Source organism: Falco cherrug, chromosome 3, assembly GCF_023634085.1.
Source record: "Falco cherrug isolate bFalChe1 chromosome 3, bFalChe1.pri, whole genome shotgun sequence".
Classification (NCBI taxonomy): domain Eukaryota; kingdom Metazoa; phylum Chordata; class Aves; order Falconiformes; family Falconidae; genus Falco; species Falco cherrug.
In genome coordinates, this window is record NC_073699.1 from 51,347,789 (window position 1) to 51,471,843 (window position 124,055).

At 41.6% G+C, this 124,055-nt stretch overlaps 1 protein-coding gene and 1 non-coding gene across 2 annotated transcripts; one reads left to right on the top strand and one right to left on the bottom strand.

Moving 5' to 3' along the window:
• The first annotated feature begins 29,354 nt into the window (after positions 1–29,354).
• LOC114014965 (U6 spliceosomal RNA) lies at positions 29,355–29,460 on the top strand. The gene has a single exon (XR_003558687.1). It is a non-coding gene; the product is annotated as a U6 spliceosomal RNA (small nuclear RNA).
• A 5,524-nt stretch (positions 29,461–34,984) lies between these two features.
• On the bottom strand, positions 34,985–116,088 carry LOC106630928 (chloride channel protein C-like). The gene is given in 19 exon segments (XM_014277246.3): positions 34,985–35,015; positions 35,095–35,303; positions 37,405–37,500; positions 38,465–38,579; positions 54,019–54,198; positions 72,154–72,320; positions 89,068–89,239; positions 90,830–91,001; positions 91,495–91,595; positions 95,039–95,136; positions 99,911–100,025; positions 100,027–100,103; positions 103,199–103,442; positions 106,194–106,286; positions 108,424–108,599; positions 109,571–109,651; positions 114,721–114,766; positions 114,768–114,848; positions 115,742–116,088. Coding segments are annotated over 19 exon segments (2,547 nt in total). The 5' UTR covers positions 116,035–116,088.
• Positions 116,089–124,055: the final 7,967 nt, after the last annotated feature.

Genomic DNA, 124,055 nt, shown 5'->3' on the forward strand with positions numbered 1-124,055 from the left:
CCATGGTTCTACGTGCCACATCTACACATCTTTTAAATAACTCCAGGGATGGTGACTCAGCCACCTCCCTGGGCAGCCTGTTCCAATGCCTGACAACCCTTTCAGTGAATAAATTCTTCCTAAAATCCAATCTAAACCTCCCCTGGTGCAACTTGAGGCTGTTTCCTCTTGCCCTATTGCTTGTTACCTGGGAGAAGAGACCGACCCCCACCTGCCTACAGCCTCCTTCCTGGTAGCTGTAGAGAGCAATAATGTCCCCCAAGCCTCCTTTTCTCCTGGCTAAACAACCCCAGTTCCCTTTCATGAAGTGACACTGGCACACCTGTACCAGTCCAGAACCGGAGACACAGAGCTGTTAGAACCTTTAGCTGAGACAGAGAGAGGCAAAAGCCAAAGTGAGATACTCAAAAGCAGCTCCTGCCCCAGCACAGACAGGCATACACCCCAGGGCACACTTGCTTAAGTTCTTCTTTATTTCCCCCAGGTCCTGCCAGGCTGTGCAATGCATTTCCCACCAAAGGCTTGAAAACCATTTGTATCTGACCCACAACTTCAAATGAACATGCAGGAAAACACAGCAGAATGGATCTGGTGAAGAAAGCTTTCCCATTGTTCTCAAATGGGTCAACAAACACAGGCTACAACTTCCCAAGAATTTATAATTCCCAGTTCGGCCCGTATCAGTACATACAATGAAAAGTGAACTTGATTTAACTTTAATTTCTTGTATCATCAGCAGAAGTCCAAGGAAAAAATGATCACTGGGAACGGTCACTAAGACCCTGTTTTCTAGAGGATTGGGTAACATGGCTATTCCTACGGGATTTCAGAAACGCTGACTGCAAACCACTGTTTATTTCATTTCCATCTTCAGAACAGGCAATTCTCAAACTACTGACAAGCAAACCCAAGAACTCCCCGTTTCATAACATAGGTGTCCACCTACACTAACCTAATGTGGTTTGCTGCCTTTGGTTTCCAGGCTACATCTGATCCTAGAGTCACATAATAGGCAGTACTTAATGTTGCCCAAGTGGCCTTAAATAATCCTTTCATTTTCAGTTGCCATTAATCCATGAAAGGAAAGAAGAGGCTGCCTGAACTAGCACTTTCTCGGTTTGTTCTATCATGAACTGGTTTTACTCAATGGAATTGTGCACAAGCAGTAAAGATAGCTATGCCAGGAGAGGAAGGGGGGAAAGGAAAGAGGCTTTTTACTCCTGAGGGCTTTTCCTCTTTCCTTGTCATTTTCTGGATGATATAGCTCCTCTTTTCATTGCCCAGCAGGGAATCCCAGAGGCCAGAGGCAAATTTTCCCTTTGGTCTTGGAGCATTCATGACGGATTCTTGTTTTAAGAAGAGGTTATTAGTTGTTTGCTCTTGAGAATTATATCATCACCATTACAGCAAAGTTGGTCTCATTCTAAATTTCGTTTATTCTTTGGCACACATGAGGTATCTTGGGTTACACAGCTAACATCCCTTTATGCAACAAAGTCAATAAAACCCTTTCCACTGGCTCCAATGGTGGCAGATGAAAAGTTGCAAAGGTGCTGAAAAAATTATTTCTTTAGGGCTTAATTCTGTTTCCACTGGTAAAATTCCCTCTGACTTTGACAGGGGTTGCTTTAAGCCCACCAATTTAAACAGCTTTTTAGAAACCATGAAACTATTCAGTTACCATATAAGCTTCTGCTTGATAGGGGATGCTCATAGACTTTGAACTTTGTTTAGGTTGCACCTTGTTAATAGAAGTTATCACTTTAAAATGTCTTGGCTACTGTTTATATTTTCATTACTTATAATTCATATAAGTTACTGCAGAAATAGCAAAAGATACAACATTTAGAAGAGATATCCAGTTAGGCACAGTATCTGCTTAAATTTTTAAAACATCCTAGTGTTTCCAGGTTCTTGATAAATAACAGAAAATTGCTGATCCTGATCAGAAATTTCACCTTCTATTATATAATATATAATATTACCTTATACAGCCATTTTCAGCCCCTTTCATTTAAGTTTCACGGTTTGGGAAAATACAACCTAGCCTCATCTCAGTGCTTAACTTCCCAAGGCTCATAAGCAAGCAAAAGATTCCTTTGGTGCTTTTCCAGTTTTGTAATGACACCGATGTGCAGAAAAAGATCCATTAGTCAAAAAGACTCTGCACATTCATGGATTAAACACTATTTTTATCATTTTTCTTCTCTCAATATGTCTTTGCTTAACAAATTAAGACAGTTAAACATGCACACAGAAAATCAACCTTCCATATACTTAAGGTACACTTGGGTAGGAGGTGCTTTCTCTTGTTTTTCTGTTGTTGTGCCTGAAGGATTATTTTTCGGCATCCCAAAATAGTTTGTGTTATCATGTATTAACTTCAAGAAGTTCAAGAACCTACAACCAGAAAACTCTCCATGTTCAAAGAAGAAAAAAGGCACCTTTTATCTTATCTGTTCCACACATACTTTTAATTCTGAGTCTGACATCATTGCTGGCAAAACCTTCATAGTTACCAGAGAACTAGCAAGTTCACTACGGTAATGAGCTTCAAAAAGTAAACTTACTGAATCTCTGTTTACAGATGTCAGCATCAAAGAGTTTGAAAATTCAGAGTGTTACCTGATATTTCTCAGAATACTGACTTTAATTTTTCCACTCCCCATTGCTTCGTCATCTCTGTTAGCTCTGGAGATGGAGTGTGAGAACTCCGATACAAATTATCATGTTTACTTTGCGAACAGTTTCAGCTCTGAACACAGTTAAAACCAACCTAGTGATTTCAAATTCTTTCAAACTTGCACTGTACACTTGATAAAATTGACTAACCCTCCCTTCACTTCTGCTCCCACCACCACCCCCTGAGACTGGAGATTCCCATATTCCAATACTTTAATTCATAGTGCAAAACAGAAGAGAAATGAAATGTAGGTTCCTGGGAAAAAAATAATTTACGCAAATATTTCAAGAGCTATTTTAAGATGTTTTCTGCATCTCTAGGTTTGCCACTTGCACCAGAGCAAGATCTAGCTATGCCAGTTAATTACTTGGATAGACTATCCACATTTATTAACCACCTAATTTTTTGCAGTGAATGTCAAGCATTGATGCCTGATATTTGGGAATAATTGCTTCCACAGAAGAAGGGTTTGCAGTACCTTTGAATTTTCTTTTCAAGGCTATCAGGATGAGGTCATTAAGGGAAGTCTGTGTCCTGTTATGCATAACAGAGCACTCCCATCTGCTTTCTCTGCTTTTGCACAGTACTCCTGTGCTTACACAGGTAATGCATACTGCAGGAACAAACAGCCAAGTATGGCTTGTGTGTTTACACTGCAGAAGATGTTTGGCCAAAAAATTTTCAAAAGTGAGCACCTGCCTTTAGATTTTAAAAAAGCAGGTTTTGAACACCTACTTAAGTGCTGGGATCATCAGAGGTGCCAGCAAGCAATCAGAGGGTTACATCTTATTCTCTTCCTTGGGCTGCGAGACAACCCTATGTTCTCTTCTAGCTAGGGCTAAGGCAAAGCAGAAACACTCATACAAAAGCCTGCAAAGGCAGAATTAATAGCAGCCTCCAGGGCAATCGGAATGGTGCTGCAGCAGAGCAGCAGGTGTTCAGCTCTTCCTCTCCTACCCCACCGCAAAAGCTCAGTTTCTGTCTTTTTTTTTTTTTCTTCTGAGCTAGCCATGCTTCATCTTGACTTTTTGTTTGTTTGTTTTAAGGAAGAGCAAGGCAACAGCCTCATCACGGCTTCAAATGCTGCCATTATATGCCACAAGTGGGAAGGAACTGGTTAGTAGGTTAGACAGGGAGTCACCCAGGGAGGAGGAGAGGCAAGAGGGGCTGCGGACAGGAGGGAGAAGCAGGATGGTTGCCACTGGGCCCCTCAAGGCCATTACACAAGCTCTTCTGCCCTCTCTAAGCACCATGACCTTCTCTGGGTATTAAATAGGGCTGTTTTGTTTTCTTCGAGCTAGGATGATTCCTGCCACGTATTTGATATTAGAATCTCTCTCTAGTGGTTTGCAAGTATTTGATCCCCTAGGGCTTGTGATGCTGGATCCACTAATGATTCACACAATGGCATTAATGTCATTCATGGATGAAACCACATTTCCTTACCCTACAGGGTGAGAGCGAGATGGGAAGACTGTGGCTAACATTAGGAAGGGACTGGGTGGGAAATAAAAATTGAAGTATTCAGGTCAAAAGACAGTGGGTGGCTAAATAAAAATCCGTGATTTCTGATCGTTTTGGAGGTGGGGTGAACAATAGAGATTTCACCCTCAAATGCCTGAGGATCCAGCACTGAAAAAAATAGACAATAAATGACCCCCCAAGTGAGCAATTTAAAACGATTCTCTTTGAAAACAGTTCTTGAAAATGAGTTGGCAGAACAGTTAGATCTCCCCACAGCAATGCATCATGAGATCACGTACAAGGAAACAGCAGAAGTATCAAAGCATGCTTTACTAGAGTATGCCCTTAGTTGCTCTGCTGTCTTAAGCCAGGCAGCCCAGACTAGTGCCTAACGGCAGAGGCTGAGTGAGGAACTGGGTAGATGCTGCCAGCCAAACAGTGCCTTAAATCCTTGCCTTCGCGTGGGAAATGGACTCTCAATTTTTATTTATTTAAAGTAATCACAGCAGACTGAAAGTAGGAACTTACATTTAATTGCTAATGTGCATGCAAATTTTGAAGGAACATTTCACATACTAATTTCCAGGGGAGCTTCCACTGATGAATGGTATGAGGAAGGTGAGCAATAACACAGGAATGTAGGAACCAACAACTTCCAGGAGTACAGAGGGACTGAGCCAGCTGACTGAGGCTGGCATGCAGGAACATCTTAACCCAAAACACAAAAAGAAGGTTGAAACAAAAGCAAAAGACAAAAAAAAAAGTCCCTGAAGAAATGCATCAGAATTATCTGCTTGTGTGGGGATGCTGATAGCACCAGAGTGATCAGCTTAGAAAAACATGCCAGAGAAATTTCCAGCAGAAAGGTCTGTTCCAAAGCTGGGCCAGACCTAGGTGACTCAGAGGGCCTTCCCAGCTCTGGGGTGGAAGAAAGAGGAAAGATTTCCAGTTCCTCACGAGAAGGGAAACAACACTTGGACCAGATATCAGCCTTATAATCAAGGTGCACTTTTCGTAATCTTGAAATGTCCAGACTGAGAAAATACACATTGTTCACTGGTTAACAAAACACAATAACTGTCAGAAAAGGGGCTTGCATCTTGATTTGTGGATATAATTTATATGCAGGAGAGTCTCAGCTCCAGCTTCAGTTTTGTGGGTGCCAATCCTACCATTTAAGGATGTGATCTTGGAGACAGCTACTCCTCTGAGCCACGTCACTGACGTAATTTCCCAGTGAAGTCCCCTTACACCCACAAATCAGGTGCTGAAATCCCTTTGTGGGATAGTAAAAATGCTGGCACAACTAACTGCCAATGTAAAATTATTCCTGAAAATGAGAGGGACAGGTCAAAGCCCCTTTAAAAAAACAAGCCTTGGTGGCTACGCAGAAAAGGATTATATTATGCTTAGCTAGTGCGTGGGTGTAGAGAACAAGGGACAGAGACAGTCTTCCTCAGTACACGCTCCCCACAGCCCCTTGCAAGGCAGAATACATATGCAACTTTTCAACCTCAATCCCACAATCAGATCGGGATACACTGGAGGGGAGAGAGACAGCTTGCTTGTTTTTTAATAAAAGGTAGGATTAGGAAAAGACGTAGGTGGGGAAGGTGCAAAACAAGCAGGCAGGCAGTCCTTACTCAGCTTCCCTCTTATATTCATTGCTCTGAGAAGTGGACAAGCCTTAGGAAGAAATAAGACACATGGCTGTGGGTAAAGGGAGGGAGGAATTAGAAACTGTAATTCAATCTAATATTTGAGGCTTGGCAAATGCACCTATGGGATTTCATGAAAACCCCTGAATCTTTTTCATTTCGGAGCAATTAACCAGATCCCAGCATCGCTGGCTCCAGTGAGCCGCTTAGCTCTCTGTTTTATTACCCATTTCCTTTCCCCCTCGCCAGCACTAGCTCCCATCCTCGCACTTGGGGAAAAAAAAAGGGGAAAAAAAAACCCCACACTGTTACAATGCCACAAAGGGGCCACCACAAACAAGTGCCAGCCAGTGCATTTCAGAGCAAACACAGAACACACATAAATGAGGCTCACATTTGGATTAAAACGCTGTTGTGTTCAGGCATTTATGTGTGGCATAATTAAAAACATCCAGCCGTAATTTAATAGTTCCCACCAAGCACAGACATAAAGTCTAGCAATTTTTTCCCTCTGCATATTTAACCCTTAGAGACAGAAGGAAGAGGAGGCGGGGGCAGGGGGAGGGAGCAGGAAGCCAGGGAGAGACAGAGGTCTTTTGAACACATTTTTTTCCCCTTCCTTTGTGTTACTCTAGTTTGCTTTTTACCTTCTCTGATCTTTTGCTTCTACAGAGAGAAAGCAAGTATCTTCTGGATGTCATCGAAATAGGAATCACATTCAGATAGCATTTCTGTAGTTCAACAGCAGCAGGGCTGGGTACAGGATCCTCGATTTGCAGAGGATAACATCTGTAGCTGGATGCACTGATTCACAATTTGTGAAGATGCCAGATTTTTCAGGCTTAAAAATCAGCTACTAAAAAGACAGGCTAATTTCACCACCATTACTCACCCTGAGCACAGTCTTTCTATTCAGAGCTGCCCTTCTACATCAAAGGCAGCAGTGACAAGACTAAGTACAGTGTTAGGACGGGAAGGATAACCCAGCATTTGCAGCAGTAGCTGAGCACCTGGGACACCAGGGTGGGTTCAAGTCCCTGTTCTGCCACGTCGCTGACTTTCAGAAAGACATCTCTAGGGACTTTTTTTTTTTTTAAATGCCTAGCTACCAGCTATGAGACTGAGGCATCTGAGTAAGGTCACATCTGTACCACTGGAAACCTGAGTGTTTTGAAGTTTTTTACCTCTCCCCATGTCAATTCCCTATAGGCAGATTCGGGAAGATAACTTTTTTTTCCATCACAAAGTATGTTACAAAGAGAAACATACTAAAGATTGGGAAGTGCTCAAATCCCACAGCAAGGAAGAAAGTTAATAAAGAGTGGAAAATCTGCTTGGCCCTACATTTCTAGATGCTGCAGTCTTCATGCAGGCAACAGTCCATCACCTTGACTCAGCTGCACAGCAGAACTTTGCTTAAGCAAGGAACACAGAATCCCACCCTTATTCTGAGTGAAACTGAAGGAATTGCTCTGCATAAATTAATAATCTCAGTCAACTTTGTCCCAATTTTCCATCAGTTGTGTATATAATAATTAGCCTAGGACCTTAGATCTACTAGTCTTCAGAGACAGAAGACTACCTATGCCTGTAAAAGACATATAAGACTTCTATGACTAGCTGTTCAGCTCTACCCTTTAAAGATGTTCCTGCCCAAAAGAAGATATGTGTAAAAATACAAAGAGGGCAAAGGAAAAGGACTTCCAGGTCAGTAATGTAAAACAGAGCAAACTGAGAAACAAGCCACTTCTGTGTGTATAATTTTTTAAGATCATTCACTCCTCCCTTCAGCCTTTCTTTGTCACATCTAGGTCAGTATCTACTGGCATGAAAATCTGCAGAAAGTGTATGTCAATCTTGCCATTGTGAGGAATAAGAGGAAGCATCCAACCTATTCACTCATGATTATGAAAGCCAGCAATGCTGTGAACTTGTCCCAGGTAGGTCAGAAACAACAACTTGAAAGTCCTGGTACCTAACTGCAAAGTAGCCGTCAAGAAGCCTGGTGATGCTCACAGAATGGTTCATAACCAACATATAGAGAAAAGATCTGTGAAAAACAGCTTTCTAGAATATGTAAAGCAATGAATGTGAGAAAATGATGACCAGTTCATACGTATCCTGCCTGCTGATAAAAGATAATACATCAACTTCATTCTGAACTATTTGCTCAGCTGTACTACCAGGTGAGAAGCACTGCTACCTGTGTCAGCTGCTGTCCTACTGTCAGTGTAGCCAACTAACCACAGCTATGGGGTGAAGGAAAGGACTGCCTAGTGGCTGCAGCAATAGCTCTGGATTTGTGAAATGTAGGATCACAGGATCATACAGTAATTCAGGTTGGAAGGGACCTCAGGAGGTACTTTCAGCTGCTGTGAGGTAAGTCACTCAGGCATATCTGCTTTACACTTCAGAGCCCCCAAACACTGACAGCTCTGACCCCCCAGGCACCATTTGGCTGCAGTGCAGCACAGTATGGTGCAGAGACGTGGAGAAGTTCTCACCCAGATCTGTTGGCGGGGCAGGCCCCCAGGCCCAGCACATCCCTGAGAAATACAGGTTTCTCCTCAGGAGGGTCAGTTAACCTGGTATGATGTGGCACTGATGTAAATGTATTGGCTCCCGGCTTCAGAGTCATTACTGCCATCTCTGTACTCCGTACCTGTAGTGTCCATATATCCTTACCTCTCTGCACTTCCCCTTCCCAACAATAAAGCCTTCCAGGCTGCTGTGAGAAAGAACTAAATTTAAGAGTCTGACGGCCCCAAGTACTCCGAAGAGGAGACTCATGTAGGTGCCTAAGACAGATAGCTGTGTGGGAGGGGGTTAGGTAAATAAGTTCCAAACGAAATCCCACAAACTGCAGCTCAGGACTACTGAAGCGTTGTTTTTGATTGCCACTTTATTACCGCTTTTATTGCCTCTCAAATAGATTGCAGAGAGCATGGCATGCCAAGAGAGAAGAATGAGCCCCCCTGTCCTAGTAAAATCATGGGTTTCTTCCAACTAGAAATCCTAACCCTGATCTCTTTTTATATAAATAAAAGTCAGAGCAGGTCTTGCACTGTAGCAATTTCTTACAATGTCATTTTAAAAGTGTTCTGCTGCAAACCTCTCTGCAAATGAAAACAATCCGTCTTCTCAAGGCATCCTGCAGACTGTGTAACTTTTCAGGCAAGGCAGGAGTGGGTGATGCTGAAATGAAGATGGAACAGGGTGACACAGTATACCAGCACTTCATGAGATCTGTTTTCTGCATCCTGACGCTTACTAATGAGAAAAAAGCTCTGCTGTGCCTTAAATATCATGAAATTGCAGACAAGAACAACTAGCTGATAATGTCTGCCAACAGTGCTTCTTTTCTCCCTCTGTACCTCCACACCAACCAGTGAGTGCTGGGCTTCAGTAACACACGTAACATGGACTAATGACATGAAGGCACCCAACCAGCTGAGCAGCAGATCTGCCAACCTGCTGCTTTTGGTGTTCTGCTATAATGATAAAGTCCTGAGCACACAGGTAGGACAACAATGTTTGACATGGGTATTTCTGTCATAAAGTTTCCCAGGTAAAAAATACTTGAAAGGCACTAAAAGTGGAGAGAGTCATAGAATGAACAGGTTTTCTGTTTGACTGAGCCAGAGCTGATGCTGAGGTTCTAGCCAGTCCTAACAGGGAAAAAAAAGCATTTTTTCTTAGTTTCAATAACATGGGTGAACTGGAAAGCTGCCACCTTTCCCCCATAGCTATTTTGCTTTAACTTCCACCCACCTTCACCATCCACCATCATTTTAATGCAATAGATTGCACATATATAGTACTATATAGGTGTCAACCATGTTACAAATAAAGAAAAAAAGCAATCGAATCTGTTCCATACATCTTATGTCACTGTGGCACCCCAACATCACCACAATGAGAAGCACTTCCACCACACAAGCTGAACCGGTGAGCCCAGCTAACCCAACAACGTCAGCAATGAAGCTTCAATATATAACTCACTCACTGCTTCAGAAATCTGCATCACCACCAAAACTCAACCACTGCTGGACTGGAAGTCATCCACTGACTCATGGCTTGCTGCACAACAGTTACTGTGGGACATAATTATAGTCAAGAACTCTGCAACAAACCACTACTCTTAGGAAAAAGCATAGCGGCATCTTTAATGTCTGCACAGAGCAGATGGGGACTGGGAGTCCAGCCCTGCAAGCTTGACTAAGCACATTGGTGAGGCTGTGAGCCATGCCATGAAGCTTCCTGGCATGATAGGGGCAGAAAGTATGACAGTGAGTTCTGAGGAGCTGAATTCACACTTAAGAGAACAGCACCGCGAGGCCATAGATACAACTGTAATTCACACTCACTTGGAAGCCCCTTTCCCTTTGCCAGGCTGGTAGGAGTGTAAATAGGGCTCAGGAGCCAGGGCTTGAAAGAATGAAGCATTGTTTTTCTTAAGGCCATGTTTTAAAAAAATATAATAATTATAATAAATAATAATAATCCCCCTATGTTTTTCTCCTGCGTTTTGCATGCTAGTCAGAATGCACTTTCCTGGGAAATGCATTATAATAACCAGCAATGTTTAGTATCACATCTGAAGTGAGCACATCCCCGTGATTAAAATCCAGGCAACAGAAATAAACACATCAGCAGGACATGCTGCACAGTACTGAATTGGGATTTCTTTGTTTTATGACTTTCTTGAACGTTAAATACTGTGTGAGAAAAACATTGTTCAAACTTAACCATCTGTATTTGGTTTCTTTTGAGTGCATTACAATCATCAGTAATCATTTTAAGCCTAAAATCAGAAAACCTGGTTGTACTTGTGGGAGACTAATTGCAGCAGTAAAAGGTGGCTTATGCAGCAATAGAACCGTTTGATTTATTTTTTTACGTGAATTTATTAGAAACTTGTTTTTACATGGGGTTACTCCATGTTAAAGTGGCACAGCCCATTATGTTAAGCTGAGAGAGAAACGGTTTCCCTGTAAACAGTTTTCTAGATATCAATATTTTTTCCACACTTCCAAGTGGGAGGAAAAGTTATTAAAATTATTGAAAATTGTTAAAATTTTCAAGGCCAAAGACCTAGAGCAAAGAAAAAAACCCTGGAGCTCAAGGCCAACATTTTGCTTTGACAATTTCAAAACATATATTTTCAGTAAAACTTTTTAAATATGCTATTAAGTTTAATATTCAAAACAAAAAGTAAATTTGAATGAGAAAGCCATTCAGTTAGAAACTGCGAAAACATTCTGACAGTTCCAAAACTTTATTTCCACAATAGTTTTCGAGTCAAGATACTTGTGAAAGCCAACCCTTTCCCACAAACAGTCTCAATTTCTGTGAATCAGCATGTTCCATCTTCAAACACTTTATTACCAGCATGACACAAAGGCTCCCACCTCACAAGACCTCTTCTCCAAGAGCCTGTTACTCTCACACCCTCCTGGGAGCTGCCACCGCAGGGAGTGTTCTGAGCTGATCTCCCACCCCTCACTGACAGACGATGTCCTGCTGCCAGCTGAGGTTCTCAGCAGAAGTCTTCTGTCTTTGCAGAAGTGTTATATCTCTCTAGCCAAACACCAGAAGCTAACAGAGAGGAAGAACACAGGGTAAAAGAAATGCTTCACCTGCAAGCATCACCTCACACCTACCTCTTGGGTAAAGCTTCAGATCCTTAGAAAGGTCACTTGGAGAAGATCAGCATGAAGAGGAAGAAGCTGGCCGTCCCACCCACAGTTCCTTGAAATCTCACAGTACAGAAGTACAGTAGTAGCCATCAGGATGTCTGGTGGTATCACAATTTTATTTTAATCATCTACACTGAAAAGCATTGAAATGGTCTCTCTCATTTGTCCTACCTCATTGCACAATATAACTCTGGCTTCCAGGTCACCCTCCAGGCCTCTCTGGCCACGTCCATGGTCACAGGATGTCTGTTACCCTGGATATGTCACCTCAAGGCTTCCCAGCCACAGCATCAGCACACACCCCTCAGCAGTCCAGCTTACAGCATCCCAGGGATCCTCTCATTCTACCAGTTCCTTGTTCCCCATACCAGAGTTAGCAGCTGTTCTCATCGCTTTTGAGCTCTACTCATGGAAATCCCAGCCTAGGCACAGAGGCTGGAAAAACTGCCTTAATCCAGGGTAAAACTTTCTGCTCCACACATTAGACCTACTTGCGTGTTGAACAAGTGACTAGCTGGTTGGATGTGCCTGCATCATTCTGCAGTCTTAGTAGATTAACCAGTTGAGGCCATACCCAGCAAAAGGCATGCAGGAGATGCAGGCAGTTCTGTGCCCAAATAGGATAAAATCAAAACTTGGTTTCTAAATTGCTTGCAGAAAGGCTGCCCACATAATCCCACTCTTCCTTTCTCTAGCAGCGTCAGCATTAGGGGTTTTCTGTGTGTCTTGGGCCATTAAAGCCATCCAACCTTTGGCCTCATGCCTTATAACTCCACCCAAGGCATGTTGTAATTCCCTAGAAATGCACTGTTTGCTGTGTTTTATTGTTTAGCTACAGTTTGGCTTTATTTTATTGATACATGTATGTTTCTTGACTAGCTGCATGGGATTTTTTATGCTGCTGAAGGCAAGAGTGGGAGCAGAGATGCTCTGCAACCATTGCCACTACCAGAACTGCGGTACTCAGCACCTGTCCCTCTTCTGTTTGCTGGCCTTGCTCGTGTCCCCCCTAGAAGCATGGCCCTACCAATGAGCACAGTGCCAGCAGCAAACTCTACACTGTTCATATCTCAGAGTGGACAATGTCATCGTGTCACATTGTGCATCCCCAGACTCCCAATGATGAGTTAGTTATCCTTTACACCTTGGTAATTTCTTAAATCAACAGAAGTGAGCAAAGGAAGCAAATGAGCTTTTATTTGAAATATTATCATTTTGATGCAAGTAGTAAGGTATTTGTCTTCACAGATTTTTATTCCAAGAACTTACATCAGCAGGCACCAAAAAGAATGAATGAACAACACATCTAAGATGTTAATCAGGGAAAAAAAAAGAGGGAAAAAAGCAAGAAAAAAATCAAGTGATTTGGTCAGTCATTCCCAGGTCCAGGATGTTTACATGTCCTAGAAGTATAGAGTCTTAGGATGGAGGAAAAGCAAAGCAGCCTGATGCAGCTTCATTTCTCAAGGCTTGGCCCAGCTGAGCACACACAGAATCTGTGGTAGTACTAGACAGACTGACAAGGTAGAGCATCCAGTAGGAGGATAATTATTTCCACATCAAGAATCCTGAGGTCATTATTCATATAAATTCCCATGGAAGTTGAGCAAAAGTTTGAAGAATTCCCCCACAAATATGAAAGTATCGTAAGGGTATTTACAGTAAATTTCAAAATATAATCAAAGTTGGATGGTATGCTCTAGAATCACTCTCATTCTTACTAGCTATACTGATCTTGCCCCTCTCCTCTTTTTCCTCTAGTTTGACCAGTTGCAAGAAATATAAGTCTTACCTAGCTGAGAAATCCTTTCAAATAGGAAACTGCCTATTTGGAAGTGCATAAGAAAGGAGGAATAACAAGCACCCTCTGTAAACATCCCTTACCTCCTTTCATTTTGCCCTTTCAGAGAAGGGAATTTGCCATTTGGAGCCAGTAAAGTCTTTTTGTTGCCTGCTCCTGGGTCCCAGTTGATCAATATTTCCCAAAACACAACACTGCTGTTTGAGTTGCATGTTAGGCATCTAGAGTTCAACAATAACAGAATTCTTTCTGTTTTGGCAGAGCTTGTCTCAGTTTGGAAACTTTCAGACTTGAGTTTGATGTCACTTACAGCAGTCAATATGCCCATCCAAAAAAATAATGCTAAGTAAATAGAATTACTGCAACTTCTGCTAAGGCAACGGACATCGTTATACGTTTCCAAAACTTTTGCCAGTCCAGGGATAACAAACAAGCAATACAGATTTCATTATATATATATGCCTATATAGATGTATTATATATTTAGTTTAACTGATGGATACTGTTAGGGATTAAATTTGTGTAACTGTCAGATCACAAGCCCAGGGAAGGCCAATTGCCCTCATAATTTATGCCACAGCCTATAGAATCTATGATGAGATTAAGGAAGTAATAGTAATAAACTAGTTCTTTTGGCTAACAGAAATCCTCCTGAGTGTGAAATTGCCAAACTTGAACCAGAACACTTTTGTGAGTCTGCAAAAAGAGAGGCTGAAGCAATAACTGACAAGGTGTCTCTCCTACGTTAATAGTTAACTCAAAGGACTGCCCTGGGACATTGAAAATGCCCATGTTGCCAACTACTTATTGCACAGGAAGGAGGAGGAGACATGACCCTTCCTCTTCAAACCCCAGAAAGCATGGGAATGAGAAAAGAAAGCTAAGGTAACTGTTAATAAAATTCTGGATTATATGCATGACATTTGCATGACTATGCATCTCTGATCCCCTCACAAAGAAACATTACGTCTGTTTTTCACCTTGCATCTTCTTTGATCCCTAATAAAAATTAACACTGAAATACTCTGTCTTTAAACTAATGATTTGCACATGAAATGTCATTTGCTACAAATTGATTTTTAGACTTAGCTTGTAACCTCTAAAATTAAACATTACTAAACATCACCTCATATCTTTACATGTCAAAAAAACTAAGGATGTTTGCCCATTCAATGATCACAGACAACTTTACATGCTGAAATGGCTCCATAAGTACTGTGGGGTCCTCACTAGACTGTTTTCCTAACAGCCTGATGTTTCTTGGTAGTTATGGTATGACACATCAATCACAACACTTTTTAAGTATAGCCAACTTAGAGAGTCTGTGAAACCCACAGCTGCAAGGGCTTGGAAAAGCAACTTGCAAAGTTACTTTGAAAAACTTAATTTTTGAGGGGAAAAGTTTCATTTAGACATTTTGATGCTTTTATCACCCCTTGAGCCTGCTTTATTTTTTAAAAATTGGATTGGCTTCCTATGAAATCAGTCAACAGTTAAGTAAATGAACATCTATTTACTTGGCCTGCTACAAATAACAAGAAATTCCTCCTGTATTTAACAAAGTCAGGGATGGTTTCTGTGTAGTTGTCTGTCCCCTTCCTATTTGTCCCTGAAACGTATTTATCTTTTTCACTAGCTATGAGCTAAAGTTTGGATAGACCTGCCTGCAACTATTTAAAGGTCTTTTCCATAAACAGTAACAGCTAACATGGAGTCTAGCATTGAATAACATAGTCGCAGCTGATTCTCCTCCCTAAATGAATTATTTTGCATTTATTAACATACAATTTCTAGTCATTAAGTGTTATGACCTTTTTCTATTGCCCTGCAAAGGACTTTCCTGCTCAAATAAGCCAACGTTGCCCTTCATCCTCTCATAAATACACCAACAGGCCCAGGTACACAGACTAATCTACTAAGACCCTAGTGGAAAAGTCTCTTTACTCTGCAAACAAATTTTTACCTCTCACATCCTTCTCAGAAGGGAACCTTCCCACTTAACTGAACACCATAATTTTATAAGAGGAATGGTGGTGGTGGTGGATGATGTTTCTTGGAAAGGCAGCACACAGCACCCACCAGTCCTACTTTAACTCCTTCAGAAATATCAGTAGAATATTGAAGCAGGGCTACAAAACCACAATGTCAGTTGTTCATGATACATATTCCTGTGCCTCTTCACCTCATCTTCATTACTTAGCTTCTAACAGCCTGCCTGACACAAAGCCAGACACTCTAGACTGGCAACACAAACAGCCACTTTCCATCACTCTGCTAGTAAGAGCTAGGACGTGTATCCCAGTTAGACATTTGGCAATTTCATATTTGCGTCATTTAAACTCCTGGGTAAGCAGCATCTGTCCTCAGAATTTCATAAGAACTATGTTATACTCAGCCTAATACTCAATTTGAATATATTTCCTTGCCTCACCTCCTACACAAAAAATGTAGCAGCTGTAAGCTCCTGCATATGGAATGTCAGTACCATGCCATCACTCTCCTTCCATATACTGATTCCACAGATACACCAGTAGACTATATAGAGTTCAACTTCTAATGTGTTTTGAAATAGATCTGATTTACTTTTATGTCTTTTGTAATTTTCTTCAAAATATTTTTGGCATACCTTACTATGGTTTGACATGCATTTTGTGAAATTTTGTTCTGTTTTGTATGTTCCTTATTTGGAATGGCTTCCACATATTCAATTACGTCCCTTTATTTATTCTTTTTTAGTCTGTTTAGAAACTGATTTTCGGAAAGCAAATGCACACTACCTACCAAAAAGACCCTAAAGCCACCCCTTATAGTTCATGGCACTTCAGGAAATTTAACATTTTGGCTGTTTAAATTTCCTTTCAGAGGGGTTTCCTCACTTTTATCTAACACCTCTGTGGCTCTTTCATTCCCACAAGAATATTGTGCTTCAGTACACAGTGATCACTGTTGCACTGACTCTTTGACAGTTACATTTAGGGCCACGTCTGGCACAGTAACTCTGGCCTAAATCACAAGCTGTTTCTTCTCTTGTTTGTTCTTTGACCATTTACTCTAAAATTTCATTCATGGTGTCAAAAAAAAAAAAAAAAGAGTCTTTGTCTCGTACGCCCATATGATGCTTACACTGTTTATACAGAAACAAAGTTTTTCATTATTATTGTGATTTTTTTTACTCTCTCTTAGCATATCATGTTCATTGTTAGTTGCCCAACCAAGAGATCAACATTGTAATGACATTCTAATATTCTTTGTAATTGAAATCCACAAGCACACTGTGATACCATTAATTTATTTAGCTTGTTTGAACCTGAATTTTAATGTATCATGCCACTTCTTCATCAGCAAAGGTACTCTGTTATTACGGTATGTTTTCTACTCTAATATTATAGCTGCTTTCATTCGTTCTACCTATTGGCATACTTATCTTAATATCATTTCTGAGCTTCTAAATATGCCCAACATAAACAGGATGCTTCCAGAGGGCTGAATAAATTTAGGGCACCTCTTAGTGTCTGATGAGGGCCCGTGTGCCAGCTCTGTCTACATTCCACAGAGTGGAAGAAGCCAGGTCTAGTCCTGCAGCCATCACAGTGGCACCATCTAGAATGATGCCGAGTCCTTCCCATCTGGAAGTGAAGACAATTTCACAAGCAAAATACCATACTAGCATCACTGCCATTATTCAGGAGATCCATTATCCCTGCTTCCTGAACTGACAGTGCAAGAAGAGAAAGGATGAAGTCTTTGGTTTCTACACAGCAAGGCACGCCTGCAAATCTTAGGTCAGGACCTGGACAGTTTAAAGAAAAGAGAGGGAGAGAGCTCTCCTCTCCTACCCTACAATCTAAGCAAAGTTGCTCAACACAACAAATTAGCATATTTCATTTTTTAACAATTAGAATTTATTAACGTGGCTGTTTTTTTCTGAAGAGAGCCTACCTTTCCAGTTAAGAATTAAACAGGGTAAAACCCCAGAGTTTAAAAATTTATCATTCTTGTCAAGATACAACCCATTTTTAATAAGGCTTATATGACAAAAAATCCAAGAGGTATTGGTAACTTACAAAGGAGCAGCAAGTCCCTTTTTCCTTACTGCTTTTCTGTGGTACAATCCAGAAATTCAACAGAAACCACCATCTCCATTTGGACCAGTCCCCTGATCACACAGGCTATAACTTCTGGTTGATTTACAGTGTATATCTTTAAGAAAGATACCTTGTTTTAAAGACTTCCTTATGGACAGTCTACTATATACCTTAGCAATTTTCTAATAAATATTTGCCCTTGCTTAACTTATTTTTCAATTTATTCCCAGGTTAAATCTGATTAGCTTTAAATGTCCAGTCTTTAGATTTTGTAAACCCTCTTTGTCAAAGAACCCTGAACTATCACCAACTTTTGCTCAGATACATATTTAAAAACATAGAGATCAGCCATCTTTAGTCTTTTTATTTTTTCTGCACAGACTGAGTTATGATGCTTTTCTGCTGTTGCATTGAGGAAAAGAAGTGAGAAGCTAAAAGGAACCAGAGCAGAATCAAAGTGAGAGTGAAGATGAATGGTGATGATGCCAGTGTTTATTTTCTTTTGCCTCCCCGAGGCAACTACTGTCCCAGCGTCCCAATGCTGTGAGATGTGGAACACAACCAAACCCTCCAGCCACTTCAGTAAGTCCTCCAGGTATCAAAGTCAAAAACATCATGGGTGTATAAACTTCATTAGTGATGATTCAAACTACCACACAATAGAAGTGTTTTGCATAGCTCAGCAAGATTATTCAAAGATGCAAATCCAAATCAAAGATATGGACATCTTTGTTTTACTGTTAACTGTTTGGTTATTAATAATTGCTTATATGATTCCACAAGTAAATGTAACCTTTAAACAAAACCAAAAACCAAAAATCAGGATAAGACCTGTTCTTTACAATGAAATATAATTTTAGCAAGACACCTGCAAAACAGACATGCTTCTGCATTCAAGGAAACTAGTAAGGAACCTGGCAACTTAACAGAGCAGATTCTGGTTATAAAAACAAACACAGGATCTCATTTCCCCTGATTCTACAGCACGTGCATTATGCGTACATGTGAACAGGACATGTCCACTCCATAGTCCATCACTTGAATAAAGAAGGCATATTTCATCTACTGAAATGTGACTCGTGCCAATCAATAGTAGACACAAATACACTCCTATGGCTCCTTCCTTGGGCTCAGAAAGGAGGGTACTGACTTTGCAGTCTTCCTTTACTGTTTTGACTGACCATCATGCAAGTAGCTTGTTGAAACTTCAGTAATAAAGCAAATACAAAGAGCAGTTCTGGAGGGTCTGACTGGTGCTAAAGATTCTGGCTTACAATTTCAGATTGTAATCAGACAAACAAGCATGGTGATTTCAGCTGCACCTCTCTAACAGACATCATACACTCAACATGGCATAACCCAGAGCTGACTCCAGGAGACCACCTCTTGAAGTCACTAAGGCTTTTCTCCCAAGTAAGGACTAACGAGGAAATGGAACATTGACCCAAGGTGCAAAAGAAGAAGATGAACTTAAACTAAGGAGGAACTAATGCCTAGAAAATCTGTGGATTTGGGGAAAAAAAAAGAGCAAGTGGTAGAATGTGTTTGGAAGTATAAGCAAAATGACAGAAATGTATCACAATAAATGAAATAAGTTTAAGCATGTTCCTAGCAGCAAAACAGAAAGTATGCATCCTTTTCTATCAGTCATGCTACAGCAACCAACAAATGAAAGCAGATAAAATGTCATATAAGATCTGTATTGATTTATTTCTTTGATTTGTTATTTTTTTAGAAAACAGCCATTCACAAATAAACCCAAATCAAGTCTGCTATTGCTCTTCATCAGCAGGAGGGAGGACTGTAAGATTGGGAGCTTTTCAGATGTTATTTCCCTACAATGCTGGTGGTCTTAGGCTCCTGGCCTTTTTAAACTCTTTGCGCAAGCCAGACCAGCATAACAGAGACTGGGAAGAATTAACACCACTACAATAGTAAGAGTCCAGAGCATTAGCAACACCTAAAGAAATGGATCATATTTCCAAGTTACATTGAAATATAAAAATATTTCATGGCAACATGTAGAATCAGTTCAAACAAAAATCATCAGTCACCATAAAGCATATTGTTGTTTTCAAAAACTATAGACTGGATAAAAAAATAACATGTAAGAACGTGAAATTTAGCTAAGCAAAAAAACATAACCAGGATTCTGACAACCCTATAATTTACAGAGCACAGAGATACTACATTTGCCTGTTAATTATCTGCTCATGAAAGCTTAATTCTGCTTGACTTCAGCATATGCAAATCCCACCACCAACAATGGAGAGCTGTGAGCAAATATTGAGAGAACAGACAGTACTGTAAATAAAATGTTGATATAAATGTTCAGCTTTCTAATAATATTCCCCCTCAAAATACAAAGTTTTATGAAATTCTTTAATTGCCTGTATTCAGTCTTGGATATAGGGCAGATTTTAAGGACTATAAAAATATAAAATAAGGAAATTAAATTCTTGAGCATAAGCCACGTGTGCCAAGGTTGTAAGAACGATATGAAAGATAACCATTGTAGCAGTACTTTACAATATCACCATAACTTCAGGGCTGTCATTTGCTTTCTAAGTATACACTTCTTACAGTACATGTAAGCTGTGCTGAAGCAGCATTGCTTATCTTGTTATGTGCACTGTGTGACTCTAAAACTGTCATTTTATCCTGGTTAAAATGCAACATAAGAAAAATTTATTTTCACACTCAGCACCCCTAGACCTAAAATGATGTGCACTGAAGTACAGACGTGCCTTATTACTTCTACATGCACTGACATCTTAGAACAAAGATGAAAGAATATTGAAATTATATCTCAAATTCCTGGCATCTTAAACTGTAACTTCCTTCTCTGCATTGTACGGGTTTATGTTTTAGGCAGACAGGATTCTGGCTTTTCTATTTCAATTCATGCAAACTGCATATTTTCACAAGATTTATGTTAAGGTCTTAGACAAAGATTTGATAAAAAATCAGTGATCTCATTTTATTAATTACTCACAAGTACTTAATGAAATTTCACTTAGGTGATTACTGATAGAAACCAATAATCTGACGTTTCTCTCATTTTAGCAGTAGTTCAAAATCAAACACCAGCTCATCAATAATAACCAAAATTTACCTCATGGCCATGTTTTCAAAGCTTATTCAGAGGACATTTCATATGGCTCAAACAGATATGTTTGGCTTTCCCGCCTTGTTCAGACTGCATCAGTAATTGATCCAGATTTGGGATTAGACCACTCAGAAATGTACCAGCAAGCCTTCTCAGAATTTTTCTGCTATCCTTATCCTATGTAAACATCCTACTCATGATATATTATCACTAAAAGTTAGACAACACTGAATTATTTTCTGCCCAACATGCAAAAATATATGACAGACTAATGGTTAGTACACTCTTAAGTCCTCTCTAAATTTATGCCCATTTTAAACACAGATTTCCATATTCAAACTGCTGATCACTTCTGGTGTCTGTGGAAAGTTTCAGTCCATCCAGTGTATGGAGAGTCCAGACAACCAACATACAATAGAAAATAGTGAACTCCACTGTGGAAGGTGGGAAAATAAAAATGGTGTAATGCCATATCGTGTTGCTATCAGCCAAAAACCATTGCCAAATCTCAACCTGTGTAAGCTACTGGCTCCAAATAAGGTCATTTCTTCCACAGAGAGGTTAAGCAGCAAATGCAGAAAGTTGATACAGAAATCCTCCAGTCTTACATCATCAGTGCCAGAGAAATGGCTTTGCAACTGTCATGTCAGGAACACAAATGAATGATATATGTGCAGTCACTAGATGTGAGACTAACCACAAAAGCGTCAGCGTAGTATGACAGATTCAGTGGAAAGCTTTATTTTCATCCTTTTCCTCAAAAGATTTGGGGTCTTTGGAAGTTTCTTGGGTTTGGTTTTATTTTTCCTTTTAAACACAAAGAAAAACATTCATCTCCTAGAACTGCCTTTTCCTCCGTCAAGAAGAAACCACTGAATTCAGACAACTTCAAATATGCTATTCTAGTGATCACCTGCATCTAAGGAGGTATTACAATCTGCTAATTTACATAGATATACATAACATTACTCTTACCGTGTTTTCCCATCACTTTGCCTTCCCCACTGACCAGTCCAATCATTTCTTGGTCAGATGGCTAATACTAGACTCCAGTCCCACAGGGGACTGGACTGCCTTTGAGCTTTTCATTCAGTCAGTGTTTACAGCACAGAAAATGCACTAGAAATAATAATAAAGAGTTCATTGAAATCATCTTCTATACTCCTAAACCGCCTCAAGGGGGGAAATAGTACAAATACTGAAATCCAGCATCAGACAAATGACATGCTTTCTTGTTCACATGCAAAGGTCCGCTAGCTCTCTAAAGAAAATGGATCTGACAGAGCAGAACCACCACACACATGCCAGTCTGCCAAAGTCCTTGCAGAAGACAGGAAAGCAAGAAGCTCCCTGTTCTGCTTTCCATAGTCTGACTTTCTCCTCCCTAGTCTTCTTGATATCTGGGGCTCTTTCTGGATTACAGTTGGTGAGGCACAGCAGATCCCCCTGAGCTTCCCTGCCTTCTGCAGCTGGGTAGCAGCCTGGTGACTTTGGTGTGCTCTTCGAGACCTCACCCGGGGACCGAGGTCTCCTGGGCAGCTCACTCCTGCCAGTTCTCCAGACAGGCTGCTAAGGCCAGGGCAGACCACACAGGCTGCTGCAAGCACTGCCACAGCAAACATCGCCACTCTTGCAACACACTAGATTCCCATGCCTGGGGAGTTGCTGGTGTAAATAGTCGCTTTTCATCCTTAGTCCCTATACCTCAGCAAAACATTTATACATAGAGAAGTACACACGTACACACTTACACATATTGCTATGCTGCAAAGCAATGTTACAGACTTGTTCAATCAGAGATTTACTTAGAAGTAGGTTGAAGTTTTAAGCATTTTATTTTTTTCTGGAAATATTAAAATGCAGAAACAGAAAACACAGAGAAAACAGGGGGGTAAAGAATCCACAAAAATACACACAAAGACCTTTTCATCCAACGAGAATCTTGCAATAATTATTTCAGTCCTGATACTTCACTGAATATTGGGAACTTGTGTGAGTACACAGTTGGTCTGGTAAGCTTGTTCACCGAAATTTAGTTTTAATTTGGCCTTTAGGATGAATACCCTAAAAAGCCCTAGTCATTTTGCAGCCTCAAAATAAATTAGCTCTTCCTCTGTCCCAAGTATTCCTTTAGCGCCTTGGTGAGCTGAAGGCAAGCCTCTTATTTGCTTTTCACTCCTGGCATTTGTAAGGGGAGACAAAACCCAAAATACTGATGTTACTTAACAATTTATGGTTTCAGTTATCATAGACTTGAAAGTATCTTACATTTGCTATATAAGCTCTTTCATTCTTATATATTTGTCTTATCATACACCACACATCATTTCATGGATACAACAGCACATGGATTCCACAAATATCATAAACCATTGCTCTTTGTCTGCAAACTGATGTGTGCCAACTACAGTGTATAAGATAATGAAACACTTCACATATTATTGGTAAAGTATATGAGCTGTTAAATATGGGACCTCACAGTCTTACAGCCAAACACCTGGCAAAGTTCAAATGAATTCCACAGGTTTGGTAAAAGCTCATTTTTCGTCACTTATTCCGTGTCTACTCAGAGACATTTTGGTTGTATAAAACTATTTATAGCTCAGTGTCTGGGGAGGAGAATCTTTCCCATCAGCCTCCCCAAATGAAAAGCAACCTAAAAAGCATCACTTAACATTCTGCCAAAATAAGCCTTCTTTGGAGGCTGAAAAGGTTTGGCAAGAATGGCATCCCACAACCAGCATTTTCTCTCCTGTTTTTGCCTCATCACTGAACTCAACTGGGATCAGCAGAACATCAAGAAAACAGTCTATCTAAACAGCTTCTGTTCAAGGCAAAACAGGAAGCCCTGTCATAAGTGAACCTGCTCATCGCTTCCTGTCTCCAGCCTGAGAAGTTCAGACAGCCTGGATGAGTCACAGAGAACCTAAAGATGACTTCTGGGGTATTCAGCCAAATAAATCCCAAATTTCAAAAGTCTGGAAGCCTAGCCATCTGTATGAGCATCTCCTCAATGAGGCTGTTTCTCTAACTTCAGAAAGAGCATTACAAGGCTTCTTCACATGCATGGACACCCTGCTCTGCATTTGACTTCAAAAAGTCTGGTGAGTGCTCAACACAGCTTTTGTTTGCTAAATGCATACTAACATATGTGAAGAGCATTCTTTTTTCCAAACCAAACATTTCCAAGTCTATGGTATATTCTGCTGCACAGGTATGCTCACTTATGACTACTATCACCTTGAATGCCACATGCATGCCCACGCTGACAAAAAAAAATTCTCTGCGATCTCAGCTCTCAGCTCATCTGCCACTACAATTGCTTCCAATACTGTCTTGGGAATCCTCTTTTCATAGTTTTATGATTTTAAGACATAACCTTGTAAAGCATAATGCATCCTGTCAAAACAAACACCACAAAGTCTCTTAGAATGGGACGCTAATGGATAGAAGATGCCTAGAAGAACTGCACGGATCCACAGCGATCCAACGAACTCAATGCTCCCATCTAATCTACTTGAGCTCTGTAGGAGGATGACATCCAGCACACTCCTGGGGGTTATTTAAAAGCCCAGTGAGAGACTGAAAACACATAGCTGAGAAGGATCCAGTCCAAAACCAGGAAAGTCAAACAAGGATAAAGGCATTCAGAACCTCTTCTATCCAGGACATTGGTTAAAAAATGTGATAACCAAAGTTGTTCCCATTTGACAGCTGTTTGGTAGCCTACACAAAAAGAAAGAGTGGTTTCACTGCAGTTGGTAAACAGATGTTTACATTATAGATGGAACTACATGGCAAGTTCAGCAGGGAAGCCAAGCAGTTTTACTAGGCTAACCCACCAGCAGTAACAGAAGGCGGCATCCAAGTCTGACGCTGCTCGCCGCCACTTGCTGTTCATGGGGTCAGTCCAGGTTGCAGCCAAGAAGCCACGCAGGAAGTGCTTATAATTCCGCTATCTGCTCCGTTTGCAAATACAGAAGTCCAGACAATACAGCATTTCACACAGATGCTAAATTAGCATTTGTAAGCATTTTTAAGTAACACAAACCTCTCTTCAAAAAAACCCGAACAACTACATGTGAAAATGGCTTATATTCCTTTAGCCCCTAAACAACTTCATACTGTGAACTGACTTTGAAATATGAATAATCCCAAAATCTCAGTGGCCTTGGCCTCCTTGAGAGTCAGTCTTGAAGTGTGGAGAAACCGCTCTTGATGTTTTCCCTGATGAATGCACGCAGCCAGCGTGCAGTTACAGCATGGGGCTGTGTTCTTCACATGGTTCTGTTCCCCAAACCCATGCATGCAGTCAATGCATCCGTTCTTTTAGGGAGAATATTCAATGAGGGAAAACTGGAACACGCAAGGTTCAAAAGGGCAATTGCTACCGAAATTCAGCATCCAAACTACTTGCTCTGATCCATTTGAGGGCTGCTTGCTGTTTGTCTTAAAGATCACTTGAGAGCCCCTCTGACGAACAGTGCACTCGGTTTCAGTCTCTGGCACCTACCCCTGTCACCATGAGGTGACCCCTGTGCTGGCAGCTCCGTGCTCCCTGCAGAGGCCTGACGGGTCGCGGTCAGTGCCAGGGTCCCCAGGGCCTGAACTTAGTGACCGTGCCAGGCCCCACCGGGGCCGCTCCCAACCCCGCCCGGGGCCCCGGGCCCATTTCCCCACAGCGCGGGGCCGTTAGCCCCTGCCACGGCCCCCGCCCCGCCGCGGCACGGCCCCACCGCCAGCCTTGCGGCCAGTGGCCCAGCCGGTCCCCGGCCTGGCCACCGCGGGGCTGTGCCTGGCCCCGGCCCCCCGGCCCGGCCGCTGGCCCAGACCCGCTCCGGAGGAGCGAGACCTGACAAGCCGCCTCCTCCGGAAAACGCCACGAGGCAGCGCAGCCCCCCGCGCTGTTCTCGGGGGCGGAAAGGCGGCACCGCCAGCGCCAGGCTCGGCACAGGCGGCGGGGATCGCGCTCCCCGGGCGGCCGCGCAGGGACCGGAGGTGCCGCCGCGGCCCCGCCGAGCCGCCGCCGCGCCGCCGCCCGGCCGCCGCGCCCGCCGCCGCCGCCTCCAAGCCGTTGGGCAGGGCGGCATCTAGCGGCCGCTGCCGGCGCCGCCGCTCCCGCAGGCGGGGGGCCCGCCCGGCGCCGCCGCGGGCGGCCAGGCGGCAGGTCCGAGCCGCGGCGGGGGACGGGGCCGAGGCGCCGGGCGGCGGGCGGCGCGGCGGGCGGGCTGCCGGGGCGGGGGAGCTGGTGGCGCCTTGCCGCCCCGCCGGCGGCCTTGCTCGGTGGTCTCCCGCCTGGCGCGGGCCGTGCCGCCGCCCCGGGCGCGCTGTGCCGCCGCTCGGGTCGCGATGCAGCGCGGAGCGTAACCGTGGCCTGTTAATGGCGGGCGGCAGTGTGGGGAGGCGGCGCTGCCCAAGGTGCCTTTCCGAGCCCGCTGCCAGCCTGCCCCCTCGCTCCCCGTAGCCTCCTCATAAGCCCCCCTGCAGCCGCCAAATAACGCTGTAACCCCCTGACAGGTACCGCCACCGGTAAACCGAGCAAATGTTACAGAGAACAACGTGCACGTAGGAGGGAGTTACAGCTACACAGCAGCCACGCGCAAGAGACTCCTGGGTCAAGAAAGCCACGTGGCTTGGCCAAGAGCAGGACTGGTGGCGCCGGGATGGAAAGCCAGGCCAGAAAGGAGACACGCACCTCCGCACATCCTGCGGAGACGGGTGGTTGCAAAACACACGCAACCAGGCTGGAGACCAGGCCAGATGCAAGATCTGAAATCCATGCTCTCGAGAAGAAACAGCACGTAACGCTTAACAACATCAAATGGTCACGGCCCAAGTTTGAAATCTCCTCTGAAGGAACAGCATCTCTACTAATCCAGTTCCCACTATGAGCACACCAGGGCAGCGGTTCAAGGATGACTGGGAGGGAATGCTGCCATTTCCTGACTCACCAGCCCCGCTTCCTGTAGCCCGGCCTTTCAAGTCTCCGGCCCGGCCCGTTACCAGCTCCTGAAGTGAACCCTCTTATCGTGTGAAGTGCAATGAAGTCACAGGCCCCCCCAGACTATGTCTATACATACTCTCCCTCCTCCATGTTTTTGTCTGGAAATTTGTTGCTCATACTGTTCATGTGAACATTTTTCTCACCCAGATCCAAGTAAAATTATTCATAAAATGAATCAGGTTTGCCAGTAACTACATGGATTGTGAGAGCTGGTTAAGTTATTTTGTACCTGTGGATGCTCTGATGCTGTTGAAAGGCTTCCTATTAGGTTTTATTCATAAAAAGCTGAAAACTCACTTGACAGTGCTCCTCCTGTCAAAAATACAAGTAGAATGAACGCAGAAGTATTTAGTAAAAAAAACCCCTCCCGTTAACAACAGTAGGTATGAGACAGAGATGCTACTCCCAAATGATAAAAAAAAAATTCCTCTCTGTATCAGCGATATAGTGCATGCTTTATCTGCCGCCTCCAAAAAAAATGGAAGAGCAGGCCTAAACAACAGCATATACTGAGACATTTCACAGCGAGAGGTCACAATTTTTTGGGTACAATTTTAACCAGCTAACTATGTCTGGTTTAGTCTGTTCAGGCAAACCTAATTAACATCAAACAGCGTTTTGCAAAGTGCTAGCTTTGCTAGCTCTAATCTTAAAATATATAAATCACTAGGGAAAACTGCATGTAGCCCCTGATCTGCTGTGTTTATTTCTGCAGAGATCTTTCACACAGCTTTACCCAAGTTCACTCAAGTGTACAAAACTCTAATGAAATAGGTGAAATTCACTTTGGTGGCATCTCACCCGTGGGGCTGTCAGCTTGCCTTGGGTAGCCTTAAGAGGTTATATTCTGAGCCCACTTGAGCTGGACCTGCAAAGTAATTAGAAAGCGAATGGGCAGGGAAGGCAGCCATTCTGAGCACACCCGCAGTACCAGGCAATGGAAATTCAGAGCCCTCTGTTTTAAAAGGAAAAACAGGAGTGCTGGAAGCCTGGCACAAGTCTGGAAAATTACTTTGACACAAGGAAAAGCAAGGAGATCAAAACTGATTCATTCTCTATGCCAATATCCAGGCTCTGAAGCAAAGCAAGTGAATTTTCCTGAATTACTGCAAACAAAAGATTTCTCATGAAAAGCAATGAGGAAGAGGCAATCAGTAGCAAGGATGAAGATATAATGCCCAATAAGCTATAAAAGAAAGTAAAGAAAGCAGAAATCTGGGGACAAAATAACAGTGAAATTCAGCGTGGAAAAATGCTGGTAGTACAACTGCATTGCAACTTAGATAACTAACAGGAAATAAAAAGATGCTGCATGACAGAGAAACAGCAAATGGTCAAAATTTCAAAAAGAAAGTGACCACAAATGAACATGAACTGATGGGGCACTAAGGTGTCTGGCCTGCAATATCCAAATGTAGTTTTAGGTCCCTGGCCCGTGCACGTGTCTTAACGATATCCTAACTCCATGGCCATAGGAAACCTTAATTGGGCACCAAGCCTACACAATAATTTGGTCTTGCAGGAAGGACATACAGGCACAGAGGCCAAAAGGGCCCCACAGAGCCTTTTGACCTGGCCTCCATCTAGCTTGCTTTCCAGGGAAAGTGCCTTACTGTGTGCAGATGCAGCCATAGGTCTGCTTCCTCTTGAGGTACTCGCTAAACTCTTCTTGTGGCTCTCATTGCTGAGGTCACCCCACTGCAGATCTCCCTCATGGCGCTTGCAGCCTGATTTTCCATCCCACACACTGGAAGGACCCCATTTTCAATATTTACTGTGGATCTCTTCTTTATTTTCTTTGGTCTTCCATCTCCGTTGCCACCAACATGCAAACAATTTAAGGAGAATTCTTTCTGGCTGAAGGAAGCAACGTAACAAAGTAGGAGTAATAGATACAAAATGAGCATCTGTGGGTGAGAAGGGCTTCATGTTGGGTAGATGCAAAAACAACAGCAGCAAACAAATACAGAATCAATTAACTCATACCAGAGAAATTCCCGAGGACTATATGGGAAACAAGATGCAGAGGTACAAAGCTCAGCCTGTCCCGAGAAAGCCAGAGAAGCTGTTGACAAGTAAGTTTATCATTGTGTCCCGCCAACCTCCTATTACAGCATCCAGCAACCATCAGCCCACCCAAGTCCTACTGTCAAAAGAGCTGTATGTTCTCGCTGACAAATGTAGAGAGTTGTGGAAAAATGTGTCCAAACCCCAAAGCCTCACACACAGCACCTTACGATTTTTGACTGTTATAAAACCACCCTGAGTAATTTCCAAAATCAGGGCCAGACCCTAATGAATAATTTTTCAAAACAATATTGTGGATGTTTCTGTTAACAAGTTGAGTGTATAATTTTAATTTCTTCATTTGGAGTGACCCTGTCCTAATATGCATTATGTTCCGTTCAAAAGGCAGCAGAGAACAATGCGGCTGCACTCAGTCAGGGGGCATCGTCTGGAAGGAGAAGGAAGTTGTGCTTTTCCAAGAGCAATTGAGCAACTTTTCAGGGAAAAAGTTTCTGGAGCACAGAGCAAGTCAGAGAGAATGGAGAAATGCACAGAGAGGAGGAGCCTGGAGCACAGAGACAGCAGAGCTCTGAGACAGGCGGAGGAGACATACACAACCAAGGGCCCAAGCTGATGTAAATACTTCTCCCAGGATGCTGAGAGAGGATTGTGAAGACTTCCTTACAGTGCATGAAGCCACTGAAATTTGTGGCTGAGAAAAAGACCAGAACATAAGGGTAATGAGAGAGAAGGCAGAAATGGGTTAAAAGCCTTTAATTTCCATTGTCTCAAAGTTTCTTCTTTTTAGAAAATTCATAGTTCTAGCTTATCTTCTAATGAAATCATGTTCTCTTTGGCAGCCTATATACTAAAATTCGAATGATACAGAGAAGATTAGCATGGCACCAGTACAAGCTGGTTTGGGGTGATGGGAAAGCTCCACAGTACAGGAAAAATATTGACACACCGGAGCCAGTCCAGCAGCAGGCCACCAGACTGGCCAGGGGGCTGGAGCACGGGCATATGAGGAGAGGCTTAGAGAGATGAGCCCATCAGCTTGGAGAAGAGGAGGCTTAAAGGAGACATGACTGCTGAAACTACCTGGCCTCAGGGTACAAAGAAGACAGAGCCAGACTCTGCTTGTAGGTGCACAATGATAGGCAATGGACAAAAGTTGGAGCACGGAAAATCCTAATTGAATATAAGAAAAATCTTTTACCATGAAGCTGGAACAGAAGATGTGGGCTTTCTATCTTTGGAGGTGTCAAGGGCTTGACTGGGCATGGCCCTGAGCTACCTGATCTAGTCAGACCTCGTCTGAGCAGGGGGTTGGACTAGATGACCTCCAGAGGACCCTTCCAACCTAAATTCTTCTGTGACTCTGTAAAACTCACCTTATAAGTTCAAAGAGCTGATGTTTTTAGATGTTCTTCACCTTAAAGACAAGGTGCAAGACAGATCTCTGACAGAGATCCAATCAAACCAGGCCGATTAAAGAAATGCCGTGGCGTTTTTGTGATTAACGTTTATGTTTTGTACTGTTGCTGGCATTTCAGATAAATATCACTCCTTTTTATTTGTATGTCCTGCAAGACTCTGCTATCTTGGGCACTTGATTCACCAAGCTACTTTAAATCCCTTCTGTCTGTTTGACCTCTGTGCCCTGCTCTCAACCCATAACTCGCATCAACACTAATCCCTGTCCTATTGTTTACCCCCTGAGGACTGGAAAAGTTTCTACAGGTAGTGGTCTGTATGATTGTAGGGTAGTAAAGCTCAAGATATACATAGCTTATTTCCCCTTTTTTTTCCTAAAAGGAAATGTACATCCTCATCCAGTGCTTAACCTGTCTTCTAAACTACAAATGATAGTTACAAAACAACGAGGTTCCTTACCTGCATATGTGTGCACACACCCACATAGATGTTCGCATCTGTTTGTATACACACATACCAGACATATCAAGTCTTGTGCATTTATTGTTTTCCATCTCATGCTTTCACAGAAACCCATACTTTCTGCATTTGCAATGCAGTGACTCAGCAGCGGTCCTATCCTTTGCTGTGCTGACCAGCTGTACCCAGTGTATCTCAGGAAGGCTTTCAGGCTGCATTCACATCGAGAGCACTCATACAGGACTACAGTGCCTCCTGCACAGGTGCAGTCCTCACAGCCCTCCCTGCTGCACAGGTGGCTTTGCTCTGTATACCGGGGACAGCCCTGTCACACTAGAAACACTTCCTTCTTGTACATCAAAGCCGACAAAAATGTGAGTCACACAACTTGCCATGCCTTCCCTTAATGCTAGCTTTTGGGTCTACTTTACAAGTAAGAGATTAGTATTGAGAAGAAAAGAAGTCAGGAGTCTGAAGTTCTCCTTTGGCTTTGCCACAGACTCACTTTCTGATCCTCAGGAGGTACTTCACATGCATATTTCAGCTCCTCCGTATATAAGAGGGGTGATTATAGCAACATCACAGCAGAAGCCCTGGGACTTAAGTCTACAGAGCTCTTTGCAAATATAAACTGCACAAAAATACAAATTCTTGTCTGTAACCCCTTCAAAATAAAATATGCAGAAACTGGTACTTCCTCACAGTTTCTCTGCTGGCACGGAGTAAGAAGTGGCCACAGTGGCAGAATGCTGACTCTTTGTACACAGTCTATGATCTCAGACAAGCAAGATTTGCCAGTTTAATGAGATACCGCAAGTTAGTCAACCATTTCATTGCTTTGGCCCCTAAGAAGTGTGCTAGGCATTGATTACAATCACATAGTGTAAGTTATTCTGGTTTGTTCAGTACCTCAAGCAAGCAGCAGTAACTCCTCATGTGTTTGAACTCTGATGCTGGCATTCCCACGCCGTACCGTGTTAGACATTCAGACAACTGTGCTGATCACATATTTCCTCTTACTTTAATAGGCCTTTCAGGATTGAACAAGCGTTCCCTTGTATACTACTATGGTTCCCATCACTTGATGGTCACACTTAATTAACCACTAGTTTAGCAGAGAGCTGGTTACACTTCATTTCATTAAGTGATTTCACGATCACCAGAGGTACACTGACAGCTCTGTTAGCTGAAGCTATGTGGAAAGGGGCAGCAGAGACAACACCGACATTTTGCAGCACTTCCTCATCAGTGATTTTCCAGGCGCTACTCTTGCAGAGTACAGCTGGTTACATTTTCATTCCCCTTTAGCTTTTTGGCTCAAGGCTATCTCAGGCTTGAGGTAAGATAGACTATATCCTATTACTAGTACCTTCAGCAGTGTTGGTCCCTGCATCTTTAAAGTCATCATTTTTATATAGACAGTAAGAATTTCTTCATCTGTCCTCCCTCCTTTAGGCTTTTCTGTTCATGGTCAGCAAATAAATGTGTACAATTACAGGACAATGTCCCATTTAAAAATGCAAGGAATAATTAACTGGAAAACAAGAAAATGTTAAAAGGTTCTACAGCGTGATAAACCAGGCAGTTTAAAAACACTAGGCAATTAACTCTAAAGTATGTCAGTATCACATGACAGGAAAAACACCTCCAATGTTACATACATTAAGATAAGCATGTAGACATTACAGGATACCTGTAAAACCATGCATTAAAGCTGCATACCACAAAAGCCTTCTCACAATAGTTTATGCTCATATGTAATGCACAGATGGTTTTACGTTTCTAATGTGAAAGCATTTTTTCTAATTGAATGGGGGGAATTTTGCATGGCTGTACTTCAAACCTAGATCTAAAGTTCAGTCTGTCTGTGTTTTAAGCCATATTTCAGTTTAAGAGAGAAAGAAGTGTTAGAACAACAGAATCATAAAGGAGGGTGAGATGAAAGAGGTACAGATGCATAGTATAAACCAAAAATAATGCCAATTACTTGAATTTTGTTGTGAAGTCCTTTATCTCTGTCACAGAGATTTGTGTTTAGAAATTGTGAAAATTCATAAACAAACTGTATTTCATATAAAAATAGCACCTTTTCTGTAACTATCTATTTTTTAGTTCAAATCATATGAGGAAATAGCAGAACATATACCATTCACTATAAGCAGACAAGAAGAAAACCCAAAGTACCTTGTGCCAAACAGTCAAATGATATGACTACTTGTTACTGCCGTTCCTTAGAGTCTTGTTCTATATAAGAATCATGAGAACTGCGTATTTTCCTACCAATTCCTACAAATTTCATGTTTTCACTTTCATATATGTATTACACTATGAGGGTTTGTGATGAGATGGAATTGTCCCTGGAGTCCAGAATATAAGGGAGCCACTTGTTTCAGGAAGTCCTGGGAGGAATTCTGGTTTGTGTGTATTCAAAACACAAAAAAAACTTATCTAGCAATGGAACTAGTTAATAATGTATGGAAAAATGCAACATGCTGTCCCCCACCCAGCTCACAACACAGTTAAGAGAAGTTCCATGTAAATTTTGTGAACTTTTCTTCAGAAATTACACTTGTTACTGATGGCGGGGGAATTCCATCCCACACTGCTTTTTGCAACTGGCCTGCACAAAATATTATTATAGAGTAGTTTATATTCCTATAATATCTTTCACACATGTTCTTTTCACAGTAACTATGGTGGATCTGTATCACTGTTCCAACTGTAAAGGAAGAGCAAACGGTATGCCAAGCATTTAAGTGACCAGTTCAAAGTTGGGTAATGAGTTACAGATATCCTGGCTGTCCGCAGCCCTCATACTCTGCAAAGTACACCCCAGCTACAGTTTGTACTGAGTCATTTAGCCACAGATACTATAAGCAAAAACAAATTAGATTACTCAGGTCTTAGAAGGGTGATACTTTGTGTACTCAGTAAATAAAGGAAAAGGAAATCAGCAATGGGCTTTGAACCAAAAATGCAAATTCATGGCAAGGTTATTCAGATTTGATTATCAAGAGGAGAAGAAGAGATTCTCACATCCTTAAGGGGAAATCACTAGGGGGTTTTAGATTAGATCTCTTGTTCTGCTAGCACACAAACCCTAATTCCTTCAACTTTGCATTTTTCAGGTAGGTGAGGCATAGATCAATAGTGACAATGACCTTACTAGTGTACCAGTGAACAAAAGATTACTAATTTAACAGGAGCTAAATAAACATCCACCTTCATTTCTCTTGGATGGGTGATTTGCAAAGCATTTCTCACCCCACATATGACATTTTAACTGACCATTTAAAGCGCCCTTCTCACATACCTTTACAAGTTTCTGGGCTGCCACCTCTTTGAGTTGACTGGACACTTAAGTTTTAAAGTGCTGTGCGTTCTCTGTGGTGCTACAAAAGCAAGATTATTGATAATAAGGACAGGATCCAGCAGGGAAAACAGGAGAAAATCCAGCAAATCTTTGATCCGTAGGAGACTCAAAGCTGCATGATTCAAATACCAGAAATTCACTTTCAGGAATTTTGTCAAGTTTTTTATAACCAGTAAGTTGTTACTAGTTTTCCTAGTAAATAGTATAATAGTAAATAGTATTTATTCTAACAACATTAATAGTGGTGGATTCCTTCATACATGTTTGATTTTAATATCCCAATCTGTGGGAATCCCTCTGGTATTTAACAGAACAAAATTAAACATCAATTACGAAGTCACAGAAGGAAATCTAAAAGTGTCTTTATCCAAAAAATTGTTCACATCAATTTATTAACAAACAACACTTTCCAAGTTTTCAAACATTGTATGACTCAAAAACCATGAAGAATTAATTAATTTGCACTCAGTTTGTAAATATGCTGCTATATACACAAAAACTACTCCCACAATTTATCATGTTGCTTCCCCATTATTAAAATTTGCCCCATACCTCACTGCACATGAACATAACTAAAAATGTTATCATGCCAGATGGAAGGAGAGAAAGAGAGCCTATTCCAGGAGCTGCAGAAATTGAAAGAAATGTAGGCAACAGAAAACCATGTTAAGTTTCTCTTGCTGAGAAGTGTGATGGGAATTTGGAAGGTGCCCCACAGTCAATACCTTTCTGTCATGCACAATTCCCCCTTTCAACTTCTAATGCATGTAGGCCAATCAGAAAGGCCAAGCCCTTGTTCCTTTTGGTTGCCCACCTCTCTCAAGGCAGTATTTCCTCTCAGTTAATCATACATATTCCAACATAAAAACACTGATATGGAAACATTCTCCTTTTTAACAGGCAGATACTCAGAGGCTGAAGATTTAGTCTTCACTGAAACACTTTGCCAACGTAACCACTGCCAATGGTCATGATATTTTTTCATTGGGAGGCATAGACGGTGTGACAAAAGCATTCTTGACATCCATCCCTTCACATCCAATTTTATGTACATCTTCCCTAAACACACGAACTCTTATTTTGTCTCACAAGCATTTAAATTAATGGATTTCACAATCATCAAACAGCTGAAGAGACATAGCTCTGGGCTCCATTCCTACATGTCTAGATACAACAGCTTTTAAGCATCTCTTCTCCAGAAGGGATCAAGTGGAAAAGCTCTGATTTTTTTTTCCCAAGGAAGAACATGGCCTCAAAAAGAAGTGGCAAAGCCTAAGAACGTATCCATGGCCATGAATTCAGGGGCTGTTCACCTGCATCAGGGCTCTGTGGTGCCAGCTGGAGCCTGAGCTTCTCCTTTAGTGGGAAAGGCAGCAGGTCCTTCCTAGTGATCACCCCAACCACTCAGTTCTGTGGGTCAACAACAGTAAGGTGGCACAGCCTCAGGGTGTGGAAGATGATGTAGGTGTGTTGCAGTGAGAAATGAGCTTGGACTGACATTGCAGATTTGTTTATGTACGGGTCCTGTGAGGCAAAGAGAGAAGACATAGGGAGAACACAAAAGCATGAGCGCACCCCTGCCACAGGGGTGGGAAGGAGAGGCAGAAGAAGGAGGCTGGGGAGAGGGGTAGCAGAGCTGAGGGACAGGAGCCAATAAGAACATTAATTCTTCTCTCCCTGTTCCCCATCCCCAATTATACCTAAAACACCAGGAAATACCATAGTAAAAAGACACTTTCTTTTTTTGGTAAACCATCAGGTTCACTCTAAATAAACTATTATGACTGGAATGTACCCAAATCTCACAGGCTAGAAAAGCTAAGTTGAGCTCCATTGATATGGTCTGAGTTTTTACTTGGAAATAGTCAGTGACCTTAATATTTATTAAGTCTTAAGTTTTTTTATAGCTGCTATCTCATTACACAACCATTTATGACATCCTGTAATATTTTGCAGTCAATGCTTATAAAAGTCAATTCACATAGACTGCAGGAAAGAGGACAAAGAAAACAATCATATGGCTCTAAGAAGAAGGTCTGCAAGTACTAAACTGGTCACTGAAAACTATGAGGGCTATAACTGTTTCTTGATAGAAACAGAGCTAAAGACCGCTTTATTGTTAACCAAGCTGGTCTTTATAGCTTATATAGGTATTCACTAGGTTTTTACTTTTCATTTAATTCTACAGCATCCTTCTTATGACTTGGCCTGTTCTGCCAGAGAAGGTGTATTATGCTTCCCAGGTGTATGCTTCCCCAGACAGCGGGAAAATGAAACAAAGACATGATAAAATAATATAAATCAATGCACAGATAGAGGGACACGTCTCTTCTCCCTCTTTCATTTACAGGACTGACAAGACATTCAAAGAGGAAAAAAATTAAAGGCAAAATGGTTTCTTCTTTCTATACCACACATCATTTTGCTGTGGAACTCACTGCCACAGGAAATCATTATGCCCAAAGACTTCACAGTGGTTATTTCTGTGGATATCAGAAACAGAGCTTTCACGAGTGATCATAACAAGTTGTAGGAAGGGATACTAAAGTTTGTGCTTCAGGAATCACATCAGGCACTAAAAGGTTAGGTATCAATGTGAAACCTAATTGAGTGCAATAGGTTTCCCATAACAAGTAACTTGTGTGGCCCAATGGTGCAGGCACTGGACTGAGTCTCGGCTGAGCTGGCTTCTACTGCCATGTATAACCTCATCTTGAGCTTTGAAAAGCCATGCACCCTCTCTCCACCTCAGTTTCCCCATCTGTTAAAAGGAAACTCTTAAACCAAACTAGATAATGGATATTAGGATTGTTGTGGGTTTTATAACTTTTCTCTGCTTCTAGCTATTCTCAAAGCAAGGGATTCAGACTAGATGAATCTAAAACTCAGTCTCATCTTCGTTACACCTAAGTAAACAGAAGCAGATTTTATATCTTCTTAAATAAAACCCATCTGAATTAGGCTCTCTGGCCTGGATTTCCTAGGGTCCTCCCCGCCTCAGTTTCAATGCTGCAGACTGGAAGTCACCAAGGCAGAAACTACATTTGTTTATAACAGGTTTATTTTAGGCTTTATTCAGTATACCAAACGCATTATTGCTTTTGGACCCAGTATTTTAGTATAGTATTTAGGAAATAAATGTGGCAATGTCATAGCAGGGATTAAAAAAAAAATAAAAGGGGAAAGAAATATAGCTTTATTTATAAGTTGATATATAGGCACTGTACCGTAATGGAGCCTAAAACCTCAAAAGTATTGCGTTGTATTTGCTTTATAGGACTACAAGAGCCAAATAATGACATTTAAATGATCTATTCCATTAACATTGTATCATTTTGTCAATCTGGAATGTATTTTAATCAAAAGCCCCCTTGAAATGGTCTCTTTTGTTGTATTTTCTTTTTGGCTCATTTTATCAACATCTGTTATGTTTATACAATATGAATTAAAACTTCGGAATGCTGTTTGTACTCAGCTACTTTTGTTGAGAATGTAACGTCCCAGGATTGGCAGTGTTTATGTAAATCAGTGCGGCTGACACAGCCATCATAAACAAATGAGAAAATATAACAAACACATTGTTCATGGAGGAAATGTTTGTTTTTAGAGCTGGCTTCAGTCTTACCAGATTGATGAAGAGTTGCTGATACCGGGGATCTGTAGCTTAGCGATTCAGCAGCATGGTTAGGTGCGACAGATTGGGCAGCTTCTTCACTGTTATCTGGAATAGGCAAGAATCCATTTCTCTTTCTTTCTGTGCTGCACATTAGAACCCAAGGTTCAAAAGCTTCCCAGTCTGACTCTTAAGAAAAAGTTTTCTAGCAGAGCTACACTGGCAAAGCTTGTCCAAACTTTACAAATTCTTTTGCCAATAAGGCTTAAATAAGCAATTTAAAATAAAACACTTTACTTAGTGTAACTGTATCTCTATTAAGACAACGTAAATTCTGTTGACTTAGGGGTGAGGTTTTTCACGCTGTGAAAATTCACACACTAAGTGGTAATTACATGATAGCATAGTGCAGAAAAATGCAACAAAACTGGTATCAGCCATCAGCTGAGCTTCAGCCCTCTTCCAAAGGAGAAGCTATTTGTATCCTGGCACCTCATCCTATACATAATTGCCCCGCTCCTTCTCAACATTGTTTTGCCAGCCAGATTCCCATTTGCAAACCAAGCTTCAATAATATATGATGACTTTCCAGCTGTGCCTGTATAAATTGCTCAAAACTATGTTACCAGTCTTGTCTTGGTAATAAACTATTTTCTTCTACCACGCTTAATGTTTACTATTCCTAAAAATCCTTTAGTCATTTATCAAAGGGAAGAATGCTACATGCTTTTCAAGTTTGAAAGCTTTTATAAACACTCATCATTCAGAGAGGTGCTATCCCATACAGAATTAAATATTATAATAATTCTGCTACCCATAGAGAAGTTGAGAGAGAGAAGATTGGACCAGCTTATCTGAGCAAGGAAATTCTTTGCCAGCAGTCTTCCACAACATCCAGACTCCAAGTGGCATTATAGTTTATGACAGCTGTCCCTGGAAGGTCTCTGGCCATCCTTTAATTTAAATTGCACCTGAATACTTCTTTATCTCAACCACATACATTACATCATTTCATCCTTCATGGAGAACTCATCCTAAATCACCCGTATACATGCTGATTAAAGGAAAGAACTGGAAGAAAAGAGGTTAGCTTCTCATAGCAGAGAGGATGAGAGGAGGAGAAAGACTCATCATTTGTCTCTGGTTCAGAGATGCGCTCATTCTCCAAAAGCATGCACAGTTCTAACCTAAGGTTAGAGAAGAGGACTACATTCATTATAAGGGGCAAATTTTAAAAAGCAAGCACACATTGCTTTAGCAGCAGCTATATGATGGTACCTTAAGTACTGTGTGCAGTTTTGGGCACCTCAATATAAGGACATCAGATTATTAAAGTGTATCCACAGAAAGGCAACCAAGATGGTGAAAGGCCTTGAGGGCAAGACTTACAAGAAGCCGCTGTTTGTTCAGCTTGAAGAGAAGACTGAGGGGTGACCTCATCGCAGCCTACACCTTCCTCAGGGGGAGCAGGTGCTGATCTCTCTCTGGTGATCAGCGATAGAAATGAAGATACATCAGGGGAAGTTTGGATTGGATATTAGGAAAAGGTTCTTCACTGAGAGGGTGGTCACTCACTGGAACAGGCTCCCCAGGGAAGCTCAAGGCACCAAGCCTGTCAGAGTTCAAGGAGCATCTGGATGATGCTCTTAGTCATATGGTTTAGTTTTAGTCAATCATGTGAGGAACAAGGAGTTGGACTCATGATATATATATAGGTCCCCTCCAACTTGAGATAGTCTATGATTCTAGAGTATGATGGCCTGACCATATATTTCACTTTCCCAAATTTCCATCAGCAATAGCAGCATCACACAAGGTATTTTCTGGTTTACGTTTGTCTAATTAGATTAAAGGACATCGTCTATCCTACATGTTCTTCTTGACCTCGATCAATCTGCTTGGCAGGACCAGCTCATACACTGTCTAGTTTGCACCCAGCAAGACAATACCAATAATAAACAAATACGATTATCTGAATATAAGTAGACAGACTGTTGTCCTTCCCACATCCTTCTTAAGTAACACCTACATTAAAACACAATATCTGCAAAAAAATCATGTCATATTTTAAATCATCAGTGAAACCTTCTCTCACAGTACTGCACTCCAGAGTTCATTAAGACATTTAATATTCTTGCTGATTTAGTCATGTGAAAATGGATATCTTTATCAATAATTATATCATTTCAAACCTTTCTTTAGCATTCTTCCCTTCTGCACTACACATATAAGGCCTTGCCAAAAAATATATTTAAAATTATCACTTATATCTTAGCATCTTTATATCATTTATATTCCTTGCTACACACACACACACTCTACCCACACCGTCCACTTCCAGCCTTTTAACTTATGTTTAGATAACAAACACCTTGGGGACCACCACAAAGCTTTTTGTTTTGCAACGTATGTAACATCACGTTAGCCCTGGTCTGTGATTACAACGAGGAGTTACTACAGTAGTACTAAGATGTGCAACACACTGCTAAATTATGTGCTTGAGGGACCCAGAGGAAAGGAGACACACAGTCTTCATTAGGGCCCCCGAGAAATACAAATGAGGTACAAAGTGGCTTTTGTGACCGGAACACCAAGCATAAGCTGGGAATTTTTCAAATAAATATTTCTGTATCCAAAAATACTGCTTTGTTCAAACCAAAATTTGTTATAGGAATTCATTAGTTTTAACACAATGTCTCCTGGGAAAGAACGGTCTGCTGCAAGGTGGGATTAGCACTCCACAGCAGAGGACTTGCACTAAGACAACGTGCCTGCCAGATCCAAAAGCTGGTGGTTAGTACCCTCCCTAGGGGCAGGATATGGAAGAACTAGGTTCAGGTCCTTTCTCCATGGTCTCCTTCATAACAAGCACATTAGTGGCTATGTATAGCAGTCTTAATTTCTCCTGTTGGAGGGGTTCCATGCTGAATAAACAGGGATCTGTACAACCAGCCCCCCCCCCTGTTCCCACTGGCTGCTCTGACCAGCAGGCTGTTTGCTGTTCTATTATTTTCTTTCCAAACAGTCTTCCCTTCACTATTCAATACTTCTTTGTCCTGCATTTGATGAAGCTGGATCAAAACTGTAAAGAACACAAAGAAAACAGCAAACTTACTATGAGATACTATTGAGCTCTCACACATGAAGAGGTGACATTAAACTAGTTTCCACTGTATTAAAATTAACTGCCGTTTCGCTTGTTTTGGGTCTTTTATGTAGTCTACCTTTTGTCCAACATAAAAACAAAATACTCTGGGAGCATCTACCTCCGCATTTTAGTTCAGATCTGGAACACACACTTGAATGAAACTATCCTATTACCTCCATCTCCCATAGGCTGGTTAGAATTGTGAAGCAGTCACCTTTCTCCTGAGACAGCCAGCTGTTTCACTCTGTAGAGCCAGTCTTGAAATCTGCATTTTGTTAACGTAGACATTGGTCTCTCATCTAAGGTTCTCAATGGGATTTATAAATAAGCATGCCTATGGCTGGGATATAGGTACCATCCTTTTACAGGTGAAGACCTGAATGTGAATACAACTTGTGGAAAGACATCAGTTCTGAAGCAAATCAGTGGCACAGCCAGGAATACTAGGAGTCTGTCACCTGCTCCCACCTTTAAAGCACATCCCATTCACAGGACAAACAAGGAATTCACTATCCTTCATAACTACAGAAACTTTATTTGTCTGAATTTAATAACTGGCCAGCTTTGGCTTTCATAAAATCTGTTTCAGATGACAAAGGAAAGTGCAACACTGCAGCAGAGCTAACTGCTGAGAAAACTGCACTGAGGAAATACTTTGCCCTGGGCTCACATCTCTCCTCCTGGGAAAGTCACTGGCATGCCCTAAGCCTCTTGCCATGCGCATGCCAGCATATGGACATGTTGCATAGACAATTAATGGACTTGGGTTTGAGGACAATGATGAGAACACACTAAAAAGAAGAGTATAGGCATGCTCCAACAGGCAAGATCTACTCCCTTCAGGCTACGTTTGGAGGAGCAAATGGAGAAAAACACAATATACTCATAACGTATTCACTACAGTAGGGGACATAGAGAAGAAATCAATGCAGTCATGCCCTATGAATTACCTTTGGTGCATGACACACTTTGTTCTGCAGGGCTCTGTAAAGATTCACATTTTATGGTCTTTCACAAACAGGTCTGTAATCGTTCTTAGTGAGATATAAATACACAGATCTAAATTCTCCTCCAAGACCATCACATACACCTCCAAGAAGTCACTTACAAGGATGATCACTGGGCCAGGAATACTCTCAAGACTTTAATCCTAACATGTATATATAGATGTCAAGTGCGAAAGTTATGATCCACCCTGATCCTTTCCCAGACTCTGTAAGCTGAGGTCCAAAACACTGTTCAGGTCTGTCCGTAGTCCAGACCGCCATTTTCCACTTGAACATCATGGGCTGAAATTAAAAAAACAGCAACATTCACCATGAGCTGAAAGAGCAGAAACATTTGCTTATCACCAGTGGTTTGTTGGCTGGTTTTGGCAGCTTGCAATTTGCTCGGCACCGCTCTTAACTAAACCCAGCAAGGAGTCACTTAACAGGGCCTTGGGAAGTGTGAGAGAAATTTGGCTAGTCAAAAAAAAAAAGCACACACAAACACAATGAAGGAAACTGCTGGAACATTTCTGATAAGAATCCAAGCCTATTAAAAAGTGCCATATTCAGGAGAAAAATGAACATACATTATTTCACTCAGACTTCCAAAAGTCATGCTTCAGAGGTATAACAACATCACTCTTTGATGTTACATACAACATCCTTCCTATCACATCATCAAGCCTTAAAAAGCAGACCAAACATGTTTCTTGCACTATTTTGTGAGGTTTAACAGGAAGTGCTAGGATTTAGACTTGGAGTCTGCAATTGTTCATTTACTCTTTATTTATTTAAGAAGGAAGAAAACCCTGGAGTAGGGAATCTCATTTCAAAGATACTCTGGCAAAGCATCGCAGTAGTTTCATATGCTCTATCTGTTATAAAGCATGCATCATGAAGATACACCTAATTAAGATAACACATTATTATCCCAATATCCACATGTCAGATTTGGCATAGAAGTCAGGAATGAAAAGTATCTGACAGCTGATTGTGTCACTCTTCTTGTCAAGATGGCCAATTATCTGAGGAAACTACAAATTCTAAATATTGGGGGAGTGACATAAAAGGAACTGCAGCTCCAAAGTAGCTGCAAATGAACAGAAGGAAGATTAAAAGGTGATGTCACTGGCAAAAGCATTCAGGGCAGAACTCTCCCAAAGTGAATGGATAAAATACACAGTGGGGCGGGGAGAGGAGGGAGGATTAGAGAACCTGAAGCATCATTTTTAGCTTGCTTCAGAAAGTTTTAGGGTTATTTCTCCTGCATTAATCCACCAAAGGTACCTGCATGGTTTTTATTCTTGAGCTGATTATTCACTGGTTTATTTTTGAGCAAAGGGGCAGGAGGCCTGCATGGATGAGCAAGGAGCTTCTGGCAAAAACAGAAGCAGCAAGTTTGTGTGGATGTGGGAAAAAGGACAGGCCACTTGGGAGGAATACAGGGATGTCAGAACATGCAGGGAAGCAATTAGGAAGGGTAAGGCCTGTTTGGAACTAAATCTGGTGGAGGAGGTCAGGGACAACAAGAAGGGCTTCATCAAGTACATCAGCAGGAAAAGGATGGCTAGGGAAAGTGTGGGCTGACTGCTAAATGAGGTGGGTGCCCTTGTGACAAAGGATACAGAGAAGGCGGAGTTACCGAATGCCTTCTTTGCCTCAGTCTTTACTGCCAAGGCCAGCCCTCCAGTTTCCCAGACCCTGGAGACAAGAGAGGAAGTCTGGAGAAAGAAAGACTATCACTTGATCAAGGAGGATCACATTAGAGATCACTTAAGCAAACCTGACGCACACCAATCCGTGAGCCTTAATGGAATGCACCTCCAAGTGCTGAGTACCAGCTGAGGGAGCTGGCAGATGTTACTGCCAAGCCACTCTCCATCAACTTTGAAAGGTCATGGAGAACAGGAGAGGTGCCTGAGAAATGGAGGAAAGCCAATATCACTCAAGTCTTCAAAAAGGGCAAGAAGGATGACCCAGGACACTACAGGCTGGTCAGCCTCACCTCCATCCCTGGAAAGGTCATGGAACAGCTCATCCCGGTGGTCACCTCTAAGCATGACTAGGAAAAGAAGGTTGTCAGGAGTAGTCAACATGGATTCACCAAGGGGGAAATCATGCCTGACCAACCTAACAGCCTTCTGTGATGGAATGGCTGGCTGGGTAGATGAGGGAAGGGAGATGGATGTTGTCTACCTTCACCTCAGCAAGGCTTTTGACACCATCTCCCATAACATCCTCATAGGTGAACTCAGGCAGTGTGGTTTAGATGGGTGGACAGTGAGGTGGGTTGAGAACTGGCTGAATGGCAGAGCTCAGAGGGCTGTGATCAGTGGCACAGTCTTGCTGAAGGCCTGTAGCTCGTGGTGTTCCCCAGGGGTCAGCACTGGGTCCAGTCCTGTTCAGCTTATTCATCAGTGACCTGGATGAAGGGACACAGTGTGTCCTCAGCAAGTTTGCTGATACAAAACTGGGAGGAGTGGCTGACACACTAGAAAGCTGTGCTACCATTCAGCGAGGCCTGGACACGCCGGAGAGTTGGGTGGAGAGGAGCCCAATGAAGCTCAGCAAAGGCAAGTGTGAGGTCCTGCACCCGGGGAGGAACAACCCCACGCACCAGTACAGGCTGGGGGTGACCTGCTGGGAGGCAGCTCTGTGGAGAAGGACCTGGGAGTCCTGGTGGACAGCACGCTGGCCATGAGCCAGCAGCATGCCCTGATAGCCAAGGAGGTCAATGGGATCCTGGGGTGCATCAGGAGGAGTGTGGCCAGCAGGTCAAGGGAGGTTGTCCTCCCCCTCTGCTCTGCCCTGGTGAGGCCCCGTCTGGAGTGCTGTGTCCAGTTCTGGGCTCCCCAGTTCAGGAGAGACAGGGAACTGCTGGAGAGGGCCCAGCAGGGGGCTGCAAAGATGATGAGGGGGCTGGAGCATCTCCCTTGTGAGGAAAGGCTGAGGGAGCTGGGGCTGTTCAGCCTGGAGAAGAGAAGACTGAGAGGGGGCCTTATCGATGTCTGCAAATATCTTAAGGGCGAGTGTCAAAAGGATGGGGCCAGGCTCTTTTCAGTGGTGCCCAGTGACAGGACAAGGGGCAACAGGCACAAACAGCAGCATAGGAACTTCCATCTGAATATGAGGAAAAACTTCTTACTTTGAGGGTGACAGAGCCCTGGCACAGGCTGCCCAGAGAGGCTGTGGGAACCCGCCTGGATGAGGCTCTGTGCAACCTGCTGTAGGTGAACCTGCTCTAGCAGGGAGTTGGACTAGATGATCTCCAGAGGTGCCTTCCAACCCTGACCATTCTGTGATTCTGATTATAGCGTATTTTTTGGCCAATATTCAACTCAGTGGGGGCCAGTGATTAACATATTCTGACCAGAATAAAACAAATATCCTTCCATGTATTAAAAATCTACTGTCTCAGAGTTTCTCTCAGACATGTTTAAAATCCAGCAGCATCAGTTACTAAATTTGGATTTCTGTCAGTCATTTTGAGAAAACAATGACAAAAGAACAGTAACAAGTAACAATAAATCACTAACTAAATACAATAAATCACTAACTAAAAACAATAAATCACTAAAATAACTGAATATGGCACCCTGGGACTCTTCACGGTCCTTCCTCATCCTGATACCTGGCTGGTATAAATTATTTCACAATATCAACAAGTCTCTGAAAACTTGATGCAGCTAAGACTTAGTGTCTTGCACCTTCAACTTCCGTAGCAGTAGAAACGAAAGGAGTGCTTAGAGGATTTTGTAGGATCTGATCACTGCTCTGCCCTCAGCAGAAGTTCTAGCGGAAGCATGCAACTCTTCCAAAAGGGCCTGATGAGAGAAGCTTTTTACATGGACTGTAAAATGTGAATTCTATTTAAGAACAGTTGTTACTTTATGTTCTTGGTAAGATAGCCGCTAGTATACAAAATGCATTTTTCTTGACTTCAAATAGCATTGTGCCTTTTTTTAACTGGTGAAAAAGAGTATCCTGTATACGGTGAGCTAGACAGTAGGTAAGAACTAGATCATCACATACCAGGAACTGTTTTAAAATCCACTGAATCCATGTCTTACACAGAAAAATCTCAGGGTTACAGGGTTGTTTCAGGTTAGGCAGCCTAAATAATTACTGTTTACTTAATGTTTTGTTCTTCAAACCAAGAAGGAGCTTTGCATGAATTTTTGGCATTTACCTACAAGATGATAAAAAGGTCATTATCAAGTAGTGGACTGAGGTTTTCCTCAAATCCTGTCCATGCCACAGCCTTTCAAAGGATGCTGAATAAATATTTAATCTTTGTGCCTCAGTTTTCAGATCTACAAAACAGGGATTTCTTCCACCTCAGTGCTGTGTTTTGAGGTTAATATTCATTACTTAAGTTGCCAGCTGTCTGCTTTTATGGGCACCATCAGCGGGGTGAGTGAGCAGACAGTAAGTTCACAGCTTCAACATGAAAATGCAAAGGCAGCTGTTAATAAACTGTAAATTCAACCCTACAGAAAGGCTAGATTTTAGGAAAGGATGAAGGCTTAGGATCACATTTGTATTTCTCTACAAGCTGACTTGTTACCAGGCAGATTTTCAATATCAGAGGAACCTACCACACATTTAAATGACAGGGCAAGTATGCAATCAGTCTTTCCATTCACACACCAGGTTTCCCCATGCCTATATTTGATTTCAACATTTAACAACACTCTGCACTTGCCTAAAAGCCACCCACATGCTGCAGTGAGGCTGCATACGTTTTTAATTTGGCTTTTTGACTTAGCGCACAGCCTCTGCAGCACTCCAGTTTTCCCTCCAAAGGGCTCCATCACAAGTCCTACAGCACCTGAACAATTATTTGTATGGCCAAACAGGCCTACTAATTTTAAAAGTATCATATGATGTTGTTCTTTGGAAGAAAATTTTCACACTTCAGATATGAAATGAAACCACTGCCACATACTCTATAAACCTTCCTCCATCTGTGTTATTCACGAGCTGCAGTGCTCCAGGACCCTGACAATACATGGGAAGATCATAATGGCAAGGGCTTTAGTTGAAAGTGCTGGATTCCATTTATTTTAATAGGCAAGATTACTGTATAGTGTATCATTGAAATTAATTGGATCAGCTTTTCAAAAGCAGGAGTCCAGACAGTGAAAACAAACAATGTGCTGACAGACTTTACTCTCTAACATGAAAACCAAGTAATCACAAAAGCACTTTGGTATTGCCGTCAGCTCCCTAGTCTGCACACCTAAAAATAGTTTTCAAGTCCCTAACGTGCTCTCCCTCCCATTTTTTTCTTCTTTGCTGGCTGAGTTCAGACGCAGCCTCCAAACCACTGCTAATGGTGTTTCTAGCTTATATCAGACTTGGTAGAAACACCATTTCTCAGAACTTACAGCAAAGTCACAGGGACAAGGAAGGGGGGAAGCTGTTCATGATCTTCTAGTAAGAAACAAAACCTCATTTTTATCTCCATTTACTGCATGAACTTTGCAGACTTCTGCATTTGATTGAGTAACTTTGCATTCCTGTGATCTAAACTTAGCAACCTTTCCACAACAGTGCCAGAAGAAGCTCTCCAAGAAGCTTTCAAATCCATATCAGTTATTTCAAGTGTGCCAGCAGCAAGGCTGTCGCAATATTAAGGTAGACATCATTAAGCTCAGTAATTAATTTATGAATTAAATGTTTCAGGTCTCAATTCATCTTTAACTTTCCATTTGTCCCTGAGCTGTTGCACTGCATTGCTTACTGAAGGCAAGTACTTCTCTTGCTAAGAAAAATAAAGGTCTTGCCTTATTAAACAAGTGTGTGGACTCTCTGTACACGTGCACATGCACACGCCTTGAGAGCAGTGTTTCATTAGTCCCAACTGGGAGGGCAGATTAAAGAAAAATACCAGAAACCATACCTACAGCCTGACATATCTATGATATGTTGCAATGCTAGATCGCCTTTCCCACAGCACATATCAATATGCTCTGCTTGGCAGAAAGCATTCCTGACTCACAATGGTTTCTGTTCACTGGACTGACGAGAGGCGAGTCATAGCTAATAAACTGCCATAAAATACACATACGGATACCGCTTTGGATCAATGGTTTCTCTGCTAAAGGATGTTACTGTGTAATACAGCTTTAAGTTTTCAACTTTGTCATATTTTCTAAACTCTGATCTCTTCAATTTACTTTCAGTTATGTGACATTCCCCCTTAGCGGAATGAAAGCATGCATTAGCTAAACAATGTGGTTTGGATTTAGTGTTCCCATGCATCATCGTGAAAATGTTTGTATCAGCAGTAGTGTCATTATTGTTACTGGGAACAGCTGCTCTACCATGTCTTCTGATCGTGGAAAGCAGAGTGTCTCCCTTCCCATCCCAGTTTACAAGCAGGAAATTTAAAGCAGGACCGTCGAGCAGGAGGTTTATGAGTACGCACTGTTCGGTACCTGGCTTCCTCCTGCCACAGAGGAAGCAGAAAGTGCAGCGCAGCCACAGCCGCAGCAAAATAAGTGTTGCAAATATAAATGTAGTTGGCTCCCTCCACAGACAGTTCTTCTGGCTCTGGACCGGGGGCTAACCTGGGGCAGAAGTCCTCCCCTCAGGTGCAGCGCTCTGGCAGCTCGGTTCCATTCGACTCGACACCCTTTGAGCGAGAATTAGAGCCGCGAGTTTGCTGATGATTAAGCAGATGTTTAATATCTCCCCCGAGTTTCTGAAGTGGAAAGATGTAACCCTCAGCCGCCTTGCCAGCGCTCCTTGCCTCACTGATGTAAGTTTCCACATCCAGCTCTGTGTGAGTGACGCCCCGCCAGGAGCATCACGGCGGCGATGCCGAGCTCTGCAGGGCCCTGCCACTTGGCTCAGGCCAGCTGGACATTTTTAAGGAAAGCTCACAAAACTTAGAGCTATTTGCGTGATCACACAGAAGAGCAGGCTCTAACTCCCCTTTCAGAACAAAACCTTCAGGAGCAATTAGGCTTTATTTCAAGATGGATAAAATCCGTTTTCCAGGACATTAGACCTTTTGAAATGTCTTTGGATGGGAAGCCATACTTTCAGTCACTAAGCTTTGGTAACTTTTCAACTACATTAAGACCTCAGCTTTTGAATGTATTTCTTTTTGTGGTTTAGAGCACAAAGTTCTATTTTTTGAAAGAATCTTAGATTCCCAGCTTTGTTACAAAAACAGAAATTAGGTACTCTGAACGCTTCATTTGTATCAAACAAACTTCGTTTGAATTTGGCAGTTACGTAGTCAACACACTCCCATATAGCATATCAAAATGTGTACTAGAACAGTTCAAACATGGTAAGCTACAAGGATTTTTGACAACTTTACCTTCAATATTTTTATGGAAATGTCTTTTTGGCACAAAAATAACAATTCCCATCAACCACAAATGCTGAAGTTTCAGTAAACTTAATGGGTGGGAAGAGATGGGTTTTCCTAGGTGAAAAAATACACGCAAAAATGCAGGCACAATGCCAGAAATGTCACATCCTGTACAGAAGGAGCAGAAGACCAAGTTTTACCCATTTCTGCTTAGACGGATATATTCCATACAGTCTGCTTACAGTCAAAGATACTGTGGTTTCTGCATAACTACTTTCTCCCAATCAAATTAAATTTCCTTCAGCTAAAGGACAAACAAAATGCCAAGTAACAGCTAACAGCTGTGTAGGTAAGAGTGCAAAGGCAAAACCAAGGAATCCAGCCTTCAGCCTTACCACAGGAGAGCTATGTATGGTACAGATCTGAGCAGTTCAGACACGAACAAAATGGCTTATCTGTTAGGGTAAAATTCCCGAACAGGTTACTCAGTGGTATTTGTCAGCCCAGTAGTTTCTCCAGGAAAATTGTCTCATAGCTGTGTTCAGGGCAGAAATTAAGATTGCCGGGCACTACTCCAGCTTCTGCCTCTCTGCACCACTTCTCCTCAAAGGAAACGGTGGGACAGACCAGCATCCACTTGCTTTTCCTCAGTGAATACCAGCAGGATTTCACTGCAGTATGGAAACCCTGCTCCTTCATTTGACTTGACAAAAGTGAGGTAAAGGCAAGAAAAGCCACCCCATCAGAGCAGTCCCTGAGATTAACATGGTATGAGTCACAAATATGCAGTAAATCTACACATAATAAGGGATAAACAGCATCTCCGGAAAAAGGCACCTAGGCAGAAAGCACATTGTCACCCATTTTGGTGGAAGAAATCAGAGAGTACACGAGTGTCACACGTGTGGAGGGAAGTGATCACACATGGGAGGATGCAGAGCATGGCAGCAAAGACACTGCTGATGACGTAACATCATCCTCCATGTTATATCCCAGCCCTGTCCACAGCGTGGGGGAAAGAAATTTGTTACCTACAGCTTCACTCCTCAAATCCTCCATGTCTTCTGTTTTTAATGTGGTTTACATTATAAAGTAACCTCTGGCAAAGATGATGGAGCAGCAAAACACAAGTGATGATGTGTCTAATCTCTTCATCATGTCAAAGAACCACTTCATTGCCCCACAATGGCCCTACACTAGTACATTATAACATATGTGGAAGTGAAAAAATGGCGCTTTTTTCAGTTTTGGTCTCACAGAAATTAGGCAGAAGCACAACTCTGTCTTTCCCACTGGAGGAAGATCTGGAGCCACAGACTAGAGCAGCCAAGGCAAGAGAGAGCCAGGGGACCTCCCAACAACTCCTCAATATGCATTTACAGCTTCACTCAGTGTCTCTGGCAGAAACTTCCTGGGAAGGAAGGCAGTGGTCCTATCCTCAGGTCTCTCTGAAGAATGAATTCCACCTAGCCAGGAGGGCATGCCATCTAGGGCATGACATTTATAGCTCTCAGCAGACTCTGGGCTAACACATTCATAACAGCCCAGCTCCCTTCCTGCAGTCACTGAGGGAAGATGGGGGAGGCATTTCAGCTGCAGCGCAGAAGAATAGCTTGCTTTATTCTGATGTGCAAGTATCATCGTTACCGCGCGAGAAATGAAGGGGGGAAGCCAGTCCCCCAACCCTCTGTGTTGCACACAATAAGTCTATCATCCCCATCAATGCCATGCATCAAGTTCACCAGCCACACGTTCCTCAAACTGAATTCTGCAAGGGTTTCCCAGGCATGCATAGAGCTCTGCCTATGGCAAAGTGTCAAAAGTATTACTCTAAGGAGATCTTTGTTTTGGAAACTTGCTTCTCAGCTACAGTTTGCTTCCTCTTTAACAATTTTAAAGCCAAGGAGTTTTCTTTAGTAGTTGCTTTTGTTTTTTATCTCTGCTGCTCACTCAACTGGGGAAGATAACCGCTTCAGATTTGGGTCACCCATATAAAAATGTGTTTGGTGATCTCATCTTCATCCCCCATGGGTAACCTTTGAGATCACAAAGAACAGGAGAAAAATCTATCCCCACTAAGCAGATTTGGAAGATCTGGGGGGCTTTGTTTGTTTGGAGGGGGTTTTTTTATAAAATTGGAATATCTGGGTGTTTGCTGCAGGCCAGCACTGAGGTGCATTTGTAGGCCCATGCAAGTTCCAGCCAACATTGCTTGGCCACAGTCCTTGCTTTTGTAAGAACTGACACTGACCTTTTCAAAGGGTCAGAATCATTCATATGTATTACAAAACATAACAACACTTTGTCCTTGTACAACAGCTCTCATCACTACAGTTTCAAGTGTGGGCTGGTACTGAATAACTTTTACATTTGGTCCAAATTTACAGGGTTTCATCCATGCTTATTTTATGAGAAGAAATGGTACAGGAAAACACATAAATGAGAAACAGTATTGAAAAACTATGAGCTGCTGCTACCTTCATGCAAGCTTAGCAAATCGTTTGCTTCTTTCCCTTCATTAGCTTGTTGCCTCCTTCTTTTTAACCTAATAACAATATTTTTTTACTAGAAAAAAAATCCAAGCATATTTGAGAATCAATAATAATGCCCAAGGCAATCCTCAAGAAAAACATCATGGCAGTTATTTTTTCCATCATACTTATGCCACCTTTTTTAAAATATGCCAGACAAGCCACATTTCCTCCATTTCAACACTACTGATGTACAAGACGGAAAAATAACTTATCATTTTTCTGACTGTGGTCACATCACCTCCACATGGGATTGCACTGGATCTCCTAGGGTAAGAGGTTGAACAGCACCCTTCCCCTTTAAGGAGTTCACAGCATTTGTCATCTTGCTCTTAACAGTTACGTGCTGCAAGAGCTGTAATTTTATGAGTAAGATGGAAAACCTGAATCCTAACTGCTTATGGTTATGAATATAGTAATTCCATGACACATCACATTTTTGGAGGCTTGTTTCAGAGGACGGCTGCAGAGCATTCCCTTCATGGTGTTGGTGAGAACAGCAGAACAGTAAAGTCTTCTGTGGTCCTCGCTGGGGACAAGACACCCAGAACTCATCACGCAAGTGCTCAGGCTGCAGGGCATGCACTGAGGCAAAAAGGGGTGTCAGAGCACCTCAGGATGCAGTGCTTGCTCCCAGACATAATCTCTGCATGAGTTTCACTGGAGTGAGCCACCAACTAACTAAAAAAGCCATTTCCTGCTTCTTTGTCAACCATTTCAAATGTTGTCTTGGTTTTACTCGAAACAGTCTAACAACAGTTAATTTATGCTGAAAGTGACAGGGAAACTTTTTCATTCATCCCTGTTAAAAGGCTGTAAGAGAAGGCAGCATAAAAGAGCCCTGTGGGGATTAAGCAAATGACAAGCCTACCAGGACTGTCAGGTATCATCAGCTTTGCTCTGAAGGCACCTCTTTTTGGGATGTGCTAGTGACCAGCCTTCCACCCCCCCCTTTTTGCTTGCTTCCACACTAGTGTGCTCTCCATCACAAAGCACAGTGGTATTTGCATAAACTCAGCAGAGTCCTCAGCAGCCTGGGATGCTCACTTCAAGGTGATTTGGTGAATTAATAAGGAAATTATGAGACTATAAATTGAATTTAAAAGGAACTTTGGCTGTATCAGTTGTTAGAGTGCTTTCTAGATTTATTGCTGTGGACAGCTGAGAACTAAAAAAAGCACACTATTTTTTGCTACATAATATCTTCAGATTGGTGCACACTGCAGACTATCACTCAGAAATTTAGGTTTTAGTGCCTTAGCACATTTCTTATTAATAATGTTTATGATAGCATCACCATGAGAGAACAAGTATACATATCATATACAAGTATATGATACTGCATTTATTGATGTCATTACTTCTGCAGGCCACTGCGACCCAAATGATTCCCCTGTACAATTCTCATTGCAAGCAGAAATTTCTCTTCCTAAAAGGTTCATACAAACTGTTTCACTTGTCAATGAAGCAAGTTCACAATTTTTATTAAATATTCCCATCTTCATGCTCCAAAAGGGCAACTGACCACATTGCTATGAGGTAAGTTCATGTGATCCAGCTGCCAGCGGTTCATCCTTCAAAATTTGTTATAAAGCAGGCAAGCAGACAAGTCCTAACCAAATTTCCACTGATGATGCACGGATAGCATTTTTCCCCATCCAGATCAACAAAAGAAAATGTTTTTATCCTTGTTCGCTCACTGATAGCTCCCAACTGCCACGCAGTCAAGGCATTAAACCAGAAGTGGATAAAAAAGTAAATCTACAAGAAAAGGTGTAGAATACTACAGTCTTTCAGGACAAAAGACACCATGCAAATTGTGAAAAAGCATGGTATTACAGTACAAAACTGGCCACGTGTTTGTATTACCGCTGTTGGAAGCATAATTCATAGAGCTTTGCTGTGTGAACTCCTATGCAGTAGGAGTTGCATATTCATCTTCTTTCCTCTAGGATACTTAAGGTAGAAATAAAGTCATTGCATCTCCCACTCATGACCCACCCCCCACTCAAAGGACAGTCTTAAGATACTCCTGAAAGAATGAAATCACTCTTGTAGTCACATGAAATACAGTACCATAAATACTTAATTTATCAGGAGATTTTATTACGCCTTTTGAGAGTCCTCCATATGGCAAGGATTCCTTCAGTCTAATTCTTGTTTACCCTAGCAGGTTACTTCCACTGATTTTGTTGCTTACCTCATCTGTGATATGATTTATGTTCACTCATTTCCTGTAAAAGCATACACTAATAAAATGAAAAAATTATGAAGAAATAGCAGGCCAGCTTTGAATTGGCATGGGACATTTCATGAGTAACTAGATTCAAATCCTTTTAAATTACTGTTTCAGTGAACCTTTAAGATTCTGAAGGGCAATTGTCCCCTTTTCTACAGTTCCCATAAGGTCGTTTCATTGATGCTGTTTCAATAAATCCCTGATGAAATAGATAACCTTGTATAAAAATGTTAGGTCTTTCTTTAAAGGACACCTGCTGTTCATGCTAAAGAAAGTAGGAACAAGTTTCATATCCATCCCAAATAATCTTCACAAACAGATGCTTAAAGGAAAAAAGTCTGATGAATGGCCAGAAACATCACATGACATCAATTTGATAGCATTTTTACCTTCTAATAGTTCCCTGGAACACCTCTGCATCTTCTGGCTTGAGCCTGCAAACCACTGGGAATCCGCTATGGCTTGTACTTGCAAGAAGCTGAGCCAAGGAGGCAATGTTTTCCTTCAGGTGAAGGACCCTGATGCCAGGCTTCATGACATCCTTGGCAGAGAACAATTCCAGGTTCAACCTGAAAGACAGAAAGCAGACAGCCAAAGCATTATTTAGTAAACAGGAAACGAGGCATACTGTACCACGTTAGCATTTGACAAGTTTATAATGTGTTAGTAAATTACTTCAAGATGGAAATCAATCTGCTTTATTTGCAAATGTAAAAAAAAAAAAAGTAATTACCCAATAAAACTGCTTATCAAGCATTGCTTTTCTTTGTGTGAGATACATGATAAATTCAACCATATGCATGACATGGTCATCCTAGACAGGATATTGTAAGACCCATTTATCAATTTGCATGACTTTTCACTTATCAATTTGCATGACTTTTCACATTTAAAAAAAGATTTTTAATCTGAGCTGAAATCCTCTGGAATTCTGGCTGATATCAAATAGTTTAAAGCTAAGCACTTTGGAAAAATTCAGGCTTATGCTTATCATTGCATAAGGGTTTTTTGCAGCGGTAGCAGCTAGAAAGATAGCTCCTTCAAAGATAGCTTACAAATCATATACAGATTTTCCAGTATTTTCTAAAACTTTTCAGGTTTTAGGCAAAGTTTCAGGAACTATGAACATACAAAACTGAAAAACATGTGTACCCATTCTCTGACAGTAGGGTGAAATGAAAAATAACATACTTACTGCAAAATTCAGGAGTAATTTCTATGGAATTACAGTAGGCCAGATTCTTACAACAGAAGTCAATGAACTGCTCTAGTTTTAGCTTGGTTTATATTTTCTATTTTCAAAAAATTACATTAATTATTCTGACTATCATCTGGACACACCATAAGCCAGAATCTCCTGTTCAGACACAGGCTGACACAAACCACAGCCAGAGTCAACTGGAGCATAAATTTGCCCACATCCTGTTTTACCAACGTACCTTTCATCCCTGTGGTAAAAGCAGCTCTTTCCATATGCTGTTAATTATTGTCCTCCCTCCTGAGAGACACAAGCTTATTTTTTCAAGCCAGTTACTCTGATGGTTTGTATGTGATCACCTGCCTAAGAGTAACAGAACTGAGGAGACAATGCACTTCATACATGGCACCTACACAGCTGTGAAACAAGTTTCTTCTTCTAAACTGGGTTGGATTTAAATGAATCCTGAAAAAAAAAAAAAGTCTTATATGCATCAAATCACATCATACCCATCCCCAGTTATATGAAACAGACTGCAGGCAATGAAGATTTGGAACACCATTACAGACCCACCTTTCAAGGGACCAGAACACCAACTTATGGAAAAATTAACCTTTCTGAACCGCATTTTGCTTGTGAGTTAGAATGAGCAGATTTTTACCTTGGAAATCAAAATGGCTGAGTGCAGAATTTAGTATCAGCTAGTGAAAACAAAACCTAAAAATCCCAGAGAGATGGATTTTTTTTCATTCTTAATCTCACTGAGTGCTACCAGTTGATGCAGTACAAGTGATGGAACTGAGTGGAAACCACGGATGCTGCTCAGGATGAGTTGCTGTCAGAACTGTGCTGCTGTGGCTCCATAAAAGGAATTTTATTTCTTCTAAATGACTAGATTCCTGTTCATCCTCTGCCTCTTTTCCATGTCCATAGGCCAGATAGAAATCTCTATTTGCCTGCCTTAAGCTTTGTCTAAAAGTACTACACATTGCATTACTATTAAAAGTACTGTACCTAGCAGAGGACACAATGTGAATACATGATTAATGATAATAACTAATTCCTGAATTACATGTGCAAACCCCAAATGATATTTAAATAAGAGGAGTGTGAATACTGTTACATTCCAGCAGTTTCTAGAGTATTTCTTAGCAGCATGTAGGTTTTCTGACTCCACAACTTCACAGTTTTGCTCCGTTGCATTGGAAAGCAAATGTTCCACATTATTGCAAAAGCCCATGAAACGTCCTTAGGTTTTGTCAAATCAGACATTTGTATAAAAGCAAGGGATAGCTTGTTACACAGTTCTGTGATATTGGTTTTGTCTGGGATCATAAGGTGTCTGCATTCTCTACGTCAACTATACACCTCGTATTGTCATCAGTCAGCTTTTCCAGGTCTAAGAACACACTAAGGACTGGCACTGATTCACTGCTCATTGTCAGTGACTTTTCTTTCAATGAGTCTTCTGTCTGTTGCTGTAAAGAATAACCTGACTTTGGGAGTGGAGGAGACAAGCAAGCAAAAGAGTTGTTTTATGAAAGACTCTTCAAGGCCAAGGCATCTTTAAATAGAATTGGCTAAAGAAAGCCTTCACCAATATATTGCTTCTCAGCAAAACATCAAGCCAAACTGTAGTTGTATTGATAAGATCATAAGAATGAAGGATCATTCAAGTCAGAAGGAACCTCAGCAGTTCTTTAGTCCAGCCTCCTGCTGAAAGTAGACTCAGCCATGAGCTCAAACCATGTGCTTGGGCCTTTCTCCAGTCAGGTCTTAAAAACCTCCAAGGATGCAGACTGCACAACCACTTTGGGCAGCCTGTACCACTACCCCACTGTCATCATGGTGGAAAGGTATTTCTTCATATCCAGTATGAATATCTCTTGTTTCAGCTTGTGCCTGTTGTTTCTTGTCCACCACACACCATTGTGAAGACCATGGCTCCATCTGCTCAGCGATCTCCAATAGTTATGGAGAAGCGTGGTGGGAGGTAGGGGGGAACAACGGACAGATGACAACACGGGACTATTAGATGCCTCCAAAGCCTCCTCATCTCCACGATGAACAAGCCCCAGTCCTGCAGCCTCACAGTGCAAGTGGTCCAGACCTGAGCATCCCAGTTGGGCAACACCCATAATTCTCTTGAAAGTACAGTCCATTTCTCCTCCATGTCATTTATGAAAATGCTAAACAGGCCAGGTCCAGGGATAGACCCTGCAGTGCTCCATTTGTTAGGCCTCCAGGCAGTTTATGATCCACTAACCCCCACCCTGTAAGGACAATCATCCAACCAGTTATTCCACACCATCCTAGTTTTTCAGCCTCTAAACTGTAACATCTTATCTTGGATACAAGAACATGATGCAAGACAGTGTCAAAAGCCTTGCTAAAATCAAGGTCACTGACATCCACTGCTCTCCTCTTATCCACAAACCACTCATTTCTGCATAGAGAGCAATCAAGTCAGTCAGGCGTGGTTTGCCTTCTCCTTCATATGCCCAGAAATCTGTTCCGAGATGACTCCCTTCATGATTTTCTCAGTGACTGAAGTGAGGCAGACTGACCTGTAGTTTTCTAGGCTGACCTTTTTTTGTCTTTTTTAAACACAGGCTCAATACTTACCATTCTGCCATCATTGAGGATCTCCCCCAGTCTCCACAACCTTTCAAAGATGAACGACAGCAGCCTTGCAAAGACATCAGCTAGCTCTCTCAGCATCCTTAGATGCAGCCTATCTGGTCTCATAGACATGGCTCAAGTTTTCACAAGTAATCACTCACTTGGTCCTTAATTACTGCTGGTAGTTCTTGAATCCTTACACTAAATTCAGAGACCTAGGAGTCCTTGTCGGTAAGACAGTGAAGCAAACAAGGCATTGAGTGTCTTCCCTATGGCTGCTGTCACTAAATCATGTGTCCTCCTCCATCTGCTTCCAGAGCACTAAACCTATTCTGCAGTCAGACCTGAAAGTGGAGAAGGTACCATTTTCTTACTGCCAGGAGTCACAGGTCTCCAGCTTTCCCCACCATGGCAGTCTCCATTTGGCACCCACAACATACCATGATCTCCTGGTGCCCCTCCTTCCATGTAGCTGGGGGTTCAGGCTGTCATTAAATGGGTGCTTAACACACCTTTACGAGGATCAGCCTTCCCAGCAGCCGCCAAGATCCAAACATGGCAAAAGAAAGCCACAGAAGAGCCAGGAGAGTACAGTGGACAGGACCTAAAAACCATCCCAGGCACCTACACTAGCCTGCCAACAGCCATGCCAGCTGCCCAGGCTGCGCTCACAGCCCTCAAGATAGTAGTGCTGCCCACAGGCCAGTTAGACGGCAATTGCACACTGTGCCCAGGCATCAGCGCCTGCACAGAGTGCCCCCCGGTCCGTGGGTCCCTTCTCCTGCACAGCCACGAGCCTGCCCAAATGCCATCCAAGGGTGCTTTGATTAGCTGGTGAGTGTCACTGCTGCTGCACACTTGTGTTTATGCAACAATGTCATTTCAAGCAAGGGCATTTCATTTACCATGTTAAAAATGCCTTTTTGTATGGAATAACAAGAGGTACTTACACGTGGATTTTATCAAGTAGGTCTTTCTTACATAATTAGACTTACCTCAAGGAGAGATACAGAGTTGTAGCCACACTGCTAAAACAGGTCTAGTGTAAATTTTTCTTTTATAGGACATGTGAGAACATTTTCTCCCAAAATGTAATTCACTATAGTAACGTAATGTGTTAAAGTATTAAGGCTATTTCACCAAAGTTCTGATATCCAAGTTTCAGGTTCCTTTCAAGTGCACATCCAGGAGACTGGATATAACATTGAACAAAGACAATCTGCCTTATGACCTAAAGAAGAATGCCATTTGGTAAGAAGCCAATATCCCTGAATGGTAAACTGTCTTGAAATGATTCGTGGAAATGTAGTTCAGGCCCTGTTGCTATTAAATCCAATGGAAGTTTTCCCACTGAAATAAATTGTTAAGGATCTAACCGTAACAGATCTAATCATAACAGGGAGGTTTCCTTAGACGACACGCAGTACAAGAGAACTTTTCTTCAGATAGGATTTACTTTGTATTTTATGCAAGTTTGAAATTATTAAAAGGACTTTAAGAGGGGTGGGAGAGAAGCATAATCCTAACTCAAACACACTCCAAGGACCACAGCACATGAGAGCACAGGCAGTGCTGCTTGCTTGGATTTATTCACAGATTTGCCCTCATCTTTTTCAGCTGGCGCTCCTGTGCTCTTTCTGCACAGACAGTGTTTACCCATTGACTCACCACTGGCCATCCTGCTCAGGACAGCCCTAGGTTTTATTTGGGCTTCTTGTAAACCATTGTTTTATTGCCCTGAGTGACCACCGCATCTTGTATAAATAATTCTCAGGAGGTTGTTTCGGGGGTTGCTTAATGCTTGTGGTGATTTTTAGTCTGAGCATAGTCAGGACTCTGAACAATTGAGAGGGTGGGCTGGTTAGTTTAGAGGAACATCATTAGGTTGGAGGTTGTTAAAATTACTTACCCATGTTTTAAACTTCAGCAAGTATTAGAGTTATTCAGTTCTAGTTTCTACTATTCATGCATTTTCTGAGACTAAGGCATGCTTTTTTTTTTAAAAAATACACTTCATTTGGCCAGAAAAACTGAACAGGTTTATTTCATAATTATCATTCTAGTACAGAACCATCTACACTGCTATGAATACCTGTAGCTGCTACTAAATATAAATACAGTTTGTTTATATTAGCTTTCTTTTGTTTTATCATCTTTAAAGAAACCCCATTGTGAATAAACCCACAACACCGCAGGAAATTGCTTACATCTAAATGCAATTATTTTTTTTCTTAAAATGTTATAAAAAAAGATTTCTACATACTTGTCACAGGCCCACCAATTTTCTTCTCAACAAGACATTTGGTAAAAACAGACTATGAAAAAGCTTATCCAAAAGTTACATGCCAATATTGATCTCACTATATAACAGAATAGTATATATGTACCACAGAAATGTTAATCATGTGCAGATGACTGAATTCAGTAGTTTTGCAAGTGAATTCTGTGAAAAAATCGTTCTTCAAATATGTTCACAGAATACCCTGAGATGAATAAAGGGAAACAAAAAGCTCTATAAAACCCCCTTATGCTGGAAAAGGACACCACTTAAATGAAATTAATTTTAAAATTGATTTGCTGTGCTCAGTGTTAACCCCTGAAATAGACACATTTAAACTGATTCAAAGTTAAATTACACCAATAAAATCACCATGTGCATTGATGTAAGTGTATGCATGCTAGTGATGGGCTTTTGTTTAATTAGATCTATATAAAAACAGTTTTCAGTGGAACTTTGCATGGCAGACAAGGCCTACAACTGCTTGCTGTCTCTGTTTTAGCTGAACACTAAACTGAGTGGGAAATTCTTCTCATTATATCAGGAGCCAAAAGTTTGGCAGAGTTCAGTCTCCATTCAGTATATCTACAAATATTTACACTGACTGTAAGATGACAGGCTTCCCAGCACCCCCTCATCCTGGGTCCCTCCATGTCCTTAAATGAGTGGACATTTAGCTATACAGTCTAAAGGCCTTCCGATAGTACAGCACTTATTGTGAAATGTGTTGTTTGGGTTAGCTGAATGTCTCTGTCACTTATTTCCCAGAGAGGATTTGAAAGTTACGTATGTTTAGCTACTACTGTATACTAAAGACAAATGGATTTCCACAAGGTCTCATAATCAGCTGGGAAACTGTCTCTCTCTCATGCTTGAAAAATTGCAGAACAAAAAAGAAACAAAGGAAACAGATAAGAAAGCCTTTGTGTTTTGGAAAAGAGATGGATTGGGGAGTGGGGGGAGAACGTTGAATGTTTGGGGGTTTTCTGCCAAGAGTTTGCTTTTCTGTTCCTTTATCCCTTACTAAGTTTTTCCCATGAGCACTGTCAGTATAAAATACTACTGAGTTAGAAGAATAGCGGCTCCTTCCCACTTTGCATAGATGTAGCTGTTTATACAAGGACATTCAGCTTTAAAAAAAAATTAATTAGGTTGTGCATGAGACCTTGGGATAAGCAGTAAAGGATCACGTGAGTGGATCCACATGCTCGAATTGCTCAAACAGCAGCTTAAACACCATGGCCTCAGCGCACCCCATGCAAAACTGTAGGTAAAAACATGTCATAGCTCTTGACTTTGTTTTCACAGTGCGAGTTCAAAAACAAATGTACAAATTGTAACTACCAGCCTACTTTAGCCATGTCAGCATTAAGGGGAGTACAGGCATCTGAACATTCAAAGCTATTGACAGTGCCTGCTCACTGCTTCCACCCAAACCTGAAGGCATCTAAACTCACTTGGTGTTTCTATTCAGTGCATTTCCCCACATGATTAGTAGTGAGTGTGGAAATGTCTTAGAACAAGCAGCTCTCTGGCATGCACCTGCTCCCAGCCCTTACACATACAGCAGCAGCACTGCAAGCCCAACACAAAGCTCTGCACCATGGTCATTGAAGTGTGGCATCCAACAGATAAGACCTGTAGAAGACTACATTTGGTGGAAATGTGAGAGATCAAAAATGGGTTCTCACCTCAGCCATGGGGCATCCAAACCCTCACCTGGGAGCTCCAAGGCATGGGGGATACTGCAGCACTCAGGCTCTCAGGGAACCTGCAGCAAACACCCTCCCACGGAGGCTGCTCAGCTAAATGCTCAGGAAAGGAGGACATCTGCAAGCAACACCCAGTCATCTCTAGAGAGAACAAATATGAATGTACACAAATGTACACAGAAAGAAAGACCCAAAACCAATTAGCTATCTTGATGTCTCATGGGTTAACCCTGGCGGACATAGTACTTATTATTACTGTATTCAGAATGAGAATGATTTAGCTATCCCTGTATTTTCCAAATTATTATCTAAGCCAGTAGGAATCTTTTAAAAAAAAAAAAAAAAAAGTGTTAAGCTTGTGTTAAATCCATCTGCCCTGGCATTATAACCAACCAGAGGCAAAGTAATTTATTTCTCAAAATGACACCAGCACAAGCTATATATATTCAAAGTGTTTCAAACAAACTTCCACAGGAATAAGGTGAGAGAAGCAAGTAAATTAAGCACTAAAATAAATACCTCGTGATCTTGCTTATAACCAAACAGGGAAATAAATAGGTGTTCTCTGGATAGGTCACCGCACAGCAATTTCCAAGGGAAATTTGCAAAATACTAAGCTGCCCTTGCAGTCTGAATGCAATGACATAATGAGTTTCTTGCAAATGTATGCCAAAAAAACCTAATCCAAACTGGAAAGAAGAGAGGAAAGCTCCTATAAGACAGTTTTTATAAAAGCTTAATTCAGGGCCTCCACCCTCATGTACTGTACCAGCCACCTTAGCTTTTCCATTCTGCCTGGTCCAAGAAAGCACTGACTAGCATATTAAAAATACTGGCTTTAAAATGTTTGGAAATGGACAGTGACAGCAAGATATGTTTTAATAATCAGACACAGACTATTAGATGACCTTTCAGTCATCAAAAGAGGTACAGAGATTTAGGTCTAACAGAATACAAAATAAGTAAACTAAAGTAATACAGTTGGGAGAAAAAAATATGAAAAAGATGTCAAATTGCTCAGTCCTTCCAAGAATCAGGCACTTTCTAGTAGAAAAGTGTAGTCAGGTTATTAAAACATAACGTTGGGTATCTGGAGATACAGATAATACCCTGTTCCCAGTCCAGTAAGTAGAAGGTTTTGACACCTGTAACCAGGATTTCAAGCAAAAGCACTTCTCCTTCCAGCTGTACAATCAGCTTCCTTGGAAAAGGCGCTTAACCCCTCAAACTTCAGCATTCTCATTTCTAAAACAAATCTAGCCCACTTCTTACACCACAAGCACACTGGAAACCATAATTAACTTTTCATAAAAATACTGTAAGCTACAACTTTCTACATATATTCATCATCTAATTTTTTTTTTCTTTAACTAACCCCTCTGCTCTTATGCACTATTCATGTGCACCACGCGTTTTTTCATCAGTTATGACTTATGGCAAGGACCCACCACAACAAATGGAGAATATATGATGTGTACCTGCCTCCCAGTTAAAAAATAACATCATGAATGCTGGTATTACTTATCTGGTTTTCAGAAAATGAGTGGTGATCTCTCTGCACCTGACATTCTGGGAGCAAATTCTGTGTATCTGACTTGCTTTCTCTCTTTCCTTCCTTACCCCCAACACCAGGACTCAGCTTCTTCAGGCTTTTTCCGTCTGCTGTCGCTTTCATCTCCCACTCACCTACTGTCACAACGTATTGAATGGCAGCAGCTCATAAAACTATGCTCATGGCTTTATGGCTTTTCATAAAACTACTGCTTTCTATGCCTTTTTTTTTTTTTTTTTTTTTGCCTTACTTCTGCGGTGGCTCTGTATACACCCAGTGTACTGAAGAACAAGCCTCCTTTGTGATTGTGTGAAATAGCATTTAACGGCTTCGCAAAACTGATACTATTTCTAAAAAGGGTATTTCATTTCTCAAACATGTTGAAATTCATTAAAGTATTTTGTGCCATCTGTTTCCTCTTTGTAAATAAATAACTCTTTCCATCATGGCAACTGCTACGACAAGCTACTAATATTCATGAGGATGTAGCAACACTCACAGGAACAGAAAAAGTGACGTATATGTGAACAGCAAAGAGAACCCATTTCAGCTTAAGGTGAACTTGGAAGCAGTCCCCAGTGCCAGAATGAAGATGATATCCTTACATGTAACTCTTACATAAACAGATGTCTGTATTCCCTTATCCAGCAAAGACCCCCAGGGGATTTCAGCCCACTGCGAGTCAGACCCACCATTTCTTGAATGAGTTCAAACAGTTGTTCAATGACATCTTCATGAGATCAGCTGCTCTGCCAGCACAGCTGGCTTGCTGGTGAGGTTGGCTGGCTTTAACTGGAAACTGTTGGTATCTGCCAAATGGGGGCCAGACACTGGAGCAGACTTTCCAATTAGTGGAATACTCCATCCGATGGCTGGATGCGATTTCTCCGTGTGCGTATGTGCACGCTCCACCTGCGTGCTACCACATCTGAAGGCTGCGCTGGTACCCGTACAGGCAGCCTGCCCTCCCAGGTGAGCCAGAAGGGAGGCCATCTCCTCCTCACTGGGCCAGCAGAAGCCGGCTCAAGTTTCCCACAGCTGAAAGTTGCTGCGTGCATGTTTTACGTAAAGGCCCGTAGGAGCCGAAGCAGCTCGCTCGCTGCCCACCAGTGAGCTGTGAAACACAGGTGATTAGTTCCAGATGCTGCTTCGGTGCCTTTCCTTCTGCAGAAAGTGTGCAGAAGTCGCTTCTTTCAGTTTCACAGAACTCCCCAGAAATTGAAAACACACCAAAAGCCAGTATGGATTTGTTATCCCTCCCTCAACATCAGACAGGCTGCAGCAGCAACCAAGACATCTGTGGAAAGACGTCTCCACGAGGTGAAGAGGTCTGTGTTACACTCACTATGGACCTTACAGCTGATTCATCTCATAGCAAGAACCAGAACCTCATATTAAGTTCACGCCTGTTGTCACAGCATACCCAATACTTGCAGCAGGTTTGCCAGCCCCATGACAGTCCCATTCACACTCTGACAGGGACCTTGCTTCGGACAGTTAAGAGGAGTGCCTTGTGACAGAATCCAAAGGAGCAGGATAGCTGCTTCAAAACTCAATGTACTTGATCTGCCTGTTTATGCCTCCAATCTTCCTCACTAAGGTTTTGACCAACTGCACCAAACCAGTCTTTCAAACTCCTTACAAGTTTGTTTCTTTTAAAAATCTCACCACAGGAAAGCCATTTTTCTCACCACTTCTGAATTATAATACAAGCAGATCATGTAGCTGCATCTATCTGATAATTCACAGTACAACATTCACCTGTCAATTCAAAATGCTTTCTTCTTAGCACACTGTGAGCACAATCAGTACATAATCTTGGTAGAAACTGCCATTTCCTTTCTGCATATTCAGGGGCAGGGGAGAATCCAGCTTTAATTGTTCATGAAAAAAATGCATCAATAAAGAAGCTGAGCCTGCAGTTTTTAGACATATCAGAAAACGTAATTTCTTAGAGCCTGAAAACATTCCAGTGTAAAACATTTTAGGCTAATGGAAAGGTAATTTTGCCCCATGTAAACAGTGAAGTATTTATAAGGTCCTCCAAGGATTTCAATCAGACAGGCTGTTGGCTCATCTTCACTATCCTTGTCATCATATTTTTCTGTACTCATGCTTCTATCTTATATACTTGGTTATGAGAACTGCAGTAGCTACCAATAGACTTCCAAATGCACCAGATCAGCTGTGAGCTGTTACTCAGCCTCCAGCCTTTTCCATCAAAGAAGGGTGCTGCTGCCCAGGACTCCATGAGCCCTCCTTTTGACAAGCTCCACTGCCCTGTGTAGGCCTGCAGCTCCTAACCTTGAGGGCACAGCACCAGCTCCTCCTCTGATCCTGGACACTTTAGGAAAGTGAACAGCTAAGGGTGGGAAAGGTTTATTTTAGGTTGGAGGAAGGGTTATATCTGCTGGTATTTACTGTAGCATAGGAAGAGTAACTTGTTTTATTTTTTCAGACTCCACTCTAAAAATAAACAGTAATGCAACCAGAATCTTGGGCACCTTTATACAGTTTTACCAATCTAAATAAATAAAGTCATTGTGATTCACATAATACCTTTAGGTAGTAACTTCATTAAATAGTCAAAACTAGAGCAGGTCAAAAATCATCTTCTAGAGTTCACACAAAATTTTGCCTTTATATAAGACCTTTTGTTTAAAAACTTGACAATAATTGGTAAAGACAACAGATGCTGGAAGTCACGTGAACTAATTTCCCTTCTATAATTGAGAAGATTGAAAAATAAATTGGTTTGGCCAAAGCAACATAAGGAAGTGGGGCAGACCCAAAAAAAGAACAGTCACTCCTCCTTGGTCTCCTGCTTCCCTCTGTAGTCTTCCTCTTCCTGTCTCGTCTGAATATTCATATTAATATGATTACACTGTTTGCACGTGACTTTTTTTCCTAAAAGACATTATTCAAATTTGGACACAAATAATTTCAAGATAAATTTGAAATTTGGGGTGAAATTTAACAGTAAAAAATTCCAAGAAAACAGCATCTCTGGTCATTGAGGATTAAGGCTGAAAAGGCCCATTAGCTCATTTTGTAGATCACCCAGTGTCACTTGTTTTTCCCCAAAATCCTATAAAGAGAGATAACCAGATCTCCTGAAAACTGCAGAGCTAAGTAGCCTTGTGTATCACCACCTATCACAGAGCAAAAAAAGTGCATCAATAACATAAGTATTGGGGTTAATATACAGCAGTAACTCTGCCCAGCTGGAATTTCACCTTCCATTCATGTTCAGATTAAGACGGCCATCGTCACACAGATTCAGGTGCACCAAGTCTTCACCTTTTCCTTTAGAGCAGTTCTAGATAATTTGGAGCCAAGCACAGCCTGAAGGCTCAAGCACAGCGAAGCAAGCTAGTATCAGTCTCTTGCCAGATTAAAGGGATTGCGAAGGGAGACAGGCTGGGTTTACCCACAGAGATGTGCGGGAGCTGGTTCAGGGTCAGGAGGGAGCAATAAGTCCTTTCACCCATCCCACATGGGCACCACCAACCCCACACTGAAAACAAGGCAAGGCTGTGCTGTTGTTCTTCCACGCACACAAAGCAACATCTGGCTCTGCCGTAGTATTTTTGTCAGGGGGTCAGTATTGCTGTTCATGGCTCATACAGTTGCTTCTCAGGTAATGGAATCACACTAAACTCAAAACCCAGCACAGGAGAATAGGCAAAAAAGGGGGATTAAAAATGGTTCTTTGCCATGTTTGCTTGGGATTAAAAATGGTTCTTTGCCATGTTTGCTTAAGTGTGACGTAGAGGCAACTTAAAGCCCAAATGTCATTTTAACAAACCTCACCCACATCTCACCACCTTCCCTCCATCTTTTCTGTAGCAGTCAGGGTTCTCCCCAGACAAAGTGTAGCCTTGTTACAGGAGCTCCCTTTTTCTTTTGTGCAGCCAGAACAGGATCCAGCTTCTACCGCAAACACTACAAAAGATGGGCTGGATGCCCTCTGATACGAAACCATTGCCAAGCCCACCTCCTGATGATGCCTCTCAGGATGGAAGTGTCAAGCAGCCGTGACACACCCTGGCTTCTCAAAGAGGCAAGATGGGATGCACCACATGCATCTTGGTGAGTTGTCTTTGAATGAACACTTGTGTCAGCAAGACGGGTGAGGAATCTTTTGGTTTAGCAGTTGCTAGTCTAGGCCCAAACCAAAAGCACCCCCCTGCCCCCACAAAGTCCGGTGATTTTCTAAATCCAAAGCCTCATCTAAGAAGTTCACTAATTACCCCAAATTTTATAACAGGCCAAACCAGGACCTTGGATCCCAAATAGCCCTCAAACTTGGGTTGGCTCACATTCTGGATCCAATGTCTGCGGTGTGGGCTAAGGCAAAACTAGAAGGGAGAAAGAAAAAAAAAATCAGCCCTGCTCCATGGATCTTTAATATAGGGCCACCTCTGATACACTCTAAAAAAATATAATGAGACCACTATAATATATATTCCAGCCAAAATTCTTGGCTCCCAAAACCATCTTTATATGGCATGCAATACAGAAACACCCAGGAGACGCTATAAGAACTTTGACAAGGCTAATATTAAGCTAGAACAAAACAGAAGTACTGGCACCAGCTGCACTCAGCTCTTAAGTAAACTTGTCCCATTAAAAAGTAGCCTCTAAGATATTTTCTCTCTGAAGTGTATAGTAGCTTATAAAAAGCAGGAAGAGTTGCCAAGTCATAGATGTGTTCAAGTACTCCTTACCCTCATTAAAGAACATTCCCTGGCAGCCAGAAGCTTTGAGTGCTCCAGTGAACCAGATTTTATAAGGGGGGGTGTTTACAGTGGTGTGCAATGTAGCTGGAAATCACAGTACACTGTAGCAACCCTGTACTAGATACAGCTGTGTTTGAGCCTTGTCACCCAGGGCACAGAATACAACAGGCAGGGTGATCAATGACGTTCCAAAACAATAATGTCTATTAAGAAAAGAAATCTCAAGCCTCTCTGCTCCGTAGAAAAGTATCTAGAGATGCCAATGCCTAAATACACATTAGGTAATGAAATACCACTGAGGATCTAGGTCTCGCTTCCATTAGCTTCATTTATAATTGTATTTACAGAGGTGTCTTTATAGTAATCATGTACATAATTTAGGTTCTTAATGTACCCACTGATTTCCATAGCAGTTAGGAGTTAAATTCTTCTGTGGATCTGGACCTTAATGCCACCCCCCACCTTGTTCATGTAAAGGCTATTTTCGCTTCTCAGTTCAGTGTCTAGCACATCTTCTGCCTGGTGATGTTATCCAGCCCTCTAAAAGGAATCAACAAATTATCAAATACATAAAGTCTTTTCATCCTTAACACCGATGAAAAACTAGGGAAGATAAGATCCACACTTTCTCTCTAACAGTGTTAAGTGCTGAGAATGTAAAAACATGCATTCTCTTGGGTTTCTCATTTTTCCTCCCTGCTACCAGCAAGGCACTGTTTTCCAAAGGCTTTTCAGTTTCAGTTGAAGAAGGATCCCAATTTATGTGGCATTTCAGCAAGCTGCTAGTTATCCAAATCCTTCAGGCTGCATACACAAATACAATTTATCACCTGATTATTAAGATATGCTAGCTACCAGTTCCTACACAGTTAACCCCCATCCCTGTTATGATTTGGGGAATCCAGCAATGCACAGTGTATACATTTTGTGATCTTAGAGAATAACCAAGACTGAACAAAGAGGATGTAGACCCTGCCACACACGTAATTGTGTCACTGACACTTTCCCAGAGCAGCAATAATGTGGTTGCAAACCCTCAGCCAGTCTGACACAACCAGAGAAAGAGGATAGCCTGTGCAAAATTACACCTGGGTGTAGGCATCTGAAGATAAAAATGATCCCAAAGTGTAGCAAGTAATTAGAACTTAAAAACAGCAGAGCCTCACATACTCTGTGTGGTCACTCTGAGATAAAAGACTAAAGAAACAGATAGGCAGGCTCCCACAGCATCTGGATAGCTGCAGGACTAGTCAGAAAGAAAACAAATGAGAAATCTTGGTCTGCAGGGAAAAGAAATGGAAAGAAAAGTCATGGCCAGGCACCTTTCTGTGGAGTTTTGACTCAAGTTTCAAGCATGCTCAGAAGTGATGAGGAAACAGAGATAAGGAAACATGTACAGGGACTAATTTCTTTTTTAAGTGCCTTGTCTTAATCCGTGTATTTCTCATGCTAGGTAAAGTAACAGGATCTTGGTTTTCAAATTCTTACAAAGACTGCATGTTAGGCTTCATAGTTTGTTTCAGTTATGACATATTTTGCTTTAAGAGGCAGATTGTAGATCCAGAGTTCCCTTGAGTCAATATTCAAGGTTTGGGATGCCTAAGCTATAAGACAGCTCTAGGGAGCAGTCCACATCCTGGAGGTCTAAGGTGGCTTAATGGTGAAGCTGCATTTGTTTGAGGGGATGACAAGGTAGTATACAGCATCCAAGAAGTGTGCTGGAGAGACCAAGAAATGGGCCGGTGCCATAGAATCACAAAACCACGGAACAGTTTGGGTTAGAAGGAAACTTTAATGAACATTCCCCTGCCACGGGCAGGAACTTCTTTCACTAGACCAGGTTGCTCAAAGCCCCATCCAATTTGACCTTGAACACATCCAGGGATGGGGCACCAACAACTTCTCAGGGCAACTTGTTCCAGTGTCTCACCACCCTCATCATTATAAACGTCTTCCTTATGTCCAATTTAAACCTATCCCCTTTTAGTTTAAAATTGTTGCCCCTTGGCCTACAGGCCCTGGTAAAAAGCCTCTCTCCATAAGCCCCCTTTAGGTATTGAAATGCTGCAATAAGGAGTCCCCAGAGCCTTCTCTTTAACTCTCTCAGTCTTTCTTTACAGAAGAGTTGTTACAGCCCACTGATCATTTTTGTGGCCCTCCTCTGGATCTACTTAAAAAGGTCAGGAGGTTCACAACGGCCCACTCCTCAAGTCTGTCAAGGTCCCTCTGGATGGCATCCTTTCCCTCAACCATATCAACCGCACTACTCAGCTTTGTATCACCCGCAAACTTGCTGAGGGTAAAATCCTTCTATCTGTATCATTAATAAAGATAGTGAACAGTACCAGTCCCAATATGGACTCCTGAGAGGCACGCCACTTGTTACTGATCTCCATTTGGACGTTAAGCCATTGACTGCAACTCTTTGGATGCAGCCAACCAGCTGATTCCTTATCCACTGAATGTTCCATCCATCAAATCCATATCTCGCCAATGTAGCTAAAATGATATTGTACGGGACTGTATCAAAGGTCTTACAGAAGTCCAAGTAGATGACATCCATAAGTCTTCCTTTGTTCACTGATGCATTCACTCTGTCACAGAAGACCACTAGATTAGTCAGGCATGACTTGCCCTTTGTGAAGCCATATTGGCTGTCTTGGATCACCTCCCTGTCTTCCAAATGTTTCCATGATCTGTTCCATGATCTTACTTGACACAAAGGTGAGGTTGACCAGTTGGTACTTCCCGGGGTCCTCCTTTTTATCCTTTTTAAAAATGGGTATGGTGGTTCCCTTTTTCCAGTCGCTGAGGATTTCACCTGACTGCCAAGACTTTTCACTAGTTCAGATGTTTATCAGCCTAGTCAGACTATGTCTGAGAGGATTTAGACTGAAACTTGGCAGCCTGTAAAGTATCTAGCTATAAAATCTTTACCAAATTGTGATACTATGTATTTCGCTTCAGAGTATCAGTATATCCTGTGACCGCGTAATCCAGAAACTTTCTGTAATGTTCCTGGAGAGGAAAGGGAAAGGAGTGGGAGGGAAATGCAATTTTATACATATTTGTATATACACATTTGTCCTACAAGTGAATAGGACCTCACTCTGAACCAGGAAAGCAGCTGTAATTCTTTCCATGGACTAGTCATTTAACTGGATTACTATGGGAAATTTTATGGCTTCTTCCCCTCTGTTTTATCTGCCATGGTACATATAGAAGTCATCCATAATGTCACAGATTGTTTTTATTTCCTCCTACCACATTGCTGGCTCTTTTTCCTCTCGTGTCAAATACAGTTAGATTATACCCAGCACTTAGTGTGCCTGCTAAAAACTTTCAGATATGGCTGCATTTGGAAGTTATAAAGTGTGGACAGTGTGAGTCATCAATATTGTATTCTTCTAAAGGGTCATTTAAAACTAAGATATCGTCCAAAAGACCTCAATACTGGGAGAAATGACAGCTAAAGTATCCTGCAAACAGCTTTGGCTGTGGAGATATACTGCCCAAACATGCCTTAAGCAAAACAAAAAGCCTTTCTATAGTAAATAAATTAATTGATTTTTCCTTCTATTTCTTCACCACATTACCTAATTCATTCATAGAGAATATCTTAAAAAATCAGCAATTCTGCTAATTATTTTATAGAAGACAACAGTACAGAGTTCTCACCACTTACAGATAAATGTAGACTCAGCACCTACATTTAGGAAAGAAAACTATTCTTATTACTGGTTAAAAGCACCCATGAACAGACCAAAGTTTTGGATACTGGTTCACACACTGGAAGATACACAACACTGGTTGGATTAGCATAAATTAAAAAATAAAAAATGTAACTTTTTTTCTAAGCTACTAATTTAGACTATAGTCAGTGGAGGCACTTCCAGAAGACAATTCATCCTACCTGCATTAAAATTCTATGCTTGGATGGCAGGAATTGCTGCTGAAAATGTACATCTTACAGTACCAAACACACGGGAAGCCCAGACTAGTCATCCAGAAGTCGGGTAAGGCAAACTCCACCATCAGGGACTCTACATACCCCGTTGTTTTTCTGCTCTATGGCACCTGTTCACAAGAAACAGTCACAACTCTCTGTGAAAACCTCTACTAGAATTCCCGTTGGACCAATTGAACCACTAATAAACAGCATCTAACAGGGCATTATAGAGCACTTACTGCTCTCAGGACTCTGGCGACAGTGGTAATTCAGATCATACCATAAACTTGAAGAGAAAAGGAGCCTCTTGTTTTATTTGTACAGCACATCAAACTGTGGGGACACTGTTCAGGGTCAGGGTCTCCTTTTACTCCTTTGTCCCTCCAAGCTCCGGCTCGCAGAGATCCCAAACAGTCTCTGTGCAGAACATGGCATAGAAAACTTACAGATCAGCAACATAAGAGACCTCACCATTTTCTCCTGTGATGAACAAAAGGTTCCATATCCAAGTAGGGAATGCATTTTAGCTTCAGGAGGGAACTGTACAGGGATGCACTGAACAAGTCACCGATCATCCTGGCCACCATGACAGCCAGCGTTACCAGTAGCAAGGACTGAACATCATTTGTGATCTCTACCTAAGGAGGAAACAGAGCAAAGGATTTTCCATTTTTTTCATATACCTGGAGACAATGGCAATGGTTGCACAGGACTGCCTACTTCTTTCACAAGGGAACAAGGAGCAATTCAGTCTGCTAAAAGTGGAAGGGCACTCCTCCCTCCTTTCCCAGGGATAGGTAATCAATCAACTCTTCCACCAGTCTTGGCTGATGCAGTGACAGCTCCCCCTCCCGTTCCTATCAGCTTGAAGCATTACACTTACATTAAGACTTACATCTGATTCCCATATTTCACATGGCTTGTAATAATTTTGAAGTATCAGAGGAGGGTAAGTAGAGATGGAGTAGCCAGATTGCTTAAAATAGCTTGGCATTGTGACAAATATTAAAAAATGCAAACAAATCCAAATATTTTTTCTTTCTTGCTGAGCTCAGGAGATATAAAATTGTTTTCCCATACTGCTGCTTCCTGACAGAACAAGCTCCTTCTACAAACATTGTCTTGAAGGATGCCAGAAAAGGGAACAAGAAGCTTTCAACAGAAGTCCAGCTCAGGAGGTCAACAGCAGGAACATCATGCAGTTACCATGCTGAACAACATTCAGCAACATGAGGCATGGTGCAGGCATCCCTGTCCCCGTGATCACAAATCCATGAATGTGGCACTGCAGCACTGTTTGCAGAGAAACATATGCACAAATTATGGTATCTCACCTAAAACATCTTTCCTAAGTATACTTGCACTTTCTCCCTATGTGGTGAGGGTATGGTCAGATAAGCAGCAAAGTATGTTATATGGGTTAATACTCTATCCCCCTCCAACTATTTGGTTTTGCCTCAGCGGTTGGACACAGCCACCGTAACAGCTCTGTGGGCTGAGCTCACTGCAGCGCAAAGGTAGGCTGAGTTCACTTGCCCTGCTACTGTGAACGTCTAACAGCTGTGGTGGCGGTGACTTAACAAACCACACCAGTACAACTGCCTTTGAATAAAGGATTCAGAGCAAATTCTCGTACACACAGAGTAATGTGAATGCACATAATACTGCTCATGCCCAACTCACAATAAAGTCAAATATTTTTCATGGTGAAAATGACCGCACAGAAACATTCTCTTTACTCTACCTTAATAAGACTTTTTTGTAAGACTTGACTCTACCTCCTTTCAGTTCCACTATTTCCCCTACTACTGCATCATATTAAAAAGGGATATTCATTAGCAATTATCTCGGGATTAAATATGCAAACTTTTCTCATAACACTAAGAGGCTTTTGCTCAGAAACTTCTAATTCAGCCAAAGTGAATTGCAGCACATTGCTGTTTAATAGACCTCATTAGCTAGAGATTGTTAAGTACTCCAAGCATCTACATTCAAAGAATGCCAATGAACACATTTCTGTCTGATAAACTGTAGCAAATTTACCCAGGCTTATACTTTCATCCTCCTTCTGTTTCTGTTCTGGGTTTGGAAAGATAACATCCAGGATGATTTACAGTACATCCCAACAAGGGACGCATAGGGTATGGTCAGCCACATACAACAGGGTCATGCAACTGTCCTTTCTGCTTGGACACAGCCGGAGCTTTCTAATAACACCACAGCATTCTTTGAATGTCTCTTTAAACCTAGTATTGAACTGTTTTATTTAAAAACACCAGGAACATGTCAGTTGAAAGGAAAACAGCAACTGTGGGATTCTAAGAATTGCTTCATCATATCTGCAGCAACTGATTCACACAGATGGAGACTCCTTTGTTGTGGATTCCTTTAAAGGTTTTATTTAAAAGTATCTTGCTATGGGGAACTCTTCTAGAATAAAACCAGCATTAAAAATTAATATAAAACCACTCTAAAACGCTAAATTTAAAAGCTCTTGAAACTCAAACTCTAAAAAACACTCTCAAGTGATTGCTTTAACCTATACAGAGTATCTCCAGAACAGCAAGAGCCAGCAGGAACTGGCTTTTCAGCTCCCCTCCTTGTTTTTCATCCCATTTTATCCCTTCCTCCTACCCTCCCACCCTCTAGCAGTCAAGCTCGCCTGGCCCAGGCCCTCATCCTTTATTGTCACAAACATCCAGCAGCATTTTACATCTGCTATTGAGAAACTCTGAGGCTTGTGCTGATTTTCCCCAGCCCTGCAACCCTCCTGAGTGCTGGGATCTGGGAGGGGATGGCTCCTCCTTATAGAAGTGCATCAAACACAGCAAGTGCCTCTGGGTTCAGCATCAGACTTCAGTTCCTCCAAGAGTTAATGCCTGCAGAGCAGTAATGCTGTTTATCTTTGGCAGGCTAGTATGGTTGAGGTCATTAAAGAAAGACATGTTATAAAAGCATTTTGAGCAATATCTTTTGTATGTAAGTAAGTTTAAACTTCGGCCAAAATAGAGCTGATAGAGTTGTCCTGAACTCTCACAGCACATGGAAACTAGAGAGGCAATTTTAGTGATATGAAATTCACTTGGAAATAGGCAATACTAAAGCAAAACCATGAAGCCAATCTGCAGATGACATAGAAATCAATTATATCTTATGAGGCATGAGCATGAAAAACAGATAAAATTGTTCATAAAATTTCAAGAAAACTTTGCGTGAAAGTTTTACTCATTATGTGACCTTAAGATAAGGTGAAGGTATACACTAATTATAGATCAAGTTATTTATGAAGCCCAGCCTAAAGCAAAAGTTCTATTAAAAAATTACTTGATTTCACATCCAAGTATTTGGAGAGCCAGAGAAAACCTTATTTCCTGCTTACTAGGGACTCTCAAGTTGTGAGAGAATATTTATTAGCTACAAAAAACATATCAAATACAAGAATAAACTCCAGAGATCAAATGAGAAATGCTGGGGAAGGAAATCACAACAAAGAAAGATTCACACACAAAAGATGCAGTCACTCATACAAGAAAAAGTATGCCACTCTTAGCACCGGAGAAAAAGGAAGAATTCATCAAAACCTGGACCTACAGCCTAAGTCCATTAATGACAGGGAAGACAGCAATGCAGCAGCAAATTTCTCCTTAGGGTATCTTGATAAAAATCAAGGAAGCACAAGTTAATCCAAGAACTGTGATAGATTCAAGTCATCTGACATAAATAAATGGACACACACAGACTTACACACGCACACAATATAATGTGCTCTTCATAAGGCTTCATTAGTATTCCCAGTTTAGAGAATGGCCGTCTGCTCCCTGCTGAGAGAGACAAAGTGCAGAGCCTTGGGACTGGCTGCATGAGGACGTTAGTGCTGGGTGATCTTGGGTGTGAATTTACTGTGTATTAGCTACTTTGCACTAACTGCCCTGGGTACCCTTGGTGCTTGGGAAGTGAAAAACAACATACTTTACCTTCAAAAAGGAGCCCGCCTAACTCACGCAAAAGCACTCAAAGTCAGCCTGCACAAAAGCACTCTTAGTAGGTACTAGAAGCATCCACCCAGGGAATTAGTGCCAAGTAACTAGCAGGCTGTAAATTCACACTGGAGCTCCCTGCATACTAATTCTCCCCACACACGGACCCTTGTAAGCCCCGAACAGCAGCCAAGCAAGCCCAGCCGCAGCCCAACACCATTAAAAGCCCATGTGGTCCGGGGCTGGAAGTTTATGCTGCCTCTCCTTTAAAAATACCTATCTGTTCAAACCAGTCCCTAAAGAATCTAAGAAAAGAACAAATTATGCAGTGTATTACAGAGGGAGAGATAAAATAAAGGTGACAAAAGCAGAGAAAGGAAGGGAGTAAGTTGGGGGCAGCCACCAAATACGAACTCCTTGGCCATTAAATGTGATGTTTTGTTTATTGATATTCATTCCGAGCCTGCATTTTAGGGGCTGCTATTTAGGATGCAATTTACTCTCGGTGTATGTTGCCAGATATTTTTTTTTTCCTTTTGATCCTACGGGTGCGGCAGGCTGTGCCAAAAATGTCTTTGCCTAGGGCAGTCGTCTATGTAAAGCCAGCAGCGCTAATAGGCGCTGGAAGCACTCGACGCTGACACTTCATACATCAGCAGCCTAGTAAATTGCACCTATTTTTTTCAATATTCTCTCTATATACAAAATCTTGAAAAATGTCATTTACACACAGAGACCACAATTAGTTTATTAGCACAGTTACTCAAACCTATTTAAATATCTTCTTTGTCACTGGAGGCACTTTTCAACAACCCCCATGGTCCTGAGTTTCTCAGGCCTCCACATCATTATAATCTATTAGGCACCTTCATGTCAGCTCTGTTTTATTATATAACACATAATTATGCATTTCATTAACAACATCACCAGGCACAGTACATCAAAGGGAGAAAGGCAGCTGCTCAGGAAATTCAAAAGATGCAGTTTACTTAAAGCTCACTGTTAAAACCCTCCCCCACTTTTCAATCAAATTGTGGTTAACATGTTTCAAAGGTTTTACTCCAGCTCAGAGAACAGAGTCCAAACAACCTCATTAGGCGCAAGGCTGCTGATACAGTGAATATTCCCTGAACCCTTCATACTTCAATAATGTCAAAAAAAAGATCATAAGCCAGCTACACAGTGCAAATCGATTTTCTTTCTTCTACTGGAAACCCACTTAGCAAGAGCGCTCTCTTGCTACTTGCAGCTTACAACGACAAATGCAGGAGAGAAGGCTTATAAAAAAATAAAATTAAAAAAATATATTTTGTAGCCTAATTCATTTTTCAAGATTTGTTCAAATAGGAGAGCTGTCTGGCAAACTGAACAAACAAAAGACAGAATCTTCTCCCTTCCCATGATATAAAGACCATCGTACTTGGTAGAAGCAAACTCTCCCAAAGAAATGCTTTTTATGTTCTTCATCCGGTCACAAACACTTAACTGCAAAGTCTGGAATTTGAAAAATATTTGGAAAAAAACAAGCGACTGCTGGACAAAGGTACAAGACAATATGTCTGAAAGCAAGTTTAAAAAGAGAGTGAGTGGGAAGTCTTGGTACTATCAGCCACATCCAGTTGTTTGGGAGCTGAGGTTGCAGCTGGCACAAAACACCAGCTCTAGGCACAGTTTCCTGGTCTCCATGCCACCAGATTTTGTGGAGGAGTACACATTCCCCCAGGAAAGCAACTTTTGTTTCTCTCACATACAACCAGAACTTCTCTCATTTGAAATTTTTGCTAGTATTGATTAAAGACACCAAGAATAAAATCATTCACAGTCAACAGAACATTACCAAAGGGTGGAGGGCTTGTACCCAACAGAAAACCTTTGATTGTTTTTTTCATGGAGCAAATGCCAACAAGGTTGCAAGCTGATTGCTTGACATAAAGAAGGGAAGGAGAGAACAATTCTCTATTCACAGCACTAAAAGAGCTGTTCGTGCAGCTTTCTTGAGAGCAGGAGTTTACGGTAATAATGTCTCCCATGATTAGATATTTGTATCATCACAGCCCTTTCATAAACAATGTAGATCTTCATTTCAGTTTCTTTAATCTCTCAATTATGACCTGCTGGCCCTTAGCAACCTGTACGTTGAACGCTTGAGTCACTTTACTTCCCACTTAATAATGTCCAGACAAACTATGAACTGAAATGCTGTTATCATGATCTGCTGTTTTCATCTGGGATTACTCCAAAAGAGGCACCTTCTTCACATATCGATCCAGCTGAATACTCCCTCCCTGCATTTCCATTAATCTCTCTTTTACTAAGTGAAAAATATTCCTTTCTTGTGCACTTCACCTTTAAAGAAATCTTTTACAGTCCTACGACTACATCCATTAATTCAATTCACTTTATCTCCTTATCACTCATCACTATCACTGCTGGAAATTTTTGGAAAAGTGGGATGCTGCAATACAGTAAACATAAATCTCCTAAAAAGACATGATTGTCGTGCTAGCCCCAAAAAGTTATGCATTCATGTTCCCTCACACTGCTGAAAATGATTATTTCTTGCAGCCTCAGGCACACGAAGCTGTGCATCACGCTCTACAAAGGGCGGCACACCCAGCGTAGGTTCACTCTGAGGACATCCTGCCAAACCCCAGTGCCAGGAGGATTACACAATTAGTGGGATTCTTCCTCTTCCAGAGCTCAACTCCATTAACTATTCCAGGCCATTACAAGAAGTAGACAGCCTCTAGCACCCTAGAGCTTAATTACTACCAAGACAGAGTGCAAAAAAATGTCTTAGTGCAGGGCGCTTAGTTTTTCTCTTCAAGCAAAGTAGTTCTTATAATTCACACTCATGCACTGCTTCTTAATTTACCTTAATTCATAATGTTCAGTGAGATCTTGTCCCGTTTTTCTCTGATGTAGGTTTAAATATTTGTGGGAGTTTTTCTGAAGCCAACCAGCATTTTGTTGATGATTTCCTTGTTAAAAGAGAGAACAACTTTTTCTAGTTCCAAGACCAAGCACAGCAGCAGCAGATTGCTAAAGAAAATGTAGAAATACCCAGCACAGCTAAGTAATCCCTGGAAACATATCAAAATCCTTTAAGCCTCAGTCCTTGGGAACTTGAATGGAAGATGCTATGCAAATGTTTGATTTCTTGTTTCAGTCCCTCAAGGTCTATAAATACACCTGTTTTGACAGGTTGTGGCAATGGATGCAAGTGATAGCGGAAACAGTAAAGGTGATAGCAGCAACTCTTGCCAAGATCCCCTGGAAAGATATTTATCAGTGATTTTTTTGCAATCTGGCTCTTTTATCTTACATACATAGCAGACACCAAACCCTGAAAGGAGGTTTTAAAGCTGTCTAAAACCTGTGTCTCAGGAAGGTTACACTGGTTCATGTTGTGCCAAGTGAACCTTCTATTAATAAAAACAGCAGCATTGTGTATGTGCACTGCTGAATACACCTAAACATTCAGCAGGCTCACACATTAAATCTTTTCAAAACAAGCACTGTACAGTATAATAACCCAGCTAAGCAACCTTGTACTTTTTTAACCCACAGTATCACAGAATTCTTAAAATTAGCATTCATGAGCGTTTTTTAAAATAAGATAGACAACTGCAATGAATCTCTGTCATATTTAAGTGATGCTAAACCAAACATCTCCAGAATGCCATGAAGAGAAGAGCCCAGTGACTACAGACAGCTGCAGAGTGGACAGTGGATTTAGCAAGGCTATTTGATAAACGCTCTACACCATGGGCTACAGGCTTCATTTCAGATTTAAATTCAGTAGGAGTTTAGGCTTTAAATACCAGAACAGAAAACTTACAAAAGCTTGTTCACAAAATGAGCTTAGGTATCCATTCACTGAGCCTCCAGTTTCTTAAATAAATGCATTATGAAATCTGAGGTCCTAAAAACCATTCCCCATACCCTTCTCCATGAGAGTACAGTTTCACTTATTTCGTTTTCCAGACAAGCTACTGCCAAAAAACACACAGTGCTCTTCCCCTAGTTGGAGCAAATTCAACAGAAAATAGTAGGACTTGATGTATTTACCAGTTTGCTGATTATGCATTGCTATTCCAATTGTTTTGGGATCAATTTGAGTAAGACTAGGATCAGTACAGCATTACTCTGCACCTCCCCTTCTTTGTAGAAAGGTGACATCACTTGCAATCAGGTTCTGAAATAACATTAAATATACCATTCAAACACACAGGGCTCCTCCTGACAGGCAGTGTAAGCATAGCGAACGTGTACCCAGTTAGGAATAACTGTAGGCTTGGAGATTTTGAAAAATTGTTTTGACTAGGGTTTAAACACTTCATTAGAAAAAAATCAGGAAGCTTACTAACAGAAAATTAGACCCTGTCAAAACAACTTCTGTGAACCATCACAGGTGTAATCAAAAACATTAAGTGAGCCCTAAAGTATTTAAGTGTGACGGGCTGATGCATTAAACAGCCTAGCATTGGGAAGAACCTGCCAAATGAGTTTCCAAATAATTAAGCACTTCCTCTGTCTGCTTTTGAAGGAAACATGACGTGAAAAATCTTGAATACTACATGTTTTTCCCAGCTTCTGCAAAAAAATTTTCCTTTCTCCACCAAAATCAGGTGGAAAACTCTCTCCTGGGGAGTTAAAATGAAGACTGTAGCCATGGGGAGAAACCTGACCACAGCTAAATTCAGTATTGATTAACCCTGCTTCAGCAACTGTTCTGAACTATTTTTAAGCACTTAAGAAGAGAAGAATTGGAACCTGACCACTGAGTAGGCACATACGCCTTCCTGCGTTTCTGGTGAGGACTCCATAGTATGTGCCTTATTAATCAGCAGTGCAAAAAATGCTTCCTGATCCAGAGCACGTACACGTGTATTCATTCTAAAGTGAGGGTCAAAATCCCAACAAATGCTGACATGACCTGTCATGAGGCTCCATTACTTTCTCACACCGGAAAGGCTCTCCTGAAAGGCAGCTGTGTGCTCCTTATCATTTTTTCTCCAGAGCACTGGCCTATGTTTGCCTGAGGAGCCTAATGTCCCTTTCACACCCCTCCATCTTAAGCAAGTCAGAGGAAGGCACGATCAGAGATCTCCCAAGGTCTATGCTGCCAAAGTGTGCTGTGAGGATGTATTCATTTTTTTCAGTCCGTTCTTTCCCTTGTCTCAAGCATTGCATACACGCTGCTAAACAAGCAGGAGAAAGGGAAAAGTAGGACGCAAGCCTCCCAAATACATTCTCTTTTCTTTGAACAACGGCCAGGCTGAAGAAGAGCATGAGACGGGAGCAGTATAACCACAGTAACCTGAGTCTTCATGCTATGTGATCTGAAGCACCAGACATCTCCACTCCAGCCATCTCCACAGCTGTGCAACTTCATCCTTTCTAAAGCCAGGCACCGCTGTTTCACAAGTTGCACCAGCAACTGCAGCAAAGTCACCTGCTGCTGCATAACCCACCAGTGGACAACTGCCTGGGTGGCCGCTGCCCGTTCAGGGTGTTAGTGTGTTGGGGTTTTTTTAGAGGTGCAAGAAAGCAGCTCAGGTCTGGCTCTGCAATCTTGCCTGAGGCACAGCCATTAGGCATTCAAGTGTTCTTCCATCATCACTCTTCAATGTTTCAAGATGACCGAAAAGCCGCCATTAGGACAAGTCCCACCATTTAAGCTCCTCTTTTCTGCAGTGCTTCTACTTTTCCACATGCTTTCACAGCTTCCCCTTGGTGCCTGCTTCCATTCAGTCTTGCTCACAACAGCAGCACGCCTTTCACCAGCATTCACCGCCACCACCATGTGTGTCCTGGACCCAGTCTTATTCCTTTTCCCAAAAGCAGGAAAAATGTTGAAACTGCAACAAAATGTGTTGTTCTCCTGTCTTTAGCAGAGGGGGAAGGCCACGCTCCTCCTTAGGGATTTGCCTCTCTCAGGACCTACAGTAGGAGCCTTCTTCCCCCTGACAGACCACGTCCATCCCAGCAGCTGCTGTGCCGTGTAACCACTTTGCTCCTGTTTCAGCTGGGTCCAATAATCAAACAGGAATTTCTGGCCCTGACCCCCCATTCAGTAGAGCACCCAATTACATGGGGGTTTTAATTCAAGATGATAACAAACCCCTCAGGCTGGAAAAAAAGAGATATGCTTATTATGGTAGCTTTTGTCCCAGAGATAAAGCATTTCCTCAAAATTTGGAGGAAAACACTATTGGCAATGTTCTGAAGGCTTTAAAGTTAAAAATATAACAAAACTTAATGGTTTCAGATGCTTTTCCTGACAATGTAACTGAAAAATGTCTTTAACTTGGAAACAAATTAAATTTGCCAAAGAATTAGTACATAAGACAGCCCAATTTGATTTTGTAATTTGAAAAAATTAAAAACAGATAAGATACTGTGAATTAAAAATAACTTTTGCACATTAAATTCTCATGAACTTTCATTAAGGTTTGTATTACATGTCCCAAATGTACAATTGTATGTTGTAATACACTAGATTGCCTTATTTATAAAATACCTTTAAGGCTACTGAAAGACAGAGCCAGAAAAATGACTATATAAAAATGTTATCTTCTTGCATTACAACTTCGTTTCCAATGTGTGTATTTAAAACATTGATGCAGTCTCAATTTCAGTATCTCAGATGCACAACTGAACTTTCTAAAAGTTCAATGCCAATTGAATCCATGTACAATTCAGTCATGTCTGTTTATTTTACTGATAAAAACCTGGTGCCAAAGCTGAAACAGCTATTTTAAAGATAAAGCTGGATTCTCTTCTAATTTGTGAATTACCTACAGACTAACCCATTGTTCCCTAGTTGCAGTTCTTTACAGATGATGAATGAATGAATTGGAGGGGACTTCTTCTGACTTTCTTGGGCTGGGCTCACAAGGCTACCATCCAGAAAGAAAAAAGGTTTTCTTTCATTTTTCCCTACATACTTTTTTAATGGAATGTTCCAGTGGCTTGACAAATGGTTTATCATCCCTATTGAGCAGTATTTTTTAGGTTAAAACCCAAAAAGCTTTCATTTAGAGTATTTTGGCATCTCTTGAGAATTTTAAACTTGGATTCACCTTGGCCTCTCAGATTAAACTACATCTCCCACGATGCACCGTGGTTGCTGCCTCCTTCCTCAAACATACCAAGAAAGTCTCTTTGGTGTTTCATGGGAAATATTTCATTCCATACAGAAAAATGCTAACATGAAACAACAAAGCTTACAGCAAGATATTTTAAATACTTTTTCTTTATTTCCGTTTTTCAGATGTTCAGCTTTTTGATGAAATGTCAAAGGTGTTTGTAAAAACAAATCTGAAGGCCTAATTATCAGTCAAAAATAGAGTAGAGGGCATTTTTTAAAATCATTCTAACAAGGGTGGTGCTGAAAAAATGAGCTGTTGCAGACTTCCATGTTTACAGTCACTCACACCACAAAACTAGGCACTGAAGAACATTTTGCTGTATTTGACCATAAGATCATACTAATCTTATTTGACCATAAGATTTTTTCATGTGAACAAGAAATTAATGTATTTCAAATCTGCCTGTTCTCCTGCTTGATGGTACGCCAAAAGAGTACTCAGCACTCAGAGAAGTTTTCTCCTGACACCTCAGCAAACTATGAACCTTATCAAGGAAAGGATCACTCTTTGGATGGTATTACAAGTTTGGATGGGAACTTCCTTCTCTTCAACTAATCAGATGTTACACCACATTTTATATGCCAAAACCAAGACTGGTTTCTTTTAAGACCAGAAGGATCGATTAAATAATTCAATTTGATATCTTGCAAAATACCCTGTTTCCTGTAGTTACTCATGCCATAAGACCTGCCCTGAAGAGCTCTTCATGGACCAAGATCAAATAGCCTCCGTTTTCTGAAGCCCACAGCATGACAGTGCCACAACTCAAGTCCCACCGCTTCAGGGTCAGCTGGTCCTCACTTTGGGAAGAACATAAGGGCACTGGTACACAAGGCCAGCTTCGTGCCAGCACTCATTTTGTACACTTAATAATTTACCAAATAAAAGTAAGGCAAACTGGGTGGAAACTGTGCCTTACAGAAAGGCACCTGCACTGTAGTTGGTGTTTTAGTCAGATGTTTAAAGGGTATTTTTATTGTTCCCTTCCCATACTAGATCAAGATCCAAGAAGATTGCAACTACATGAACAAGCCTCACATGAGGCACAGTTTGCACTGAAGACCCTTTGCACCATTAAGTTCTGCCAACTCTGCAGAAACAGCTCCTTGAGTAACATCCAGCTCCCTTCTCAGGCTCTCCCTGTTGGTTACACAACAGTCCCGGGTACTCATAAGCCAGAGGGGTCAAGCCCCAGAGAATGGCCAGACAAGACAACCATTTCGTACCATGAGCTGCTTCCTTCCTTACTTCCCAGCTCAAGGAGCAGAAGGGAAGAGGGAAAAGCAGGAGGTCTGGGTGGCAGAAACAGCCCCCACCCAAATGGATGTGGAGGCTGCCCAGGACAAATGGGCGCTGCTGGTTTGTATGACGAGCAGCACGTGCACCACCAGAGCCATCCTCCCTCCCTTCTCAGGGAGATCTTGCCCTGCCAGCAGCCAAGTAATAATAGCAACAGGTAACAAGGGGGCAGCAGGCAGGCTGGAACTGAAAACTGAAGAAACATCATTCGTGTTCTGACAGATGTGCAGAACATCACAGGGAAAGCAATTCAATGGGCAGCCCAGCATTTCTGCTAAAACTCTCTCTCTGCTTCTCTGCATGTAAGTTAATTAGATGCCCCCAAAAATCACTCAGAACAGCACAATATAAATAATTTGCAGAGGCGAGCAGGGGAAATTCACAGAAATGCTACAAGGTATAACCGGGTACCAACCAAGACCCAAACACCGCTACTGGCAATCCAGTCCATGGCTCCCCAGCACCACAGAGGAGGAAGCTGAAGTGGAACATAACACAGTCCAACCACTCCCAGCACGTTGAAAGGCACACCCATTCAGACTTTTTCTGGCATCCCATTAGGCAAGAAGAAATCCTAGAATTTATATCTGTTAAAATTTACATTTAATCCAAAAGTAATACATATCACAATTTTGTTGCCCAGTTAACATACAGTTTACCCATCCTTGCCTGTAGAATAGAACTGTCATCCATTAGATCAGGCCTCATTCAGAAGAAATTTAATTTAAATCAACTCTATGTTGTCTAAAGACAACTGTATGTTGCAACACAGACAAGGAATGCCATGAGCAGCTAGGATTGTTTTCACTGTTTGGTCTTCAAGCACCAGCTATGTCATTTTATCTGACACCTCCACCCAACAAGGAAAGACTCAGAATTTATTATTGGTTTAGCATTTTCAAAACCATCCTTCCTGCTGGCATCATCATGACTGTAAACCGTTCAAAATGCAGCATCTTGTGTCCTACAACCATTGAGCAACACAGCTGTTTTAGAAGTCTTGAGCTTATTTTTCTAACATATCACCATTCTGCTTTTCTTAAAACTTCCTTCTCATTAGTTGGATTGGGTCTATGCTGTATCTTCACGTTGCATATGTAAAACAAGACGCGTCTGTCATATATACGGTAAGTGCCCACAGCTGATGCTCTACTTAAATTTCTTGTGCAATGACTTCAGCTTCTTGAGTTACTCTCTCAGAGGAAGTGAGAAGATTAGCCACAAAATGTGCAGCATTAGGTCCTGCCTATAATTTGAGGTAAGCACATTTTACCTAAATTAGATGTACTGAAGAATTACAGAGAGAGGGGGGAAGTTAGGGTTTGATTGTTACTAACTGCTGATACAGTTTATTTTATTGCTCTTACTCAAGACAACGCATAAGACTGCTGTGAAGCATGTCAGGAGTATGTATTACAACTGAGGTATCCAAATTATGCAAAAAATAAATGTTCATTTTCATTTCTTAATGGAATGTATATAACAAAGATGCCAAATTTCTTAACTATAGGACAGTGGTCACTTACAGCAGTGCAGTTTATTAAATACAGTGCTCTGCCAGTGTTCCTGTCTGGATGTAGGCATCAGAAAGTAGAAAGCACAAGCAAACCTCATCTCTGAGTCTTCAATACTGTCTTATGAACCAGATGATTTTACATACAGCTGCTTATTTCTGCCATATTGCAGATGCAGACAGACATCAACAAGCAACTTCTGATAGAGCTCTGAACACCCATCAGATGGTCATTTTATTTCAGTACCAACACTATGCCCATAAGCACAAGGCACTCATTCACAGCAGCCATACCCACCATTAGCAAAAGACTCAAGGACAGACCTTAGGTGGTTTAATCCCCTACGGAGTTTTCCCTTTGGTTTATGTAATGACATGGCATTTCCCCTTCCAAATCCTAAGGAATACTCTATTTTCTCCTTTAGTCGACATCTGTCAAAAGACTGATACTTCCATGTTTCACACTCAGAGGAGGATTCTGAGCTTTAACCTTTTCAGAATTAATTGCATTCCCCATATTCATCAGAAGAGATTTCTTGGAGAAATAAATTAGACCAATAAACTGATACACTGCTTTAATTCTGTTTGAACAGAACAGTCAAGAAAGGTAAGAGAGGCATGGCTGTTTTCTGTTGTGTGTAACAGAAATGAAGGCAACCTGGGTGACAAAGGATCAAAATAAAGCTTCTCTCAGCTTGCACACAGGGGCATCAGCAGTACTGGACAAGAACACTAATCGTAGGCTAGCCCAGTGCCACCTTTCATCTTTAAACCTTGTTATTGAGAGGTAAAAATACAAAAGGAATGATAAAAATACAGAATGACCCAGAGACAAGACACACTGTAGGAAGATGCTATTCCTCTTCCCACATCTAGAGCACCCTGAGACCAGCAAGCTCAGGACATGTTACACTTAAAAAGACATGGGAGACAGAAGGCTGTGGGAAGGCAAGTCATAAGGCTGGTCCTTATACTTGCCAAGGAAAATGTCACCACATCTACTATTTGCTGCAAAGAGCTGAGGATGAGGGTCAAGTGGCAGCATGGGGGGTAGAAAGAGGCAGCCAAGAGAGAAGAGGTGGGCAGATGCCTGTGGGGTCTGCCATGAAAGGAAAAGAGAGGAAAAAAAAAAAAAAAAAAAAGCATCTTACAAACCTGTTCACTACAAATCCCACATTCATAACTGTTTCCAAATGGAAGGCTGTGTGAAAAGCCAAAGCAAACATTCTCAATTCTTTTTGAACCCATCAGACAATATAGGAAAAATATGTGCATTTTATGGTTTGAGGGCACAACCTTTTAATTATGTGTTTGCATTGTCATGTCCAAGACCTTTTTTCTCCTCAAAAATTAATATTTCCTCAAGCAATGCAGCTATTTATCTTGGATGAACATGAATTGAAACACAATCTGCCGCTGCAAGAGTGGCGCAGCAGAGTTATAACATGACACCTAGGGGAATTCAGAACGCATTGCAATGCAATCCTCATCATTTTTCTAGTGCCTTTTCAACTGAGTTTCCTACAGTTCTCTTAACAGTTTCCAGCTATTGTTTTGCATATGCCGTACATGCAAGCTCACAGAGGCACTTGGAAAAGAAAAAAAAAAAAAAAAAAAAAAAAAAGAGTAAGTGCAGGTAATGGGAAAGGCAGGGAGAAACAGAAGCAAGTAAAATGCAGGCTTTTTCTCTCTACTGAGGCCGAATAAAACACCGTTCTGTCATCCAAGACCAGCAAGTGTTCTGGCACGTAATCACCTCTCACTTCCCTGTGATGAAGCACAACCTCATAAGCACAAAGCTAAGGAAGATGCTTTTGCCACTAAGGACTTGTATCTTCAGCAAGACCATAAAGTAATAGTTTACAAATGATACCTAAATTCATAGAATCATAGAATGGTTTGAGGTTGGAAGGGACCTTAAAGATCATCTAGTTCCAACCTCCCTGCCATAAGTAGGGACACCTTCCACTAGACGAGGTTGCTTAAAGCCCCATCCAACAGGTCTACCTTGGAAAGGACGTTACATTTAGTGGTAATTGGGGCTGTCAAAAAACTTACACCTAGTGTTCATGCACCAACATTTCCCCCTTCAAGTATTACAGACATAGTAGCTGGCCAACAAATCATGCAGTAACTTCTGAAAGATGCCTAACAGCAATAAAAGAAGCAAAAATACCAGAGTGTGTTCATACTTATCGGATAAGTAAGTGCTAAAGTACCAAGAGAACACCGAGGGAGGAGTGTTTCCATAATCAATCTAATTATTATTTCACAATAGAGAATTTTTTATGCACATACAACACCTTTCAAGCTAAACATTAAAAAAATGCTCCCTACACAATTTACACAACCTATCACTAAAATGAACCCAGTTCAGAGCAAGTGCCAATAAACAGCTGCTTTATCAAACACTGCGCAAGAGCGTATTAGGAGGGAAAATCCTGGCTTGGTCACTCCAGGTAAATCCTGACATCTGCAAAGATTTTAATGAGATCCTTTTGGGCAAAGTCAGCCCAGCAGCCAAGACTGAGTTTAGTCATGGGTGAAATTTCCACACACAGTAACACTCACAGGACTTGAATGTCCTGCTGTGGAAGGGTGAAAGCTTCCCCCTTGTGTCCTCCACACCACTACTCTGTTGACTAAGCTGAATTTCAGCTGTGCCTTACAACTCACCATCGCCAGGTGTTGCAGCTGGGGGGAGCAAAGAACATCCTCTCTAATTATAATTAGAGTATTATTCGCAAATCCTTTAGCTTTCAAAGGTTTGCCTGTAAAGTATTGTAGCGCAGAGTCAAAATCTTCTGCTATAAAAGGGGGGGGGGGGGTAGGAAAGATAAGTATGAAACGTTGTTCCAAGAGAATCTCAAACTTTTGAATTTTATAAGGCATAAATTTACCAGAGAGATCTAGGAGGCGTCCCATTGCATCACTTGGCCATACTACTGTAAATCCTTCCCTTACTCCACCCTGAAGGCCATATTCAGCCCCAATGTAAAAAGATGCATTGCACAAGGCCCCCAGCCCCCATAGAAGTCAATTCACAAGCCAAACAGTGTGATCTACCATTTTTTTTGTAAACCAGAAGAAACCAAAGATAGTATATTCTGTGTTCTTGTTTGTAAATCTCAGATGCCATTATAATTTCTGCAACCCCCCAAAAAATTTCAACATTGGAAAACAGATAATCAGATTTCTCAAAGTGTTATTTCCAAACTTACACTTCACAAATAAAAGGTCCCAGAAAAAAAGAAGAAAAAGAAAAAAAAAAACAAACCAAAAAACCCAAAACTCTTCAGGCAAGCTAGAAATAGCCAGGCCAATAATTTATTTCTCTGTGATTCAATGTGCATGGAACACCTGTGGTTCATTTAGCTGCAGCAGCAAAAGCTCAACTCAACCTTGGCCACACAAATACTTAAAAACTGAACATACATACCATTATCACAGTGAGGGAGATGGGTTAGTCTTGACACACCACTGAAAATGAGGCAGCTCCAATGGCAGCAAAGAGACCTGGATCAATCCATGCTCCATATTCATTAGTTTGAACACCAAAAACAGAAACAAGGATCAAATCGATTATCCTACCATACAAAGCTCCTGTGTACCTGTATGCAAGAAGAAACAAAGCAATCCTCTTGCCAATGATAGTGTTTTCTACAAATGCTTCTAATATTCTGCTGATCTTGGATTAATTTTGTCAACTTCTGTAGTGACTCCTCTCCCAAGAAAAGCTCTAGCACCCTTCCTTCGTATAACCATTTACTTAGTGTTGATCACTAGCATGAAACTGCCAGATCTACCATATTTTGAAGAAAAAGGACTATCGGCACGTCTGTCTTGACGTCCTTCAAAGTCAGATAAAAATGAACCTTACTAGAATCCAGTCAAAAGTATAGATCACAGATGCACACACTGGGATATTTCAGATAAAAAGCCTACACTTCTAGAGCTCAGGCCTTATATAATTTCTTAAAATTAAGTCTACCTGTGTCCCATAAACCTGGCAAGTAAAATAATACAGCCATATAAAAAATGGGCAAAATAGAGTAACCGGTACTAATGACCTGCTCAAAGCTAACCAGGAATGAAGCTGTGAAGAGAACCCTGGAGTCCTCAAACCAACCATATGCTACACTGAAGAGCAAAACCAAAACTGAGCACAGTTGGGCAGGTAATTGCTGGCATGATACACAGCATTTCATTCCATATGCAAGGAATTAAATACACAGATTCAAGCATCAGCCAATGAACTGGATTTGTACAGACATTCACCTTCCAGAAATGGTGAATTATTATTATTATACAAAAGCCATCTATATGATATAGATTATTTGATTTGAGGAGCATCGTCTTGTATCATTACACAACTTTTTCCCACTTACTCATGCAATTGATTCATTTTATTTGAAGGATGCAATTCTAATATTTCTAGAATTGTTATAAAAATGAAGTTATTGGGTCAGAAACACGGGTGCTTGCTGACAGACTATCTGTATCTATTCAGCCAAGTATGCCATGTTTCAGCAAACACGGCATATTAAAAATTTATTTAGATAACAGTTTGGGGAACATAGGAGGCAAATACTATGGGGTAGGGCAAAGGCAGAAGGTTGTACACTCAACTATCTCTTTTTAGAATTGTTTCAGTATTTGAACTGCATTATGCTGGGTACCCAGTCTCCAGCCATGGCTCCCTGATTGCTGAACATTAAACCTCTCAAAATTAGTGTAAGAACTTTGCTCAAGCCTGCCACAGCTTTCTAAAATGTAAAACAATAGGCCTAATTGCAGTTTTCTCCAAAGTCTAGGGTGTTGATGTCCAAGATTAAGATTCAAGCTATTAGGTGCACAAGAAACAGATGAAAAGCCTGGATCTGAACCCATATTTTACAGTTACAGAGACAGAGCCAGCAGCCAAGACTCTCCAGGTCCCTAAAGGACTCAAATGATCTATACTTGGAAAGCACATAGTTTTGGCTATAGTCCTTCCACAGCTATTCTCAGATGATTTTTCTTCATTCTCTTCCACAATTTTAGCATCTCTTTCCAAGCAAGCCATCATGTTCCACCTATATAACCTCCTCCAAGCAGTTATAGCTTTGCTATTGCCAAGCTTTCAGCTTACAATTCAGACTGTTGCTACTCAACACAGGCCTTTTGTACAGGAGGCTCAAACCAAGACAGGTGAAGCTTACAGCATAGGAATAACCAGGCCACTGGCAACAGCAGAACCTGCTGTCCAACAGCTGAGGATGAAATAAAATGCCAAAGCAGTGCAGAGGGAAGCATATCCAAATTCTTCATGAGTCCCACATTTTAAAAGATATGTGATCCCTCGCTTCCCATTTTCAACAAGAAAAGCAACAGCTGCAACACAGAGGAAGAGATGTGGAGAGATACAAAACATTAAGAGGATCCTTTACAAAAATAGAATAATAGTGTTCATTTGCCTAAACCTGATTTAAAAAAATCAGCAAAGTGCATAGACAGTTAATTGGAGTTTACATGACAGCCTGAGCATCTGGGGCACTTTCAGGAAAACAAAGAATATTTGTTCTTTCCAGTCTGGTCTGAGTGACGTTAATCTTGATCAAAACAAGGAGAAACTGCAGCCATTTAAGCCAGAAAGGCAACTATACTACTTCAGCAGGGCTCTTTGCCTATTCTTTTCAGGGTAGTAAGTCAGGAACTTCCCAGCATACTTGGCTCAAATATGGAATTCAATTCTGATGTATCCCTCAAAAGGGAGCACTACGTTACTTTGAAGAAAACCAACATTATGAGTAAATATACTTGGATATCACCTCAAATTACATAAATGCAGTTTGTTCCCAGGTACCATTCATTTAGTTCCCGTTACCTTGACTGAAGGTTTGATTAGAATATCTGACTCCATCTGCACCAATCCATGTGCTTGATGAACAGCTATATTCTGAAATTTCCATCTTAAACTGATTTATGCTTAAAGACAAAAAAAAAAAAATAAATGGATGAATAAATCACCTTAGTGCCTGTACAGAACATGTCTATTAGATATAAATTTTACACAAAACCCTACTTTCCCTTACATCTCTCAAGCTGTTTTATTAACTAATAAATCTAGTGTACCAGATCAGTTTATTAATTATTCTACTAAACTAATAAATCTGGTTTAGCAGAGCTCATATTCCTCTACATAAACAAGCCTCCTGCTGAAGAAACCCAAAATTTCCAAAACCAGGAATCACATTAGACTGCCTAAAACCGGAAAACAGAGGGAAAAAAATCTGATGAAAATTCCCAGCCAGGCCTTGGTCTCCTTATCCATCACATATCATTGTAACACTATAAAACAGGATTAGCAGACCAAAAATTTATCATTCCTGATGAACACCTTCAGTGGGTACGTACAGTGTCCCAAGCTGACAGATGCATTTGCAGTTAGAAAGCTTTGCACAGGAGAGCACATGGAGAACTGGAAGAACTTGGAGGTTTCCTCTTGCACAGCAGCATAGGCTATACCCAAACCGCACCTAAAAGATATTTGTCCAACACGTTCTTAAAGCCCTTCTTCAGTAAATACTGGCACTAGTTATTTCAACATCTTGCAACCTAGACTGCCGGTTATCATGCTGACCATGACCAGCCACCTTCTCAATCTCTGTCATCTGGTGCAACTACACTCTTCAAGCAGGTACGACTTTCTTCTTCCAGTCTGGAAAGCATCCAGCATGTTTTGGACATCACCACAACCTAAACAGTAACACTATGAACTCTGTTTCTGGAACAAAGAGCAGGAGATCTGTGGTATTTGACCCACCTGAACTCAGTTCCCTGCTCAGAACTACAAGGAAAACTTAAAATGCTGCCAACATCTAGTACAAGAAAATTTATTCCAGACCCCAGATTGGCAACCAGAGGAACACAAGATACTTCCCAATCCTGTATTTGCTTTTTACATTAATCCAACGACTCCAACAAGAATATATTCCAAATTCATAACCGTCAATAAAAAATAAAAAAACTTACTACTCCGTCCTGCTTTAGAAGTCATATGGTTGTGTAACCCACTTATAGCAAAGGCTCAAGTTCTATATAAATGTCTATTACCATTAAAGAAGTGCGCACACAAAAACCCACACATCCGAGAGGCAATTTGAAGGTTGCAGCAATGCCAAAGTAACAGAGAGAGAAACAACAAAAGAAAATTTTTTTACAATTAAAATACATGGTTGAGCAAGAAGAACAAAGCATAGAGGGTGGAGACATAGTACTTGTTTACACGCAGGGTTTTGTACCACTAACTCTCTTTCCACTTGAAATCAGTACAGTTAGTTAAGACAGATTTCTCCCTGGTGCCAACAGGAGGACTGCACTGCCATACTGCATGCTGCAGGAATACATGTGTTGTACCCAGACCTGCTAACAGAAGAAGCCCATTGCTCCTTTACCTCCTTCTCCTGCCTCCCTATGACCTCCTATTCCTCCTCGTAGGAATATCAAGGCCTGCTGGAAGCACTACAACATGCTACTAAAAGCACCACTCCAGCATAAATTTATGAGGATGTTATGCTAGAAGGAAGCACTGTCCTACTGACATAGCCGCATACAGCCTCATCTGGAGCTGTAGCTCTTATACTGTCATGTTTTAAATGAAAAAAAACCTTACACTTCACTGAGTTGGATCAGCACAAAAGACAAAAACATTTTACAATTTTTTCATTACATAGTTCTTATTAGAAATCTTAAAGCAGCAAGGGTGCCTATTACTAACCTGTTGGATCTCCAAAGGTTAATGATACTTACCTATCTCTGGAGAACTGACTAAGAACCTCAGATCGCACCAAGATAAGCCAAATCTACATGGTCCTAACTGCAAACATAATTACCTTTTTAAATGTCTAAGAACAGGAGAACAGTGAAGAAAGTTCTTTTTCAGGTTTAGTCTTGTACTTTATTACAAGCTTCCTAGAAACATTATCCCTACCTTCAGCACACGCATGACCCTGCAAAGTCCAGAACGATTTGGTGTTTAATTTCCTTCAGATCTATCCATTTTCAACAGCATGTACTCTTTATAACTTGTAGCCACACCAAATGAAAAATTGGCACTAAGACCATTTAGCCTCTAGGTTGGATCAGCCTGACTATTTTTGATTCAGAGACAGTCAAAAAAAAGCAATTAAATTATCATGGTTTCAGATGTTTTTCCTTTAGAGCAAAAATAGTTTTGTTTTGAAAAATAACATTTTGCAAGCCTTTAGTCCTTAAAATAAAAAAGGCTGTCAGGGTGAGGAAAAGGGCTTTTCCTGTACCAATCCAAAGAGCCATAGTCACCAAATCCTGGTGCTAAGTGCAAAGTTTGCTTTTATAAAGAATATGTAAATACATTTTATAGCAAACAATACTGAACAAGGTATTGCAAGTCAAGTGACAGTCCAGAATTGAGCAAGAATAGAAAAGTATGTCTGCTTTCTATATACTTAATAAACTATTCAGGGTCCACTCAGCAATGGCAAGTTATTCAGTATTTACAGTTCTTATGCAATATATGTGACGCTGCCCACCTGGAAGGAGGAATTCATAATTTTTGCAAATTTATGAATTTGTAAAACTAGAAGTTGGTAGTGACTTTTTGCAGTAACTGTGAAATCAAGCTGTCATTTAACCTTAATCTGAGCAATTCTTTTTCTACTTCCTCTGGATTCCTTATAGGTATTTCTCAAGAAAGGAACATGGACTGCAAAACCTGTATCAGATTCAAGGATCTCTTCAACTGCATCACCCACAAAATCCTTAGCCATTCAGCCACCTATTCCCTGCTTGTTTATTAACACAACGTTTGTCATTTTAAGTGTCTGGATTACAGTTTCTGCTGTAGTGGCATGTGCTCTGGTGTTTTTACCTGTCAGCGTTCTTGTATAGAGATCAAACCATGTCCCTCAGCCAATATCCTCACTGAAGCTGAGGATAACAAAAGTTTTTCACCAGTTTCCAGTTTCAGATTTCCAACTAAAGCACCATCTGTCTCCTATAAGCTTATATACCTATCTGTAAAGTCTATACACCTTTAAAAGCAAAATTAGGATTCTAAATTGAAAAAGAGCTTGTGTGATACATACAGCCATGTTTCAGGCTCTTTTCATTTAACTCACTTTTGTTTCTTACTTCCCCCCCGGCTTTTTTTTTTTTCTTTAATTTGACATGATGGCAAATGTCTCTCACTGGAAAGGTTTAAGTGTGATTAAATTTCAGTGATTAAAAGATTAAGTGTGATTCTTGTCTCTACAGGAATTCATTTTAAACATTCGGCTCTGATGCACCTTTGAATTTTTCCATCCCAAATCCTTGTAACAACTAACTAGGAGAAATGGTTCATAGATAATATTTACATAGATATGTTCCTGGTGATTCTCCCCACTTACATTTCTGCATTGTTTCTTAGCTGGTTGCTTCTTATGCTCATGACTGGAGTGCAAGGAAAGAAATACGGTAAATATATTGTAACAGTTGTCGTACATACCTGCAGGCATTAAAATAAGTAAACAGACTATTGTGAGATGTAGAAACAGACAAAAACAGAAAGAAAAGTGTCTAAAAGCACTAATGGCAGCAGCTACCACAAGGAAATTGTCCTTTTGTATTGCCCACATATCCCAGAAGATCAGCATTTGCTCATAAGCCATAGTTAAGGCCCAGATTCATCCTTTCTAACTTCAGAGACTGGACTTGCAACTAGGCAACTGGCCACCAGTTCTGTAGCTACCAGAGACCACCGCTACCTGCAGAAAGACTTGCAGCATGTGGTACGCTCTATGCATGCCCAGCCTCCCCACCAGGCGCCACGGCAGCCAGTGGAGACCCAGCCAGAGTTGGGTCTCCAACTCCTTGCAGGCTACTGGCCTGAGACTGCAACTTGTACACAGCACGGATCCAGGATCTGTGTGTCTTTCATTAAGGACCTAGTTTTCTGGCTGGTACTTCAAATTCTGCTGTATGTCAAAAACAATCACTGCTTCAATTTAAATTGCTTCCTGATTTATGCAAATTTAAAGTCCCTTGTTAGAATGAACAGCTAAAGACTTGTTCCTAACTTGCAAACTTATTGCTTCCATTCTCTTATAAGGAGAACATTTTGAAAGGACTAACATTCAGTCAATCGACAGAAGGAAGCTCCTAGACATCCTAGCAATACTTGACAGCTCTAATGCCTAAAGCAGATTACATACTACACAGTAGACACACAGGCATTGCAATCCAAATGGACGAAGGGACTTTAACAGGTCTTTCTACTAGCTTTCCGTATACCCATTCTGAAGTAAACATGAATGAAACCAAAAGTGTTTGAAACAGAGCACAGCAGAAGGTGTTTTCACTGGCTGCTTTGCATACATCAAGAGCAAAAGTGTTTTTTACATGAGATGACTATTTCAGTTACGCATATTTTTCAATACAGCATAGTTCAATATAACAAAGCTATATTTCATTCAAAACTAATGTTAAGGTTTTTATCTTAGCTGAGATTAATTCACATTTCTAAATAAATGAAGATACATCCAAAGAAAAAATATTTTTAAAAAACGTCAGTAGACATCGGGAGAAAAACTACTGGAACACACAACCATATTTCATGCACTCTGTGGATTTTTTTAAAAGAGCTCAGATAGCACATTTATAGACACCCTCAAGCTGAGATTCAGCTGTGTGCAGTTGTAATGATTTGTCAGACAATCGTATCTCAAGCCTTTGTTTCCCTGTATCTCAAAGATTATAAGCTTATGTGCAGAGCACATCTACAAGAGATAGATGAAACTGGGAGCAGTTGAGTCTTCGCAAAGCTCAGGTCAGGTTTTGTTTCTGAAAACTTAACTCTGGGACAGTTCAAACCCAGGTCAATTTTTTGCCAAAGCCTCAAAGTCCAAAGGGAGCTAGAAGGACAGCTAGCCTGGAGCCAGTGGCTACATATTTAAAATAGTAGCCTATCTTCACAGCTAGGTAGACAAAAAAAAAAATTAATCTTCTCAAGTAACCTTTTAAAGTTTTGACAGCTTAATATGTAAGTATATATGCATATATCCTTAAATTGTCCACCCTGCCCATGGAAACACTGAGCTTTTGGAACAGAAGCATTAGTCAACTTGATTAAAAAAATAGAAAGATAGCTCTGCCAGATTCTTGGCAAAACATTATCTACGTTGTGATTTCCTCACAGAGAGAAAGGTGATGAATTGAGGAGAAGCAAACACAGGCCAAGGGGCAGAAGGGCACTTAGGAAGACGGCTTTGCCTAATCTATGGGCTGAAGATTAGATATTCAATTCCAGTCAAAGGAATGGCACTTCGGGTTATGTTGTGGGTGTGGAAGACACTGTGATGGGTTCTTTCCAAGTTTAAAGGCAAACTGGTTTATACAAGATTATTTTTGGTTAAAGTCACTGTGACACAGTTTCTCTCAGTTGCCTGATTATGTTAGTTTATTAAAAAAAAAATAATCTATGCTTCTCTCTCAGATCAAACAGTTTTTTTCCTGAAGTTTTTTGCCAAGTTATAATAAAATAAGGACTGTGACCTGAGCAGGACCTTCTAGAGCTAATAAAAAGCAAAAACAGTCTGAATAAGAGTTTGTGCTACAAAGTTAATGTAAAAAATCAGTATTTTTAAAAAAACATTTACAGGATGAAGAAAAAGTATACAAACAGAAAAGCTCTGGTAAGCACTACAGCCCTACAAAACACATGCTGTTCTCCCAGTTTCAGGTATGATCTGGCAAGGTGCTAACCACTGCATGAACTGTTGGAGTCAGTAAGGCACTACTCATAAACAATATACAATAACTCTTAGGAGGCATTTTCTTTGCCTGACACTAAATCTTCGCTAGCTGATGTTTAGTCCTATAGTATCTTCTAAGATACTGGGTCTCATTGGCTTATGTTGTGGTTTGTTTAGGTTTGGGTTTGGTGGGTTTTTTTCCAAAAAGTAACAAGGAACTGTGTGGGTTTTATGTGTTTATGTAGTTTATGCATGGGTTTCGTAATGTACTATGAGAAAGCCAAACCCTTCCCAATAGTAGGAGACGCAGCTATCAAACACACAGCTCCAGCTCCAAATTGTGAAAATAGTAATTGTTACAAACCTGACCCCTCACACACAGAGATCCTTTGGAAACCGTGGCATCTACACAGGGCTAATGGGAATCACAGATGGGACTCTATTCCTCATCCTGCTGGTTTGAAAACTGGATTTTTGTTAGGATGTCCCACTGCAGCGCTCAACAGCACAAAGCGCCGAATCCTTTGCAAGACCTGGGCACAAATTTGTAGCACAACGAAAGAAGGCTGGGCAGTGGAAAGAATCTCCCTAGAGCTGAGAAAACCCCTTTTCCCTGCCTCCCTTTACCCAGTCCTCCGAACGTGGAAGCAAAAAGCTTCGAGTGAGCTTCCTCAAGGTGTCACCGCTCGGCGAGATGTCGAGCAGCCGCGGCTGCAGACTGACACGCCGGCATCCTGCCGCTGAGAGGAGCTAAACGCCTCTGGTCTCGATGGCATGGACCTGCTCCCGCACCGCCCCTTCCCGGGCATCCCGCCTCCTTCCCGCCTCCTCCTCCTGCCGCAGGTCACGATTCACCTCCGATGTGCCTACGAGGGAACCCAACGAGCAGGTTGACCCTCGTCGCAACAGGCAGGACCAGGCAGAGGAAGAGGAGCTGCAGTGCCGCAGCACCCAGAGCTTTCCAGGACTGAATGAAATCCACTCTTTCAGACCGTAACGAGACGAAAAATAGTGCAACCGATGGGAAACGTATGCAGCCCTGTACCAGTCTGTGGCGAGCTTGCAGAGACTTGACCATGTGCCTCAATCTACTGTTATTCACACTTTTGGATCCAAAAGTTTCTCCTCTCGTATTTAAAATACCAGTTGTTTTCCTCCCAGTATCATCCAGGTCACTGATGCACACCAACATTATTGCTCTTCCCTGAAGCGTATGTCTTTTTGTTGGCTCAGAGCAGGGGCCACTGAAGGCATGTCTGGGCTGATGGGAGGAGAGCACCTATATGGCCAGCCCACTGGTCTACAGTAGAGCAACCCTCTCTCCACAAGAGAGGGAAAAAAAGTAAACAATATAAAAAAACCATACATCGCCTACATAAAACATACTGGCAAGTCTGCCTAAGAGAGTGCAGAAGAAAGGGGCTTCAGTGTGCACCAATTTCCCAAGGTCATCTCAACACCTAAAAAGGTCTGAAAACTCCTCAGAAACACTTACTCAAAAATGGTGGAAAACCAGGAAAATTATGACAAGCAGGTGTTCACTAGAGAAACTAGCAGAGAACCCCAAATTTGCACTATTTACTAAAAGTGCAGCAGAAAAGCTCCGAAAGCTTCCTTCCTCCACATTTAATAACATACTTAGTTAAAACCAAAGCACAGAATTGAAAATTATGAAAATGTTCAAAATATGGGAACCTTTTGTCTATACCCTTTTCATTCCAGTGGCATGATCCTCCCCAAAGCCATAAATGCCAAATGGAAACTCCAAAGCTTAGTAGTAAAATGGGCCCATCATGCCTCCCCAGGAAATCTGAGACTCCAGGCTGACCTCCATCAGTAACCACTAGGGATAACTGACTCCAGATACACAGTTAGCTCCAGAAAGTTTTGTGTACCTATCCATAACTTTTAAACCCTCTTTTAAACCATTTATTCTTCATGCGTGCATTCTTGTTAAACCAGGCAGAAATCTCGTGTTTTGTCTTGAGGCAAAAATACACATAGTTATGGTCATAGTGTCTTAATTGTTCTTTCCAACATAACAGCTGAAACAGTGCCCAGGTGGGGAGGTGTGGAGGAGGATGCCCACCTGGTTCTGCTACACCAGCAAGCTGTGTGGGGTAATGAGAGGATCAATCACTAGCAAGGAAAAATGGAGAAAAATTGATGAAATCTACTTGTGACAGCCCCCTGTAGATTGTAAATAAATGCAAAAGCACACCAACATAACTGCCACGTGTCACTAAGATGGTGTAGTACCATCACAGTAGAGCAGCAGTGTAAGAGCAACTCTACAGGAAAAATACTTCAAGCATAAAAAAAAAAAAAAAATCTCTTCTCCATTTCTTATATACCCACCAACATCAAATACCTATATGTACTTTGGAAATCCGTATGTTTGCTGTAATGTGTTGCATGTTATCAAGTACCAGCAGGTCAGACCCACTTTTCCATACATCCAATTTATGACCTGCCCTCATTAGACACTGTAAATATTATATAATGAAGAGAACCATATTATTTACTTACAAGAATGAGCACAGTTTCCAACAGCTTGCTTGTTTTTCTAAGGGATACTTTTGGAATTGAATTAAAGAACCGCATACCTAATTCATTAATCTTTACATTTAGGGAAACAAAGAGCTCCCAGAAGACCTCCAAGCATTCCAAGGAAGACTGTTGGAACGAAGGCCAAGACATTCATGTCCAGCAAGTTCTTAACCTGAATCAAAGCGAAAAAAATGTTCTGAGCATCCTGCCAGTAACATGACATATTGCACCCTCTCTTACAAAACCTGATACCACAAAGTGATTCCCATACAGGAAATAAATCTTTCCTTGTGGTTTAGGGAGCTCAGCTAATTAACTTAAAGCTGATCTCATGAGAGATGGTGTACATCTCACAGGAGTGGAACCAGCAGGTAGACACTGGTGTTGGCACACATAGCAGGAACCTCTGTGATGCACTGCAGTTACCACAAGCACTCAGCATTTCAGGTTACATCCAAGTACACATGATATAATGGCCTTAACGAACACTTCAAAAGACTCTGCTGAACCAGAGCTTTGCTCACTGTTCATATATTGTGTCAACCTGCATCCATGTGCATTGAGATAATTTAGAAGTAAATTTATTTAAGTAAAACTGTGAAAATTGATGCTGATCTGGAACAACTCACAGAAAAACAAATCACAACATATAGAATATAAACTGGCAGCTGGAATAGTTATTGAATTTTCTGCTTGATTGCTCAACAGGCACTAAGGATGAGAGCAATAGCATGTTTTAATTTTATCTTCCAGCCAGCAAAGAGGGGTCAACAGATTGGTGGCAATCTATTACAAGCTGTGAGGATATTATTTCCCTAGCCCAGACTTGGACTTATACAGCTTTTTGTCAAGATTAGGATCTGGACAGAGTAAGAGATTATAAAATGCTCAAAAAAACTCCTGGTAAAAAGGGTTGTCTGAAAAAAGTCCTAAACTGGTATAATCTTGGGGGTAGCAGATGGAGAAACTCTCAGCCTTCCATCCAGCCAAGCTTGAAGAGTTGGTCCATTGGGTGCTATGGACTGAGAAACTGGGTCTGGAAGAGGAAGAATCCCAGCAGCTATTCCCAGGCAGAAGCAGCCCAACACCTGCAGGATACACTCTCAGGGAGTAGGGAGAGATGTAAGGCATATTGTGCCTTATAATCAGGACTACAACCATCACATATGTCGGTACTCTAAGTACTAAGCAAAACTAATAATGCTATTTTTACCAATAGCTGCAACAAAATCCATCCTTTTCCAAAGGATTTAAAGAGCTCTAATATTTAACATGTTGAAATTCAGTGAGAAGTAGCTTAATTTAAAATAGAAAAAATCTGGTTTATTTACTGCAGGACCCAGGTGTCTTGCATTATATTCTACTTAATTCCAAACTTGCACTAAAACTAAAAATGGACATACAAGGTTTTATTGTTTTCTCTCCCTGCCTCCATTTTTCCTAAGGGAAAGATATACTGGGATATTTGTTTTAAAGTACTGTGCATGTACATGTGAGTGCTCCATGCACTGGGAATGAAAGGTTGCACAGTGTATTGTTTGTTTTTGTTGTAGTAGCAGCCACAGGCTTTGGCCAGTCATCAAGAAAAATCTGCTACCTACAGAGCAAGTTTCACTTCTACAACTAATCCAATGGTCTATGTAAAAATAAAGTGAAGCTTCCTGCAAATCTCATGCTCTGGAGTACAATAAACCCCCCTTGTAACATTATGCTAGGTAGTATGAAACTAAAGCAAACAAATAGTTTTCTTGAGAGACATAACCACAACCTTTCAACTCGGAGTTTATCCACTGTAAACTGTGTTGGTTAATGCCACAAAACATGAAAGAAGTAAAATTTCCCCTGAGCCCTGTGTTTGGTGAAACAAAAATATCTCTGGTTATCTGCATTGCATTGAGAGCCAAGAACTATTGAACCCTGCCAGAAGTCATGGTGATAATAATTTTAGCTATCTTTTTCCTCTAATGACACTAAGAGAGAAAAGAAGAAGACAGAATCCACTTCTCTTTTCAGAAAACAACCTGAAAGGAGTGTTGAAAGAGCAACGCTTATTCTAAAATAGCAGTTGAGGTGAATCCACTCTCCCTGTGCACACAGCTGTTCATTACACAATACATTGGCTTCAGCAATGAATCTGAAAGCCTTCAGAAAGCCTGACCTTTTCCCTGTCCGTGTAGTCTCACCTTTCCACCACAGATTTTTATCTTCTTGGTTGTGTCACTGCAACTTTTTGGGGGGCTGCAATATGAGCTGGTCGACACAAAGAATCTGGGTTGAAAACCAATGTCTTCTCCACTTGCCCCAGCTAAACTTGTGGTAAAGGAAATATACCCCAAATATTTTTGCACAGCATATGGAAAATCATTGTATCAGGCAGCATGCACACAAAAAAAGTTGCCCATTTTCCCAGCCAAGCTATGCCTACCTGTGGAAAATACCATAATCTCTGGTTTCTGCATTGCTAGAGAGATACAAGTCAGAAGAGATTCAGTGAGCAATTAAAGTGATCAGGGAATTACCTTAGGAAAAATTGAATTAGTAGCAAAAAGTGGACTGGGATTCAGGTCAGGTTTTTATCTCTAGTTCTCTAATTGATCTTCAAGTCAAATACAAAGAAGAATATTTAGGCAAGAAGTGAAGATCATGATACTTGCACGTCACTATTGAATCACCTTGCAATAAAAATGAGCGAAAGACATAACAAAAACAACTACTTTTAGGCAGACTCAAGATAAAATTCAAAGATCAAGGTTGTGTTGTGCTGGAAGGACTCAAGTAAACGTAGCTGAGATTGAAGGTCACCTCTGTTGTGCAACCAGGAACAAACAGTGATTACATATTTTCAAATGTTTAATCTGCAAGCACAGTACAGCAATGCCTGCAGCAACAACAAGGAGCTCAAGCCAACTACAGGAGAAGAGGACACCCTATTTAAGAGCTTATCTGCTTCTTCTTTTACTTTAAAGTAGCCCTCTCCTATCCAGCACCAATACAGAAAGTTATCTTAACAACTTACATGATCAGCTAATAAGCACACAGTAGATGCTTTGTTCACTTCAGTTTAGAACAAAACAACTCTGTATTGTATCTAAGTGATTAAAAGATGCCAAGTATGAAGGCTTCTGTATCCACTGATCTAATAATTGTACATATACCATCCTTTCCCCTTCTCAGCCCCCCTTCCCCACTACTCCCCCAGCAACAATGCTGAAAGAGACAAACCTAAAACGTTGCACCTCTTTCCTCCCACACCCACACGGTACATACCCAAAATATAATTATTTTCTCTGCTTCAAAAAATCCAAAATTACCTCTGTAAACAAACCCATAGAGGGAAGAGGACCGTAAATCTGTGGTCAACATAGCCATCAAGCAGTAGAAGAAGGTTTGCCAGGCCAGTCTGATGTCCCAGAATGAAGACACTTCTAACGTGAACAAGACCCCGCTGCCAATGGGGGCACAAAATACTGAAGCTATGCGTGCTCCCGCCCCAGCCGTAATGAAACTGCACCTACAACAAGTAGAAGAGGCAAAATCCAGGTAATGGGGAAAAGAACAGAAATGAAATACCTCCATAAACACCGTTTCCTGTCAAAGCTGGTTTTATGGGGCTGAATTTAAAGACTTGTTGGTTTATTTTGGGGTTATCATAGTGCCTTGCATCTCTAGGATTTGAGTTGAGATCCATCTGTCTTCACCTCCAGCCTTGACAAAACCCTCAATTCTGTAACATCATGCAGGGACCACCACGCCATACCAGCCAACTGCTGAACCAGGCCGGGCAGACATGCCACTTCACACTTCACACCTGGGAAGCAGTGCAGTCACAAGGGTGAAATACTGCAGGGAAAAAGGTAAGAAAGCTTGGGATTCACTACAGAATGAGAGTACAGCCCCAGAGCCTGCAGGCTCAACGCGTTGCCTCAGTTTGCAAATGTGTGAGAAATCCACAGGGAGCATGCATGCCTTGTTTCCCTCCCTGTGAAGGCGTGGAGCTCACATACACCCTGAAGAGCAACAAACTTCTGTTGCTGTAAGCTGCACTAGGAGCTCAAATGGCAAAGATCTGCACTGTAAGCCAGTTCCAGTGAAGGAAAAAGAAAAAAAAAAAAAGAAAAAGGAAGAAAAAAGAAAATTAATCATAAAAGAAAGGCATTAAAGGACAGACTTCCTTTATACTCTTATTATTATTTATTTTCCCACACACCACAGCATTTTCTTTCCAAAGCACCCAGTTCATTATATGAAAACAACATCTTGCATCAGACAAAAGTTACATTTTTAAGGAAGGCCACAGTATGCAAAACAGAGGGAAAAATATAGAAAGAGGGAATAAAATTATACTTTAATTCTGCCTTGGAAAATAGATTCAAATCCAGGCTTTGGGGGGATACTGGGTGATGCTGATACATATAATGCACTAATCACTAGCGCTCACCAGCTTATAAAGCCTTGCATCCTCTGGATGTGCTACCTGAGACCTCAGGGATAATTTGCAGAAATGCTGAGCATTCAAGTACTAGCTGAAGTCAACAAGCATACAAAATGCTTGAGTATTTTTAAGATTAAGAAATGCCAAGTTCTTAGCAAAAAACCTCAAACAGACCAGAGTAATCTCTAAAACATCAGAGGGCCCTTTTTTGTGTTCTCTGTGGTGTCCACAAATGTTATCAGTGCAAAGATGGGTGGCAACGAGAGTAATGGACAGAAAATAAGGGAAAAGATTAGAGAGTTCATGTGTCAAAGCCCTTAACAAAGCCCTCCAGTAAAGCTACACAGGCAACTTTATGTCTGGTATTTCCCAACTCACAAACGCTGAGTTAAGATACCCTTGTGTATGGATTTTTACTGACATATCATATCGTATCTTCACAGTGACATTGTTTCCAGCAGCAGGGAACTCAAAAGGTACTGCACGCCACAGTAAAAGCTAGGCAAGCTTTGCTTGGATGTCTTCAACCTCTTTCTCCTATCAGTTGTACATGCTATGTATCCCACCAATAGTATCAACAATGAAATTGGACCCCTCCTACACATCCATTACAGCTGCCCGATGGAGGGATGCCTTAAGATCCTTCAGTATCCTAACGCTTGCTGAGTTATACCTCTGCCTGTGACTGTACTCCGAGAGGGTACATCTCTTGAGCTTACTTAACTCCAAAAGATACCAGGAGAGTGGAAGTCTTTTGTCCTGGTCTTTGTAAAGAAGCAAGGTCTCACTCGGACTGAAATTTGTCTCTGCTGCTCACCAGCAACTCCCTCTGTGAAGGGGACTCCCACAGAATTTGTCTCTCCCAGGATGGCTCCCAACTGCAAGCTAGCACTTCTTTCTAATTATACTATAACTGGATGCTGCAGAGAAAAACAAAAGTTCTCGCTGCTTCTCTTACTGCAATTGCCGATTTCTTCCATGACTAACATTTTGCTTAACCAGCACGTCTCAGATTTATTTAAATGACCGATCTTAAAAGGCTAAAGGCAAAAGAGATTCCATATCTTCCCTTTGATTTTCTTTTAAGCTACAGATAGTTCACAGTGACTGTTCATTTGAATTCCTTGTATTTCTTTGGGAAATTAACACATGGGGGTCTTTCATTTTTTCCTTGCTTTAGGAAAAAAATGGTATCGTATAGAAGTTTGTATGTCAAGATGACAATAAATACCATCCAGAAGACACAAACTGGTTTGTAATTTCTTCGTCTGGAAACTAATCTCATTAATTTCACAAAAGAGAGCTTACCAGAGTTATCTCAGACACACATGAGCAGAGAAGAGCCGTATTAAAAGTGTGTCACAAAAAATTTACTTTTTCAAAACTAGAAAAATACAGCAAGGGCCCCCCGGGCACATTGTGCAATCTCCATCATCTCTTTTTTTTTCCTGGGACAGCATCACTGATTTGAGGATAAAGGCCATGTGTAAAAGTCCTGCATCTTTCTCCCTCCTTTTACAACCCAGAAGGCAATGGGAGAAGGTCTTCAGTATTAACATATTATTTCACAGGCATTCAATAAAGCAACTTGTGAACTTTGTTTTGACTAAAGACCTTTGTTTAATTAAACAACTTATTTTCAATTAGAGCCGGTGGCTTTTTCCCCATTCCAAAGTGACAAACAGCAGGAAGGCTGAAAGATTGCTGGAGCGGTATCTGTATTCCCCTTCCAGATGCAAAGGGCTCAACAGTGACTTGCCGCACACCCCCGGGGCACCAAGGGTGGGTGGTGGGGCAGCCCCCCCAGGGCCCCACAGCTCTGCCCATCACTTATCCGCTGAATTCCAAGATGTGGTGAAGATCGGGAGGTGGACGCCAAGGGTGTCTGACTGCAGCTGGCTCAGGCCGCAACCCAGGAGAGCACTAAAAGTGATGTTGTATAATTGAGAGCACTCTTCAGTAAATTATTCATAAATCAGCCACGATTAAAGGCAGAGGAGGGCAGAGCCCTAGCTGGCGTGCAGCAGCAAACCTAGATTGGTTTCAACAGATTTAAACATGGAAAACATGAACACATCTTTCAAATATGCAAAGTCCTGTTGACATAAAGGAGGAGGCTACTAAAGACTTTCAGATTCTTGACTCAGAGACTTAAATGTCTCTTTTGAGAGAAGTGTTGTGATGATAGACCATGAAATGCCTTTTGAAGAACTGCATGTTAATGTCTGCCCAAGTGTGGTGACACATCAGACTACAGTCCGTCATTTCAGTCATCTGTTCCCAGGTTAACAACCATGGCAGCCAGAACAGCTCTGCTTCTAACAGAATATGTGTAATGATTTAAATTATTACAGTGTGTTCCCAGGCAGCACTTCAAACTACATTTAAAGGGGGGGGGGGGGGGGGGGGGGGGGGGCGGGCGGGGAGGGAATCCAAACCCTTAGTGAAAAGAAAAAACTATTCATTGTATAGTCTTGGAAGACTTTTCTACAAGACTTAAATTAGGAGCCTTAATGAATGTCTCAGAGGCTTTTAGCAACTTACGTGTGTTTATGTTTAATAAAAATGGTGGATGGTTCCAGATAAATTAAATTAAACTAGCTCTTAATTCCTACATTTTAAAAAGGCATCATGTTAATACCATGCTGACTTTCTTCATGGAAATATGATTCAATCCTTTGGCTCATGCATCACTGTTACCAACCCAGCACAAAGGGGGAAAAAAATTACAGCTGCAGTCTCTGAGCTCCTGGAGACAAATGTCTGAAAGCAAAGAAAACAAAAGATACCTAAAGGGAGAGCTAAACCTTGGTAATCATTGTCTGGAAGGTTTGTGGCTGCCTCTGACTAACCATGCACTCCTATTTTTGAACATCTGAGTCATCCCCTAGGTTGCTGCACCTCCGTCCAAATGAATAAATAAATATAAACCCATAGAGTAACAGCAAATGTGAAAGGGTGTTGGGGAGGAGGGTAGGTTTGGTCAGGGTGGTGAAGAGGAAGAGAACAAACCTCAGGGATGAATACTTTCCAAACCCAAAAAAGATCAGAAATAAAACAGCAAACCGGCCAACAAACAATCTGTATCATATTAGGAAGGACTAATTTTGCCATCTCAGCTCAAGATACAGTTTAATGATGGTGGTAATCAAGTGCAGCAGGATTATCCTCCAAATGGTGAATACAGGAAACTATCTCACTTACCAAAACAGCAAAGCCCAAAACCTGGCCTGCAGTTACTAAATTTGGCTGTATTGCAACAGAGCAAATTTTAAGAATTGCTCTGACCTACAGAGCAGGACTGGGCAACCGTCCTTTCCCCTTCTTTCTACAGCATGATGGGGATTCTCTTTCTTTGTGTATAGCAAGGGCTGGGGATAAAGTCATTATCCTTCAAACGGACTATAAAGTCTGCTTTTCCCTACCTAGAAAACATTGTATTACACTACTGCATGAACAACAAGCAGATCCAACCTGACCTGCAATTTGCCATCTGCAGAGCTTTGCGAAGCAGTGCCTGGTTTCTGCGGTCGCCCTTAGCTGACATCTGTGGCTGCCGTGTTCGTAAGCTGGAAACATGGGTCCCAAGGGCCTGGCTGTCCATCACTGCGTGCCTTACACAGCCACTTCAACACTTCTGCAAGGTGGCTGTAAAATTGTTGCCCCTTTTGTGCACAGCCACTTGAGACTGGCTTTATTTTTATACAGACTTGGTGTAAGTAAAAGCAGTTGTACGAGATGCAAAGGAGCTGGCAGGCCATAGCTGTGGGATGGGTTGCTTTTCAGAAACAAAATGGACTGCAGTTGTCCAGATAACTACTTGCTGAGTCTCAACAGGGAATCGTACTAGGGAACCAAGCCAGTATTTAAAACACACAGTGAAAAATGTTTTTCTTCACTGCATGGCATGAATAGTTGTGCTAATGCAAAGGAAGGGACAGCAGAGGTGAAAAGCACTCCCAGCGCAGGGTATTTTTTAAGCCAGTGTTGCCACCAAGACATACATTGCAAACGCACACCATCAGCCTGATAGCTTTAACTTTTGTCTGCTATTTCATACCCCAAATGGATCATGGGACCTTTTGGCCCGTAGAACAGCCCAGAGGCTACAGCCAGCACACATGAGACAAATGTCCCTGAAAAGGTCTTGATGTTACAAAAATGTTGAATAGAAGTCCCATTCAAATACCCGATGATTTCTGGCAAGCCCAATGGTGACCCTGCTGGGCAAAAGAACTTGGGGGGAAGAGAGAGAGAGAGAAACAGAATCAACAATCATTAGATGCTGATGTGTTAGATGAGTCAGAGTTTTTAAATCCAGCCCTCACCTTGCTCTGTCCACAAACAAACTGTCCCAGAATTAACAGATGATGTAGATACACATATAACTTCTGGCTAGACACAAAAATTCAAGCTCCCAACAGCATTGCTATATGTGTACTGGGGGTAATGAGAGAAGAAAACAGCTGATGAGGGCCCCTGCCCCAGCACCCTGCCATGCCTGCCGATGCCTGAAGGCAACCAGCCTCTTGCCTTTGCACAGGCTGTCTGCGGGGCAGGGTGTACACGTGAACCTGTGTGGTTTGTCAGTTCAGACTTTAGATAGCTTAAAACCAATCAGTTATTACTCACATAACAGCAAACTCCCTTTTTCTACTGTTGCTGGATTTCAGGGTAAGTTCAGTAAAACATTCACTTTTTCTCTCACCTATGCTGTTAATTGCCTGTCTATAATTAAGTTGAACACAGCAGGACAGTAAATGACAGAAACACTCAATGTTTTAGCCCTGCTGCCTTGTAAAAGTACTGATCTGGGCTACAAGGGATACCCACATAGCACAGCTAAAAGATCAATCTAAAACCAACAGTAACTTTTATATGGACTGATGGTCTTTGGCTTAGGCCCCTTCCAAACACTGAGTTTTCACAAGTTATACCAGCTGCCACTTGTATTTATTTTATAAACACCACATGCTAAGTGTAAATTGCATCGCCACCACCACTGATTTCACCCCAGACACTTTTATACAAGTTACGGGCAGTGGAATCCAGCCGTAGGCCGAAGGCCAAGACAGACCGCTCCAATGGGGTTGTATAATAGAGGGGAGTTTTTAAATGAAATACTGAATTAACCAGTATTTGGAAGGGCAAGAGATCTGGTTTATCACAGCGTTACAGGCTTGCTGTGTAGGACACTTAGCACTTACCAGCACTGAGGCTGACCACAGAACCACCATGGCCAGCCCTGACTCAAGCGCACACAGCCAGCTCACGTGAATGTCGCCATCCTGCCCGGCTGGCAAACAGATTACTGCATTGGCACCCACAGACCACGTCCTGCTTTTCCATCATCTTTTGCCCCACAGATTTCTGTAGGCAGAAAGCGTACCACAGGGAAAAACCAAAACAGGCAAGCAGTGCAGGCTCTTTAGAAGGATGGGAATGAGTAACAGTAAGGTGAACGATGACTTTCAGATTCAAGTCATGGCTTTTTTCCAGGACTTCTTGCCCATCTTTAAAAACACTATAAAGGACCCGTTGTTACTCATCAAGGCCCTTTTCAGGTCAGAAGCAGAGGTAAAGGACCTTAAGAACATGCACAAGAAAACACTAAATGGTGTCTCTATATGGTGTCTTCAGGAGACATTTTGCCTGAATGAAGGCTTCAAAGTCTTAAATCAGTACTTACCTTCATGAATTTCCAGCTGTTACTAGTAGACAGAATATATGTGAGCAAGCTCTTTCCCGCTTTATTTTAACCAAAAGGACATTTCTCATACTAGGCCTTCTCACATTTAAAAAACACGTTTCAGTCTCCCTGGGTTTTCAGTTTGTTTCTCTGTGCTTGTTCTGACTGCAGTTCTCCACGACTCCTCAGCTCCCACACACTTTGCCACCTTCTCCAGCGCCCAGCAGTGATTCACTGTGTGTGCAGGTCAAGCACAGCCCTTCCACTCCTGAGGTCGCAGCGTCACAGCCAGCCACCGCAGCCTTCCCGGCAGCCTGTCCCATACAGGCTTTTGCAAGCACATCATGCCGCACACCCAAACAGCAAAGTGCGCGAAAATGAATTTTGCTCATCTGCAGCTGAAGGTGGTATTTAGATGGGAAGGCCTTCCAGGGCAGGAATTACATGTTTGTACTGATATCAGAGCCTGTGAGAGCTTACCTCCTGTGTCTCTTTGTATGAGTTTAATACAACAGGACAAATTTTATATTATGACAGGACCAACAGCATGTGTAATGGTTGTTGTGGTACCCTGGAATCAAACTGTGGTTTCTTTCTGTATATTCCTTATTTATACTTTAGTGTGTATATACACACATGCATGTATATGCATACAAATGCATGTGTATACACATGTATGCATGTGTATTCATCCACTGTTTATATATTTTATAAACATAGACATAGTTTATATATAAGAAACCCCAAGGAAATAATATTCCAAGTACTATAGGTTTTCCACGAGGAAAGCATATAAAACTTACCCTATGTCTGACAGAGCCAGCGCCAGCCGGCCCCAAGATGGACCCGCCGCTGGCCAAGGCCGAGCCCATCAGTGACGGCGGTAGCGCCTCTGGGACAGCGTATTTAGCAAGGGGGGGGGGGGGGGATAAACTGAGCAGCAACCTGCAGCCAGAGAGGAGTGAGACTGTGAGAGCAACAGCCCTGCAGAGCCCCAGGCCAGCGCAGAGGGAGGCAGGAGGGGCTCCAGGTGCCGGAGCAGATTCCCCTGCAGCCCGTGGTGAAGACCATGGTGAGGCAGGCTGTGCCCCTCAGCCCATGGAGGATCCCATGCCAGAGCCGGTGGATGCCCAAAGCAGGCTGTGACCCTGTGAGAAGCCCACACTGAAGCAGGCTCCTGGCAGGACCTGTAGACAGAGGAGCTCAGGCTGGAGCAGGTTTGCTGGCAGTACTTGTGACCCCATTGGGGACCCAGAGCTGCAGCCCACGGGAAGGTCTGACACTGGAGAAATTCATGGAGAGCTGTCTCCCACGGGGAGGGGTGGAGTGTGAGGAGCCTCCCCTGAGGGGGAAGGAGCGACAGAGGCAGCGTGTGATGGACTGACCCCAGCCCCATTCCCCATCCCCCTGCACCGCTGGGAAGGAGGAGGGAGAGAATTTGGGAGTGAAGTTAGGCCTGGGAAGCAAAGGAAGGGGTGTGGGGAACGTGTTTTAAGTTTTGGGTTTATTTCTTATTACCCTACTCTGATTTGATTGGTAATAAATTTCCCTAAGTTGAGTGTTTTGCCTGTGACAGTAATTGCTGAGTTGATTGCTCCCTGCCCTTACCTCGACCCACGAGCTTTTTGTCGTGCTTTCTCTTCCCTGTCTGGCTGAGGAGGAAGGTGATAAAGTGGCTTTGGTGAGCACCTGGCCCAGCACACGCACCATCCAGGCCATTAGTGAAGATATCCACAACAGTATCTGGCCCAGTATTGACCCCTGGGGTACACCAATGCTGACTGGCCTCCAGATGGACTTTGTGCTACCGACTATAATGCTTTGAGCCCAGCAGTTCTGCCAGTTTTAAATCCATCTCACTGACCACTTATGTAAGCCATACATCACCAGTTTGTCTTATGAGGATGTTATGGGAAACAGTGATGAAAGCCTTGCTGAAGTCAAGATAAAGAACATCCACTGTTCCAGTCATCTCATTAGTACAAGATTGTTACCCACTAAATTCATACTGACTATGCCCAATCACCTTCTTGTCCTTCATACACTTACAAATGGTTTCCAGGGTTATTTGCTGTGTCAATCTTCCTGGGGTCATGATGAGGTTGACTGGCCTGTAGTTCTCTGGATCCTTCTTGAAGACAGGAATGACACTGGCTTCCTCCAGTCCTCAGGATTCTCTCCTCAGTTTCCATGACCTTTCAAAGATAATTGGGCATGGCCTCACAATGACATCAACCACCTCCCTCAGAGAAGGCATAGAGTACCTTGGCCTTTTCCAAGTCCTTTGTCACCAAGTTCCTTACCCAGTTCAACAACCAGCCCATGTTTTTCCTAGTCTTCCTTTTACTGCTGATGTACCGGTAAATACCACCTTCCTTTCTTGTTGCCCTTCAACATCCCTGATCATATTCAATTCCAGGTACACTTTGGCTTTCCTAACCCCATCCCTGCACACTCAGACAGTGTCTCTGTATTCCTCCAGGGTCACCTGTCCCTGCCTCCACCCCTTGTGTGCTTCCTTTCTATGTTTGAGTTTTGTGAGGAGCTTCCTGCCACCTTTTGCTTGATATCCAGTTCATTGGAATGGATTGTTCTTCACTATGGAGGAGATAATCCCTGAAAACCAACCAGCTCTCTTGGTCCCTATTCTCTCCAGGATGGTCTCCCTTGGGATCCTTGGGATTCTTCCAACAGATCCCTGAGTAGACTAAAGTGTTCTCATGATGTCCAGAATTGTGGTCCTGCTTTTTGCTTTTTCCCCCTCATCTCAGGATCCCACATGTCACCATCTCATGGTCACTGCTGCCACCAACCTTCACATCACTGGCCAGTCTTTCCTTGTCAGTAAGTACAAGGTCCAGCAGAGCATGTCACCTCATTGGCTTCTTGATCATCTATCAGGAAGCTGTTATCAATGCACTCCAGAAACTTAATGGATTGCTTGTGCCCTGCTGTGTTGCCCTTCCAGCAGATATTGGGATGATTGGCTAAAGAATCCCACAAGGATCTGGGCCAGGGACCATGAGACTTCTTTCAACTGCCTGAAGACAGCCTTGTCTAATTCTTCATGAGCCAGCAGTCTATAGCAGACACCCGCAACATCACACATATTAGTGTGCCCTCCAACCCTGATCTGCAAGCTCACAGCTTACTCTCACCTGTACTAAGGCAGAGCTCCATGCATTCCCACTGCTTTCCCACAAAACAGAGCAACTGCCACTCCTAACCGTCCCAGTCTGCCCTTCCTAAAGAGCTGCTGCAGCACTCCAGCAGCATCAGCTATCCCACCATATCTGTGCAGACCAGGAGCCCATCTGCCGTGCTCCAGCCTCAGCGAGAGGTCACAGGCACTGCCCACAGCCACAGAGAGCTGCACCCTCCCTGGGGAGCTTGCTCTAGGTTAAGCCTGAGAAAGGCCCACGGCTGAGGGAGCTGGGGCTGTTCAGCCTGGAGAAGAGAAGACTGAGAGGGGGCCTTATCAATGTCTGCAAATATCTTAAGGGCGAGTGTCAAGAGGATGGGGCCAGGCTGTTTTCAGTGGTGCCCGGCGACAGGACAGGGGGCAACAGGCACAAACGGCAGCACAGGACATTCCTTCTGAATGTGAGGAAAAACATCTTTACCTTGAGGGTGACAGAGCCCTGGCACAGGCTGCCCAGAGAGGCTGTGGAGTCTCCTTCTCTGGAGACATTCAAAACCCGCCTGGATGAGGCTCTGTGCAACCTGCTGTAGGTGAACCTGCTCTAGCAGGCAGTTGGACTAGATGATCTCCAGAGGTCACTTCAGAGGTTGTAGCCTCTGCTAATTCAGCGGTAATTTCTGCCCCAGGTTCTGGAGACCAGCTCTGGCAGCTCCTTGCCACTGTTGCTGAGCCCAAAAGCACTGTCAGCCCAGACCCTGGCCCCCCCTCTGCATAAAGTGCTGCATCTGCTGGCTGCATGCCATGGATGATGGTTACACAGGCTGCCCCCAGCACCAGCTGACAGGGTGCCCAGCTCCCCCTGGTCAGGGTTCAGTGGGAATAAAAGCTCAAAGCCCCTTTCTTACAAGAAGCTCTTTGTTATTCATACTATCTACCATAGATACCACAAACCAGGCAAAAATTTTACCACTTGGTTCTCTCCACAGGTAAGAGGAAAAACCAGTCAGGGTCAGAGATGCCTTAACATTTATATTGGTTTTAGCCACTCAGTGATTTTTACCACCACCATCCCAATTATCACAGACATGATGATACCCATCAAGGACAAATTAATCATTCAACAATAATCTATTACAGCATTAGCAAAAGATAGGTGCCCCAGACACACAAATAAACAACATATCTGACACTGGGTCCACATTCACTGAGCACCTTAATAGAAACTTAATCCCTTCCCTTGGACATCAACCATACCTAAAGCAGCACATGCCCCTTAGGTACAAGGGGGAAGAGAAAGAGGAATATTTTAAAGACTGCCTTCATCAATCTCATGACAAGAACATCATCAAACATTATACTGTACTATAGGTTAAGTTCTTGCACAGTATATCAAAGCATACCTACACAAAGCACCACAGGATATTTAGTGTCCACACCCACCTAGAGAGACAGAACCTCTAGTCAGTTAAAACTTCATGATGTGTGTTTTCTAATAAACAAACATAGAAGAGGTCACTCTTGCTCACCTGCAGGTAATTTTCCACCAGGTCCCATTTCAATTTGATGAGACTCAATTATCTGATGAATCAAAACCCCCAGTGTCCCAACTGCTGTTCCAATTAGCCCAATTAGCAGCCATTGATCCCACTCTTTTCTAGAAATAGGAGAACACAGTTACCTCCCAGCCTACAGCACAGGTCTATTTCCCATGCTTCCTCTCACAAACATGCAAGTTCCGTTTTTAGAGCACTTTGATATTAACCGTGACTGCTTTTGCCAACATCCCCTTAAAAAGTGTAGACTCAACAAAACTCTACCTTCAGGTGAAAGCCATTTCCATTTGAGTAAGGAACACAGTCAGGGTTTTTTGGTTTTGTTTTTTTTAAATATATAAGTAGCAGTGCAATCTGCTTTCAGATGCTAATTGTTTGTTGCCATTTCAAAATTCAATTATGTGACTCAGTAATTAAGCATTCAGTAGAGCACTTAGAACTCATTTCAAAGTAATTCCTGTTTTCTTCTATTGCAACTAATGCAGAGTACCAATCATATAAGTGTGCAAACCTTTACCTCTAGCTTATGTTTTTACTAAATTTACACTTCAAATAATAAATGTGAACCAATAGTAATTACTGATTTATTTCCAGTATCATTTAGGACTACAGCACCCCTACTGAAATTCAAACAGCATGTTTCCTGGACATTACACTAAGAGGCAGTGAATTTCAAGAAAAGTCTCAGTAAGACAACATTCCCCCAAACCTCTGCGAAGTCTCATCCTTTTATGTTTTATAAATTGAGTAGTTAATAACATATTTTTTGCATAGTCAAGAATTTGTCAAGAGCAAAGGCATAAGCACTTTCAAAAAATGCTCTTCATCAAATTTGCTTGCCACTTGGCTCCCTTCTACATACTATTGAAGCGTCTTCCTCAGTAGAAACAATAAATAAAGTTTTCTTAATTCCTTCTGCTATCAGGCATCTCCCTGGATTGTCCGAACTACCCATAGCTTACAGGCACCTTAAGAGTATTTAAGGTAAGTCTACCTGTTCGTTTTCTCTTGTAGCCACTTCTTACAAACTTTACTGTGTAAAGGCAAATAATCCAAACTCTCATGGGCTATCAGGTGTTCTCTCTCCCCCTCCTTGCAGTGATAATATGCAAAACTGCTTCTCCTGATGCTGCATTGCCTCCTAAGATCCTGAGAATGAATCAGATCAGGCCCATGATCTTCTGCCATTAACATCTCCTCTTCACCATTTTCCACATGTGTCCTATGGGAAAAAAGTGATGGCATTACAGTGGCCTCCAAGAATCTTTGGGAAGCCAACAAGACCATGTGAGCCCAAGAACAGTCTCCTTGAGACTGGGATGAATGGAAAGCCACCCAAGGATGGAGTAGCTGTGGCACAGAGATTGGCTGGTTTGTGTTTGGCCTTGGTTAGCTGTCACAGTCAAAGCAATGAAAAGTTGTCTGAGCTGGAGCTCTCTGGTGAAGAAGTCACTCCAAGAACAGACTGACCACTGTAACAAGATTATTGCACCAGATCCTTGCAGGCTGTTCAGAGGACAGGAACGCTTAAGCCATAGGGGCTTTGTCTGTTTTAAAATACGATCACCTGCTGTGCTTTGAGTTGTCCAAAGATCTTGATCCACTATCTAATCACACAATTTAAATAAATTAAAATCTAGGTTGCAGTAACGTTCAGTTAGACCCCAAATTCTCAGTATTATATAAGCACCCTAAAAATGCTTATTCTCTAACACAATTGCCTTCGAATTTACATGTCAATTTTCTTTTTAGAAAGGTAAAACTCATTTGCTGGACTACCAAACTCACTACAGCTTGGATACTTTACCCAAGGTAGCTTGCAAGTTGACAGTTCAGTCAAAGCAGAAAAAGACTTGATGCATAGCAAATATTTACTGTAAAGACAAATCAGTAACATGACGCATGTTTGCCACCTCCAAGGCGTGTTTTTGTTACCAAAGACAGAGTAGAGAAGATTGCTGCTGCTTTCCACTTACTAGCGTGTGGACCAATTTGGAAAGGTCTCATCTCAGATAATGAGGAAACATACATAGTTCCTCCGTTGTCAGGTAGTGAGTAACTAAATGGCAAGAGAGAACAAAAGCCACATGCAAATTATCTGAAGCCAAGGCTTTTGACCTATGATTTTGCAATGCTGAAAGTTTCCTTGTGACCCACACTTTTCAAATGTAATGAAACATATTGTCCAGGCAATACTGCCCAGGGCAGGGGGCACCTCCACATCAGGAATATAGCAATAGCCCAAGTCCAACTTCTTATACCATGACTGTGGGGTTTGCCAGCTCAGTCAGGCATTTTGTTCTAGGCATTTCAAAAGTACTATGCAAATTCAAGACCTGGCAACTCTCAGCCTAAGGAGAAAAAAAAAAAAAAATAAAAAAAAAAATTGGAGACATGATCTACATAGAAACCAAAGACTTCAGAAAACAGTTTTTCCTGGAAACTATGTGAATGGCTACAAGCAACAGTAAATGCATCAGAAAAGTTAATGTTACTTTCCTTACAGGTGTAGGGAAATAAATTTATCTTTGCCACCAAATACATCCACAGAGAAGTTATCTGACAATAAACACACATTGTGTAATCAATTAAATCACTCAAGTCAAAGGTGAACTGAGGAGGAATAGCCAAGTCCTCACTCTGATTTTGACTTGTTATCTAAAAAGTGGCAAGCACTTTATTAGACTAGCTCAGACCTTAGTTTTGGGTTTAAGCACAAAAACATATTGTACAAGCTAATCAGCGTTTGTACAAAAGCTGGGTTTAACTAATCATATTCCAAGTTTAAAACAGAGCAAAGGAAAACAGAGCCCAGATGAGAAAAGCAGGCACCTGAGAGAGCTCCTGGCTAGGACCGCCCCCACATACACACACTGCTTCATGCAGGGGTGCCCAGCCTGGCTACCACAAGGTGTCTATTTAGCACATTTCTTTATTTCTGCAACATGGGGATTTGTATGATGCCATTTTTCTACTTGTGTTAGATCAAACTAGTATAGGCAAATAGATCTGGGATTGCAGTGTGAACAGAAATACAAAATCCACTGATGAACACAGAAGGGGGCACCATCCACCAGCCCCCGAAACTAAAGCTACCTTTCTAGGGGCAAGGGATGAGGCTAAGTCATTCTGCTCACTTACAACACAGATACACCTCATTCCATGTTATGGTGGTTTTTTATATAAACAGGACGGCAGTTTTCCCTCAGACAGGAACACCATTACCATCCCTAACAGCATACCTGAACATTTGTCTTTGCTGTCCCCAGTTGCCAGAAAAACTGAAGCTGACCCCTCCTCTTCCGTGAGGCACGCATTCAAGCCAGTCTCTGCAGCAGTGGCTCGGCTATACTGCAGATTCTCACAGGCACCCACTCATGCATTCAAAGTGTTAATGAAAAAAAAAAAGAAAAAGAAAAAAAAAGAATGAAAATGGTATTTCAAACTTTGACCCCTAATTTTTTTTTCCCCACAGACTCCTCTATAGTTAATTTAAACCCACCAGTACACTCACTTATCTGAAACACACTTCATGAGCCTCTGTGAAGCAGTGCACACATGGTCAGGGTCCAAAAGTGAGAAGGCAAAAAGCAGAGACATTTGAGATTGCAAGGGGGGCACAGCTGCATCCCAGAGATGCAGGAGTTGAGACAAATCTACAGAGGACAGACCCAGCCTTACAAAATATGTACAAACACAGGGCATTCATTCATTATTTTACAATGAAACCTGATGACATTTTCCCTCCTTAACAGAAAAAGTTATTTTCAGAATACTTAAATGAAGAAAGCAAATGCAGATCGGGGTTGTGAAAGTGTTCTGTACCAGAAATTCCGCTGCTAGAAGTACATACTAAACTGCCCTGTCAGAACTTGACCCAAAAACTCTGCATTTTGGCTGTCATTGTTAAATCTGCTCCCACACAGACATACACATAGACCTCCCAGTGCTGAACATGAGCTTTCATCTTTCTTCTGAAAGTATTTTGGAGAGTGTATTACCAGTTCTGTAAAGTCTGCATTAAGGATTGTCCTGCTTTCTGCAGTGAGTCCTCATCTCCAAACATCACACAAGGATGTGTCCACTTATCCAACAGTTTTTTAATTCCAACTTTGCCATAGACAAAGGCAACCAGAGGCAATGATTAAAGTATCTTCCAGCACTGAGAAAGTATTAAATTCCCACCCCTACCCCTACCCCGAGGAGAGCGTTTAAGTCAGGCTGTGAGCAGCTCCCAGGTTTTCCACTCATTTCTGACTTTGATACCTGCACCTACAAGGCTCTATACCTGCTTTTGCAAGGCTTGCTACCTTACTTGCAAGTTTTCTTATGTCAGAGGGATCACAGTCTAACTGGGAACTGCTGCTTTGGAGGCAAGGAGGCGGCTATATTCTGTGTTCGTCACCACAAAGCTAGTAGCTACACACTTAACTTCAGCATGTGCTTTAAGGACTGAAGTTATAAATTCAATTTGACTTAGTTGGGGGAGAGTTATGAAATACCAATGTGGGGAAAAAGCATGCTTTCAAGTTGCCAAGACCCCAATTAGGGAGCCATAGAGCTCCTTGTTCTACTCCCAAGCAGCTTCCATGCAGACCATGGGCCTCCTCGCGCAAGGGCGAGGGCAGAGTGCGGAGGGTAGGCAGGCACCAGCGCGGCGCTCTCCTCCTCGGTCACGTAAGCACACTGAGCTAGGCTGCCTCCAGCCAGGACTGGAAAGGACTCCCTTGAAATCGGAAAGATCAGCAAAGGACTGGACCACTGCTACTTGGCAATCTTGGTGGGTTACAGGTGAGGGGAGGCAAACAGAAGAAAGGCAGCTACCACATGACTATCACTAGCTGGCCATTCCAACACACAGTTTTAAGCTACCCCATCTAACTCCTCTTCCAAGCAAGTGGGAAGGAGCAACAGTTTTATTTGCCTAAATGTTTTTTAAGTGTGAGAGTATGTGCATACATTGCTAAATTAGCAAGTAAGAACTACCCACCAAACAGCATTAGCAATACAGCATGAGTTTAATTCCAGAACACTTGGTCTTTGAATCCACTTGTCTTTGAATAGTACAGACATAAATTAGAATCCAGCTATTACACATAAATGCACCTACACCAGAACTCCAATTCTTGCTACGGTTGTACTAAATCATTCCTACCTGGACACCAATTACCAATAACCTGTGTATCCAGATGGCTATATAACATAATTTCAGCTGTGTAGTAGCAAGCCTGTAAAAACCCAAGCAAATACTTATTTGGCACCCCAGTTTTATGCAAACAGAGAACAAAGTACTTTTTGAATGGTGTCAGGAGGTGTATATACTTAAGTTATATGAATTCCTTCTCTCTCCACTGCCCCCTTGTCTTCAGCTACAAGCTCATTACTGCAGCGTAGGCAATTTGTGCATCTGTCAAGTAAAACAGTGCATCATTTTTGCTGGCTTCTGTTTTAATATGAAGTATCATACAGCTATTATAGAATCACAAAAATACAGTAAACCATTAGAGACTGAGAGTTAACAGTTTTACACTGAGTAACACAACAATTCCAAATCAATCCGAAGGTAAAGTGAAGAGTATTTGAAATGCCAGAAAAAACAGTTACTACTCTAAGGAACGTGAGTGGTTCAGAGTTTATTTAACAGATTGAAAGCAGCGTGGCAGAATGAAGAGCTTCCGAAGCAGTGCTCTATTCACAGCATCCCACTCTGAAGATCAAAACCATTATACTACTAATTGAGGTGACACTCAAAAGATTTTAGATAATGAGTGTTTAATGCACAATCTGAATTTCAGCTCAAGGAAGAAAATAACGATCCATAGTGATTGAATAGCGATACAAAAAAATCACTACCTGGAAACATCATGGCTATAATTCATTTCACATTATTTCAGTACTTCAAAGTTACAGCATTTAAGGAATGAAAGACTACTAACTTAGCATGAGAATTTTGCTATAAATGCAATGACTCTTACATTTGATGCTGACTGTAAGGACACAGACATTTCAAACGTTTTCTGATAAGGCTGTAACAAATCTAATATATTGTTACAGGCTAGTAGTACCATAAAAGATCGTAACTTTAATCTGCGTATCTTCATACAGAAAAAAAACTGTACATATGACAGGAAACTGTTTCAGAAAGCAGAAACCAAGATGACTATCGCTGTCTCCACAAATCCTGACATTGTGGCAAGGAGTTATTTTAGAAATTTCTCACAAGCAGACAGTTCCATAGTTCAAAGTGCAACACACCACCCAGAGATGAGAAATAACGTGCTTTCCTGAAATGAGAGCCCAGCAAACAAACTGTGGAAGAAACTGTTGGCCAGAAAAGGCAGGGGTCAAGCTTGCTGGCAGTTTGCTTGATACCATGACAAAAGCAAAGAGCTTTTAGCATAGACTCTTGTCATTAATGGTATTGACACTATTAACCGCATGCATACATTTAAACTTTAAGCTGCCGATCACCAATCACTTCGATTAACCTGGGAACAAAAGGGCCAGCTGCCAGCATCACAGCTGCCATGGTTTTGGTTTACACTGCTCCTGGCGGTGGCAAGCTTTGCATATCAAAACCTAAAACAAATGCGAGTCATCTCAACCTGCTGTACTTCATCACAGTGTTTAACAATTTTAAGCTCTATCTCAAAAAATGTGAACAAGATCAGTAGAACTAGGTTAAGTCCTGTCAGGCTGAACTTCAGGAGTTCCAAGTGCTAGTTTATCTCCCAAAATCATTCTGCAAGGCTCAACCCTCGTATTAATCCAATTTTCATGACACTGGAAAGATCTGCTAGAAACACGCCTCTACATCTCCATGATAACTTCACACCTCTACTCTTTGAGCTGCTTTCATACAATTTGTAACAGCTTTTATTCCTGTGACAACTGGGAAAACAGCCATTTTTTCACGGTCTATTCTCAAGCCAAGTAACAAATGCATTTACCTCTACCAAGTTTCTTGTTTTCTTGGTAACTTTTATCAGTAGAAATTGCAGAGGGAAATCAAACCCTTCTGCCTTCCCTTTCTCATTCCTGCATGCTTAAAAATATAATAATAATTTCAAATGAAAACAGCCAATGTGTTAAATCAGCATACCTACACATCTATGATCATCATCAGGGAGCAGAGTGGGAAGCAGCACAAAGCAGCTGATGAAAACCTTCCTTGTTTATGTCTGCATAGCCATTCCTTCAGTATTTCTGAGTTAAATATACAGGGTTTTTTAAACCCCAACTGCATAGTTTATACATTATAAAACCATGTCTACAGTTCATCCACACTGCATACATTAAAAGCAGAAAGTTGTGATGCTTCTGTTAAGAAATGATGCAAAGTCATAAATCAGTATAGAAAACATGCATTATATCAGGAGATCCCAAGCACTGGTTATTTGTGCACTATCTCAACATAATCCATTAAGTTATTAATTTATATAGTTTGGCACTTGTATAAATAATAAAAGGCCTTAAAAATGTATCACTATTTTAAAATGGTTAAGACTGAAAAACATCATGGAATTGTTTGAATATGCGAATGCTACTTGAGAGTTGGCATATGACAGTTTATAGAATGGAATTCACTGTACATTAATTTACAACCGTTTATCAATTGAGCTGAAGGTACACGTCCATTTAGTAAAAAAGAAAAATACATTATAAACTGCATTAAGGTAAGAAAGCTGGTATTTTACCCATTGAATGGAGTACTCATTCCTACAGAAGCTGAGATCAGCTAGCGATCTTTTACGTTTTTCTAAAGCAGCATAAGTTATATTCACACTTCCAGCATTACAGACAATATACCCTTCATATCATTTTAGCCCATGATCAGCAGGGTCTGCAACAGAAAAGATTTAATACACTGTTTCAGGAAATAACACAATCATATAACAGGTAAAAGAAGAAAACCCTCTCGCACAATTGTTCCATTATGCAGAGTTAACACAGATGTATTAACAAGTTTGGTGGGGTTTTGTTTGGTTTGGGGTTTTAATTTATTATTATTAAAGACCACAGGCATTCATCATGTCCCTCCAATACCTCCTCACCTCAGAAATCTTCCTAGGCTTCACAAGAGTTCTGTACACATTATTTAGAAAAACGTATGAGAAGCATTCTGTCCCACCGCTTCACTTCTCTCTGGAATTTTACTTGCACAGAAGACCAACTATAGTTTTAAGTCATCCTTTTTTGTTACAGTAACACAGATTCAGACTTGCTTATTAGACCAGTTTATTCCTTCTTCTCTAGCAGTGAAGACTAGCCACACCAGTTTTCAAAAACTAGAGGTCAGAATAAAAACAAGTAGCAGTCAGACACCCTGCCTCTATCACAGTACAATTACCAAGCCGCCTGCTTAAATGAGCTTTCTGCATCAAAAGATAGCAAGAGAAGTGTAATAAATATTTTTAGGCCCTGAATTACTGTCCCAAAAGCTAAACAGGAAATACATTTCCACAAACTCACCATGCAAGTAGCCATGTAAACCACTAATACTTGTCTAAATTAGACAGTTTATTATTACTATTATTATAGTTGATCAATTGCCATAGAATGCACTAAAATTTTCCTTTAGGCATTCCCAAACATTTAGGAGGAATGTGCATTATGCATTTATTTCATGATAGTTTGAGGGCTTCATTCCTGACTTTCTCTTGCTGGTCGTCAAGTATTTTCAACCTGCTTTCAGGAAGATGAGCGCAATCAAGGCAGTTGGTAGGTACACACCTTGCAACATTTTATGTACTTTATTATCAATGAGTAAGGCACGTTATTTGTAATATGGATATTTCCATAGGCTTGCTCATTGTACCCTAAGGTTTGCGAAGCATGAATCATACGGTCTTTGGGTTTTTTCTTTGCTTCACAGTACGCTTACCCCTCCCTCAAACAACCAAAACACAACACCTTTGGTAATGCTTTAGAGCACAAAGCCCAGGTGATCACCACCATGATACAGATTTCCAAATCCAATTTGAAAAAATCTTGTATTTAGACCTTTTCACTTTGTCTCTCACAAAAACGGCTTAAAATGGTGCTCTACTTTGCAAGAGGTACAGAGGTTTGAGAAGAAAAAACCCACACATTTGCTAACAACAGCAAATTAAAATCTTGGCAAAAGAACATAACACAAATTAAATAGTTGTAAGAGGAAGAATAAAATTCTGGCATCGAAGTAGGTTACCCAAGAGAAACCACAAGAACATGAGAAAACAGATTATTAAGTAAGCATTGATCTGACATGGATACCTATAAAACAACGTAAACTTTGTGGAGGACAGTAAGCAGCAGTGCTTCAAAAT